The sequence below is a fragment of the Adiantum capillus-veneris genome, chromosome 30, assembly GCF_014529385.1.
Source record: "Adiantum capillus-veneris isolate H3 chromosome 30, ASM1452938v2, whole genome shotgun sequence".
Taxonomy (NCBI): Eukaryota; Viridiplantae; Streptophyta; class Polypodiopsida; order Polypodiales; family Pteridaceae; genus Adiantum; species Adiantum capillus-veneris.
The window spans coordinates 91,263,740-91,407,918 of record NC_140960.1 but is presented as its reverse complement, the minus strand read 5'-3'; the positions used below and the strand labels follow the sequence as shown (position 1 = coordinate 91,407,918).

General features: G+C 44.8%; 1 protein-coding gene across 1 annotated transcript; it reads left to right on the top strand.

Annotated features, from left to right (window-relative positions):
- Positions 1–25,982: 25,982 nt before the first annotated feature.
- LOC147418392 (protein IN CHLOROPLAST ATPASE BIOGENESIS, chloroplastic-like) lies at positions 25,983–141,769 on the top strand. The gene is made up of 11 exons (XM_086506934.1): positions 25,983–26,155; positions 62,954–63,037; positions 65,019–65,096; positions 92,941–92,983; positions 93,084–93,141; positions 113,164–113,325; positions 113,473–113,535; positions 113,664–113,758; positions 113,984–114,065; positions 114,162–114,272; positions 141,343–141,769. The coding sequence occupies exons 1-11, from the start codon at positions 26,029–26,031 to the stop codon at positions 141,481–141,483; spliced, it is 1,044 nt and encodes a 347-aa protein (XP_086363060.1). The 5' UTR covers positions 25,983–26,028; the 3' UTR covers positions 141,484–141,769.
- Positions 141,770–144,179: the final 2,410 nt, after the last annotated feature.

Here is a 144,179-nt window from a genome sequence, read left to right as displayed (position 1 = left end):
AAGGGGTTGGTGTGAAAATAGAGTGTGTAAACACACAATTGGCAAGATACGGTGACAGATTAGGGAATAATGAACACATTGCTTCATGCACACACATCCAAAATCCACAAAACCATAAACACACAAGTGAAATTAGTGAGGAAACACATTCGATTATGCCACAATTACACTAGCGTAAGCCATCGTCCCCGAAAACGGCGCCAAATGTTGGGGGGTTTTATCGTTGCATAGCTCCAACGACCAACAAAATTATCAATCCGAAGGGATGAGCTACCCGGCTAGGGCATGGAAACACTTACGATTCGTGAGTTAATCATGGCAACACGAATGGTTGACTCTACAAGGTGAGCTTCTCGACCTATGGAGGAGTTAAGCCACAATGATGGGCAATCTCCACATCCACTTCTCCTCACCTCTAACCAACCCAATCACACACACTAACAATTGCAAGACGCGCACAATACTAATCCTATCATGCAACACACTAATCGCAAGCACACACACATAGATCTATCGAGCACCACACTCCAATCAAACCTACATGCACACACAAGCAAGAGAGGGAAATCACACAAGATTAGAGAGGGATTAACCACTAATTAGTTAAGATCTAGCTAATCTAAGCATCATAAGCAATCATAAGAAGCATGAGAGAGGCATACTGAAAGAGAATTAAGCATTGAGTAGTGTTAACCAAGTCACATGAGCAAGGAGCAGCTCAAGGACTCCATAGCCACACACCTCAAGAGCTCTCACCAAAGAGTGCTCTCAACAAATGAGCTTGAGAACCCTAATTTCTTTTACACAATGCTTTATATACCTAGGGTAAAAGTATGCAATGTTCGGGCGCCCAAGGCCTTTAGGGCTTCACCACTTACTGAATCTGCAACCTAGGTACACTAACTGACCTATTCTTTACAGCTTGGAACTCCCATTGAGCCCGTAACACATTAAAATATTACAATGTCTTGAAATAAATCGGGAATTTACAATATATGCCATTTTGAAAAAATGTGAAAAATGTGTAACTCCAATCTTTACTGCTTCTTTGTATTCATCCTTGATGTGCATCCTTACGTCTTCGGTCTTTAACAGCTTCTCTTAACGGACATTGACTGAGTTAACATACACAAATTTAAGTAGTATGCATGCTTACAATCATGTTTGTGACGAAGACGTCTCTCAAACACCAAGTAGAATTTGTCACTCTACTTTGGGAGAATGTAATGGACTCAAGAGCAGACATGCTTGCGGTAGCTAAGTCTCCCAAACTCCAAATGGATTAGTCATCCATCTTGGAATGATGTCATAGGGTAAAAAGGTATCCTCTACCCGCTAAGAAACATCGACTAATGACTAAGGCTTTATCTCTTCTACCTCATAGTCGAGGACGACTATGATTTCAAGAGAGAGGTAATGTCATAAAATCCAATATCTAACTAACCCAAATGATTTTCTCATATTAAACTAATAATTTAATGTGGGAGAATAAACATGAACAACAGCTAAAATATAGACAAGTGCTTATGGAACTATCTCAACACAGGGCCAAAGTCAATGGGTCCAAATGAGGGATGGTCTGTCAAAGAGCAATGCTAACTAATGGAGCTTAAAGAACTTAAAGTTAGCTTCATTGAAGACCTCCAAAGGTTAGTGTTAAAAGTCCTTAGACCTAGGACCTTAGGCAAGCTAGGGTTGTACTTGAGGTGGGAACCTGGCCCAAGCTTGTTGTGCTTGCTGACTACGGTGCTTGTCATGCTTGTTGACTAAGGTGCTTGAGGTGCTTGTCGTGATTGCTGACTAAGGTGATTGTCATGCTTGTTGACTAAGGTGCTTGAGGTGCTTGTCGTGCTTGCTGACTAAGGTGCTTGAGGTGCTTGTCGTGCTTAATGACTAAGGTGCTTAAGGTGCTTCATGAATAAGATGCTAGAGGGGCTTAAGGTGTTCCAAAAGTCAACAAGAATCCCTACATATGAGGGGACGAGCCCTAATTGTAGGAGCATGAGAGAGAACACACACACCCTCACTCAAGGCAAGCGTAGTCTAAAGAAGCAACAAGGACACATGACAAGTTCCTCTCCATGTTGCCCTCATAAGGTGCCTAAAGACTAATGGTTGGCCTCTAAAGGGGTCCAATAAGCTTTAAGCTAATTAAATTAATTGTTTAAGCATTTATCAAGTCCTCTCTCTCAGAGGGGAAAGGAGGACACTTGTCCAAAGGCTACCTCTATTGCTAGTTGTGACCAAGGCTTGTGATTGGCTAGGCTTCAGAGAACCAATGAGCGAGAAGCATGAGCTAGAAAAGGGGGTCGACCATGCAAGTAGAGGGCTTGCTTGAGGGTTATACTCTCTCTCTCTCTCTCTCTCTCTCTCTCTCTCTCTCTCTCACACACACACACACACACACACACACACACACACACACACACATGCATGCACGCACACACACACTCACTTATTATGTGAAGTGCAAAGTGCAAGAGCTTCATCTCCTTCTCCAAACTTGTTGAGAAGTTGAGAGCCTACACCAACACTCTTGGCTATGCAATGCAAATCCAACCAAGAACCATGCTCCAATGCTAAAGCTTGCCATCGTCTCTATCTTCATTACTATGCTATTATGCTATGCTAAGCAAGAAGAGTGATGATAAGTGAGGAACTATTTCTTTCTCATAAGAATGTTTCTTCTTCCTCTTTCCTATCCCCATTCCCTGCTAGCTCTCTCCACCTTCGAAGGTGTTTGAGGTCTTGGGACTGAGGCCAGGGACAAGTTAATGCTTTCATTTAGCTAAGTTATGGGCATAATTGTGGTGCATGAAGCTCTCTATATTCATTGCACCATCAAGGTCTTGAGAAACACAAAGCTTGTATTGTATCAAGTCTCTCTTTATGGGAGAAATTATAATGCAAAAGCCTTTTGGAGGAGGGGGGGGGCGGCTCCACATAAATCCGGTCCTTAATTGTTGTCAAGTTCTCTAATTGTCTCTCTTATAAAGTATTGTTCATGCCAAGTTAATTAAGTATAATGGTTACGTTGTTATCCCTAATTAAGTTCACCCTCTATCTTCTCAATGTAGTCTCATAAAAATGCTCACTACAGTTCTCTTAATTTCGCTATTCTCATTGTTCATAGGCCATTTCCATTACATTCATTCATGGTCTTGAATGGATAGGGGACAAAGTACACAAAGGACAGAGTGAGAGAGGGGAGTGAGTATTGTGATCATACTTGTGTTGCATATTGCTTAAAGTTCTAGTGAGTTTTATTTTGTCTTATGTGTTAAGTATAATGTGTGCAAGGGAGAGAAATAACACCAAAGATTGAGGGAGTTTTACATTATTTTAGCTTTCACCTCTTAAGGTTTTGTTTAACCCACATTATTCTCATGGAGGATCTCATTGTAAGCTTTAGTCCAAGAAGATTCCTTCTTGGATGGGAGACTAAGAAAGCCCCCCAAAGAGAGTGTGTGGCCCTTTAGTTGATGTCTCAAGAGTGTTGCTTGTACTCATTGTTTTTCAATGTTTTTGATAGTATTTGTGTTGATACAATGTATATCTCAATATACTTTGTTTGAAGTGTATTGATAGAAATGTAATGTCCTTTGTAGTGTACCATTTGCAAAGTTAATTTCTCACTAAGCGCACATGCGCACACACGCACACACATATTTTTTTGTAAATCAGATTTGATTAATTTACAAGTGAGAAACCTCAAATCGAGGAAAACCCACAGAAAAGAAGAGGTACAAAAAGCGGAGCTGTATGGTGCTCCGAGGACTAGAAACATCAAAGTAAATCATGTATGCATCAAGAGTAATATCCCCAGCCTCATAAGCAAAATGCAGTGCTTGGCCAAGTGACAATTTAAAATAGGGAAACAAGATAACGTCAGTGCCTTGAAACATCAAGAAGTTCTGATGGTGCCATATGGTCCACAGAACCCAAAATCTTACCCAAGCATTAAAGGCTGTAAATTGAGACTGCGGAGACTAAAGCGTCTTCAAAAGTTAAAACCATCTGTGAAAAGTGGCGGAAGGGAAATGGAGCCAAAGAGAAACCAACCTGTTGAATGAAGGATCTGGAGCAAGACCATCCCACAGTAATTGTGGAAGTCTCCTCCATTGCATGACATCTGAAACAACAAGAAGGCCCAATATTTCGAGTATGGAATGTGTTGCCCACAGGTAAAGCTCCCACCAAACAACACCACAAGAAAATATGTTCCTTCAAAGGGAGATGACTCTACCAAATGGAAGACAACGTGTGCATCCACCATAGGAGATGACTTGGAGAGTGACGAAAACTAATTACCATGACGCACAATCCACGCATCAGATTGGAGGAGAGCGTAGACACTACTGACTGAAATGCATTCCAAGTTGGCATCAACAAGATTCCAATCCAAACAATAGGAGTCTTCATTCAAAGGAGGAAGAGGAGAGAAATCAGGAAGCATGCCGCAAATTTCTTGCCAAAGAGGAGAATAATGAGGTCCCAATCCAAAAAGAGACCTTGCAGCAGAGAACAAAAGAGCAAGACCGGTGTCATCTACCATCTGATGCACCTAGCATGTCCCTTTTTGAGAAAGCAAATATGCTTGACTAGGAGAGTGTTGGACGAAAGTAAAAGAGAAAACCTTGCTTCAATGCAAGCTCTCCAATCGGAGGGAATTGCCAAGAGAAGATTGCCGGCCATTCCATTCCAAATGCACCATCGCAGGCTTCCAATCAACAATGAGAGAAGAAGTAAAGGGACATCCAAGAATGTGCCCTTCAAGCTTGCCAAAAATGACCTCCCAATAGGTTGGCTGCCAATGACCAAAGGACAAAGTGACAATATGTGCACACAAATGTGATACCATAAGCGACCAAGGTTGTCGTTGTGCCACCAAGACCGGCAACATGGTAGCTTTTCGAGCCAAAACATGAGTACGCAAATCCAAAATATTCAGCCCGCCAAGGCGCTTGGGAGAACACAACTTGTCCATAGATAAGAGCCGAAAACCCTTTCTGCAAGCTAAGGTGCGCCAGAAATGCTCCAAAATAGTAGACATAAGGGAATGCAAGCATGACCAAGACCATGATAATAGAGGCAAGTAAAATTGCACATAAGCCATAAGAATGCACTAGACAATCATGGACCCCACATGTAAAGGAGGCAAAGAGAACAATTTCCAATGATTTAACTGGGAGTACAAATGTTGTAGCACCCAATCTGTTTTCTGTGAAGCTGACGCATTCCAAGCGAGGGGATAACCCAAATGATGAACTATGACATGTGGAGGACCAATCTCCCTTGGACACAACAACTTATGACAATCATACTCGTTCAAAGGAAGCAGGTTACATTTATGGAAATTAACTTTGAGGCCAACCTCCAAACCAAAGAAGTGAAGAGCATGCATAATTTGTTCCACATCAACATAGCGGTTACGAGGCATAAACAAAGAGTCATTTGCATAGGCCTGACCAGCAAAGTGTTGCCCAGATGGTTATACGAGGCCATGCACTCTACCGATAGACGTCAGAACATCCAAATACATAAGAAAGGGGTGAGTGGAACTTGCATAAAGCAAATCACTGAGAGGACATCCTTGCTTGACAGACTGTCCCAAAGGCCAAGATTCTGTGAGAAATCCATCCAACAAACCTGCCGTAGTACTATGTGCATATAAGAAAAAGGCGACACGAGAAAGCTTAGGCCCAAATCCCAACTGACGCATGGTGTCTAAAATGTAGTCCCAAAGAGTAGTATCAAAGGCCTTTTCAATGTCAACCTACATGACCAATACATCTTGTTGAGTGTATTTTGCATATTCCATGCCAATGATGACATTTTCTAGGTTATCAAAAATTTGATAACGAGGAATGAAGCCATACTGATGTAGGTCATCATACAGAAAGCCCTTGAGGTGATTAACAAGCATTTTAGCCATCAATTTATACACCATAGGCATGAGCGTACTTGACCTCCAATGATGAGAGAAATCTTCACACAATGCATGCTTGGGTATCAACTTGAGCAATCCTTCTTTCCAAGAGGCAGGCAATGCCTACTGTTCCCATGCTGTATTCATCATGAACAACAAGGGCATCTTTAGGTCATCCCAAAACGACAAGAAAAAAATTCCATAGTAAGACCATCCCAACCGAGAGGTTTCCAACGACCCAAGACAAGCAAGCTGGCATACAATTTCGATTCAGTGAAAATGGCTTCGAGTCTTGAGCATGCTGCAGCAAAAGAATGGGAGTCACATGCGATAGGAACAATTGACGTGTCTGGCAAGCTTCTCGTGTGAGAGGTAAGGGAGCCTCAAAAAGCTTGTCAAAATGCGAGTGCAGAGCCTTAGACAATTCTGATAAGGAAGAGGCCCACAACCGTGATGGAAGCTTAACTCTCTTGATAGCTTGCGACTGCCAAGAAAGATGCAAGTGCCGAAAGAATTGTTTTGAAGCACATCGTTTATCAGTAAAAGACTATTGGCGAGCGAGAGTCTACCACTTGGCCAATTTCCTCTCATCATTATGATGCAACATGGTATGGGCAAAAAGAAACTCGGTCAGCTGAGTCTCAGTAAGAGAGGAAGTGTTGGCCAAGTGCATCAACCTTTGATAAGTATCTTTTGCCTATTGAACTTGGTCTCACAACTGTGACAAATAAAACTTGCCATAATCTTGGACAACACATTGAACACACATAACAAAGAGAAACCAGGCTGCATCCATATCAAGATGCACCTACATGATCAAAGGCGGAATGATATCCCCAATCATAGAGTGGAAAAGATCATGCTTAAGATAAGCATTATTGACATGCAAAAGACACTTCTTGGGAAAGGGATCCGTCAGTAAAAAAAGATCCAAAGCATAATTTTAAACAAATGGGAGCATAGTCTGAGAGGCACATGGTGTAATCAATCCTCATGTCACATACAAAGTCTTCATGTTGTTGCATATTGAAAAGATACCAGAGCGATCTAGTTAAGCGCGATACATAGATTGAGCATTATGTTGAAATGTAAATCCGGGATCATCCGTATTCAGAAGAGGCCATAAATCCAAACCATGACAAGAAAACATAAAATGATCCCATGATTTGCGTTCTATATGAAGCATATCAGAGTGCCGAGTAGTATTGTCTATGATATTTAGAGCATTATTAAAATCCCCACAGAGAAAAGCATTGGAATGCCAAGAATATGAGGAGACAACACTCCATAACCATGCTTGATTAATAGACGTTGTGTATGCATATAATCCCCCGAATTCAAATATATTACCATTAACAATACATTGGACAACCATTCATCTCCTATCCGGGTCATTGAAGACCAGAGTCAAGACGAACTAGCATAAGCACTCTAGAAAAACCAGCCAATCCCGCATAAGCTATCAAATAACCCACAACATAGGAAGTTCGACTGACGAAATGGTGTTGGTTATGCTCTTGAGAAAAACTATGTCAACCTTTACGTGTATGTACATAGTGCCAGGTAAGTCGCCACTTGTCGTGGTTGCATAATCACCGCACATCATATGAAATGCAATTCAAAGAACTATGCATTCTAAACAGTATATACAGTGGGCGAGAAAACAATAAAAGAGGCTCAAGCACTGGTTCCCATTGACACATCCTCACCTGCAGTGGGCACATGAGGTGGCACAACATCACTAGGACCAGGAGTACTCAAAACAGGGGCACCATGCGATGAAGAGGCTTCCCTGTAACCACTCCTTTGTAGGAACGAACAACTTTATCCCATGCCTCAACCAAAGAAGTGTTATCATTACAAGGGAGTTTTATTTTAGGGACATTTTTCAATGGGGGCACGTAGTTACGAGAAGATGCCAAAGTGCGGGCTTTACCAGTTTCTTTCGCACCAGCCAAGCCTGAGACGCTGCAACCTATTCTTTGTTTTTAACATTAGCCTTCGGAGAAGCAGGGATCGACTGCAATTGTGCTTGCTTTGCTTTGCCTTTAGTCTTCTTAGCCATGGTGGTGGAAGTCGACGGGCCTTTGTTCAATGGCTCAACAAACGATTTCAAAGGTTGTGGAGACGAAGCGGAAGGGACAGCTGAAGGAGGTGGCTCTAGGTTTGGGTTCCGAACATTTGGACTGCATATGACCAAATTTTCCGCAACGGAAGTAGGAATTAGCAAACTTACCCCATTTGAGTTTGAACGGGTGCTTTTCAACCATTGTACCTCTGAATCAAACAAAATTCCTATTGGTGTAGGGATTTCAGTGTCCCATAGAATACAAAACCGATTTGTGTTGGCGTCCAACTTAGGTGGGTGAATGACTTTGCCCAACTGAAAAGCCAATAAGGGAAGAAAATGACACCAAGGACGAGGAAAATCTACTACCTCAACCCATACAAGACACTTATGACAAATAAGACTATGCTAATCTTTTGGTGAGAGCCTAAGGCAATACATGAGTCACCTGCGTATAGAAGAAAAGAGGAGACATTTCGAGAAAAACATCCCGAGCATCCATGTTGTCTAGCAATACTTCATAAAAGCCTCGTGCGCCAAGTAAACTCCCTAGACTGCTTGCCGTTTGAGTAGGAAGTCAACCCATTGGCCTACATCCTGAGCTGTAGGCATTTTCTCGGGGAAGAAGAGAACCAAAGCGTTAAGGGCATATTGAACCATAAGCTCCTGTACAGGAATGAACACCTCCGTGAGACAGGAGTAGGGCCTTCCCAGGCTCGTCGTGCATCTTTAAAGTACTCATGCAAACATTCCTTGATTAGGGTTAAAGCATCCATAGCTGAGCTTTCCATGGCTTTTCAGTGCTTGTATATACACTGTTCATTGGATTCCATCCAAAACGATCACCACGCTTACCACATTGTTGTACAAAAACACACAGTTGCTACAAATTCTTGTAAAAAAAACTCTATAGTACGTCTATTGAACACTTTCCCCTTTTTTTCCAAATGTAGATTTGATGTAACACCTACTAACTCTGCTATACGTCCCTTTTATTTACAAATTCAAATTTGTTGTAACACATGCAGAACAATCATTTTTGTTGTATACCTATGTACGTATGTTGGGCAGTCGCTTTTGCTGAACACCTACTCTCTCTCTCTCTCTCTCTCTCTCTCTCTCTCTCTCTCTCTCTCTCTCTCTCTCTCTCTCTCTCTCTCTCTCACTCATGCGCACACACACACACACACACAACACACACATGGCACATAACCGCTATCAACTACTGAAAAGCCAACCTACCCTCACACACACAAAACCTCAGCTAAACACGCACACACAGTGAAAAAAAAAACCAGTAGTGAAGACTGACTAAAAAGAACCCGCAACAGAAGCTGCACAGAGGAACAGCCTCGGACAGCAGGGCGCAACGCTCACAATAGACCTGCAGAAACGCGCAAGGCTGAAAGGAGCACAGCAACAGGCTCGCAACAACCACAGAGGGCTTGCGAGCGTGGAAGACCAAGGGGCTCACAGAGTGCAAAGCCCACAAGACCCATGAAAAAGAAGAGGTACAAAAAGCGGAGTTGTATGATACATCGAGGGCTAGGAACAATCAAAGTAAATCCTGTATGCATCAAGAGTAATATCCCCAGCCTCATAAGCGAAACGGAGTGCTTGGCCAAGTGACATTTTATAATAGGGAAATAGGGTAACCCCACACACACACAAACACACACAAGTATACTTATACAACAACTTGAAATATATATAAATTATTTTTTTGGTTCCTCGCAAAGGTTTCTATGTACCTTAGTCTAATTTACAAAAAAATTAATATATTTTTTTGGGGAGATATACCTCTCCCGTCTAACCTTACATGGGTACCCACCCCTAGGCCTATTATGCATAGAATGTCGCCTTCATGAATACCGTAACTTTTCACGCCCTTGCTCTATTTGTATTGCTTGACTATATTACCATACACTGTAGCCTGCTGCGTACACCTACATGCAATCTCTCTCCCTCTCAAATGCAAGCAGGACTTGACTTGTTCACACCCTTGCTCTATTTTGTTTAGCTTTAGTGTATTACCAAACACCGTAGCCTACTGCGTACACCTACATGCAATCTCTCTCCCTCTCAACCCCCATTATGAGAGCAGGACTGGCCATGAAGCCGCTTGGGAAACTGTAGCCACTAAAGAATCAGATCGTGGACCGTCTACTATTGTTGAGCAACTCAAATGGACTATAAAAAGGTGAGGGCGCTTTGAGCCCCTCACTTAGTCTGTGGGTATTCTTTCTCTGCGTGTGTTTTTCAAAGTGAGGTGTGAGAACTTTGATACTGTGCCGCAATGGAGGTTGTTGAACTACCAACACAGCTCGGTCATATTTCTTTAATAAAGTTTGGGTATTTTTTGCTATTTGTGCAGTTACGGACTGGCTTTTTACTGGTTTTTTGTTGAAATATTATGCTAGGAATACATACTGTGCATGAATCGATTCATATAGGAAAGTTTTTTTGATACTATGCCGCAACTGCATATTGTGCATAAAATAGGATGGGTTATTATGTTTTCCTAAACCGAGCAGTTACCAACTGGCTTTAAAAAAGGTTTTTTGTTGATATTGTACCGCGACTGCATACTGTACATGAACTGGGTTGTTGAATGGTTGTTAAAAAATATGGCTTGCAGTATTGGTTTTGTTCATTGAGGGGATTAATGACCTTGTAATCTATATACTGATCATGCTATGAACTTATGGATTTCTGGATTTTTTATGGTAGGATATTGGTCGCTTCATTATTGTGGGCTAGGACCAAAAAATAGTTGGTTAGCTTGTGTATTGCCTTATGGTTAAGGCTTCTAGATATCCTTGCTTAATCATAAATCTTGGGGCTAGGTAATGCCGTGGTTGAACAACAAGATAAAGAAGACCTTTGGATACTGGGTATTGCCGTGAGACTGATATATCTTGATTAACGTAGCTTATAAATTCGGTTTTTTCCTTTGACACTTATAAATGGTAAAGTTGGCCCCGAAGGACGACTATTCTAAGAGATAAGCTATGGAGAATATGGATTGATAGAAAAATTGATTATAGGTTCATATCCGGCTAATCTGGCGCTTTAAAAATGCAATTTTTTAAGTCATTTTCTAAATGTGAAAATTAGTTTAAGCTAGGAGCGATTTATTACATTTCTCGCTTTATCACAACACATACTCAAGGAGGTAAGTTGGATTGGATATGCCCATGTGGGCCTACAAGTTTTGGTTTTTACTTAAGCCAAAATTAATGCTTTGGTACTTATAAAGTAGGACACTTGGATCAAAAGGGGTAATGGTCTTTTCATCAAAACGATATATATGTTAAATATATATTTAAGGACTTGAAAAACATTGGACTATATAGAAACCATACATACAATTACTACCAATAAATGAGATAATAAACTTTTTTCAAATTAAAAACTAAGAACTAAAAGACAGAAACACTTTGGACAGTGGTTCTAAGTTAAAAAGAGTTGTAAGTTGGACATGGATAACTATTGATATAGTCCATTGACACCTATAATACACATCCAAGACTAACGAATCTGTTGTCTTGTTTGGATGAATGCAAGTGAGGACTCTATCCTTTCTTGATTTTTTTTTTGGTTAAATCTATTGTCTGTCAGATAGTACACTTGCTCCTACCACTTGGGAAGTAATTCTTTAGTGGATCAACATCATTGTATACTCGAATGTGGCTTCATTCTCCTATGCCATGTACAAAGATAATTCTAAAACTGAGTTGTTTTTGTACTAATTTTTACCTTTTCTCTAATGGCAGTTGTCTTTTGAATGTAAAAGTTCATTTATGTCTTATTATATAAGCTAAAACAGCTACACACACACATTTTTTTTGTAAATCTGATTTGATTTATTTACGAATGGGAAACCTCAGAGTGAGGAAAACCCAGCAGAAAGAAAGATACAAAAGGAAAGAACACAAAACTGTTCCGGTGGCTAGAAGAAAACATAGGATAGTTGTAGGATATCGGGAGATATATCCCCACATCAAGGGCAAAATGTAAGGATTGCCTAAGTGATATCTTGAAAAAAGGAAAGAGATCCGCCTCTTGTTGATGGAACATGCGAAGATTGCGTTGGCGTCACAAAGACCATAAGGACCAGAATCTGACCCAGGTGAAGAAGGCTGCAAATTGCTGAAGGGAAGTCAAGAGCCCAAAACTATTTGTGGAAAGTCGTCAAGGGAAATCAAAGGCGCATACATGATGATACGCGGGCAAGGAAGGCCTTGGTGACGCGACAATTCCAAAGCAGGTGCATAACAGTCTCTTCACAAGGCTAACATCTAATACAACCAAAATGTCATGCCAAGGGTAGGACCAGGCACGACCAAGGGCCAGGATGGACATGCAGTCAAGGGGGTCCCTATATTTAGCAGGCCAAGGGTCTATATAGGGCATGGCTGGGTGGTGATGAGCATGTTCAGTTCCCTTGCCCTTTCACTGGTATCAGAGCAAAGGGGAGAGCAGCCATGGAAGGGAGGGGAGGCTTTTTTCTATCTCTCTCTCTCTTTCTCTCATGCGAGAGCAAGGCCTCTCTTCTCTCATGCGATTTTTCTCTCTCTCGGGCCTAGACGGAGGAGGAGACCGTGCTTGCATGCTTTGCGTGCTCAACTGCAAAGGAGGTCGAGGTCGACATGACAGCAAAAAGCCGTGGCGTGGGCATGGCCCCTTGATTATGCAGAACGAAGGAGGCCGAGGCCGCGCGGGTAAGCACCCTTACACGCTCGGGTGCTCTGAATCGCCCTCATCAAAATTAAAGGGTCTTGGGCTCGGCATGAGCGTGAGGGCCTACTTTGCAATTCCCATCACGGGATGGAAGCGTGGGAGGACCATAGCGATGGCATGGGAGCGGCTTTCCCTACGCAACAGAGGCCGAAATCCATCGCTATGCAGTCTTTATTTTTTTTATTTTTTTTAAAAAGTGTTATTTTTTTACGTTGCAAGGGAGCATTCCCACATTCACATGCAAAGGCATGCACGGGCCCCGCATAGAGCTCTCGGGTCGGCAGTCGGGTCCAATAATGTAAAGGCACGGCCTGATCTACACCACGTTAGATGTATCTAGATTACGACCCATGGTTCCATCCCTTGAAGAGGGCATGTCAGCATTGGAATTTGTGATTGCCGACATCGGGCAAGGTTCTGAGCAAGGCTGCTTGGCAAAGATGATGTTGATGCTCGGTTCGAGGTTCATGAAAGCTCAAGCATCCCGGCCAGGTGATCAACACGACAAGTTTATACAAGTAAATTATAAGGTAATCATTCAATTTTACTTGTATTTATCAAACTATTCAAGTACCGGTTGCATAGTATAACATGCAAGGGCTATGAGTGATGCCGTGTAACAACGCATGTACTAGACGTGTATATGCATCCACAAGCAAGGCTTGTCTCAAGCCCAAGGTGCTTCTTTGATTCGCATAAGCATAACAAGCACGATTGTTCTCCATCATCAATACGATCAAGCATGCACGGCATGTCTTGAAAAATTATCGTGCTATATCTAGGCCGAAGGTTTTCAGTTAGTCCGGATTTGCAAATAGATTTTTCATGCTTCGACAACCAATTTCAGGTATGCTTTGTCGATGCATTACAATGTTCCTACTCCATGGTTATCCGCATAACTTGATCTATAATTAATTGTTGTATCTCTTCATAAAGTAATGTATGAGAATCGAACGATCATCTTTCCATGCACCAGATGTGCGTGCAATTTAGGCACTCCAAGCACAAGCACGGCTTGTGACAATCGTTTCAATCATCATACTTTTGGACTACATAGATTCTACCCAACGGGTTTGGATTACAAAGGCAACACCCAGGGTTTCCAGTGCAATGTTGCTTGTTTTTCCTTAGGTGGGCGACGTGCTACTCTGCATTTGAATACGGGTAAGTGACCATTAAGTACGCATCTATTGATTTCGTCTTACTCCATTTTTTAGTATGATTTGCTTGGTTTTTTCTCAACTCATATAAATCTGCTTGAATATTTCTGAGCCATGTTAAGGACATGTCAGAACAAATACATATACCAAGGCTCTAAGTTGTTAATGAAAAAGTTTCATTGTTTGTCCCTAGAAGTGATTAATGTTTCACCTTCCATTATGGTTCAGACGTTTCAGCAAGGCTTGCAAAAGATTGCAACTGAAAGTATTTAGTTTCTTTTCAGAACTATTTACATTCCTTTTTAATGTGTGCTAGGCGCATCACATTTGCCATAAGTATTGGCAAGGATCACCATGGATATACAGGTTCGGATCTGCTTTTTGCTAAATGCATGCACACTAGGTGCTATGGGCCCTAGTGTTTAGCAAAGGCTGATTTGGAACGGCATGCATATTCCTCGAGTTGTTGTTTATGAAGCATTTTGCACTCTATGTGCAGTATCTCTATGAGATTACTTTTGGGTCTACTAATCACCAATAGAGGTCATGGCTCGGTTTGGGTGTTGGTGAATTTTTCAAGTTAACCACGATAGTTATTCCGGACATTGTTGATTCCTCAACAATGTTACACGATATTGTGATTCCCATTTACCAGTCATCTGGGAAGACTGTCTGTAAACCGTGTGGGAAAACATACCTCAGTACTGTCAGTTATCCAAGGGGATAGGCAGATTACCAAGTGTAATCTTGTGCTAAAGGATATGCAAAGTGTGTACGTTAGCACCAAGCGATCCAATAAGTAATCATTTATTGCTCTACTTGGAGTTTGCTTACCATAATTTAAAGCATGTTTGCGACTAGGTGTAGTCTCTTTATGTATAAATCAAGTTCTCAACCTTGAACACTAGTGATGGTGGGGTTGTTTACTGCTGAAATTGGAAAACAAGTCAAGGACTTAAACTTGGCTGACGAGTTACGTTAGCACGTTACTTTCATGGAAAGTGAAAAGAGGTACTCTTTAGGGTACATCTTTGTGTGATAACTCATTTTGATATACTCATGTGTGTTCTAAATGGAGTCTACACACTATGATAGGATAGGAATCGGTAACACAAGCTGGTTGCAAATGGACAACAATGTGGAAAATCAAGATGTTACTCTTGGTTTCATTGAACCTCCTGCTGAACAGTGTTCCGGTCAACCAAACAGTTGGATCCATGAAGGATGCCACTATAGAAAACATTAGTGTATCATCACTCTTGTTTTCGAGGACGAAAACGCTTCTCCAAGGGGGGAGTAATGTCATGCCAAGGGTAGGACCAAGCACGGCCAAGGGCCAGGATGGACATGCAGTCAAGGGGGTCCCTATATTTAGCAGGCCAAGGGTCTATATAGGGCATGTCTGGGTGGTGATGACCATGTTCAGTTCCCTTGCCCTTTCACAGAAGAACTGATATGACGCACAGCAAGGAAAGTTCCAACAGAGAGAACTCCCAACAAGCAACTCCAAAGAAACAAGCGTTCTTTCAGAGGCAAAAGGCTCACAAACACATACACACACATTTCACCACCTGTTGGTAAATTTTTTAGTATCAAATTAAACTTTCCTAGCTTAGTTCACACTTGCTGGTACACACACACACATTCAATCACTTGCTAGTAGCCTTTTTAAGCATCAGATTAAGGTGTATTTTGCTTGTCGATACTCTAAGTTCTATTTAAGGGGACCTACTACTCTTGAAACATGGGATAGGACCCTTAGAAGGGTATGTGGTTACAAGGCGTGAATAAATTACTTATACAGTCATTTGCCATGCCGTAAGGTGCTTGGGTTTAACCTATTGTGCCAGGTGACATCACGGGTGACTACTCTTCCACATTTCCCTAGGGGGAGCTCAATCTACTCAGTATACGCTGCAGACAATTAGCCATGAGTGAGGGCGGCCGTGCTTCTTCTATTTAAAGAGGTGAGGGCGCATTCTGCCCCTCACTTAGCTTTGCGTGTGTTTTACTTGCGTCAAGAGTGAGGACTATGTGTTTTTTCATCTCTGTTGCACCAAGCATGGAGCTTACAACTCAACCAACTCAGGTTGGTCACTAAGCGTAGCATCGATAATCTCGTTATTGTCATTATTTTTTTTAATGGTAAAGCATTGTTTCATAAAAATGCTTGTACTTAGCGAATGGTGTGCTTAAATAGTCGGGATGACTATACTTAGCATGGCATGATATAAGTGATTGGACCTCTGTTTGGTGGGCTCTGTTCCTCGTTCTTCAGCCTGGTAAGTACCACTACAGTGGTCGGCTTTGACTGGCATTACATGGTAAATGTGGTTTCTTTTGGGAGAATTACTATGGTACTATTACTGGTTTTTTTCGAAGCTGGTCATTATTTAACTACATACACGTTTTTTTTTGTGGAAAAAAGGGGTTTTCCATACCCGATATTCACTGTTTTTTTAATGTTGATAATGGCACTTAAGTGAAAATCTGAAATTTCTTTTGGGGGGCATAATCCGCCGCACAACGTGATGAAATTAAAACCACGGTGTGGTGGGCCTTGGAAAAATATGGCACTTTTGAGGAGTAATGTTCCTTGCTGTTTAAAACAGGTATAATCCATCATATGGGTTGGCTAAGTCTATATAGTAAGGGCTGGATGACTGCTACTGCTTACTGTGGTGCAACATTGTACATGGATTGGGGGTTAGCCGATTGGCTTGTGGCATACTAACTATACCTTATTGTTCTTGGCAAAAATACCAGTTGCTCTCTTAGCGCATGAATTACTGTGAAAAAACGGGGGTGTTTCCCACTTATGTAACTGACTTTCTGATAAAAGTTCAATCAGGGGAGTGTTCTGGATTAAATCCTCACCGGATACGTACTACCGCTAGACTTGGTAGTTTTTTTGATGCTATATTGTTTCACCAGTCCTGTAAACAAAGAAATATTTTCTTTAAAAAAAGCACATAGAAAACACACACTTAATTTTTTACACTTGGTCTAGCTAGACATCGTGTTTATATCTAAAGATCTCTGCTAATTGGCTTACTCATCGGAGAATGAAGGTAACATTTGAGGAAGGAAAAGAACATAGAACCCCAATTAGGGTTAAACTTTATCTGTAAATACTAAAAAACTTGTTGATTATTCTTTTCAAAAAAATTCATTTATATTGCTTTTGCTTTATAGCAAAGTGAATATGAAGCTTCATCAATGGAGCTAGTTCTAAAGGTAGTATGACCTTCTAAAAAACCTTACACTTTGGGTGATAAAATAAATACTTTGGACTAAGGCTTGAAGGTTTTAAAGAAAACTTGTTAAAGATGGACATGGATAACAACTGGTTTAGTCCACTTAATACCTGTAAAACACATTCAAAGCTAACATATATGTTGTCTTATTTGGATGGATGCAGGTAAGGACTCTATCTTATCTTTGGAGGTTTTTTTTGGCTTTAAGCAGTTGTCCTTACATGATTACACTGACACTTCTGACAAGGGAAGTACTTCTGATATCTGTATACTGGAATGAAACTTCATTCATATAAACATTGTACAAAGATGATCCTGAGACCGAGTTATTTTTGTACTTATCATTCCTTCTCTCTCAAGCCAGCTGTCTTTTGAATGTAAAAAGTTCATTATGTCTTATTATTTATGGTAAAACAGATGGACAAACGTCCTAAACATAAGGTTTTTCCATTTTATGTGGAAATCGGGATGCTGGCTTTAGAGAATAGTTTTGAAGCATAGTTCTAAGTAGGATCCACAGTCTATAAACCCTTAACCGATTGACTGATGTTAGATGGCCCCTCCAGGACTATGTTTCTGGTCTCCTGCTCACGGCTATCATAGTCTCTGACTTTGTCAGTTCAAGGATTGCATGCCCAATCCACATGACTAATTCTATGTTTATATTTTTTCTTCCAGGATCACAAACACTTTAGAATGACAGCCTGCATGAAAGTAAAACACAACCCGGAGAATCATTCAAGGATTCTAGAGCAGATTAAGTTTTACCTAAAAACCATACTCCTAAAAAAGCCTTAGCACCTAGAACCCGACCTTTTTTACCAAGAAAGACCAAATATTGTATTACTTACTATAATAAGTAGTCATATCCTCATTAACTTTTGTGTATATTGCAGACCCTTGCTCTCTCACAAGGTTTGGAATTATCCTCTGAACCCCTCTCTGTGGCTACATCTTGTTGGAATGAGGGTTGCAGAGAAACACACACAGCTTGGAGAAGACGAAGGAAGCTCAAGGCACACAATAGAGAGTGTATAACTTAGTGTGCAATGGGAAGATAGATAGCCCTAGAGTGATGGGCGTATATCCAATGCGGTCAAAAGTCAAGCTTTGCCTTATTTGTTTTGGCTTGAGGCCATCATGTGTGCCACTTATGTATTGAGCAGGTGTCCTATGAAGAAAGGCTTCTATTGAGCACATGCATATTTTTGGTTGTTTGGCATATGCTTTGGTGCCACAAATGCAGCGCAGGAAATTGGAGAATAAGGCTGTTGAATGTTTTTTTGTTGGTTATAGTGATGAAAGCAAAGGTTATAGGTTGTATCATCCACAAAACAAAGCGTATCTTGGTCTCACTGGATGTGTCTGTGGAAGGTTCTGCTCAGCCCTTGGTGTCATGACAAAACCTCCTAAAGAGGGAAAAAATGCCCCGGCGGTCCTAGTGTGTTAGAGTTGGCACATGAGTAAAGGGAAGTGCCATGCCCTGAGGACATGATCATTCCACAAAGGGGAGTAAGCCCAAAGCTTTGCGGAAAGCTTCAAGCTTCTCACGAGACAATGCCTTTGTGAAAAGATCTGCAAGGTTGTCCTGTGTTGGCACATAAGCCAAGTTGATCTCTCCTACTGAGAGCCTCTCCCTGACATAGTGGTAATGCACCTCAATGTGCTTTGTGCGAGCATGAAAAACTGGGTTCCTCGCAACTGCCAATGCGCTCTGACTGTCAATGTAGATAGTGTTGGCAGTGTCTTGTCCAACACCTAAATCAGCCATAAGGCGTCTGAGCCATACACACTCAACCCTAGCTGTGAAGACTGCCCTGTACTCAGCCTCACAACTCGAAGTGGCCACAGTAGGTTGCTTCTTGCTCAACCATGATATACATGAACTGCCAAGCATGAAACAACCAAACCACTTGTGGACACTCGCGTGTCAAAACAACCAGCCCAATCTGAGTCTGAAAAAGCATGTAAGTCTGGCGGCAATAATCCCCCCTTGAGATAAAACAAGCCAAGATGTAAAGTGCAACTAAGGTAGTAGAAAATCCTCTTGGCAGCCTGCCAATGCTTAGACCCTGGGCTATGCATAAATCTGCTGACCTGTGAGACTGCAAACTGAATATCCGGCCTTGTGTTGCATACATAAATGAGGCAGCCAACAGCAGTTTGGTAAAGAGTGACATCAGCAGGATCACCAGCATCATGTAGACTCAACTTCAAACCTATTTCCATAGGAGTGGCAATAGGTTTGCAATCCTCAAGTCCAAATTTACATAGCAATGTCTCTATGTAACTTTTCTGACACAAGGCAATACCACCATCACACTGCTTAAATTGTATACCCAAATAATGATGCAACAGCCCCAAATCTTTCATCTTGAAAGTAGCATTCAAATCAGCCTTAAATTCAGCAATATGTCTCTCATTTGGTCCAGTGATCAGCAAATCATCCACATAAAGAACCACAATGAGAAGTACATCATCCTCACGCTTTACATACAATGTGCTTTTTGTTGGACTGTTACGAAAGCCTTGTTTAACCAAATGAGTGTCAGCTTTCTCATACCAAGCACGAGGAGATAGCTTCAACCCATACAAATCCTTCTTACATCTGCACACTTTGTCCTCTTGTCCTTTTATGACAAAAGCGCGAGGCTGTGTTTCATAAACTTCCTCAAATATGTCACCATTCAAGAAAGCAGTAACAATGTCTGATTGATGTACATCCCAACCAAAATGAGCTACCAATGCACATAGAAAACGCACAGTAGTCATACGACAAGTGGGAGCAAAGGTCTCTTCATAATCTATGCCTTTTTGCTGTGCATAACCCTTTGCAACAAGTCAAGCCTTATGGCGGTCGATCTCACCATCCGGCTTGCGTTTCAACTTGTAAACCCACTTCGTACCAATGGCCTTTTTGCCAGGAGGCAAATCACATAGAGTCCATGTGTCATTTTCTATAAGTGCATCATATTCTAATTGCATGGCAGCCATCCAATTTTCTGAATTCTGTGCTTCATCAAAAGACAGAGACTCCTCAACATCATGTAAGCTAGACACAGCCAAAGCATAACAATCTGATGCATAAGATGCATGGCGAGAGCCTGAACGAGTACGACTAGACAAAGGTGCATCCAATTTACTGTCACGCAAAGTGTGCACCAGCCATTTTGGCATACCTCTAGCCTGCTCATTTTCAACCCTTTCCTCATCAAGTACATCATGTACATCTGCATCAATAATAGGCTGATCTAGAACATTTTCAGAAACCCCCATAGGCTGTACATTTGCGTCATTGGAACTTACATTCGTATTTCCACCACTAAAAGAGGCAACAAAGTGTCATAAATGTCCTATGAGCTTACATTACTGACTCTAGTACACGACAGCAAGGGCTGAACAGAATCTTCCACAAACACGACATCCCGTGAAACCAGAATACACTTTGTTTGCGGATGATACAACCTGTAACCTTTGCTTTCAACACTATAACCAACAAAAATACATTTGATAGCCTTATCATCCAATTTTCTGCGCTGCACTTGTGGCACCAAAGCATATGCCAAACATCCAAAAACACGCATGTGCTCAATAGAAGGCTTTCTATCATGCCATGCTTCATATGGAGTAATAGACTACAAAGCTTTTGTAGGACACCTGTTAAGTACATAAGTGGTACACATGATGGCCTCAAGCCAAAAAAAAATGTGGCAAAGCTTGACTTTTGACCATACATCGTGCCATTTCCGTCAGTGACCTGTTTTTCCTCTCAGCAACACCATTTGCTGAGGTGTATAAAGCACTGTACATTGGTGTTTTATCCCACGACTAGCCAGAAATGCATTAAATTCATGAGATATATACTCCCCCCCTCGATCGGAACGGAGGGTACCCATAGTACATTTTGAGACATTTTCAGCTATAGCCAAAAATTGTTTGAAGTACATAAAAACTTCGGACTTCGCTTTAAGCGGAAATACCCATGCATGCCTAGAGTAATCATCAATGAAAGTCACGAAGTACAGGAAATTGCCCAAGGACGGAGTTTGCATGGGCCCACAAACATCACTATGCACAAGCTGCAACCTGCATGTGGCCCGGACTGAACCATCCTTTGGAAACTTAGAACGCTGCATCTTACCCAAAATACAGCCTTCACAAACATGTTTGACAGGTGCCTCAAGAGGCGGCAAAGAAGCAACCATATCAGACTTCTGAAAACGCAGCAAACTGACAAAATTCAGATGACCAAAACGTGCATGCCAAAGTTTTGCATCTGAAATAGCCCTTGAATCTGCAACATCATTTGCAAATTTTTTTCCACACTTGTCATACAAAGTGAGCTTATACATCCCACGACACAAAAGGCTAGATGCAACAATTTCATCACCAAAACTGAGGTCATGAACTGTACATCTGTCATCCACAAATTTGACTACAAGTCCAAGTCTAGCAAGTGCGGATACAGACAAGAGATTCTTCTTGATCCCAGGTACATAAAGTGCATCAACAAGTGTGAAAGAACTTCCATTAGCAGCACTAGGCACAATTTTTCCAACTCCCTGAACTGGATAAGAGGCATTGTTGGCATAAGTGACTGAATTTCCATGAGGGACATACTCGAGAGAGGTAAACAATTCACGATATGAGGTAATGTGCTTTGTAGCACCACTGTCGAAATACCACACATGTGAATCTGCAGCAACTGACAAGCATGCATCATGGACAACAGTCCATTCTGCATTAACATCAGCATTACAGTCTCCTTTCACAGAAGACTCAACAATGGCTGCATTTGTAGTGGAACCAGCATTTGTAGGAATAGTGCTACTCTGGAAGCCGTTAAAGAATTTCAGAGAAATCTCTGCTCCCTCAATGACTCTAACCTCTTAGAAATGGTACCAAAAATCTCTAAAGTCTTTCCTTTCCTACCTGTTAGGTAGATTGAAATTGAATCCTTTGGGGGAGATCATCAGCTCTTGGTCTTACCGAACAAAGCTTTTTGAGCACCTATTCTAAGTTAAACCTGGGTTTACCTTTCTAACCTCCCTGCCTCCACCATTGAAGACTGTAGAGTCAAAATTTTGAAAGGTGGATAGTTCCTTGATAAAGGGGAACTCATAAAAGCCCCCTTCAACGTCAACCTCATCGATCATTCCAAACGCCCTCTACATCTGAACAAAGGGAAACATGGATTAATTTGCCAAAAGCAACCCTGACTTCTACACATAATCCATTTGGAATGTTTTCGGCCCTATGTGCCTGCAAGTTTCTTGACCCCAAAGCTTCATGCGAATCTAGCATCATGTGGTTCGATCATGCCATATGGTTTATTCTCAACCATCTACACCTACTCTTCTCGGAAAAACCAGTGGACTTTCATGCTTTTAACATCTTTCGTGGACTAATGCTAGATATTTTGAAGGAACTAAAATCTGTCTGATCACTTATGCCAATTACAAAGGTGTAAAGATTATCACTAGCTTACTCAAACCATGTATTGATGAAGATGATTCCCCTTCTTTAAAAAGACCCAATTCTCTTGCTATCCCCAACTCTTTTACTTCTTTTCAGACACCTAGCTCGTCTTCTAATTGAGGGATATCTCGTAGCTACAATAGAGGAAGCGGCAAAAACACGCGAATCAAGAACCTTCTTGAAATGTAATTATTGATATAATTGCAGGTTGCTATGAGCCCATGCGGAAGGAAGTTTCTCAACAAAAAAGTTCCAAGCCAGGACTTTATTTACGTACACTGTCTCTTGCAGAATGAGCTTCTCGATTGCGTACATCCTAAAACACTTTTTTGTGAGTGCTTTGACCTACTTTTGGGCAATCACAAACTACTAGACAATGTACTTATCAGATGGAAATATCAAAAACCCGTCTACAGTAATGATTTTCTTTGACATAACTCAGTCCTTGAATGCATCTGCAATCAGTTTATCACATTTTGTAAAGACTTTGATACATATGGTATGCATGTTTGTACTTGTGATCTTACCATCATTGGAAATAACAAAGTCCGAAAAATCTTGGCTAAAGTGCTTAACCACATACCTAACTTTCCAAAAAAACCGTTATGTTGCTCTATCAGCTTTACTTAGCTGCTTAACTGACCTTGTCAATTCTCTCCAAGTGGAGAAAACAATCCTACTGGACTTAACCAAAGTAGTGGAAGAATGCTTTTTTCAAAAAATCTCACAAATACTCAGGAAATGGTTATCTACAAATAACTCTTGGTTAACACCACAACTCGCATATGAGTTTCAAAAAATATCAAAGATATGGTTTATTGTTGGACTAAACAAAATCTCTAATTGTCCCACTCTTATTTGTAAAAACTTAGCCTGGAATGCTACTCATTCTCAAGTATCCGGTAAGGAGTTCACAAGAATCAATACTTCTCTACAAACATTTACCAATAACATCTCAAAACACTTAGAGAATTTGCGATATTATCTTCAGGATACTAAACTGCTAGTACTTTTTTCTACCTACAAGATTCATAAACATAAATTCAGATGGATATCAGATGCTTCAAAATGGCATCTTCATGGATATCACCAAAGATATCACTCTTTGTCTTGACCTTATATTAGCAGAGTTTGAACTTATCTGTGCATCTAAACAAAAAATCTGCCATAACTTTCTACAAGTACAATACAACCCCTTTTGGATAACAAAAGACTCTACTGAGGTTTCTCTTAACCTCCCTAAACACATCTTTCAACTTTTCCCGACAGATATTTCTCAATGTTATGAGAATATTCCTTTAGAAGGAGATCTTGGGCTTAAAGATGTACTATCACAGGTTATCAACCTAGCTTTTGTTAATGTTGGTAAAAGAGGTTGTTTCTACATATCTCTTTCAAAAAAACCTAGATGGATTAAAAAGGCGAACTCTTCCCATCCCTTACACTTCAATGAAGAGAAGCTATGTCTCCATATATCTTGGTTACTTGAAAACTGTACCATTATCTCTGGAGGACTTTGTTTTAACCAAAGCCTTGGCATCCCCATGGGATTTTCTTGCTCCTTGCTTATGTGTAATATATTCCTTGCTTTCTTCGAGTACAAGTGGTTTCTCAAGACTATGGGAGATAGTAGTAATAAGCTTTTACTCTTTAGGCACACTTACCGATATATGGATAACTTACTGAGCATCAACAACAAAATCTTTTTTGAAGAAATCTGTCATATATATCCTAACTGCTTGAAAATAGAACCAACTTCTATACATGGGATCACAACACCCAATGGATTTTTTTGCACTTCGGTACAATTCCTTAACTTCTCTATTTTGCTTCATATACCCTATGTTGGAGGATATGATCGTAAATTTATATTGAAGAGAGATCTTTTGGAACTTCCTCCTTTTGAGTTCATTAAAAGGAATAGTAATAGGCCCCACAAAGCAGCTCTTAGCACTTGTATCAGCCTATTGTATCTAATTGTCTACTCCTCTTCTAACTATCTCCTTGCTTGGGAAGATATTAAGATACTTATAAAAAAGTAATTCCTGAATGGCTTCAATAGATATGACATTATTGATAAAATTCTACTATAACTTACTCGACATGACTGGCCTTAATTACATTTTAACCTTGACAATCTCATCTCTTTAATAAGGTAGTAGGCCCATTCACAATGGGCCTACTATTGACCCATTGTGTATGGTGCCTAGGACAGGGCGAGTACACACACACACACACACACACACACACACATTTCACCACCTGATGGTAAATTTTTTTAGTATCAAATTAAACTTTCCTAGCTTAGTTCACACTTGCTGGTACACACATACACACACACACACACACATTCAACCACTTGCCGGTAGCCTTCTTAAGCATCAGATTAAGGTGTATTTTTTTTGTCGATACTCTAAAGTATATATATATATATATATATATATATATAGAGAGAGAGAGAGAGAGAGAGAGAGAGAGAGAGAGAGAGAGAGAGAGAGAGAGAGAGAGAGAGAGAGAGCATCTTTTTTGAGAAGTTGCTCATCGGATTCCCAAAACTCGTCAGATTGCCAACAAGTATGAGCCATGAATGCTTGCATAAAAGAAACGTTTGACACGAGTCACTCTTCACCTGATCAAAGTACAATGTAGCTAGCTATTTGTTTTAAAGACTGCAGATAAATTTCACATTTGATGATACCAAAATATTGCCCACTCATTTACCTCCCTTAACTTTAAACTTCATATCTGGGTTCCCCTTTAAATAAGGGTATTTACATTGCCGGTTTCATTTTGAATAGATATTTCTGTCGCTCCAGTTATGCAATGGGGACACCATGCATAGAGAAGCCAATCTCTCTCTCTCTCTCTCTCTCTCTCTCTCTCCAAACAAGCACACAAGCCCCTCCCTTTTGCTAACTGCAATCAACCTAGGGTCTTCATGAGCACACGAAAAGATTAAAGATTACATACCAAAACGTGATTTGGCAACAATTGTTTTGTAAATCTACTTTTATGATTTTCTATACAAAACCTTGATAGCTATGCAAATGCCCCTTCCAAAGGTTGTTACCATTTTTTTCTTCGACACATCAGAGGGCCCAAGGGGGAGGTGCTTATCCCTTCCAAATATTAGCCATGTTACATGGTCAGGCAAGGGCCACGTACCATCGGGCAAGAGCCAGCGTAGGCATCACCATCGCCACCTAATTGATGCAACACATGTTGGGAACGACGGAGAGAACTCGTAGCAACCATCTACGAACCTCTTCCTCGGGTGACCCACCTCAGGAGGAGGATGCACTCGGTTACCATTTTATGCCGTGTTGTTGAAAAGAATTTTTGACACCAGCCAACCAACAATGATAAGTGTGAGCGCTTAAGCGGGAGCTGGACATGGCTGGCATGCTACGTTCTGTTGATCCCTGCTTTGCCCAACTTCTCTCTTCTCGAGTCGGAGCTCCGTTTTTGGCTACGAGACACAAGTCAGCTCGCGTCACCAGATGCCTGGTTGCAGCTCCTGGTATTCGTGTGTGTGTGTGTGTGTGAGAGAGAGAGAGAGAGAGAGAGAGAGAGCGAGCGAGAGCGAGAGCGAGTAATATTAACGTCCTCAGAGGCACCTATGGATCAAACATTGACATCCTTCCTTGTACATTCCACTTTGAACGTGCCAGCGACACAATATTTTATCATCAGCTGCGCTTCCCAATGGTATCATAGCTGCAGCTATTGCACTAATCATGAAAAAACCATTCTCTTATATTCGAGTGTGTGCTTTCAATGCATTCAACAATGACTCTTCTCTCGCTCAAGGAGCTGTAGGAATTTGCCAATGGGGATAGAATTGTGCACTTTGAGTGCAAGAGAAAGCAAACTCTATGTATGCAAGGTTGTAATTGTGGTACATCTACGAGAGGGTAGATAGTCTCTCATACATTCAGGCATTCCATGCATGGTTGTTACGCATAGCAGCATGGATATCTGGTTAGACCAAGAGCATGATGAAGAAGGACTAGGGTTATTCATTGCCCTCCTCTTTTGAAACCCATGGAAGTCATGATGATGACTGGGATGATGATGCGACAAGAGTCGAGATGAAAAGGAGGAGGAACAATGCTTGGCTCGACAAGAGAATATGTATTATGAGGCAAACAATTGAGGGAAACGGCCCTATCCTTGAGTGGAGGAAGGCTTTTTGTGAGAGAGTTGAACAAGAGGAAAGGCACTTGGCTTGTGAAGAAGAATGACATGGCAGCCCAGGTGGATGCTCACCTTTTGAACCACCAAGCCATTGGTGATCTCATAGTGATAATGCTATTCGAGCAAATATACCATCTCATTCTGAGCTCGACTGCAAGAAGCTTATCATTATGGTTGTAGAGGTCATTGTGAAGGCCACTTTAAGTGCATCAACATCTTTACTAGAGAAGTTTTGTTCAATGAACATGATTGTAAGGCGAACACAAGCACATTTGTTGTGTCAATTCTATACTTACTTTTTTATCACACCTAAGAGCGACCTTAAAAAGGTTCCATAAAGAGCCGAAACAGAGTCTCTCGTGATACCTCTTCTCAGCTATAAGTGTGATGTATTTTAGGAGGGTTTGAAGTTTCTTCTCTTCAGGTTAGTGGATAGTGTATGAGAGGGATTCACTCTCTCAAGCAAAAGGGTTCATTTGGTACGAATTATTCAATCGAAGTTATTCAATTATGTGTGTAGCTACTAGAGAATACGGAAGAGGAACGACGGATCATTCAATCAAGATTGATGTGCTGGCTAGTGACCCAAGAATGTTGTCTGAGGCGAGTTGATTGGCTTCTATCCAAGGTACAAAGCACAATCATCATAAGCTACTGTCATCCTTGATTGAGTCATCAAAGACTAAAGGCAATGGAAAGATTCTCATTGTCATGATGGAGAAGCACAAGGATCTAAGGACTCGAGTAAGATCAAATAGAAGAATAAGAATAAGAGCTCATCTAATTTGAATGAGCTTGGGCTCGTGTCCGTGTGGATCTTGCAAGAAGGAAGTGGAGGAAGGCTCACTAAGGCTGAAGTAGCATAGTACACAAAGGATGGTAGATGCATTCACTTTCATAATTAATGATACATGATAGATTGTCCCAAGCTTAGCTTTGTTATAACCTTGACTAGTCAGCCCAGTGCTCAAGTCAATGCCGTGCAAGAAGCTCAATAAGTGGCTACATACTCGAGGAAATGAATTACTTAAGTGTGTAGGTCATATCAATGCTATATTGTGTTGTTTGTTCTATTCGATCGCTGTAGTGAGTATGATGTCTTTCTGGAGCATGGTGTGAAGAGTGAGAAGTTTGAGGGAACTCGTATTGCGGATGTTGGAAGGTGGATTTGTAGAGGTCATATCAATACTATATTGTGTTGTTTGTTCTATTCGATCGCTGTAGTGAGTATGATGTTTTTAGGGAGCATGCTGTGAAGAGTGAGAAGTTTGAGGGAACTCATATTGCGGATGTTGAAAGGTGGATTTGTAGAGGGCATGGACTCTCCTCTTGCACGCCTCTTTTATAATGTCCGTTTGACCATTCAAGCTATTGATTTTAATCGTGACTTTGTTTCGATAATATGCAGCAATAACGATCTAATTTGGGCATCAAATGGCCTACCAAGAATAAATCCTCAACAATGTTTTTTTGTTGAAAATATTTAACTCCACCATGGTGACTCGTAAAGCTTCTATGAGATTTGTGTCGCATAATATTTGTAACCACCTGCCGATCGGCTGATTCAATCTTGCACTTAAATTTGAGCAGAACAGACGAGAACGGAACAGAGAATCAGCACTTTGTTCTTGTAGACGAGACAAAAGAGGCAAAGTTCCTTGTCAAATAGATTTGCTTTATTGGTGGGTGGTTAAAATGGTAGTAGAGGTGAGCAGTTTGCTTTCCATCAAGCAAACCGGTCCTACATCAATTTACTATTGGAAGCTATAGAGTACGGCAACAGAAAGAGGGATGAAGAAGCAGCAGCTTTATGTGCAATCGAAGAGAGGAAAGGAAAGAAATCGAGAGAGTTTTGCAAAAAGACATTTATAAGAGAGAATCTGTTTTTTCTTAAAAAGCCCAAAAAGCACGCCTTTTGACATTTTTCGGTGTTTTAGAGACTTCTAAAAATCTTTCAACTTATGAGAATTTAGAGATACTACAAAAGTCAAAGTGGATCCTCTCGATGAGCTCTATGCATTGACGTGAACGGTTTTTTTGACTACCTAAAAAATTTAGGGTTTTGGCAAAAAAATTCAGCTTGATGTTTCTCATTCTTCTTGTTGCTTGTTTACAAATAAGAGGTAGCGGGATTGTTTTGGACCAAGGCAGAAGGATTTACAAGCATTTCGAAGCATGAGAGTTGGAAGTCCACTACGAGGACAAGACTTTGTTTGCTAACTGGATTAACTACTCGTTTGATCCTGTTTGAACTTTGTCTAAGACATTGTTTGAGAACATTGGTTGTACTTCTCTGAACATATTTAATCTTGCTTAAACTTTTTTTTCTTCCTAGTGAAAAAGATCCTTCTATTATCTTTTGAAATTTACAGGGCTACTCCCCTACCAGGAGGGCACATGCTACAAGAGAAAAAGAGAGACTCTCTCATGATGGCTAAACAAGTGTACAATGGCAAAATCACGAAATTGGAGAGAAAAGTCACAGAAGTGGCCGATAGTGCCAGTGAATGCCTTGGCCCGTCGCGAGGAAAGGCCTTTGCTGCCATTGCTGCATCAAGGCCTAGCGTTAGATCACTGCTCTATTGGAGCTGCTGTAGATCAGGCTATACCAGCCTGGGAGCGTGTGTATGAGCTCCAATTGGAAAGCTCGTACAATCACTCCAGGAGGCTCAGATCTACCCTCAAGCACACTAAAGCAACGGGCTCGCCAAACAAACCATTGGCCTAGGCTATTGATCAACTCCCATTTGTGGTTCCTTTGTAATGGGCTTGATTTTTGACGGGATTCACGCCGCGATGTTTGGGGATCCGTATGGCTGTGGCTCCTCAAAACAAACAATGGACATAAAACCATGACGTTAAAATAGACACTAAGTCTATGCATACATGCATGGATGACTCAAACCATGCACTTGGCGTAAGACACAAGTCACTGAATAATCATAATTACATTCACATCACTATCCCCGTCGAGATCTTAGACATGAACCATGATCATTATGGCTTATCTAGACATCACATCTAGACCGCATTGATCTTTCGCGGATGTCTTGATGCAGTAGATCTCGTCAGAAATTTTGTTTTACACACATAGTCAGACAAAACAACAATTATAAGAATATATGAACCATTTAGTTATCTAGGAATTTCCAACCATAATCTCAAAATTTATGGTCAACTTTTATGTACGTATCATAAAGTCACTCAACAGAATATTGTCAACGTGTCAACACCCCTAAAATCTCAAAGAGAAGTTGGTTGACTCTATTCTCTCTAGGCAGTTTGTGACATAAGAATGTAGAGGCTTCCCTCTCGTGCTATATGCACCACACCGGAGTCAACGTGATTTGATGAGCACTTCATACTCATACAATCCGGAGGACGTCCTGAACACGGTCTTATATATATCTCTAGGTTCAATCCTGATTTGATTATAGCTACTTTTAAGATCGATCTTTTTGAAACAAGTAGAATCCTGTAATTTATCAAGTATATCATCGATCCTGGGTATTGGAAACTTGTTCTTGATGGTAATTTTAGTAAGAGCCGTGTAGTCAATACACATCCGTCTCTCTTTTGTACAAGTAATTTTGAAGACCAAAAAAATGACGTAGTATGTTGGATCAAACCCTTTTCCAAAAGATTCTGTACTTGGCTCAGAAATTCTTCTTGTGGGGCTTTGCTCTCTCTATAGGGTGACTGGTTCAAAGGAGTATTGCTAGTGATCAATTCTTGGGTTTGATCCTCTAGTCTTTCTGGAGGTAGCTCGCTAGGCAACCCTTTGAGAAATAGTTGGCATGTGCTTTAAGCAAACTTTCGCTCTGACTCCAACGTCAGGTGCAACGGAAGTGTCTATGGATTTAGCTCGGATCTAATACTCGGCACAAACACAAGGGACACTTTACTTCACTTGAAAGGACTGAACGAAAGAGAGAGACACAAGAGAGAGAGAAAAGAGACGATAGTGAATGTCGGGTTTCAAACCCTCAAGGCCCCCCTTGCTCTGTTGCCAGAGCAAGTACTTTCTTTATTCTTGCACAATGCTGATACAATGACTAAATGCTGAGACGCTGATGCTAATGGGTATTGATGCTACTGATGCTCGGTACTACTGAGATACTGAAGGGTACTGCGGGGTATTGAGAGGTGTTGAGGTACTGATGGGTTCTACGTCGACGACGAGGTACTGATGTGTTTGTGTCTACAACGATGACGATAATGAGGTACTGATGGGTTCTGTGTCGACAACGATGAGGCTATGGGCTGATCTGCTATCGCCGGGATAGCGATGGACTGAAAATTAAGATCGCTATGGGCTGATCTGCTATCGCCGGGACAACGATGGGTTTTGTGTCGACGACGACGACGACACGATGAGGCTATGGGCTGAAAACTAAAAACGCGGAGGTGGATGATGGCTGAATTCTGAAAACACTAGATCTGAAAACGCTACTGGTGCTGGAACTGAGAAACGCTGATGGTGCTGGAATCTGATGGCCATCATAGGGCTGAAAACGCTGACGGCTGCTGGGGAAAAATGCTGGCTTTTGCTAGGCAAAAACGCTGGTACTGCTGTTGCTTCTTGAGAGGCTCTCTACTCCTCCTCTAGCACTGCCCATAGGCTGCCCTTATAGGTGGAAACTTCTGGGTCGAGCAGTGGCTGGCTGAATCCCACGATTGGGAATGTGAAAAGTCCCTTTAATAAATTAACGACACAAGAGGCGGTTCACGTGCGGTAAATTGTTTGTATGCTGGAATGACTGTACTGTGCAAGAGAGGGTATGCAACTATGACCGGCCTGAGCATGCACGTCCTACTAGAGGCTCACAAAGGTGCCAGGCGCAGTCCTAAGCTAATGACTCATGCTAGACTGTAGCAGAAGCATGTCCACATAGCGTAGGTGAAGTACGCACGAGACATTCCCTCCTGTTACAGGTGAGGCACAACTGCCGGACTTCTATCTCTGGATTCTTCTCTAATTCTGATGCTGACTGCTTCTGATGCTTGTGGATGCATAACCAATGAAAAATCCTCCAAACTATGGATACTACGGATGTAGGTTTGGTGCAATGTAAACACCAGCCACACGAGTTACTAGGTAGCCGTATTGCTGTCGCAGAATACTAGCCTTCGTGTTGACTCTGCCTTTCGAGCAAGTACTACCACTCGAATACTCCTGTTGTGAAAACACTGTAGGTGAAGCTGAAAGGTAAGGGTGCTTGGAGGCATTACCAAGGGTTTCTTGTTGACGGAAGTGGATGCACGCTACATGCAAATATGAATGCACAAGAGGGTTAGGGATCCTGTCTCCAACTCCTTCCATATCCGCATAAGAAGCAAGTTGATCCTGGTACTCAAGATCTGGGTTTTCGTGTATCCGATGTCGATCTTCCTTCAAAGACATGGTAATGAAGATGCGAGCTAATAAGTCTATGATCGGGACTCGAAGATTCTTTCAGTTAAAAAAACCGGGAGAGGTTCTTTGGGTTCTTGGGTTCTTGAGTTCTTGATGTTCTTGGGGTTCTTGGTTCTTCTTGGGTTCTTGATGGTTCTTCCCTTGAGTTCGCAAAGCCGAAGCACACACAGAGCTCTGATACCAATGTGAGGTGCAACGGAAATGTCTCGGATCTAGTACTCCGCACAAACACAAGGGACACTTTACTTCACTTGAAAGAATTGAATGAAAGAGAGAGACACAAGAGATTGAGAAAAGAGACGACACTGAATGTCGGGTCCCAAACTCTCAAGGGGCCCCTTGCTCTGTTGCTAGAGCAAGTACTTTCTTTATTCTTGCAAATGCTTATACAATGACTAAATGTTGAGATGTTGATGCTAATGGGTATTGATGCTACTGATGCTCGGTACTACTGAGATACTAAAGGGTACTGCGGGTACTGAGGTACTACGGGGTACTGAGAGGTGCTGACTTATTGATGGGTTCTGTGTCGATGATGATGACGATGACTATGCAACTATGACCGGCTTGGGCATGCACGTTCTACTAGAGGCTCACAAAGGTGCTAGGCTCAGCCCTAAGGTAATGACTCATGCTAGACTGTAGCAGAAGCATGTCCATGTAGCGCAAGTGAAGTGCGCACGTGACACCAACTTTGAGAGACTGGAATCCTTATTATCTTCCATGTTATTAAGAAAGATCGAGTAAACAAAAATACTTGATTTCATTAATTTGGAAATGGCTTTAGCCTATAAAAGGGGGATTGACTTGCCTTTAAGCTTTACATCAATAACCACATCTTGACCCATCATTCTTCAATGGAAGCTTCCTAGCCTGACAATCCATCACGACACCATTCTTATGGTGCCAAGGCATTTCTAGAAGTACATATCACACTTCCAATGGCATAATATTGAAGTCCTCATGCCCAAGGTAACCCTCACAATGCAACCTAAGCTTGCCTATGACAAGCGTGATGGTGACATCATGCCCTGGTGCCGTGAACACTGCATCTATTTGTGGTCCCGTGTCTTCACACTTGATTCTTAAGCAAGCCGCCATTTCAAGTAAAATGAAGTTGACATTGGCTCTGTTGTCAAAGTAAGCTTAGATTCAAAATCTTCGCCTAGTTTTTGCTGATCTGTTGGCAAGTTTTGGGGTTTATTCAGCAATCAAGATAAAAAATTCCATATCAGAGATGTTGATCAATGAAGAAGAAAAGCAAAGAAGGGCTAATTGGAAAAGAGGACTCAGGCGGCTCGTGCAAACTTCAAAGACAATTCCTTCAATAGTTTGACAATGTATTGTTTCTTAGTAGCTACATTGAAGAATCGAAGATCACTAGAACCGTTGGATTTGGAAAAGACAATGTTATGCAGTGTGGAGTGCTTTATTGACCAAGCCTTATGCTCTGAAGAATCCAAGATCACTAGAGATGTTGGATTTTGAAATGGCAATGTTATGCTTGTAGTTATTTGACACTTGCTTTTGACGTTCAACCAATTGGCGATTGAGACAATTCGAAGGTGGTTTCCATCAACAGACTAGAAGACCATAACGAGAGTTTTTGGGACACCTATTTACTACTTTCTTTAAGAATGTATCTCGGGAAGATCAAAGTGAGATACACTATTGGCCTACCTTCACGGCTTCATGAATATATTTTCAAAGAGAGTTTCTACCATTCACGAGCTTATGGAACATATTGTTGTTGGTTATTTGATGATGAAAGGCAACGTTGAGCTTGGAAACCAAAAAAGCTTTCACATTAGAGCAACTAACTTAAACCAGCCTTATTCTAATAAAATAATGAAGTCAAACCCCTTTCCGAAGTCGCTCACACCTAGACAAAGGAAAATTTTACAAAGAGAAGGTGGATGTTTTGAGACGGGCGATACTCTATTGGTGTAGTGCGAAAAAGGATTATTATTATTCAACCTCATGGCAAATCGATCGTTCTCAGAGTTACATCGTTCGCTGATTTTTCAACTTGCACCTAATCTTGATATCCTTTTTGTTGTACATATTCTAATTTTTAAAATTGGATTCTCATTCAAATTTGAAAGAAAATCGATTACACTGGTTGAATCTCTTTGTATTATTGAGATCTGCTAGATTGTGGCATCCCATTTATTAACTCATCTTAAGATGGTTTTATGACTTGCAAAAGCGGTTTTTGATGAGACTTGGCTTAATGGCTAGACAGAGTTGAGAACCTGTTTTGACAATTGTTTTTAACGGTTGGATGTTGTCCAGGACTAGTTCTATGAATGAACCACGTGAGTCACAAGTGTGCTTGAGTGGTTTAGGCTTGGCGTGTCAGTTGGATAGAGTCTGGGCTTGTTTTAACAACCACTCTTATTGTTGGAGAGAGCCAAGGACCCATTATGAAGGTCACTCGCACGGTCCGACAGACTTTAGGATTGAAAGAGTCGACTACCCGTTTTTGCACATTTTATGTGACACTACATGTTGTCTTGTTCAATGATGTATAGACTGTATTGATGGATTGTATGGCATCTGTGGTAGCAAGGTGGAAAGGTACGTAGTGTACCGCAGGGGGCAGGTACGTACGGAACATACTTCTGTGCTGAACCACCTTTCAGTTATGTAATAGGTATGTACCATTTGTAAAAAAAACCATAATATATTGAAATTAAGTTCAAAATTTAGACTCATAAACAAATTAACATTACAATGCTAAAAATGAACATATTGGACATAAAACTCAAATGACTCAAGCCTCAATGATAAGTCATAAAGCCAAGTACAACTACAAGCGTAATGTCTATGGCATCAGCCACAGGCCGGCACTTTATATGCCATACAAACTGATTCAAAAAAGTGAAACACAATACAAGTCTGTTGCTCTCCAAAGCATGCACATAGGTTGTAATAGGCTTGGACACTCCAAGCGAGAAATCAATAGCAACACACGAACAAAAACTTCATAATGTGAGAGAGAGAGAGAGAGAGAGAGAGAGAGAGAGAGAGAGAGAGAGAGAGAGAGAGAGAGAGAGACATGGCCCGGCGGAGTTCCGTGCCCAAGGGTATTGGCCCCAAAGTTTGGCGCCCTTTTTGGCATTTCTTTAACATTAATCATTGCAAGGTACAACTCCCGAAGGGACCTCTACTCTCAGACTCTACGTCCAGATGCTCTGTAGTGTGAGGCCCCAGGGGCTCTTATAAAGTTTACAACGGATGCCAAGCAGAGCCCCAAAAGCTTCAAACTCAAAAGCAAATAGTCCCCAAAAGCATCTGGTCTAAAATCTGCCCCAAAAAGCAGGCAGCACAAATTACGGAAATTCGTACAGCCCTGCCACATCAGCAGCTAGCGTGAAACACGTAAATCTGTACAATCTGCCACGTGAGCTTGCCAACGCGTTTTATGGGATTTCGTACTACTGCCACGTGGCCTGTCCGTATAGCCTGTCATCGCATTTTAGGGGGGGGGGGGGGGTGCGTGTGTGTGTGTGCAATGTCATCATTTTGTGACATACCCCCCTCTTGAAAGAATTGTAATTGTCCTCGATTACACCTGCAAAATAGACAGAGGCCATAAATTTATTCAGTAGACACTGACTCTTAAGTACCGACGCACTAGACACGACACATCTAGCACTTGTACAAAGATGACAATCACATCACATCTCATGACGTCACATGATAGATCAAATCAATCACAAAAAAATTAATTCCAAATCTCAGACCATGAATGCCAACAACGTATTTAGTAATTGCATCTAGATCCATCTCGGACCTCACTAGTGTCGGATTAACTAATTCTTATTGCGATCATGTCTATAGAGATTTTCAAGACCGAAATACTGCAATCATTTCGTCTTTCAGTCCTGCACTCAAACACAGTCACATGTTAGAGTGTTCACCAATCAGAATCAGTTCCGGGAATTCCCATGTCGAAGTACTTCTTTCATTAAGTCAGCAGAATATTGTTAGCCCATCAGTATCCTTGAAATCCAAAGGAAAATTAGTGACTTTATTCTTTCTAGGTAATTTGTGACAAAGGATCGGAGTAACTCCTCTCTTGTGTAGTCCCGCCTGCACCAGATTCAACCTGTTGATCTCCGAGAACTCTTGGAATAGCCAAAGCTAGACCAAAAGCGTCAAGGTAAAGTTCCAAATCTGAGGGGGGTATCTGCTAGGTCCTCCAGGCTCCTCCTCCATCCACTTCGCATTCTGATAGTTCTTGACTAAGAACTGCCGTTCACTTTACCTCTGATTCCTTTCTTGGTGCGCTAGTATCTGTTCCAGAACGAGTATCTCCTCACTCTCTTCCCCTTCAGGTTGCTCCTCCGGCTTCCTCATGATTGTCACCTCACCCTTGAAATTTTTCGACAACAAACTCACATGAAAAGCATTGTGAATCTTCCAAGTTTTTGGCAACTTCGGTTTGAAGGATACATCATTTATCTTCTCTTGAATCTGGAAAGGGCCATTATATCTTAGTAGTTGCTCCTTTCCTTTTCGTTTCCTTAGGCGTGCCTTCTCAAAACGTAAGAGCACCCAATCATCTTCCTTCAACTGCAAGTCGCGTCGAATCTTGTCGGCTGCTCTCTTATGCCATGCTTGAAACTTCTCAAGAGCCTTGTGCACCTTGGCAAAAGCAATATCCAGATCTAGATCATACCGATCTGTTTCAAAAATCTTATCCTAGGTGTGGGGAATTCTCTGATCTACTAGCTGATTTTCTTTTTCCTTTCTTTCCTTGAGCCCTAGGACCTGTGGGTAGCGTCTTTCGCTTCCCTTGTCCATTGGCACGTGAGTCTCAATCATTGGAACCCTAAGACGCATTATCATCTGATTCCCTTTCTGTGGAATCCTTTGATGAACTTGCATCTGGTTCCCTTAGTTCGTTAGAACCCTCTGATTCTCCAGAATCCTGTGATGAGCTGTCATCCAGTTCCCTTGATTCATTCTTTTCAATCTGGCTGACTCTTGCCTTGTTGAGGTGGATACTATCTTGTCCGTAAGGTAAGTCAATGAGCCAGCATGTGTTCCAAATCGTTCCTTAGCATGTTGCAGAAGGCTTTGAATAGAGTCAGACTTCTGGTTCAAACAATAGTTGTGAATCTCTTTTGGCAAACCACAACAGGACCGCTTAATCTGGTCTTTCAAAGTAATCTTCCGAAACGAAGATACTTGCAAATAAGTATCCCAAAACCTCTGGTAGTAGTCATCCAGTGTATCGTTCTCAGTCATTCTCAAATGATGCCAAGCCGTGATGACAGCTTTGCATATTCTTTTGATATCCAAGTTGATGTGAAAATTGTCTTCAATTGTAATCACGTCGCAGGTGCTTCTCTGCGTAACAACATAGTAGACCACCATGTCTGTATAGTTCCGTTCAAGTCATATGCCGCCTTTCGCACCTTGGAATGTTCTGAGAACCGTCCTCCAGAGAAGACGTGTCACGAGGACGTGGCAACTGTTAACTATGTCACGAGGACGTGGCAACTGCTAACTTTAGTTGTTGGTTTCTTTCCAATGATTTTTGTTTTATTTTTGAGACCCTCTTTTTGAAGTTGCAAATGGTCGGACATTGTATGGCCAATGTGAATGGTAGTTTCACTTGCAGACGGGAAGTGGGTCGGCACTGGAATTCGTATAGTAAGAGGATGTCTAGACTCAGTCCAAGATCATGTAGGTCTCCTCGTCGCACTTAGCAAGTTGGTGGATACTAGGAACTGAACTCAATAAAGGCAGAAAGTCAAGGTGGGATCACCAAAGGAAAATACCCAACAATTGGGCCACATTGCATTTTTGGATGCGGTCCCAATGGGGATAGATGGTTAGAAGACCAATGGGAGCCTAACGGAAGTATCTCCTAAAAATTAGGGAATTGCTATTTTGGGCCATGAAATGTGTTCGCGCCATTAGCTTCCGAATGACAAGGGGAACATTTTAGAACTCTGCTGCGAAGTCAACTGGGCAACCAGTTGGGAGATTTTTAGGTGGTAACCCCGAAACAAGAAAATGCTTGTATTCGCGCCAAGTGGCACATTTTTGTGCACTTTCCTCTTGCAGAAAAATGGGCGCTGAATTTTGTAGCTGGGAGGGCTCATTTTTGAAACCGGTCACAGGTTAAGAGCTATGGAGTGCTTCCTTTCCACTCTATGTACTGTGTGGTGCTAGGAGTGATGACCTGCACACTACACATTGCTCTCTCTCTCCCCTACGTGCAGTTATGTGATGCCTCACAAGAGGGCTCTTCATTTGACTGATGTACAGCTGTGTGGTTTCATGCTTTTGTGCTGAGGCAAGAGCCTCCTTGAGCAGGAACAGGAGTAGCTAATTGCTACTCCAAAAGCAGGCACCGGTGAGGGTGATAGCCTCACCGTACTGGTGCAATTTCAGCGCTGGTTATGCGCTGTATTTTGACTGTTTTTCAGCCATACGGACGCCATAACAATTGGGAACAGTGCCCCACTGACAGAGGACAGTTCGGGGACTGTTTAGGGCTTGAAACAGGGCAAAAACCAGTAAATACAGCGAGCTGAATTTATTGTTTTTGGGCAGAAATCAGGGGGTTTATGCCAGTGGTAGTGAGTCCCAACAGGGGAATAGGTTTCGCGCAAGTTTTGGGGCTGTTATGTTGCCGAAATTTGGCCAAAACAGGTGGTATCTAGCTGAATACAGGTAAAGAATTCCTAGGACTCTACTTTGTATTTTACCCTCTCAAAGTAAAAAGAAATACCGAAAGGGGCGCCAATTTTGGGGCCTACAAGTTGTCGGCGTGTGCTCGGAGCATTTTAGCCTCCGAGCCGTGTGTGTGCTTAAGTGTTAATTCCCGTCGCAGGTTATCTTTCTAAAGTGCTCTCTCTGTGTGTGTTTAAAGTAAAGTAAAGAATTTCGGGTGAAAGCCAAACTCTTAACGCCCCACCAGCTGGTTTCAAGGTTCCGTTGCCGGGACATCAATCACTTTTCCCTCAAGAGGTGAGCCTCGGTTGTTTTGGGTAAAGACACAGAGTACAGGAACGCGGGATTACACTATGGCCGACAAAGAGAGGGGCATTATGGAAGAGGGTTCCTCTTCGAAGGATAGACATGAAACTCTTACGGTGTTCGAGATTGGCGAGAGCTCACGGCCACGTCAATGTGTACCTCCTGTTGATGTGAATGTCCCTCCAGTACAGGGCTTTATGACTGTGCAACTAGAGGATAATGCGGTCAGGACTCAGTTAGTTGCTGCGGTGAATGTCTTTTCGCAACTGGTGCAAAATCCAAGGTTTATGGAGTTCTTGCAAGCGCCACCAGTGCAATAGCAAAATAGGCAACCTACACCGCATACAGAGCTTGTTGAGGCTCACTCGTACTTCATGCGACTCAGCGATAGGGAACACCCGCATGTTGCAGAGTCAAGGGTTCCAAAACAGGCTCCTCCCGTCCTTGAACAGGTGGCTAGAACGCCTATTCCACAGGTTATGCCAGTTCAGCCCGCCACCTTTCAAAGCCCGCATAGTGTCCTGAATGGACAGGGAACTGGATACCAGGCAAGGTGGTACCAAACATACTGTACGAGGTGTATATGTACGTATTGTACGTTGTTCCGTACAGAAAATTTTTTTATGTACGTAAAAATACGTATTCTTGTAAAAAAACCGCAAAGTACTAGATTTTCTAGGACATTTCCAATAAAAAATAAGAGAGAAGCCAACAACTTATAGACATTCAAAGACACGTTTTACAAGACAACCACATACTGTATAACTACTGCAAGAGACTTAGATTTTTATTTTAAATCGGCACCGTACGGCCTCCAGACCCCCTCCCCCCCCCCAAAAAAAAAAAAACGGCGTACAGATCGTTCCGTACAGTATGGATTCGTACAAAAATCCGTACGGTACGGAACCGATCCGTACGTACGTGTTGATCCAACCTTGATACCAGGCTATGCACCCAGTTTTTCCACCACCCACGGTACATCCTGTGTCACCAGCGTGTGACTACTATCTATCCTTTTTGTTGATTTCTTTCTGATTATCTATTTACTTTCACTTTTTGGAAACACCCCTCGGGAAATCTAACTGCCCTGCATTGCATAGCTAGTGTGGAACTGTTCAGAGGGAGTCCAGGCCTGAGGGCAAGAGAGCACTAAGGTTGGAAAGACTATGGTTAGCCAAAGTGGGGTCATTGACTAGCCAAAGTGGAATCCTTTGCTACAGAGGCTACATTTCAATTTTGGGTGTGGCCACAGTGTACAAAGAGGGTCGGACGACCTAGAAAGATACAATGACAGTATCTCCTAAAATTTAGGGAACTGCTATTTTGGGACCTGAAAATGTGTTGACGTCATTACCTCCGGAATGACAAGGGGAACATTTTCTTACTCTGCCGTGAAGTCAACTGGGCAACCGGTTGGGATATTTTTAGACGGCAACCCCGAAACGGGAAAATGCTTATAAATGTGCCAAGTGGCACATTCTGGTGCAGTTTCTAATGCAAGAGAGAGTGGGCGCTGAATTTTAAGCTGGGAGAGGCTCATTTGCAGCTTTTGTCAAGGTTAAGAGCTATGGAGTGCTTGCTTTCCCTCTTATGCATAGTGCGGTGCCAGGAGTGATGCCCTGTACGCTACGCACTGCCCTCTCTCTCCCCTTTGGCAGTATGTTATGCCCCTCTAGTGGGCTCTTCATTTGACCAATGTACAGTTGTGTGGGTTCATGCGCGATTGCCGAGGCAAGAGCCTCTTGCACAGGTACTGGATTAGCTAGCGGCTAATCCCTCCGCAGGTACAGGTGAATTCGGAGAGGTTTCACGCCAGAAATCTCGTCCGATTCAAAGGGCAAGTAGCCCTACAGGTGCGGGAGCTCGAGGACTTGCTACGGATGCAACCGGCACGCGAAACGGAGCCCGAAACAGTGAATTACAGCCTGTTGTGTATTTTTGCAGGTGTAGGGTTTTGGCCCTAAACGGACCCTAATACCCCCAGGAGGTTCGGGGACGCAAGGGGACCGCTGTACAGGTGATCTGGCGCATTTTCAGTGTTGAAAACAGAGAATTCAGCGTGCTGCAGATTCTCGCCAGGTTTTGCAAAGTGCCCGTATGCGTCGGGAAAGTCAGTCAATGCGTGGGAATACTGACTGTGAAGTGTCCTAGTACAGTTATGTTGCCGAAATCGGGCTGGAACAGTGGAAATTCAGCCGAGTTTGTGCGGGGTAGCTTGTAGGGATTCACAACGTTTATTCCCTCTTTTGAAGAACAAAGAAATACCGAAAGGGGCGCCTAAGTTAGGGGCCAATCTGGTGTCCGTCTACTCTTACAGGTGCAATCTAGCAGCCTGTATCCCTCTCCCCTTTGTTGTGTCTTGAAAGTACATGTATAATAGACGACTAATAATGGGTGAAAGCTAAATCAAGGTTTGAAGTAAAGTCTACCGCCCTTTTTGGATTGAACAGGCCGGTTTCATCCTGGGTATTTCGGGGGTGGATCTGTGTTCTAGAGTATGGCTGGTTATGCGCCTGGAAGTCAGCCGTACATGCCAGCAACAGTGTTTGGGGGTATGCAAGGCATGATGCCAAACCCCATGTATGGTAGCATCGGCATGCAGCAAGGTTTTCAGTGCAACCAGGGCCAGTTTGGGGTGCCACTGGGTCATTTGGGCATGGCTGGTTTTTCAGGACAGCAGCCAGATATCGCACCTCTGACGCAAAATGTTAATGGCCAAGATGTGACGATGATGCCTACTACAGTGCCCATGTTGCAGACTATTCCTTGTGACAATTTGGGGGTACTGGAAAAGCCAAAAGCTTACAAAGAAGGTGCTGCAGCTGTGCAGTTCATCACTTTTAATGGCTTCAAGGATAAAGCAAAGGCTCTCACTTTCCTCCAGCAGTTTGATACAGCCTATGCGGGAGGGAATTTTATAGAGGCCTCTAAGGTCAGGAAAGCTGCCACTTTCTTAAAGAACAATGCGCTTACATGGTGGATGACATTGTTAATGCAAGGACAGGCACCCGCCACTTGGGTTTACTTCAAGCAAATGTTTGCATCTGCTTGGCTGTCAAATGAATTTGAAGCCGACGTCATGACAGATTGGCACCAACTTACTTCGGCTACATGCAAGAGCTTGCTGGAGTACAATCGGAGGGTTTGTAAAGCTGTACTCTCAGTGACATACAGATTTGTGCCATTGACAGAGCAGATAGAGAAGTATTGTTGTGGGCTGCCTAAAGGGCTTCGCGAGTACTGGACCAAGAACAGAGTGGCTATCCTCACCCAACTCATGGAAGTTGATAACACTGGTCTTGCCTTGTTGAAAGGAGAGGACAATGGGTTTCCGAGCAACGAGAAAGGAGGGTAGCAAAAGAAAAATTCAGCGAAGAAGCCCTTTGTGAAAACGGCTCCTGAAGTGTCACAAGGGTCAAAATAGGCCACCAAAGATAAGGATTCAGGCGGGACTTCTGGAGCGCAGGCAAAGAAACAGAAAAGAAAGCCTTTTGTGCTCAAGTCGCTCAATGAAAAGAAGGTCCCAATGGCTAAAAATAAATGCTTAATATGCGAGCAGCCTGTCACTTTGCTACCAATTGTCCACAAAGGAAAAGACCAGCTGGCTCAAAGGATAAAGAGGACCAGAAAGGCAAGAAGCCTAAACCCACGGCAAGTTTGGTGCCAGATATGGTGGGTGATAGGCCTAGTACAGATGCCAATGAGTTATGCAGAGCATGGGGTAAAGTTAGAGATCATATGGCACTCATCTTCTTTGATCCAGGTGCCAAAGCAAACTTTATCTCACCTGAGTTAGCTATGAAGCAGCTGAAGAGATGGGGTACACAGCACAGGCAGGGTTGGCATGTCTTGGTCACCCAGAGTGTGTTACTCCCATTATTGAAAAGCTGTGTCTACATATTCAGTCATATGTAGACACAGAAGAATTTTATATCATGCCATTGGAAGGGTGCGATGCGCTACTTGGAAATCCGTGGATGTTCAGAGTACATGGCATGCTGGATGCCTTCGGCAAGACGATCACCCTTCATCGTAGGGGCAAAACTCATGTTTTGGATGTAAAGCTCAAAGGGGAGTCTGTCCCTATTGTATCTGCTTCTGCTATCACTTCTGTAATAAAGAATCATCTTTCTGTGTACTTGATTTTTGGTCGTGATGTCTCAGATAATGGTCAGTTAAATTTATCTGTGTTAGATAAAGAAAGGTCAGCAATTTTGCAAAAGTTTAGTGACTGTTTTTCCGATTCATTACCGTCGCAATTGCCGCCAGAGAGACCTGAGGACCATCGGATAGATTTGGTGCCAGGGTGTAGCCCACCGAATAGACTTCCCTACAGGGTTAGCGCTACGCAGCAGGAAGAGATTATGGGCCAAGTTGAGGAGTTATTAGAGAAGGGGCTGATTCAGCCTAGTTCTTCACCCTTTTGCTCCCCAGTGCTCCTAGTGCAAAAAAAGGATGGCTCATGGCGCATGTGTTGATTACCGTGCGTTGAATTAGAATACCATCATAAATAGGTTTCCTATTCCTAGGATTGATGATATTCTCAATCGTTTAACAAAATGATGAACCGGATTTTCTGCTCGCATCAACAGTTTGTTGGGACGTTTTTCGATGACATGATAGTCTATCCGAAGAATGAAGAGGAGCATAGGCGTCACTTGACCATTGTGTTCGAAGAGCTGCGCAGTCTCACAGGCTACTTGTCAATCCTAAGAAAAGTGAATTCTTTCTAGAAGAGATCCATTTTCTTGGCCACATAGTGTCAAAAGATGGTGTCAGAATGGATCCCTCAAAGGTCGAAGCTATTAAGACATGGCCAGACTTGAAGACTGTGCACGATGTTTGAAGCTTCTTGGGATTGTGTTCCTACTATAGAAGGTTTATCAAGAATTTTGCAGAGATAGCATCACCTCTTCACGCTTTGCAAAAGAAAGAGGTCACTTTTAGATGGACCCAAAAAGAGATTTCAGCTTTTAGTCTCTTAAAGGAAAAGTTGACTCGAGCTTTTAGTCTCTCAAAGGAAAAGTTGACTTTAGATCCGGTAATTGTTTTTCCAGATCTCAGGAAGTCATTTGTGGTCCAATGTGACGAGTGTGGCAGTAGCATCAGAGCAGTGCTAATGCAAGATGGACGGGTAGTAGCTTACGAAAGCCGAATTTTGCAAGGGCCCGAGAGGACTATGCAAGTTGATGAGAAAGAGCTCTTTTCCGTGATTCATGCGCTTTCTAGTTGGAAGCACTACTCTTAGGTGCTGATTTTGTTGTCCAAACAGACCATTAGACCTTGCGATACTTCTTGACACAGTCAAAGTTATCCGAAAAGCATATGCGATGGGCAAATATTCTTTTTATGTTCCACTTCCAGATTATGCATGTGGAAGGCAAGAAGAATGTTGTGGCTGATGCGTTATCAAGGAAGCCACAAATTTGAGTTGTGTCAATTCCTTATCATCATGAGCTGGATGACATGAAGGAACAGTATGCTACTGATGAAGATTTTGCAAGGATCTTTGAACAGTTGCAAGAGGGGCAACATCATGAGCACTACCTCCTCAGAGATGGTTTTATGATGATGCATTTCAGACTTTGTGTCACTAGGCCATTGCGACATAAGGTCATGGAGGAGAGTCATGTCCCACTGTATGCAGGGCATTGTGGTATTGATGCGACAGTTTAAGCGGTAGAGACATTCTTCTATTGGCCTACCTTGAGGAGAGATGTGGATGCCTTTGTGCGAGCATGCCTGATTTGCCAAAAGGTCAAGTTTGACAGGCAAAAGGCAGCAGGGTTGTTGCAACCACTGCCGATTCCGGATAAGCCATGGGAAAGCACGAACGCTAACAGGGAATGATGGTATATGGACCATTATCTACAGGTTCAGCAAGCAGGCCAATTTTATCCCTGTTAGGAAGAAGATAAAGTCTGATCAGATGGCACGCTTGTTCATGTACGATGTGTTTAAGTACCATGGTATGCCACAATCGATTATCAGTGATCGTGATCCTCGATTGTTTGAGACATGGGCACTAAAGTTCTCGTCTTCGTTTCATCCACAAACTGATGGACTGTCAGAAGAGGCTAATTCTACTGTCTTAGATCTGCTGAAATGCTATGTGTCAGATAATAAGGGCAAGTGGGAACAGTATTTGCCTATGCTTGAGTATGTGTACAATAATACGGTGCATTCGTCGACTAGCAAAGCACCTTTTGAGATTGTTGAAGGTGGCAAAAAGGTTCCTCCCATTTTGCATACAAAGGACAAGATATTTGAGGCAGATCGATATGTTGAAAACATGGATGAAATGTATAAGAAAATTAAAGTTGCCTTGGAGAAGACTCAGGCAAAGCAGAAAAAGGCGGTTGATCGTCACCATCGTGAATTGCTGTTATCACCTGGTGATTGGGTTCTGTTAAGGTTCGAAAAGGCAAGGTTAACGAAGATGAAGGGCAAGGAACGGCTGTTTCCTAATGTTAGGTGCTGTGGAAGTGAATGTTGAACTTTGCTCAAGATGAGTGCTTCGAACTGTGCTCAAGGGTTCTTTTTACTTACGGAAGGGAGAGCCTTCCGTTCCTTTAGTGAGAGAGTGCAATGGGGACAAACAAAGTGGATGGACATTGTGAATGAATGTACATGAGACTGAGAGATAGAGTGAGAAGAATACGACACCAGAATGTTGTCAAATCCTCCTCCAAAGGCCCCACTCTCTATGGCGATAGCGGTCTACTTATGATTGCACAAATCTCTACAATGCTTGGACTTGCCGACGATGTCGACGACGACGAGATGGGCTGAAATCTGAAAATGCTAATGGCTGAAATCTGCAAATCTTTATCAGCTGAATTCTGACTCTATGTCGATGACGACGATGCGCTGAAAACGCAGATGCTGGAAACTGTGTTTTTCGGGCTTAATCTGTAAACTTCGTGGGATCTGACCGTGCGGCGAGGATCTGCTGCGGGAAGGTGAGATCTGCGAGGTTCGGGACTTCTTCTGTGATGTTTGACTGCTGAAAACTGAAAACGTTGGTCCTCTTGTTGATCTTGTCGCGATGGAACTGCAAAACGCTAAGGCTGAATTGTCTTCCTGCTGTGGAATCTGCTAACACTAGGGGATCTGTTGTCTATTGTGGTCGCTGGGGCTGATCTGCTGTGCAAAACGCCAGGGCTGGTCTTCAATCCAAAAACGCTAGGTTCTGCTGTCTCTTGCAAAAACGCTAGGCCTCTGTGGGGGTCTTGCTGAGAAGTTTCCTGTTGAGCAAATTGCTCCTGCTGCCTCTTTTGCCAGAAAGTGCTAGCGCTAGGTTTCTATATATACAAGCTTATGAAATTTGCCCTACCTTGTTCCCAACAAAAGTCACTTAAAAATAAGAAGTGAAAAATGTCAAAAATAGGAAAAATAGGTTCTGTGCACTGGAAAATGCTCTTGATGGATTCTGATGATAATGCTGATGATCATGCTGTGTGCAACCAGAGGTTATGCATCTAATCTAAGTGTCTGGACATGCAAGGTCTGCGAACAGACTCACAAAAGCGCCAAATCACTTCCTATTCTAGATTGACTTGACTGAATTGAACCATGGTCATGTTGTAGCTTGTCCACAGACACATTGGGTTGGATGTGCATTGTGTCACCGTTCACGTGACACCTAAGCTCAGCATGCGTTACTATGGGCCTTTTCAAGTACTTGACAAGATCAGCGATGTGGCTTACATGCTGAAATTGCCCGATGCGTGGAAGATTCATAATGCGTTTCACGTGAGTCTTCTAAGACCCTTCATGGGTGATGTGCCAGAAGATATGCCAGATGCGGATCAGCTAGAAGTTGAGGAACTTGATGAGATCCTGGTACCTGAGCAAGTTTTGGCACATAAGGATAGAAAAGTTAAAGGACAGGTTGCAAGACGCTACTTGGTGAAGTTCAAGAACTATCCGCCTATGGATGCAAAGTGGATGGAAGAGCATGAACTGTCAGAGTCACCAAATGTATTGCAGCTTTACCTTGAAGCCTTTGGGCTACAACCTACTTATGCCCCAACCCAACGTGTGCAAAGGAAGGGTAATGATAGAGTTAGCACATCAAATGTACATATGAATTCAGTGCAATAGATGGAAATGACAAAAGTATGAAGGTCTCATTAAGTCATTTGTATCTATGTGTTACGACCTTTCTTACGGATACATGTGATGATAAAAGAGTGCTAACAACACAAGATTATCAATGGCATGTATTTATGGTATGCAATCGAGGACGTTTGTGATTTCAAGAGGGGGGTATGTCACGAGGACGTGGCAACTGTTAACTATGTCACGAGGACGTGGCAAGTGCTAACTTTAGTTGTTGGTTTCTTTTCAATGATTTTTCGGGAAGTGGGTCGGCACTGGAATTCGTATAGTAAGAGGATATCTAGGCTCAACCCAAGATCATGTAGGTCTCCTCGTCGCACTTAGCAAGTTGGTGGATACTAGGAAGTGAACTCAATAAAGGCACAAAGTCAAGGTGGGATCACCAAAGGAAAATACCCGACAGTTGGGCCACATTGCATTTTTGGATGCGGTCCCAATGGGGATAGATGGTCAGAAGACCAGTGGAAGCCCAACGGAAGCATTTCCTAAAAATTAGGAAATTGCTATTTTGGGCCATGAAATGTTCACGTCATTACCTTCGGAATGACAAGGGGAACATTTTAGAACTCTGCCGCGAAGTCATGTGGGCAACCAGTCGGGAGATTTTTAGGCGGCAACCTGGAAACGAGAAAATGCTTGTAAACCCGCCAAATGTGCACTTTCCTCTTGTAGAAAAATGGGCGCTGAATTTTGCAGCTGGGAGGGCTCATTTGTGAAACCGGTCACATGTGAAGAGCTATGGAGTGCTTCCTTTCCACTCTATGTACAGCGTCGTGCTAGGAGTGATGACTTGCACACTACACACTGCTCTTTCTCTCCCCTACGTGCAGTTATGTGATGCCCCACAAGAGGGCTCTTCATTTGACTGATGTATAGCTGTGTGGTTTCATGCTTTTGTGCTGAGGCAAGAGCCTCCTTGAGCAGGAACAGGAGTAGTTAATTGCTACTCCAAAAGCAGGCACCGGTGAGGGTGATAACCTCACCGTACAGGTGCAATTTCAGTGCTGGTTATGCGCTGTATTTTGACTGTTTTTGAGCCATACGGACGCTAGAACAATTGGGAACAGTGCCCCACTAAAAACCAGTAAATACAGCGAGCTGAATTTATTGTTTTTGGGCAGAAATCAGGGGGTTTATGCCAGTGGTAGTGAGTCCCAACAGGGGAATAGGTTTCGCGTAAGTTTTGGGGTTGTGTTGTTGCCGAAATTTGGCCAAAACAGGTGGTATCTAGCTGAATACAAGTAAAGAATTCTTAGGACTCTACTTTGTAATTTACCCTCTCAAAGTAAAAAGAAATACCGAAAGGGGCGCCAATTTTGGGGCCTACAGGTTGTCGGCGTGTGCTCGGACCATTTTAGCCTCCGAGCCGTGTGTGTGCTTAAGTGTTAATTCCCGTCGCAGGTTACCTTTCTAAAGTGCTCTGTGTGTGTGTGTTTAAAGTAAAGTAAAGAATTTCGGGTTAAAGCCAAAGCCTACCCCCCCACGGGCTGGTTTCAAGACGACGTCAAACTGTCATACAAACTCAAGGGCTCGATGGGTGTCCTGGTAGTCTAAAAACGTCTCAAATCTGACGGCTTGACGCCCTTCCTTGAATTCCTTGGTTTTCTTGATGATTTGGTCACTGACAAAAGAGGACGAACTCTGCTCCTCTAAACGGCTAGATGGCCTTCCATGCCTTCTAGACTCTCTTTTTTTTAATAAAAAAATTACTTTGCACTTTCTAGACCTTGCAGTTTCCTTTATGGGTGAATCTGGGCTTATCCTGGATTCATCTAGGTATATTTTTTAGTCGTATAGTGGACATGCAGACTTCACATTGTGAAGTTTTCGTCCGAGTTACGACCGGTTGATATTGTGCTAATTCTTTCTATCTTTTGTGGTGCGTATGCCCTATCAACTGCCTCATTTTTGTGCTAATTTTTCCGATTTAATGCTTCTTTTAGTGCTAGGCTTCATTATGGCTGAGTCTGCCCTTGATCTCCGGAGTCATGACAGAAACTCAGTACGTTGAACTTTGTGTTGATGTATGCTCGTGTGTGTGTGTGTGTGGGGTGTTGTGTTTGAAAGCATATGTTAGGTACCTAGTTCTACACCCACTATTGGGCATTGATGACGTTAGTCGGGATGTTGTGGTATTTAGTCAATACTATACATGATGACTCTGATGGTTATATTGTCTTGTGGGTGACTACCATGGGTCTATACCTTGCACTTTCCTTTATGGGTGAATCAGGGCTTATCCTGGATTCATCTAGGTATATATAATCTTGTCTTTGGTGCTTAGAAATTGAGGAACCTTCTTAGCACCCTTGAATACTTCAAATGGCGCCTTCCCCGTGTGTTGTTGTAGGCAAACTCCACCAAGGGCAAATACTTTTCCCATTAAGTCTTGTGATTCAAAATATAAGACTTCAACAAATCCAATTCCATTGAATTGGCTATCTCAAATTGCCCATCTGTCTGAGGGTGGAATGAGGACAAGAACTGCAACTGCGTGCCATTGTTCTCCCAGATTGCCCTCCAAAACAACCTAGTAAACCGGGGATCGCTGTCCAAAGCAATGGACTCAGGCATGCCATATATTTTGAAAATCTGTGAGAAAAACAGTTTCGCCAAATGATCGGGCTTAACTGTCTTCTTTACCGGAATGAAGTGGGTCTGTTTACTGAATCTGTAGATGACTGTCCAAATGCCATCATGCCCACTTTGAGTCTTGGGGAGATAAAACATGAAATCCATAGCAATGATTTCCCAGGGGCGGGTGGGAATGGGTAAAGGCTGTAAGAGTCCGTGTGCCTTATGCCTGTCAAAATTTGACCTTTTAGCATACGAACAATGCCATCCACATAATTTTTAAGCCTCGGCCAATAGAAGTAACGGTCTACACCCTTCAAGGTGATATCTATGCCGCGGTGGCTTGTAAAAGGTGAACAATGACACTCTGTCAAGACCTTTTCCCTCAACGGCTGGGTAACAGACAACATCGTTTTCTTCATCAAGTAGCCATCGCGTATGGAATACCTTGGAACTGTCTTCCCATTTTGTATCTGAGTAAACATGTCCGCAAAGTCAGGATCTGTGGCGCATTGGTCAACCATATCCTTGAAGCTTCTGTGATGAATCGTGGAAGTAGCTAAGACTAGGGGCGTCCGAGATAATGCATTTGCCACTAAATTTTCCTGTCCTTGAACATGGACAATCTAGAAGTGAAATTGTGACAAGATGTTAGACCATTGTATCTGCTTTTCCGATAGCTGCTTCTGTGACAAGAAGTAGCGTAAACTCTGATGATCCGTAAAGACTGTATAGTCAGCTTCGAGTAAATAGTGTCGCCACTGTGTAAGAGCATGGATCACTGCCAATAGCTCTTTCTCATAGATCTGTGCTACTAATTGTGGCCTTGAAAACATTCTTCTTTCATAAGCAATCACATGGCCTTCTTGCATTAAGACCGCTCCTAGACTATGACCACAAGCATCACAATAAACTTCGAATGGCTTTTGCAGATTTGGCAAAGTGTCTGAAAAGCAGTCACCTCTTCCGGTCCTTACGAGAAAGGGACTCCTTTTTGAGTCAATAAGTGCAAAGGAGAAACTATCTCTGCAAATTTCTAAATGAACCACCGATAGTATGAGCACAAGCCCAGATAAGCTTCGAACCTCATGTACATTCTTCAAATCAGGCCAATAACGAATAGTCTCAATTTTGGCCGGGTCCATCTTTACTCCTACTGCTTGGACGATATGTCCCAGGAAGTGCATCTTAGGGAGGAAGAATTCGCTCTTTTTCACATTTATAACCAATTTATGCTTCCGCAGTGCCTGTAAAACTCTCTGAAACTCCCAAAAGTCGTCCTGAAAGCTGTCTTGTGACGTCTCGAGGAGCAATTCAGATCTGATGATAACTACTCTTAATATCATTTGGCAAGTAGAACCCTGAAGTCTGTCGAGTGTATCATCAATCTTCGTAATGTGGAAATCTATTCTGGTTCATTGTTTCTTTATTTTGGCCTCGGCTAATGTGGTGTACTACCTGGAATCAATCATGTGTTCTTCAAGACGTGAAGGAGGCAACTCGCCTGGTACACCCTCATAGAAAAAGTCAGCCTCAGTTTGAGAAAATCTTGTCGTTCCTTTTCGAGGTCAAACATATTTGACCTTTAAGGTTTTTTTTTCCCCATCAAGTACAATCTCTTTGCCCTACTCATTCGTCAAAGTCACTTTCTTAGCCTGATAGTCAACCACGGGATTGTTCTTGTGGTACCAAGGGATTCCTAGGAGGACATCACACCCTTCCTAAGGCATGATATAAAAGTCCCTGACAATGCAAACGAAGTTTGCCAATGACAGGTATAATGGCAACATCCCGTCCGGGTGCCGCTAGGACTACCTTCGCCTGTGGCCTTAGCCTATCGAGCGTAATTCCAAGTCGAGCCGCCAATGAAGTTGGCCTTGGCTCCTCCATCAAAGAAGGTGAGGGCTTCTTGGTCTCGCACTATGCTCCATGGTGTGCAAAGCTCGGTATTTTCGTTCATTTGATTCGGGTCGATCCCCTCGCAATGTGGTACCAGTCCCGCTTTCCTCTCTTTCCTTTTCTACGCTCGACTGTTGCTCTGTAACTTTCTGGCTTATCTTCTGGTGGTCCTTTGGTTCGTCTTCTATTCAAGAGTTTTGTTCTGTTCTTCCTGCGAGCACATGTTCCGCTTTTCTGCACTTGTCTGTCCTTTTAACTTCCCTCCCAACTTGAGAAACGAAGCAACGGCCTCACGACATCTCGACTAAATCTCATCAATCGGGTAATTCTTCAAGTGTTTCGCAAGTCTCGGGTCTCTAGAGTACTTGATCAATCTTTTCACACAAGTGTCAACCTGCAATTGATGTTTGTACTCTGCTCTGACAAAATTTTCCACCAAGAATCTTTCCAAATCTTCATTCTTTTCTTCAGTTCCCGCACGGGATTTCAACTTTTCTTTTGCCTACCCACCTAAAGTGTTATCTCTGTCCGATTCTCCGAGAGAACCCATGAGTAATCTGGAATTCTTTATGGCTTATGCTCTGTAAGACAGAGCGAGGAAGACGGGAGCGCGCCCGATGCGCGATGTACGAAGGGTGGGAGTGACAAAAACCTGCAGTTGCTGCAAAAAGGATCGGATCCTCCGTAGAAGAACAATCTTTCTGTGCTCTGATAACACTATAACAGGCTTGGACACTCCAAGCGAGAAATCAATAGCAACACACGAACAAAAACCTTATAATCACTGAGAGAGAGAGAGAGAGAGAGAGAGAGAGAGAGAGAGAGAGAGAGAGAGAGAGCCCGACGGAGTTCCGTGCTCAATGGTATTGGCCCCAAAGTCTGGCGCCCCTTTCGACAAAATTGACATGTAACCCATTGACCTAGTGCCCATAGTTGTCCTAGTCACACTAGTGAAGTTTGGTCAAATTTGGAATTGTTTTGATCAAGTTATGCTCGTTTTGCATTAAAATTTGGCCAATTTTGATATGAAAACTGAGACCAACTATGCACACCATCCAAATAGACCAAGAATTTGAGAAAATTGCTTGAAATTGGATCCAAGTTGCACACAAAGAGTACCATTGAACTCATAATCAAGTGGAAAACACATTTAATCAAGGGACAAAATTCTAGTATTGTGATACTTGACTTGAGTATAGCCCAAGGTAAACTCAAAACAAAATTTAGATATCTTGATCACCGATAGAGACTAGATCCTAAAGTCACTAGTCTGCCAGATTGAAAATTAGGCTTTTGATCAACCTAAATAGAAGAACTTGAAAATTTTGGCACTAAGTTGAATTTTTCATCGGCTTTTCATCCACAATCAGATGGTCAAACATAAATTTACAATCAATTGGCTTTTGATGTTTTAAAATCTTATATGCATGATCAGCAGTCTCAATGGGAGCTCTATCTCCCATTGGTGCAGGCTATTCTAAATGACTCCTTTTCTTCTGCTATTGGTCGAACTCCGTATGAGGCAGCTTTTGGCCGCCCGTTCCAGTCACTTTTGACTCGCTCGGTCAGTCAAATGCTTGATGCCAATGCTGAAAGTCAGTCATTGGATGAGATTTCTGAGAGTGTGAAGCTTCGGCTAAGCAAGGCTCAGGAATCTTATTCACGGCAGGCTAATAAGCATCGTCAGGATGTTTCGATCAAGGAAGGAGATTGGGTGTATTTAAGAATCATGAAGCAACGTCTTAAGCAAGTTGGAAAGAAGTGTCCAAAGTTGTCTTTTCGTATGTATGGTCCATTTCCAGTCATTAAAAAGATAAATGAGGTTTCAATGAAATTGCAGTTGCCTAACTCATGGTCAATGCTCAACGTTTTCCATGTTTCTTGGTTGAAAGTGTTTTAGGGAACACCTCCAAAGGACATTTTGGAAGAAGAAGAACCGGAGATCATCGATGAAGCTGAAGTCATGGAACCGGAGCAAGTGTTGTTGCATCGGTTTCGCCATGGTTCGAAGAAGCAAGTGCGACAGTATTTTTTGAAGTTCAAGGATCGAGGAACCCATGAAGCGGTGTGGGTAGACGAAGAGTTCTTCAAGGATTATCCAGAGTTGTTGGCAGACTACAAGGAAGCCATGCAGCTCGGTACCAGTACCTCACTTTAAAAAGGAGGGGATGTCACGTGACACATCCAACCCTTTGCGTCCGTGGACAAGCTACACCATAACAGGGTTTTCGTCAAGTCCAGTCAGTCGAGATTAGAAGTGATCTGGCACTTTTGTGAGTCTATTCGTAGACCGTGCATGCCCAGTCACTTGGTATAGATGCATATCCTTTGGTTGCACACAGCATGATCATCAGTATTCCCATCAGAATCCATTAGAATCAGTTAGGGGATTTTTCCAGTGCATTTAGCCTATTTTCCTATTTTTGACATTTTTCACTTATTAATTTAAGTGACTTTCCAACAAAAGTAGGTAGGGCAATTTGGGTAAGGAAATATATAAGCAAACCAAAGCTAGCAGTCTTTGGCAGATGAGCAAGGAGCACAACAGGCCTTTGGCAGTAGGTACTCCCCTCTCTCAGCAAGAACCCCTCAAGCACCCATCGCCTAGTGTTTCCCATCTTCAGCAGCCTGGCGTTTTTGATCCCAGCCTCATCGCCAACACTTCAGCCCCTAGCGTTTGTAGCATCGCCAGCCATCTCTTGCCTGGCGTTTTCAGCCCGATCTGGTCCGCAGTGTTCCCTTGCAACTAGCGACTTCATCACCATCAGAAGGCAACAGTTTTGATAGCGTTTTCAGCCCTAGGGACAGCAACGTTTGTTAGGTCATTTCAGCCTCCAGAAAAACGCAGCCAAAACCTGCATTTTCAGCCGCCCAAAACAGCCCCTAGTTCAGAAGATTTTCAGCAGATAGTGTCTTTGGACAGCAGTTCGATCCACCCCCAATTCAGCCCCCACTGTCGCCATCGCCATCCGGTCGTCGTCGTCGACATAGCCTAGATCTGCATCAGCTCTTATGCATCATCATTGTACCCATTTGTGCAATCAATAGTAGACCACTCTCGTCGACGAGAGTGGGGCCTTCGGAGGAGGGTTTTACAACGTCTCTGGTGTCGTATCTCTCTTCTCTCTATCTCTCATTCTCATACACTTGCACGCACAATACCCACTCACTTTGTTCGTGATCACAGCACTCTCCATAAAGAACGGAAGGCTCTCCCTTCCATAAGAACTAAAAGGAACCTTGAGCAAATATGGATCACTCATCTTGAGAAAGAACATCATTCATTCTGCTGCACCTTACATTTTCCTTACTGTGCCTCATGTGGGTGTGTGAGTGTATTGTCAATGGTGCAGTGGAAAAGGGTGAATTGGGTGATAAACTTGTCTGCAACCGCGAGAAAACCTCCTCTCTGAGCGGGCAGCCAATAGATCTTGGACCTATCGTGACGGATCTCCTCGTCGTCAAGCCCTTAGCGCGTACCGCCCACCGAACGGGCATGGGAACTCACCGCAAGGGAGAGAGAGATCGCTAGAGGAAACGGTGGAGAGAGAGAGATGAGGGTGGTCTGAAAGCTCTAGAGTCTAGAGAGAGTATGGCACCGCACACACAAAACGCTAGCAAGGAGAAAAAATGCTAGAGAGACTAAAATGCTGAAGCTTTGCAATGATCAACATATGAGACAAAGTACAAGGGGGTGGGTTGCATATATAGACAATCACCAGAATTTCCCTACCTCCTGCAAAACCCCACGATCCTGATAAATGGCTAAAATGCTAATAAATATGTAAACTCACTGAAAGTGACCTGACACACATATTTAGTAGAAAAACTACAAAGCACTCGAGACTCTGACCCTAGGAAACCCTAGGAACGGCTCGTCGCGAGAACAGGTATGTCTACATCAGACACGGCCGGACACAACCACAAAACGGTCCTCACTCGCTAATCTGCCCCTCGGAGATACTGGGGCTACCACCGAACAGGAATCTGAACTCTTAACACCCCCTCTTAGTTCCATGACGGGAAACAAGTCCAAGGGAGCTGGCATGAGAGGATAATGTCGCTTGTGGAAGAGGTTCGGTGAAGATGTCAGCAGGGTTAGGATGTACTCTAGTCGGATAGAGCCATCCTTGGTCTTCTCACGAACGAAATGGTATTGTTCCTCTATATGCTTGGTCCGGGCATGGAACACTGGGTTCCTCGCAATGGCTATACAACTCTAGTTGTTAAAGTACGTAATGCTCGTCTGCTGAGGAAATCCCATTTCCGAAAGTAGCGTTTGAATCCACACTGACTCACATGTAGCACTGCAAACAGCTCGGTATTCTACCTCTATGGTAGATAAGGCAACTGTAGGTTATTTCTTGCTGCTCCATAAAACTGCTCCTAACCCAAAAGAAAAGGTTTAACTTGTGGCCGACCGTCGTCCATTTGGATCTATACCCCAATCTGTATCACTCCGTCCTCGTAGAATGGTGTGGGAGTATGTACCTCCAACCGCATAGTGAATGCCTAGTGATTTGGTCGCCTTTAAATGCCGCAAAATCTAGAGAGCCTTCTCCAAATGTGACTTGGTGGGTCTCTGCATGAAAGAACTGAGAAGTTCCACCAGGAAACTGACATCAAACCGGGTGTTGAGTACCCAAATGAGAGAACCAACCAGTTTCCGTTACTTTGTAGCATCTGCTATATCTGGGAGATCACACTGTGACAACTTTTGATTGGGATCCATAGGGGTTGAGATAGGTCTTCACTCAGTCATACCAAATGGTTTAAAAATTCTTGGATATAGCGCTCCTGGGAGAGAAAGATGCCTCCCTCTGTCTGCCATATCTCCAATCCAAGAAAGTAGTGAAGCAAGCCAAGATTTGTCATCTCAAACTCCTTCGTCAAGGTCTGCATAGTACTGCGGATGTGCTCAACATGGCTAACGTGTAATCACAAGATCGTCCACAAGAGGATAACAAGTGTCGACAATCCTCCCTCACGGTAAATGTATAAATCTTGGTCTGCACAAGATCGTCGAAAGGAGTGTCATAGGAAGAAAGAGTCTATCTTTTGGTACCATGCTTAAGGGGATTGCTTTAGGCCATAGAGAGCCTTTAGCAACCTACAAACTATGTCTTCGAAGTCTAGATCCTCGACCTCTGGAGGTTGCTCCACATATACCTCCTCTTCTAGATCACGATTGAGAAATGCCGAAACAACATCCATCTAAAAACCCGGCCACCCGAAAAAGCCATTAAGGGAAAAAAATACCCGAATGGTCTCCATCCTTGCAGTCGGTGCAAAGGTCTCGTCATAGTCTACACCAGGTGTCTGAGAGAAGCCCTTGGCAACTAGTCTTGCCTTGTGCTTGTCCAAAGAACCATTAGATTTGTACTTGGTCTTGTAGACCCATTTGACACCAATGATTTTCTGCTTGGCAGGCTGTGGAACCAACTCCCAAGTGTTGTTCTTCTTGATGGGATCAAGTTCTTTTTACACGGCCAACTTCCACTTTGGTTGTGAAAGTGCTTCCTCAACTGTTAGAGAATCTTTGTCCGTGATCACTGTAGACATCAAAGCATAGTTCACCTGTAATAAAGTCCCATCTACCTTAGCAAATCGAAGTCGCTGAGATCGTCGTGTAGTACCGACTTCATGCCAATCGGGTGGAAAATTTGAAGTTGCGGAATCTCTCAAAATCTCCAATAGCCACTTCGGAAACTTGTCTGTCTTGCTCCCCAAGGGAGGAGCTATTGATATATCTGGCTCTAACTCTGCACTATGATGAGAACCATTATCATGCATCATCTGGAATGGGTGCATTCTCCTCCAAAGCCTGTGGGACAGGAGTAGGAGAAGAGGGTTCATCAAGAGGCAAAACAAAATTTGGGTCTCCAAGTATCGGCAAATGAGGGGTTGTCGTGGAATACTTGGGAGTAGAAGCCCCTCTGAAGGTCAAAACTCGTCGAAGACAACATTACAGCTGAGTACAACATCTTTCTTCTCTGGATCACAGAGTCAATATTCCTCGGAAAGAGAGTTGTAGCCGACAAAAATCATTCTTCTGGACTTGGGGTCAAACTTCCCCCTCTTCTCCTTCGGTACATGGACACATTCAAAAGTGGGAGACGTCGGGCTTCTTACCAAGATAGGCTTTGAATTGGGTTTTCCCACGAAATGAAGAGGTTGGAGATCGGTTTATGGTATGAACTGCCGTCGCAATTTCCTTTGCCCATAAAGATTTTGGCAAGTTTCGATGCTCAAGCATGGTTCGTGCCATTTCTACCACTGTCCTATTCTGCCGCTCCACAACTCCATTCGCTGAAGGTGATCCGGTACTTGCAAGCTCTCGCTTGATGCCATTGTTCGCACGAAACTGAATGAATGCATTAGAGGCGAACTCCCTACCTTTGTCAGATCGAATAGTCTTCAACGCTTGATTGTTTTTCTTTCACTAGAGAACGCCAATTCTTGAAGAGGTTGAATGCCTCGTACCTGTGCTGTAGAAAGTATACCCAAGTAAAGCGGCTGAAATCATCCACCAGCAACATGAAACAGAGAGCCTTGCAAGGGAAGAGGTCTACATAGGTCCACAAAGGTTGGTGTGAACCAACTCCAAAACGGCAATGGCTCAGCGTGTAGCAAGCTTGTGAATAGATTCGAGATTTTGCTTCCCACGAATGCAAGTAATGCATTTCCCATGCTTACTCCCAACATCTGGTAAGTCTGTAAGCATCGGCTCATGAAAAGCAAGCCGAAGAGAATCATTGTTCAAATGAGCAAATGTGTAATGCTAGAGATTACCTGTAGGTATCCTTGTCGCTGAAGAAAGAGCATGGAGCCTATAGAGTCTGTTCTCCACTGAGCCCCCTCTGACCTCCTTGATTGATTCACGATCCCCAATAGATACTGCATCCTCTGTGAAGATCACCTCCATGCCAAGCTTGTACACCTCGTGCACAGACATAAGATGAAATCCGAGCTTTGGAGCATAAAGTACCTTGGAGGTATTCATACCCCCTCTGCCGTCGGGAATTAATTCCATATTCCCTCGCTATGAATAGGAATTTCAGATTTGTCACCAAGAAAAATGGTACCACAGTGTTTTCGCATGTTGGACAAAAGATCCTTCGAAGGTATCATGTGGCGTGAAGCACCACTATCTAGAATCCAATCATGATCATCTCGACCCGCAAGAGTCGATGCAACCTTCGATGTCCCTGGAGAGTCCTGTGAGGGGAGAATCTCCAAATGAACAAAGGCCGGTGACTGCACCACTGTCGCCAAAGAAGGCGAAGCATCTCCAACTCGCTTTGGACACTTTCTCTAATAATGTCCCTTCTCACGTAACTATTGCAATGCCGTTCTGTCTTCAAGGCTTCCCGTTCGGTATCTCTTCTTGTCTTTGGTGTTGTTGCTTTTCTTCTTACCCTTTTGCTGCTTGTTGTTGTTGGAAGAACCGGTCAAGGATTCGGAGCTTGATTTCTTCCACGTATTGAACCACTCCTCTTGGTCCAATACCATTGGAACAATCTCGTCCCAAGAGAGAGTGTTTAGCTGGCCACTTGTAATCAAGGAAGAGTAGAAGTTGGTGTACGGAGGAGGCAATTGGGCCAAAAGCTGAATAGCCATATCCTGTGAACTGATAAGTCGGTGTATGGAGGAGGCAATTGGGCCAAAAGCTGAATAGCCATATCCTGTGAACTGATAAGCTTTCCGATACGAAGTATCTCTTGTATCTTGTTTATGTGATCCTGCATGGAAGAGTGCTTTGCATGGAGGGTTCTCAACAACACCTCGAGGGCCATCCGCTTCATTGGAGAAACTCGATCATAAAGTGAAGAAAGCCGATCCCAAATCAACTTCGCGTCTTTCATCAATCGTATGTGGCTAATAACTGATGGTGTACTGTTGAGGATAATGAAAGATCGGATTCGAGCATTGACACGCTCCCATAACTTCGCTCCCACAGGGTCCTTTGGGTTTTGAAAGTTGCTCTAGACAAAACTTCCAAGCTCGTAAGAGTCAAAGACCGCCATCGTATATGGCTAATAACCGATGGTGTAGTGTTGAGGATAATGAAAGATCGGATTCGAGCATTGACACGCTCCCATAACTTCGCTCCCACAGGGTCCTTTGGGTTTTGAAAGTTGCCCTAGACAAAACTTCCAAGCTCGTAAGAGTCAAAGACCGCTATCATGGTTTCTTTTCAAGTGGCATAGTTGTCTTCATTCAATTGCCGATTCGAGGGAAAAGTAGGAAGGGTAGATATCTTGATTGGTTGATCACCTATGCCAGAGTAGAATTGGGATCAATCTCCCCACTCCTCGGGTGGTTCACCACCACTGCCGGTTGTACCCTCACTATGTACTTCGTCATCACAGGCTGAATTATTATCAGAATCATCACTCCTCTCCATGGTGTTGGAGAACTTGAGTATGTGACGAGGTCGAGGTAGAAGTGAGGAAATCTGCAAATCTGCTCACTACAGTCGAAATCAGTCCCAAATGAGTGAAAAACACAAAAAAAACAGCAAACCGTCTCTTTTTGTCGCGGAAATTCAGCACCAAAAACTCACACAAATCACCGTTCCGATTCAAGAGCACACCGTGGCTCTAATACCATGTCAAAGGTGCAACAGAAAAGGGTGAATCGGGTGGTGATGAACTTGTCTGCAACTCCTCTTCTTACGGGGCAGCCAATAGATCTCGGATCTATTGCGATGGATCTCCTCGTCATCAAGCTCCTAGCACGTACCGCCCATTGATTGGGCACGGGAACTCACCGCGGGCAATGCCACACCAAGAGGGTGTGCCCACGACAAGGGAGAGGGAGCGTGAGCAAGGGAGAGAGAGATCGCTGGAGAAAACGTTGGAGAGAGAGAGAGATCGAAGGTGGTTAGAAAATGCTAGAGAGAGGATGACATCCCGCACACAAAATGCTAGCAAGGAGAAAAAACGCTAGAGAGAGAGAGTGTGCCCAAATGCTAAAGCTCTACAATGATCAACACATGTGCCAAAAGTACAAGGGGGTGGGTTGCATATATAGGCGATTTTTAGAATTGCCTTACCTACTGCAAAATCCCACGATCGTGATAAATGGCTAAAATGCTAATAAATATGTAAACTCACTGAAAGTGACCTGACACACACAAATATAGTAGCAGAACTGCAGAACACTTCAGACTCGGACCTTGGGAAACCCTAGGAACTGGGGTTCCGCCTCATGCCAGTCTACTGGGTGAGCAACACCGTGGAGTGCATCCTTGAGAACAGGTACGTCTACCTCAGATACGATCGGGCACAGCCACAAAACAGCCCTCACTCCCTAATCTGCTCCTGGGAGATATTGGAGCTACCACCGGACAAGAAACTGAATGATAACATGTACGTGTGTGTAGAGTTTGGTTTCTGCAAGCTTTGTTTTCCTTGTGCTTCTAACTAACTTTTGGGTGTGAGTGTGTGTGCTGGGCGGTTGTGTGGATGTAAGTGAAGTTTGTTTTGACAGTATGTTTTTTGTTTGATTTCATTGCCTTTTTTATTTGTTGGTTTCTTTCCTTGTGCTCCATGTTCCTGGCTTTCTTGTGTCCTCTGCATTGGATTGTTTGGGTTTGCTGTTGTTGGCTTGTTGCTTTGCTCTTTGCATGCTCTACCATGTTTCTACGTTAGGTTTTCAAAGGTTGTTGTCATCAGAGCCTCCTTCACAGTCTTCTTTGAGTTCCCTCCCCAGCTTTGGTCCCTAGGAGCCACCTCCAGCTCTGGTCCCTAGGAGCCAGCTGCAGCAGGTGCATTGGTTTCTATCCTGGGGGATAGCTCCTTGTCAACTCGATTGCATGGCTTTGTTGCTTACCTTTTGGCACCCTCCTACAGCTTCTTGGTTATGTCAGTTTGCCTCTGCTCTCTCATCTTTGCCATCAACTGCTCTCTGCCTTTTGTTGATCGATTGCCTCTTGCTGTTAGATTATACCAGTTGGCGGGCAATGCTTCGACGTTCGAGCTCTTGCCATTGCAAATGTTCCTTGTCCTTTACACTGTTGGTGGTGTTCGGTGGTTCAGGTTTTTGATATGCAGTTACTGAGTATGCTTTTGGTGGAAGTGCCTATTTTTCAGAGGCTGCTGCCATCTTCTCTCCACTTAGCTTGCCGAGGCATTTTTTACTCTCTTTAGGAGAGGTTTTTTACCCTGGCTTACAATTTTCTACAGTTTTCCATGTGGCTAGTTGTATCCAGATTTTACAGTTTGCAGATTGTTTCCTTCGGGCCTGCTATGTAATCTGTTACGTACTTGCCCTTCAGAATCGGCACCATTTGGGCGTTATGAGGAATTTCTCAAGTAATAGAAATCAGCCTCTTTCTTTGCGCGCACATGCACTCACACATGCATGGCTTCCACATTGTCTTATTTACATAACGTCTCTGATTTCGTGAGCGAGCTTCCTCATTGCAAGTTATGAGATCGTGCACAAGGATAAAGACTATTTATTATGATCCATTTTGCATGTGGCTATGTACCCCTGTGAGGATGTCACTATTTTTGTGCTGCAATGCCCCGTTATTTGACAGTCAAGACTGCTCCTTATCCGTAGCCAATGACATCACTGTCTCATAAATTTGTGGCAGTTTTGGTGTCTCTTTTGTCTTGTATAATGTCCTTCCTTTCTGGGACTTCAATTGAAGTCTTTATACAATATGAAGACTCTCTGAATAAATTGTTCTGAAAAGCTTCTACACGTGTTTTAAGTACTGAATTGCAGCTTGTGCTAGCTTTCATGAAATAAGCTTACTGCAGCATGCAGAATTACTAGATGCATCGCTGTTGACTGCACCACTCTTTCATCTTTGCTTGAGCTACTAGGCACTGTTAGGAAATGGACTAATGGGTTCTTTGCGTTTGCATTTATTACGTAACTTTCTCGAACTACTGCTTTGAGTTCTTAATGTTTGCCAGGTTGCAACATATTTTTTTTAAATCATGGTGCTTTTAGGGAACTTGTTGGTCTCAATGCATAAGAACTTATAGGGATTTATGTTTCAAGAAGTAAAACATTATCTGATGTATGTTCTTTCAAGCCTATTTGTCTAAGATCTTGCTTGTTCTGTTTACCACTTCGTTTATGCAGACCACATTGCTTATGTGAAAGAAGTTGCTTCATTGGACCCTCCTACTAATCTCAATCTGATGCTTGATTTACTACAAGATAGAGGTACATTTTTCTCTCATTTAAGTCACCCCTCAAGCTTATTTGCAATTATTTGGTCCCATTAACCACCGGCATTGATCACATCAGCCAATTTGTGATATTATGCCACCACACACCATTTGAATTAGTCACTTGCCCCATGTCAAGTAGGTTCACATCCTTGGGTTTTGATTTTCCTTTTACTTGAGTATTGTTCATGATGTTATTGACAAGCGTGATAAGCACATCTGCATACAGTAGCCTCTGTCTCTATATCCTGTTTGCACAGTGCATATTTCCTACCCTCACACGGGATATACTTGACCTGCCTAGATCATTTAAAGGTGTGAGGAGACTTTGAGCTGTTCCAATCTAGGCTCAAGCTTGATTGAGGTGTGGAAGATCAAAACGTTCACCAAGAGAGATATTTATTAACGTCTTCTGAGGCTGAAATTGGTCTATGAGACATTTTAAATGAGTGTATCCTCTTGCTATCTAAGAAAATGAACTGTAAGATTACATGTACAAAATAAAAGTGCAACAAAAATAGGCGAGGTGATGATGGTGCATAGATGTGTGGGCCGTGGGGGAAGGATGGAGCTCTAGGCCTAGGGGTATGAATCTGTATGCTCAGGAAAGGCAATCATGGCATGCATGTATCGAGCTAGCTCCATCCTGTGGCAAACTGGGGGTGTAGAGTAGCATACATGGGTGGGCATGGGGGAAAGAGCCTCAAAAGATGCCGGAGGATCTGAGAAGGCCCACTTCACCTGCTCCTGTCTGGCTTGCTAATTTTGGATTCGAATCTCTTGGATCTCCAGTTAATGAGCTCCGAATGATGAGCTCTTGGAGCTCAGTACCCCTATACAGTGGGCCTGCTGTGAGACCGAACAGTCTCTGCCTTCTGCAATGTGACACCCCTCTGCGTAGAAGGGGTGCAGGGTTTGTGCTTTGGGAGTGTCATCCTCTACTAGAGGTAGTGGGTGACTAGAGGAGTGATTCTGTCTTTATGCCTCTGGATCTCACTTAGAGAGCGGCCCAACTGTCTTTGGTCTCACGACTTCATCAACTCTGTGAGTGTAAGCTATTCTGTGAATAGGGTAGTGTATCAGAATCATATGCTCTCATAAGTTGTGCATTCACATACATATTACTCCTCATCCACATACATATTGCTATATTGCTCCTCACTCTCCGCCTCAACTGCACATACTTTGTATGTCCACTCGGCTGTGGGAATGCGCCACTCAGGCATTGTATGGCATGTATGTGTCCTTGTACCAAGGTCTCTGGATGAAGCAGTCATCAAGATGGCCAGGAACTGATCTCTAGTACATCGTCTTTGATAGAAGGGGCTTATTAAGGGAGATTGAGGTCTCTCTAATGTAGAGCTGCCAAAGATCGTGTCTAAGAGTCCAATTTCTCTCACTATGGGAGAGGCAAATAAATGGCGACTTGGTTTCATACTGGAAGGGCAATAGCTGCCCTATATGAAGGCCGTGTGCACTAAACCCTTGTGTCACTGCTCTCTCCTGCCTCAGCTAACTGTCTAGATGCCTTGAAAGCTCTGTATGAGATTCTATCCTCAATCCTGTTGTAACTCTCTCAGCCGTTGAATAAAGCATACTGTTCGGAAAGCGCCACTTGCAATCTGGTTCACTCTTTAGCAAAACAAAATATTTGCTGATAAAAAGTTAACTTGTGGTAGTGGATTCCAGATACCTGTTTGAATGCGGTTGTTTCTGTTCTTCATGTCGTTGACATAAGAAACATGTTAATATGCAAGAGGGGTTGAGATTCAAAGACCTGGTTGCTCTAGCGCCTAGTAGAGCTTTATTGCCTAGAAAGAGAGTTCTTTTGTAGGATAATGTGCACTATATGTGATGTGATATATGCGTTTGCAATTGCGTTCCAAAAAACAAACACTCTTTATCTTCTTTTATGTATAATTGTGCAATTGCATGTGTTGATACACCTTGATTATTTTCTGTTGCTGCATAAGCAGGGTTGAAACTTGTTTCTCCATCGAGTAAAAGTGGCATTCTACCTTTAGCAATTCCTCTTGCCAAAGATACTTCAACAGGTAAGCATTTGAGGTTTGCCAATTGATTTTTGAGGCTTTAAATTGGTTTGAGTTTGCAACCCTGAAGTGGCACCTTCCAAGAGGAAAAAGCATTAAAAGAGGAAAAACTGCAAGTTTTGTTTTCTTACTTGGTTTCTCATGAGCGACAGTCTCCATTGATAGCAAGGTCAAAAGTCAAAATGGCCTGCATAAGAGGACGAGAAAGAGTGTGTGACCCACTACCCAATGCCCTCTTTATAGAAATAGGAAAACAATTGTCAAAGTATCTCTCACACTTGCCTACATAAAGGCCGGCTTGGAGTGCCTCCGACCTTGCAGCTTCCCATCGCTCTCTCCCCCTCCCCAAAAGGAAAAAAAAAGAAAAAAGGCGAAGTGGGACAAACTGTCCGGTACTTAGAATATGGTCATTTGGTATCCACTTCGTACAAGGTCATCCACCATTGAGCTATGGGTTTAGAAGCTCTAAATCCAAATATCAGCATTAATATTTGCATTTGAGGAAAATTTATATTATAATATAAATGAAGTGACATGAATGAACATGAATTATGTGACATACATTTTTAATGAGCAATGACAGATCCAAGCCTTACACAAGTTTTTAGAAGAAAGTTTTTTCTCACGCTTTGTAAATACCATGTGTGTCATGGTAAGAGCGAGCGAGACCCGCCGAAGGCGGGTTACGTGAGCTAGTGCTTAGTAATGTCCCTCTTTGTAAGAAATAGGAAGAAACCAAGTGTCCCATCATGTAGTTGCTATGTGGCACTAAATGACAAGCTTCATTCAATAGTCCACAATTTCTCCCAAGAGTTCCTTGGTTTACTGAGGCCTTATGTAGGTTGAAGGGTACTCCAACTGTCTCATGTTGTAAGAAAGTCTGTTTTAACTAGTGTGAGAAATTGTTGAGGAAGGAGCATGTTGCATGTGTGTTTGGTATTGTTGGTGTGTGCTCCTAGTTGCCGGTCTCTGGTGTAATTGTATAGCGGGTATGTGTCCTCTCTCCTGACACCTGAGCTATACAGTACTGAAAGGAGACTGAAAGTGTCAAGAGAGCATGATCCACTACTACACCCACTGGTCTGGGTCCTACTGTGAAATCCTGAATGAAGGGGATGAAGCTCGGTTGTGCCATGACATAGTCCATTGTGCAGGCCCCATGCCTATGTGGGAAACAAGTAAACCCAGTTGCAGTTGGAAATTGTTGTAGGCCATTAAGTATGGCCAAACCATGTGAGACCCCATTTCCATCAGATATCTCCCGTACTCGGTGTGCTCCTCATGTGGTGAGCGTCTGTCAAGCCCCATATCGCTGTGTATCTAGCTCTCTCAGTATCTCATCTGCGCTATTATAAAAAGTTGTATGATGATTTCTTGTGCGAGCATTAAAGTCCCCTAAGAGAATGATGTCACCATCTCTGGAGAACTCCCATATATCCTCGTCTAATATAGAAGAAGAAGAAGAAGAAGATTGTTTTAACGTCGTAGGAAACTATCCCAAGAGACCTTAAAGATCTATTCGACGAGGAGAGTTGAACTCAAGACCTGTTATTCAAGAGAAAGGGGACTATCCTCTAGGTACGGCATACACTGATATGTGTGTGTGTGTGTGTGTGTGTGAGAGAGAGAGAGAGAGAGAGAGAGAGAGAGAGAGAGAGAGAGAGAGAGAGCGCTTTATTAATGTCTGCTAGAGGCCGAACTCGGCCTATGAGACAAATCAATGTACAACTGTCAGTGTCCTCTGAATATCAAAAGAGGACAGAATGATAATAACAACATGAAAAGAGGTAGACTAAGTATCGAGCTCTTGGTGTGATGTAGTGGATGGTAGATGGAGCCCAACTGCTAAGGCTCAATATGCACCCTATATGCGTAGGGTATACAAGAATGTAATGCATATCTATCTAGCTCCATCCAGTACCATAGTAGGGGTGTAATATCTGATACATAGGTGATGGCGAGATAAAAATCCCTTGGAGCATAATCTCTGGGTGTGTGTGGAGGTAGGCTATCCGCTCCTAGATATGATGATGATGCCTGGCTCGAATCACTATAATCTTCCCCTGATGTGATCTAGGGGTCTTGTAACCTGGTGCTCGCAGTCTCCGTCTGTGGCTCGGAGCTCCTCAGCCCGTTGAAGTGTAAACCCCCCCCTTGTGTCGGAGACGGCACTGGTATAAATCTCTGGAAAAAGTCGGTGAGCTGTGACTGTCGCCGGCCACTCGTAGTGGTAGAAGGAGAGAGGGAGAGAGAGAAGAAGAAGAAGAAGAAGATTATTTTACCGTCGTAGGAAACTATCTCAAGAGACCGTAAGGCTTAAAGATCTATCCGACGAGGGGAGTTGAACTCAAGACCTGTTATTCAAGAGGGAAATGGCATAACCAATCTACCACACTTGGGTGATAGAAAGGTTTTACCATTTTCCTCTTTTTATTAGCACACACGCACACCCCCCCCCCCCCCCCCCCCCCGAGAATAGTATTTTAACGTTGTAGAAAACTATCCGAAGAGACCTTAAAGATCTATCCGACGAGGAGAGTTGGAACTCAAAACCTGTTATTCAAGAGGGAGATGGCATAACCAATCTACCACACTTGGGTGATAGGAAGGTTATACCATTTTCCTCTTTTTATTAACACACATACACACCCACACACACACACTTGAGAAGAAGAGTATTTTAATGTCGTAGGAAACTATCCCAAGAGACCTTAAAGATCTATCCGACGAGAGAGAGAGAGAGAGAGAGAGAGAGAGAGAGAGAGAGAGAGAGAGAGAGAGAGAGAGAGAGAGAGAGAGAGAAATGCAATATTAACGTCTTCAAAAGGCCAAAATGACCTACCAAAAGGTTACATGTGGTGAATCTAATACGAGGTCTGGGTACAAAAAGTATAAATAACTGAAAAGAAAATAGTGGGTAGGGGTGGGGTGAAAGCTGATACAAAGGGAATACAAAAAGGAGGGGGGGGGGGGGGGGGAAGTGAGCTGATACAATGGAGCTCTCTGATAGTTGAGGCATCATATACATATACATCAGTATCCAAAAGGCTATAGAGATTCAATGTCCTCCAAGGTAGGCACTCAGTCATGACGGCTCCTATGTCGCGCCAGTATGGTATAGACCCTCTGTCGCAATCTGCGTCGATGTCGAGAGGGCCCCCTCATCCGTGGGCGGCGTGACGGCCCCAACTCTATCTCCCGATCAAGCAGTATGCCTCTGGTGTTGTTATGCTGCTAGGGCTGCTCGGACTCCTCTATCTGTGATTGAGAGAAATCTGTAATCTTCCGCTGTTGCTGGATCTCTCTCATTGTGCCCCTCTTCAAGAGGTCCTCTCTGTGTTTGCGAATCCCCAATAAGTATAATCTGAGGCATCTCTGATCGTGGTATCTCATGACTCTAGAAAGTGGCCCAAAACCCTCTCTGAATAGACAGTGAAAGTGGCCTCGTATCTCATAGTATACTGGGCAGTGACATATGTAATGTAGCTCTGTCTTTGGCTCTATCTGGCACACAAAACAGAGCCTGGACTCAGCGGGTACTCCTCTAAAGCGGGTACTCCTCTAAATCTGCCTGTCTCGATCTCTAGCTGATGTGAGGATGTGCGTATCTGACCAATAGCACATCGTATCCCGTGGGATAGATGAGTGTCCATGTATCTTGGTCTAATCACAAAACCATCCTCCGTGAGTTGGAGAAGATGCTCTCTATAGAAAGTCATCTTCGTACCTAGCTCATGCGTAGGTTGTATCCATGTCCTCTTCGTATCCAACTGAATCAAGTCTTGTCTGATGAGCCTGGTAATCTCTGCCCTAGTGAGGGAGATGGAGGGTGCATCCAGAGAGTACTGAAATGGGGGTAGCCGATCCATACTAAAGCCATTTAATTGAAACCAAGATGCCATCTCTGCATACCAACATGATCTATCTCCCTACAATGCCAATGGTCGCAAAGACTCTAGTGCTAATCGAGCATATCTATCTCTACGGAGAGCCCAAGTGCTATGCATAAATGAAACTGATCGAGTGAGTGCCTCCACTACCAATGGAGGAGCAGCGAGCTCCACCCTAATAGTGTCATGTGGTACTGAGGCCTTGGCCCTAATCATCCGAGAAATCATAGACACCTCCATCCATCAGTACTGCCAGCTCTGCTATGATGATCAACTGAGGGGCCCCATATCTCCACTCCGTACAGCATGGCCGAAGTCACCAAAGTGTCAAAGAGCCAAAGCTTTGTCCGAGGTTCTTGGAACTGAACCTGCGAACATATCCTCTCAAGTCTCCCCAATGCTGCATAGGCTCTGGTCAATCGCGTATCTACTGCACGCCTTAGGGAAAATACTGGACCACTGAAAACCGCCCCAAGATAAGTGTATGTATGTGCATACTCCACAGTCTCTCGACCATATGTAAAAGTGGGGGCGGACCTCCTTATCCACTGCGCCGTGGTGTTAAACACCATTACCTTGGTCTTACCAAGGTTCACAGACAATCCACTGTCCCGTGCAAATACATGCAATGCATCCAAATGACGTTGCATCCCCTCTGGAGAATCTGAGATCAGCACAATATCATCAGCATATAATAGCAACGGAATCGTGTCCCTGCAAGCTGAGCACCTCTATCACCCTCTGCTTGTACATAATCTGAAAACTCATCTATATATATCCCAAAGAGAGTCGGAGATAGGGGGCAACCCTGCTTCATGTATAAAGCTAAGATTCCCAGATCAGCTCTGTGGGCACCCCCATGTCTTGCAATCTGCCTATGAGTCTCGCTCATGGCACTGTATCAAAGTCTTTGCGGTAATCCACAAAGCTACAATATATCCTCCTGCCATGGTGTCTACCCTCCTCAATAATGGCTCTGAGTGTCAAAATCTGGTCAAGAGTGGAGAAACCTCTACTGAACCTTGCCTGTCCTGTTGCTCGGTATGCCCTCTCTCTCTGCCCATCCACTCAACTCATGCTCAAGAATTGATGCGTATAGCCTAGCCAGAGTGTGACCAACCATGATGGTTCGGTAATTCCTGGGAAACATAGGATCTCCCGACTTGAAGATAGGCACAATAGTGGACATACTCCAAGTCTCAGGGAAACCCTCGTACATGGCTCTATTAAACATCATAGCAAGAGGCTCTGCAAGCATATCTCGGGCATGGATAAAGTGCTCTGTTACCAGACCATCATGATCCTGTGCTCTTCCTGTCTTCATCTTGTCAATGGCTTTCCTTACCCTCTCAGCAGTAAAGAAAGTACATGTTTTTGGGCATGCCTCTGGAGGATCAGGCAAAGGGGGCTGCCCCGATGCTGTATAGAGAGATGTAGCATATTCCCCCCATGTCTCTATGGAAGTGATGGCTGGTGGTGGAGAGTGCTCATTGAAAAGCCTCCATGCCTCCATGCCTCACTAGAGTCCTGACTCATAAACAACTGATACAGATCACGCTCTAATTGAGATAGGTAAGCCCTCTTCTTTCGTCGCACTAGGCGGTGGAAGATAATTCGTGACTGTCTATGTGTAGTAGTACCCATGAGCACCTCTCTTTGTAATCTGATCCTCGTCTCTCTACACTCCTCATCATACCAACTGTTTAGAGGCATGCTCCCAGATCGTCTGCGTGTAGGCTGGTTGTGGTGATATGCCTTTGATGTTGCATCATGGAGCGTCTCTGTCAGAATCTGGGTGAGCTCATCTAGTGGTCGTCTTGGCTCCTGATTGCATAGCCGCCTGTATATCTCATCAGTGTACACGTGATCCGTCTCCCTCGTGAAAGTATACCGAGTATGTGTGGAGGCCTCTCCTAATGGAGCTGTGTTGAACTGGAACGATAGAGTGAAAGACAAGATAGCATGATCGACTGCTACCCCAACTGGCCTAGTTTCCACCATGCAATCCTCAAAGGAAGGAACGAGTCCTGGCGGAGCCATAAAATAATCCATTGTACTAGCGCCATGACGATGTGGAAAGCATGTAAAACCACCTGCTGCGGGGAATCTCTATAGGCCATTCAAAATGGCCAATCCATGTGCAGTCCCCATATCGATCAAGTATCTGCCATACTCAGTGTGTTCCTCATCCTGTGATAATCTAGATAGACCCATTTCTGTAATATCAAGCTCCCGCATCAACTCCTCTAAGGTATCATAGAGTACTGTCTGGTGATGGGTAGTCCTAGCATTGAAATCCCCCAAGATAATAATGTCGCCATCTCTAGAAAACTCCCATATATCATCTTCCAAAAGAGAGAAGGGGGACTGTCCTCTAGATGATGCATATACTAATGTACTAGGAGGGAAATAGCAAATAGCGATGTAGAGATATCTGCCTGTCTCTGCCTTCAGTCTCACCCACATGTACCTAGCATGCTCATCCCTCCGAGCTATATGTATCAGAGACTATAGCTCCTCCTTGAATAAGACTACCACTCCTCCTAAACCTTGCTTTGATCTAGTCTCGTGTCTACAAGTTGTCTCCGATCTGTATCCGCTCACATGGGAGAGAGAGAGAAAGAGGCATTGAGATGAAATGTTATATTGATGTCTTCAAAAGGCCAAAATGACCTATGAGACCAAAAGTTTACATCCATGTGTGAATCTAGTGCAATGTTTGGGGAACATAAAAATAAAAATAAATGAGGGTACCTAGAGTGGGTAGTTATGTAAGCATACCCTACATCCTCATCGTCATCATCGACATCATCAACATCACATAATACATCATCTCAAAACATATGGGGAGGGGTCCAATCATATGAGGGCTAATGAGGTGTACAATAGAGAAAGTATACAATGATGACATCCCGTGAACTCTCATGGGCCTTTGTAGTATAGCCTCAATGTCCTCCATAGTCAACTCTCTGGGGGGCGGGCGTGTTGGATGTCGCTCAATGATGCTTTGTAGCCTCCGATGTAGACCTCATCTATGATGTGAAGATCCTCGCATCCTCGAGCATGATGAGCGGCCAAGAATGATGGCTTGATTAAGAAGGATGCCCCATAGAGGGTGTGACTGCGTAACTTGTGGTGGGCCATCCCGACTAGGCCCTCTATAAGAAATATGCTCTATGTGTAGGTCCTTTGCTTGCGAGGGTAGTCTCTTTGAGTCTACGAATCTCCAGCAAGAAGAGACCTAGGTAGTGGGCACCTGATCATAGTAATCCATGATGAGGGATAAGGAGCCAAAGCCCTCTCTGAATAAGCAACGTAAAAGCTTTGCGGATCCCATAGTATGTTGTGCACGGTAGATATAATGTTTCTTCGACTCCAGCTCTCTTTGGCAAACCTTGCATAATGTCTCCTCTAGGGTAACACCTCTATATCGTCAAGTCTCTATCTCCAAGTGGTGAGATGAAGTGCATAGCTGACCAATAACACATCTAATGCCATGAGATAGGTGTGTCTCCATATACCTAGGATGTGAGAGAAACTCATCATTTGCCATGCGGAGAAGATGGTCTCAATAAAAGGCCATCTTTGTGCCAACTCATGTGACGGAGACAACCAAGTCCTCCTAGTATCCAGCTAAATGAGATCATGTCTGATAATCCTGCTAATCTTTGAATGTGTGAGGGTGAGGGATGGTGTATCCAGGGAATACTGAGCGCTAGTCGTGCATATTTGTTGCGTGGGAGCTTCCATGTGCTATAAATGAAAGACATTAATCTAGCAAGAGCTTCCACTACAATCGGTGGTGCACTCATTTCAGCTCTGATAATCTCATGTGGTGTGGAGGCTTTCAAGCGGATTAGCCTAGAGATTATGGATACAAGTGGTCTCTCCATGGATCTCCATCCATCATATGTGCACCCTGGTCTACCATGATGATCTAGGGCCACCATATCTGCACTCCATGAAGCATGATAGAAGTGACCAAAGCGTCAAATAACCACAACTTAGTGTGTGGCTCTTGTGAACATATCCTCTTTAGTCCTAATGCTGCATATCCCTTTATCAATCTCGCCTCTGTAGCACCTCTCGTAGAGAAAGTAGGTCCACTGAATACAACACCAAGATATGTATAGGAGTCTACATACTCCACTATCTCCAGTCCATATATAAAAATAGGTGCTGATCTCCTGACCCCTTGTGCGGTAATATTGAATACCATCACGTTGCTTTTACCAAGGTTGATGGAGAGCCCACTATCATGTGCATAAGCATTTAACGCATCTAGATGTCTTTGCATACCCTTTGGAGAGAGAGAGAGAGAGAGAGAGAGAGAGAGAGAGAGAGAGAGAGAGAGAGAGAGAGAGAGAGAGAGAGCCCTAGCGATGGCCTTCTCCACGCTGCCTTGGTGCGTGCGGGGATCCTCTGCCTGGTGCTGCCGCGATCATAGCCCCTCCAGCCTCTGCCTCGCCTCAGACCCTTCCCACAGTCGTGCCCCATCTGCCCTACGCGCTGGCCCGAGCAGAATTCATCTCATAATGATTCAAGTAGATCATTGTTGAATCAAGTAAAACTCGATTCATTTATAATAGGCATCTTGCTAAGGGAATCTGCTACCACATTATATAATATCTCGGGACTTACTGAAAGGGAGGGATTGCTAGATATACATTTATGCGCCACACATCTGTAGCGTTGTTTTCAAGTGAATAGTGGCTAGGGCAAGAACAGGAGAGCAAGAAAACTCTTGTTTGTGGAAAACATTGTTGCTTTGCCTCAATTTGTAAGCCCATTATAAACCTTGTGTTCTTGGAAGTGCAACATGGTGATCATTTTGCATGAATTAATGTGATGTATATGCTCCATGGTCCACAACAATTTGTTGATGGTCTGAAAAATGTAGGCTTTGAAAAGAGGGAGCCGAGTGTGTCTCAAAAACATTGGGCACTAACTGAGAAGCTTTTCTGGCGGTTGATTGATTTGGCCCCCGTTCCAGCACTCGAAGATTATCGTAGGTCTTGCTAGTTTCCGCACAAGCCTAAGAGGAGCAATGATTGGTCTGTGTCGAAAAGAGGTGATGGTGGCTTCCTGTACTGCCAAGATATCAACTGGCAAGCCTCCTTCCACCCGCCTTATACATTTTCCGGCCTAAATTTCTTCAAAAAGTGAAACATCTTTTATGGTGACTTTGCTAACTGGAACCAGTAGCACCTTTCCCAGGCAAGGTGCTTGTAGGATCTCTATGGTTGTTGGCTGTAGAGAGAAAGGACATCATCACTGCAAGAGAGGCTAATGGCTCTTTGTCTTGTTGGGAACTCTTGCAAGTGGGTCATTCTACCTTTGTTTTGCCGTTCAAAGAAGGATGCGGATCATGAACTAATGCATCTTCATCTCAAAGCTGGGGAAAAGCCGATAGTGGTGAACCATTGAATTTGTTCTCACATTAATATGGTCAAAAAGTCGGCACTTTCCTTGTTTATCTTTTTATTTGCGAGCAAGCTCAAGAGGAAGGTAAAGGAAAATTTGGGTTGGAGTTTGGCGAAAGTACACTACACCAATGCTCGGATGAGATTGTCAAAAGTATTTAAAACATCTCTATAGCAAATGCGATGCGCAAATTTTGCTTTGCCAACTCGTACGAGTAACATGAAATTGTATTGTTCATATACATTCTTTGCTTTGATGATCTTTGTCACCAGAGGCGGTGCCATGGTCATGACCCTGGAAACCCATGTGGAATTGTCAATGAAATGAAATTGTGTATCAACCCAACAAAGCGTATGTACATAAACACAATCACCAACCTACAACTTGCAAGCACTTGTTTCATAAGAAAACTCCATTTCTCAAAGCAGAATAATTTTCAAGTGCATGACGACAATGCCAAAGACATGATGCATACTATGGCGATGCTATGTACACGGTAATGAAATGACATGCAATTGAATATTTGACAAAGTTCATATCACAAGACCAGAAATCATTAAAAAAATAAGTAATTGTAGTATAGAACATTATCGAGTGCGCGTACAGACCTCTAACTTACACAAGAATATTCTACAACACCTAACAAACCAGCTTGCACAAAGATAATGTTAGCTGTTGTTGGTCGAGCTAAGTAATTGGTGGAGTGTGAATAGCTAGCCTCTAAGACATGACAAGGATACTCTATGAAGACAATTTATATGTGGAGCACGAACATGACATAAGCTCACACATTAGTAGTGCTAGTAGGTGATCAAACATGTTTTAAGTGACCTAGAGTAGGGAAATAAGAGTGAAATACACACAAAGACGATACGATAAATTTAAATTAAAAAAATAAATTAATAATGTGTTTGGGAGCGAGATGTCATCTCAAACTTTCCCAAATACAACTTGTGAATGAATCTGTGTATTGTGAGTATCATCCTCAACGTATGCAGGAATACTCTACAAAACCTGACGATAAAGTTCCCTGTGCAGTAAGAGAGTATCTCAAACTCCCACAAAACCAATCTTGACATTATCCTAATCACTGATGTAGTGTGAAAGCGTGCTTCCAACAAAACATGATCAATCCTATCATCAATGATGCCAAAGTCTGGAGATGTTGCCTTTAACATATCCAATTCATTAATAGAAAACACTGAATATCCCAATTTTACTTTGAAGTGTAAGTACATAATCAAAATAGGGACTACACTCCATACCTCCAGACTCCACTCCCATAGTGTGAGTACAAGCCTGTCACGCACGTAGGAACAGGTTCTACACTTTCCTAAACTGCTCAAAGTTCAAACAGGCGTCTAGCACATTGAAGAATAGTTTTACACTCCCTAAGGTTGCTTTTGGATGTGTGAGGCAAACCTAACACAGAAAAAGCAACAATCTAAACATACTTATTAACTTTTTTCCCCCCCAAGAAAAAGATCCTTCCGTTAGTTAAGAATATTGCCCAAAGGGCTAGGCCTCTGTTATAGAGGACTACATCAAAACATGGGCAGACTCTCCCAATGAAAAGACAAGATATGTACAAAGAAGGCTTAATCACCAGAGGGGAGGAGCGAAAAGCTACACTGGTGGCAAGTAATGCCATCTCGGCATGCCATGGACCATGGTGAAGAAGGGTCCAAGGCGCCAAAGTCGTAGGAAGGCCACGTAGTGCTGCCACATGCGGTCGGAGCCGCCCTAAAGTCTCTCAAACTGACCTCTGAGTGTATGGATCAGCTCGAGCCAGATATCACGAACAGTCTCTGCCAGTGGGACAGGTTGAGCCTCGAAGATGCGAAAGCAACTTGCCCGCTAGATGAACCAGATTGTCAATCCGCAGATGAGCTCCCAACACCACTCTCTATCACTGCACCACTCCTGGGGGGATGAGCTCTGTGGCAGGCTTGAGTGTAGGCCGGCCCTCCTGAATCACTATCATCCTGCTGATGGAAACCATCTCAAAACGAAGCACTGGGCTCGTGAGTGTGGACCAAGCTGCAGCACCCCAAGTGTACTGGCTGGCTGTGGAAAGTGTTGGCATCAGCCGAAGAATCCGAAGCCAAACCTGGTGTGCGATGGGGCAGTCCCATAGATTGTGACGCTGAGTCTCCAATGGGTGGCCACAAGCTGCACATGCTGCCAAGAAACCACTATGTACAAACCTACTCCCAATTGCAGTAGCTCTATGTGCAACTAGCCAATGAAACATGGTGACTCTCCTCTGCTGTTTGCTGTCGGCTGTCCCACAAGCGCTCCCAGAACCGTGACAAGAACTCTGCTTTCAGACCCTCCTCTTGCCAGTGAAGTGCTGCAGAAGGGCGAGCCTCTCTTTGTGCTGTTAGTACGTGTGGCGCCCCAAACGAGCTGTGTACTGGAAGAAAGGGGTCCCTTGGTAATTGGTTGAAGAGAAAGGATTTCGCTAAAAACCACTCTTCTGGTTCCCACTGCACTCCTACCAAAGGACAGCACTCCCAAGCCCAAAGCTAGTGTCCTGACTCAATATCTTCCGGGTCGGGATCTATGACACAAGTCCTTCCACAGATGGCGACAACTCGGATCCTCTGTAAACAACACTTAGCAACCTGTGGTGCCTCTACCGAGACTTTGTGAAGACGACCCTCTCCCTAAACCTCAGAAAACATGCAGGATCCTGACTCTGAGCAAGCTGTAGTTGTGATGAGGACCTCCAATCGCGTGAAATCCCCCATCCATTTGGGAGCTGCTGTCTCAAGAGGGATATGCCACTCAATAGGTATAGCCTCCGTAATATCCTGACACATGCTCTGCACCCCCCTCATGCCACATAGCTGGATGCTCTGAATCTCCTCAGAAAGACCTAAAAATTGCAGCCAGTCCCCAAAAGTAGGGGCCCGACCCTCTGCCATGGGAGCCCAAAAAAAGTTGGGCCTGCTACCAACCAAGTGGCCTCACTGTGTGCTGACCCTGGGGTTCCAAACAACAGGCTGCCTCAAGAGCTCTTCAATGCATGTGGCTTGTGTTGCTCAAGGCCCCTCTGCAGCTGCTCCTAGGACCTAAGCAAGCTCGCAGCAAAGAGGTCCTCCGAACTCCTGCTCAAGTCAACTCTGTGCATCTCTGTGAAGATCCACGTGATGGAAGGGCTCCATGGGCCGCCCGTATGTGGGACTTCGGTACGAATTCGGTGTAGCAATAACTCCTTCTAGGGCTCCTCCCGTGGAAGAAGTCCTCTGACCATAAGCTTCCCAAGGAGGGCTCTACTCTGTCGCCTTTGGTCGATAATCCCCAACCTTCCCTAAGAACAAGGTAAAGTGATGACTTGCCATGATACTTTGGCCCGAGTCGACTGGGTGTCGTGCCCTGATCACAAAAAGTTCCTGATCTCTGGCTGGCTAATGCAGGAGCTCAAGAAGATCCAGCAAGACGTGATGTACCACAAAGTAGCCAAAAGCACCTTGTTGGCCACTACAATCATGCTAGCCAAAGAGAGCCGTGCCAAGCTCCAATGTAGGAGTTTCCTCCAATGGAGAGGAGGGGAGCAGTATGCTGCTCTGGAGACAGAATTAAACCAACCTGACAGCCCAAGTAGCGTACGGGTGTCCTTGGAAGTATCCACTTGAAGCCATCTTTAGGCGACCAATCGGGCGTCGGAACACTGCCCATCAAGAAAGCCACTGTCTTTGTCCAGTTGCTCCCGATGCACAACAATAAACCTCAAGAGCTTGCTCACACCTGTGCAAATTGGCCTCCTGGCCCTCCAAGTACATGCCTGAATCAACAGCAAGCTCAGCATCCAATAGCTCGTCTTCCCTAATAGGTAGCTCTAATCCACGCAAACCAACCTCCTGTGGAGTCCAAAATCTGCTCATCGCCTCAGCATAGAAGAGAAAAAGGAAGGGGGCAAGAGGGCATCCCTGTCTAATCGAATGTGTGAGCATGAAGTGTTCCCCTCTTCCCCGTGCCAAATACACGTGACTGTGCGCACATCTGTAGATTGATGAGCATGTTGATGGGCCGCCTCTGCCGAATCTCATCCAAGGATCCTCCCTCTTTGGGGATAAGGTATATCAAGCCCTCACTCATGCTCTGAGGCATCTCTCCTGTGTACAAAATGTGCCGGTAAGCGCTACAAAGATCACGACCGAGAAACTCCCAATACTCCAAGAAGGCATCTCTAGTCTCTTACACATCTCCTCAGTAACTAGCCAAGACATCTGTGCTTAAACCTACTCTCTACATGCATCTTGGCGCTTTGACTGTGGCTCAGCTGAAAGCAACTCACGGTGAAAGTCAGTAGCAACTGCACTCATATCCTCCGGCTCTGTAGCAACTGACCCATCAAGCCTCCTCAACTGACAATGTAACAGATTTGGACACTCCAAGTCAAGATTCTACTGCGACACAGCAGAGATTCACTTCAAAACAGTTCACAGTTCACAATTGATTCGACACGACCCGGCGGAGTTCTGTGCCTAGAGATATTGGCCCCTAGGACTGGCGCCCCTTTCGGTATTTCTTTTTGTATTAATCTGCAACTCAAAGTACAAGGAGTTGGAGCGGTCTCAGTCTCAGACTATGCGTCTAGATGCTTTGAGAAGTGGGAGCCCAACCATCTATTTATTGGTTTACAAGGGATGCCAAAAGCAGAGCCCCAAAAGCTTCAAAATGAAAATCTTCTTCAAAAAAAATAAAGCATGGCTTCAAGAGCTTCTCCCAAAAGAAACTTGCATAGTTTTTTCTCTTGCGCAAAAAGCTGCCTTCCATACAGCTGCCGTGCGGACTGATACGTCAACTTGCTTTCCGGAAATCTTGTCGCAAATCTCGCCGCATTTTCCGGGGGTCCGTACTTGCCACATCAGCCCTACAGCGTAATTTCCGGGACTGCTGCTTTGGGAGTGTGTTGCTACGTCACTGGTTTGTGACATACCCCCCTCTTGAAAGCATTGTAATCACCCTCGATTACGCCTGCAAAACAGACAAAGGCCATAAACTGTTTTAGTAGACACTGACTGTTAGTACTGACGCACTAGGAACAACACATCTAGCACATGTACCAATCAACAATCATATCAGAGGACATCACAAGAAATCACATGACAAATCACATTCAAAATGCATTCGTATCTCAAACCATGATTAATCGGCAACGTATTTAGTAATCGCATCTAGATCCACTCTCGACCTCATATATGTCCAATTAACTAATCCTTATTGCAATCATGTCTATCGAGATCTTTCAGACTAAAATGTTGCACTCATTTCGTCTATCAGTTCCTGCACTTAGACAAGTCAAGAACAAATCATTATCATATTATCGGGAATTCCAGTTCATAAAGTCATACAACAGAATATTGTCAGCCCACAGTATCCCTGAAACTCAAAAGAGACATCAGTGACTTTAGTATAAAAAATCGGGGCAATTTATTGACAAGGGAGTGGAGCGACTCCCCTCTTGTGCATACCCACTGCACCAAATTCCGCCCAGCTGAGTTCGGGGTTGTAGCGAGGAAAAGGTGTCGTGCTCTCTAGATTGGGTGCTCCTCAGTGCAGTATGCATGAAACCTCACTCCAACAGAAGAAACATCACACAGGAATATGACGCAAACACAGAAACGAAATATGACTCAAAACGCAATACGACTCAAAACAAAACACAACTGTAGACTCAACTCTATGGAACTCGACAAGCTCAAAGAACCATACAACTCTGGCTGACAGCACACACAACTCCAAGCTCAGGATTCAAGCTACAATGGGGGTGTCGAGGCTCCAATGTGTAGGGAGAGTGATAGTGGCGTCCAGAACTCTAGACTCAAAACTCAAGACTGGATCTAAAACCATATCAAATCTAAATAAAAAGCGCAAACAGCTGCGGATATATACAACCATAAAGAGCCACCAACGGCTCACCAATATCTAGTCCAACTAAGCCTATCTTTGAACTGTGGTGGTGGTGCGCTTGCCACGGTGTCGAGTGGACCACCGCCCGTATCCTTGCCACGTGTCACTGACCCGACAAGAGAGTCCGTCCAGTGTGAAACCTGACCAATTGTGACTGACTGTCTGTCCGTGCCAGTGACACTATAGCCCTGCTACAGGTTGCCCACCACAAAACCACTCACCGTCTCGGTGAGAGAAACACGAAACTGCTAAAAGATTGTAAGATTGCAAAATAAACCACTACTGCACTGTTTTGCCATGGTGAAAAGACCGTCATGCAGTCACCCAAGAAAAAGATTAGTCGTCACACCACCCAAAGCATCAGTCTCTGGAGGTGGAGCCATCAAATCAATGGTAGAACCCTGCTGTGGGTGGGCTCTGCTGGCCATAACTGGGCCGCCTGGCAAGGGAGTAGGGCCACCTCTGAAGGGAGCAGCCACCTGTTGCAGGGCAGAGGGTAGCACCTGTCCTATAGTGTACTGAGGATGTCGAGTAACACAACCATGGTGTTGTGCACCAGCAACACCGTTGCAGCAAGGAACGGTCCGCGTCTGAGACAATGGCGCCAACTGAAACCCCTAAGGATACTGGTGATTGTAGAACTGAACTGGAGGCTGTGTGTAGAGTCCCATAAATTGTTGAGAAGGACGTGTAGTATGCATTGGTGGCCTCTGGATCCAGTCCATCCAAACCCCACTCCAACCTGAGCCTGAGCCTGAGCCTGAGCCTGAGCCTAAGCCTGAGCCTGAGCCTGAGCCTGAGCCTGACGTGTTGCTGTAGTCTACATTGTTGGCCCTGATCGAGTCCATCCAAACCCCACGTAGATCGGAGCCCTGAGCCTGGGTAGACCTATCTCCATGTAGAAGCACATCTTGAAATCCTTGTACCTGTGCTTTAAGGTCTTTAATGATGTCTGACTTTATTTTCAAAGCTTGTTGCAGTGCAAAAATCGTAGCATCCCGATCTGAGATGGCACTCTCGGCGACCTTTAGAGATCCCTCCATAGTTGCGTATATGGTAGAGTGGCGCTGGTGCGTGACAGCTAACTGTTCCGCTCCAAGCTCTATGGTGGCGATAGCATTCCTGAAGTCTTGTAATACTTTCCCCGAAAGGTGTAGCAGAGAAGTAGAGTCGGCTACCCCTGAAGATGATACTGGAGGACTCTCAGGTGGCACAGCTGGCTCGCTAGGAGTAGGTACTATTGGTGGAGTGGGAGCTGAGATGGTTGTTGCAGGTGGAGTAAGTGATATGTTGGCATCAGTATGGGTGAATATTGGGGAAGAAGGTAGAGGAATCTCCGAGGGAGAAGTCGTCGACTTGTCATGAAGTTTTGGAAAAGACACTGGCCCAGTAGAGACTCGTCACTCTGGATGTAGCAGGGCATGTATTGTACAATTTCATGGATGGGTTCAGTGGATACAATCAGTTGGGCATCCTTCCAGGTGATCAGATTAAAACGGCTTTCGTGACTCCTTGGGTATTTTTATCTACAGTAGGTATGCCCAAAGGTTGCCGTGGATAGCTTGAGCCCAAGATGCCGGATGGAGATGACATGCTTTCCGCAGAAGGGCTATCAGAACCTTGTTGGTGCTATCGGCCTACCCATTTGCTCTAGGGTAATAAGAGCAAGACTTACGATGAAAAATCTTATAGTTGGCAAGCAAGGTTGAAATCATTTCGTCAACAAAGTGACTGCCCCTATCACTGGTGATCTCTAGGGGACATCCAAACTTGCACATAATATTTTCATACAAGAACTTGGCTACAATATTGCTAGTGCAATTTGTTGTCGCCAGTACCTCAACCCACTTGGTTGCATAATCTGTAGCCACCAGCAGATATTTCCGGTTACTTGGCTGGGCCGGAGGAGCAATTGGACCCAAAAAATCTATGCCCCATCGCTCAAAGGGCAGCCATGCCATAGAGACCTGCAGAGGACGGTTGGATTGCTTGCTTGGTTTATGTTTACAGCGCTGACACACATCACATACTTTCACATAGGCAATTGCATCTCGAAAAACATAGGGCCACCATAGACCACTCTGTAGAATCTTCTGGGCGGTGATGTGACTATGGTCCCATTGGTGGCCATCTTCGAGAATATTCTCAGCCTCATGAGGAGAGACACACCGTCTCAAAACACCATCTGGTCCTGACTTGTAGAGCTGGCCTCCAATCAAAGTGAATGACCTAGACTTTAAAAGAAATCTTCTCTTGTGTAGTGGAGACACATTCTCAAGGTATAGACCAGTAGATAGCAAATGCAAGACATCGCCGTACCATTCGGGAGTGGTATCCGCCTTATAGAGACTGCTATGTGGAAAGTCATCTGCAACCCATGTTGCTTCTTCACCTGTGCGAATGCGAGAGAGGTGGTCAGCAAGAACATGATGTTTGTCGGATCTGAGTACCACTTCGAAATCAAACTCTTGAAGTAAGAGTAACCATCGCCATACTCGACCTGCAACTTGCGGCTTACTAAGCAGATAGCGCAGGGCATGGTGATCAGTAATAATCGTGAAGTGGACCCCTAATAAATAATGGCGAAATTTTTGTAAGGCATACACAATAGCCAAACCTTCCCTTTCTGTGGTGCTATAGTTGCGCTCTGCTTTGGTTAGCAGGCGACTTGCATAGTGAACTGGGCGATCCAAGTTGTACTCCTTACTAGGCTGAGTTAGCACAACACCCACAGCACAACACCCACAGCCAGTTGACTGGCATCAGTATGCACATGAAAAGGAAGAGACCAATCGAGAGCCAGTAGAATAGGTGCTTTAGTGAGGCGGTTTTTGAGATATGCAAATGCTTCAGCTATAGGTTTGGACCATTGGAAGGGTACAATAGCACTGGTGAGTCGGGTCAGTGGTTGAGCCACCTGTGCATACATGCGTATAAACCTGCGATGATAGCTTGTATGGCCTACAAAGCTCTGAACACCTTTAGGGTTGATTGGAGGCGGTAACTTCAAGATATCTACTATCTTCTCTGGGTTGGACGCTAAACCTTTAGCAGACACTACATGGCCTAGAAGTGTACCTTCAGTGACCAAAAAATGACATTCGTTTGGATTGAGCTTCAGGCGTGCCTCTGTGCACCTGATAAAGACAGTAGAGAGTTGAGCGAGGTGCTCCTCTAGATTCCCACTGGGGTTGAGCAGTGAGCACCTGAGAAAGTTGAAAAATCATGCATGAAGATGCGAAGATAATTCGTTAGCAAGGGATAGAATATGAGATATAATGTGCGATTGAAGGAAGGTGGAGCACTTTTCAACCCAAACGACATTTTAGTGTAAATAAAAATACCCCAGGGAGTCACGAAAGCTGTTTTAATCTGATCACCTGGATGGATGCCCTACTGATTGTATCCACTGAACCCATCCATGAAACTGCACAATACATGCCCTGCTACATCTGCTAGCACTCGCTCAATGAAAGGTGTGGGAAAACCATCTGGGATAGTTACATTGTTCAGAGCGCGGTAATCTACGCACACACGGATTTATTGGACTGCTTCTTAGGCGCTATCACCCTGGGTGATAACCACTCAGAGTGCTCCACAGGTACAATGATCCCTGCCTCTTGCATTTTTTCTAGCTCTGACTTGACAGCTTCTGCATACTTTGGGTTGAGCTTGTAAGCTCGATCTCTGACAGGCTTAGCCCCTTCAACCAGAGGGATAGTATGGACACCCAATTCTGGTGGGATCGCTTCCAAATCCTTGAAGGACCAAGCAAAAACATCTTTAAAAGAGTTCATGAAAGAGACTACTTGATCGAGTAGCGCAGGATGCTCCCATAACCAAGTTGCTAAGAGGATGTGCCGAGGGTTGTCAGGGTCACCCTGGTTGACTTCTTTGACCGGGTCAGGAGGTGTAGCTGGAGAGTCGCCTCAGAAGATGAAGAGTGAGCTGCCTCTTGGAGCTTCGAGACATCATGGGCTGGTGTTTGATCGATTTGGAAACTACGCATACTCCTCTTGTAACCATCCTGGTGGAAGCTCCTGGAAGGGTAAGTCTTCAGACACAACAGAATGCTTTTGAGTGGACGGGGCGTCAGACCCGAGAGATGTTAAAGGAAGAGGTGGAACGTTGGCACTCATGCAAAGGAGATTTCTTTCCCCTTCGGTGATGTGTTATAGGTTCACCAAGGCCGACGACTTCCATCATAGGAACACTTGAATCATGGTCATCAAGGACTAACACACTTGCTTCCGGGACAGACACACTTTTTGTTGTACGACTTGGGTCACTGGTGTCAATCTGAGGATCCGGGAGAGAGATAGTGTATCCACAGGTGAGGCTTGAATAGAGACCACATAGCACGACATCGATGTGGTATCTTCCAACCACTGCAACAAGTCTTCGTCAGACCCGTCAAGTGGGGTAGGCTGCTTGAGGTCGGGGTTGGACTGTACTGACAACGAGCTGTGATGAACTACTTGCTCCATACCTCCTTCGAGTCGAATTGGTTGCATGGGGGAGCCAGGAGTATGTATCCACATGGCGTTGTTTCCCCAATCATGAAGTGCCTTAGTATGCCGCAACCATGGTCTACCAATAAGCAAAGGAAATCCCCCCTCCACCTGGGGAAGACTGACCACCACGAAATCCAAGCTAAAGGTGAAGTCTTGTACCTTCAGAGGCACCTTGTCTACTATGCCCACTGGATAGATTGTCCTCCGGTCGGCCAATGTAACAGTAGATGGAGCAGGGTGGGTAGGCTACAAACCTAAAGCCAACATAGTGAACTCTGGCATCAGATTCATCCCAGAACCACCATCGACTATGACGCCGGAGAATTGATGCCCAAGAATAGATATAGTGAGACGAGGACTTTTGTAATTGGTGAGAGGTGCTGCTGGATAGGAAATCATGTAAGACTCTGAGGGCTGTACGGGGAGGTGCCCACCACACCGGGTATAGAGACTGAATGAATGAGAGGGCGGCACTTCTGAGGGTTGCATCGAGCCGAAGCATATCGTAAAGGGATACTTTCTGAAAGGTGTTCTTCAAGATTGCTTCCACTGTGGGCTTAGCTTCTGCGATCTGGGCTTCCTCTGGAACTTTGACCTGTTGCAAGTTAGCCACTGCTTCCAAGAAGACTCCATCAATGTCCGATAGCATAGAGACTAGCCTGCTCTGAGCACCAATGAAGGGTTCGTCAGTTGGGTCAGGTTGTGGAAGTGGAGATGAACGAGATGGACCTGTTGGCAAGCTGAGACCAAGAGCTGCTCTTTGTGCTCGAGTGAGGACGCGAACGGGCTCCCCCACTTGTTGTGGCCTAATCGTATGAGTAGCAGGTGATGGCTGAGGGATGGTTCTTACTGCGATCAGATTGATCTTCGAAAATGTGAATTCTTGTTGGTTTTGAGTTGGGACTGAAGATGAGGATGCCGTTTGCTTGGAACAATCCTTACTGTAGTGGTTCTTAGACTCCGGACAATGACGGCAAGGAGAAGACCCTTCAGGTAAAGGACACTTGCTTTCGTAATGTCCATATTCTCCACATCTGTAGCATAAGATGGGCCGATTTGATGGACGAAACGGGGGACGAGGTGGCCTCTGCTCTTGTTGCATGAAGTTGGAGGCTGATGTGTAGAACCTTTGAGGGGCTGAGGCAGCATGGATATAAAAATTTTGAGACGGAAAAGTACTTGAATACCTTGGACAGTAGGGGTATTGAGCAAAGGTGGCATGTAATTTGGATGGCCATAGGGAGAAACCATATTAGATGTTGATGCTAGCCCTTGTTGGAGAGAAGGACCGAGACTTTGTTGAATTTGCCGCAATCCCTTGATATAGTAGCAATCCTTGTCTGCATGTCCAGACTTTTCGTAGAAGTTGCAATAAGCACGAAGGGGACAATCCTGTGGAGGGTGTCCTCGAGAGCGGCAGGAGCTGCACCATACCATAGCCTTAGTCTCCTACTGAGACCTAAGCTCTTCTAGCTCTCTCTTGATTTGATCCAAAGCCTCGTGATGTGGGGGCTTCTCTTGTCTAAGAGAGATTGATTTCTCCTTTTGAAGAGCGCGTTGTAGTTTCAGGGCTTCAAGTTCCCTACGTAGAGAACTCAAAGCGTCAGATGAACTCTCCAAGAGTACAGAGGCAGTCTCTACCTGAGAAGACTCGGTAAACAGCTTCCTTGCCCCCTCTATCCTAGTAGCAACCGCAACAAACTCCTCCAAGGTGGCATCAGGTCGGAGATTCTCTCTCAGTTTTTGTTGAGAAGTATTTGGAAGAGCCTTCTCTACCCATTTCTGGACCATGAACTCACCTGGTGGCTGAGGAAGCTTGGCGACCAGAGACTTTGTTTGGGTCATGAGTTGTGCAAAAGTCTCTTTGGGCTGAAGCAGCAGGTTGGCCAACTCATCCAGAACCTTTTCTTGGAAATCGCCTGGTCTGAAAGCTTCACAAAATTGTTGTCTTAATGTAGCCCAAGTAGTAAAGTGGTTCTCTGCAAACTGATTGTACCACTTGTCTGCTAATCCATCCAAGGTAGATGGGAAGAGTACTAAGTAGGCATCTTCTCGGTTGAGGCCATGACCTCTGCAGAGAGAAACAAACCTTTGGGCATGGTCATCAGCATCCTCTGTGGAGAGACCTTTGAAAGTCGGAAACTTAATATTCACCTCAGATAGGACCCTTGTAAGCTCTTCCATGGTTGTCTGTGCAGGAGCTTGTTGCACCGAAGCTTGTTGTAACACAATGGGTGATAAGTTTATTGATGGGGTTGACTGGGGAGGTGTAGAACTGGTTGAGGGAGAAGGTAGGGGTAATGGGGCTGGTGGACTTCTGCTTGGCACGAAGGGTTGACGCTTCGTGTGGTAGTACTTCAAGGGACTTAGTACTGGGTTTTGTTGCTCTTTTGACTGCCTTGTATGTGTCATGTAGTAACCACAAGCCCACCCAAACCTTGAGCACGAAACCTTCACTTACTGCACCAGACTCCACTAGACCAGGGCGAGTGACTAGACCTCCTGGTTAGACGTGGACGAGAGAGGACTAGACCCAGCCTACTCTGGCTAGACCTTGGCGAGAGAGGACTAGACCTAGCCTACTCTGGCTAGACCTGGACGAGAGAGGACTAGACACAGCCTAATCTGGCTAGACCAGACCTGGACTAGAGGGACTAGACTAGCTGGTCTAGTATTGAGCTAGACAGGCCAAGCTGGACTAAGCTAGTCCAGACCAACAGAGGCGAGAGCTTAAACGAGGTAGCTCCTCGACCTGTAGGCACAGTGGAGTGAAACTTCAGTTGAGGTCCCACCAGGCGTGCCAAAAATGAGAGCACATGTAGCGAGGAAAAGGTGTCATGCTCTCTAGAGTGGGTGCTCCTCAGTGCAGTATGCATGAAACCTCACTCCAAGAGAAGAAACATCACACAGGAATATGACGCAAACACAGAAGCGAAATATGACTCAAAACGCGATACGACTCAAAACAAAACACAACTGCAGACTCAACTCTATGGAACTCGACAAGCTCAAAGAACCATACAACTCTGGATGGCAGCACACAACTCCAAGCTCAGAACTCAAGGTACAATGGGGGTGTCGAGGCTCCAATGTGCAGGGAGAGTGACAGTGGCGTGCAAACTCTAGACTCAAAACTCAAGACTGAACCTAAAACCATACCAAAGGTAAATAAAGACCCCAATCAGCTACGGATATATACAACCATAAAGAGCCACCAACGGCTCACCAATATCTAATCTAGCTAAGCCTATCTCTGAACTGTGGTGGTGGTGCGCTGGCCACGGTGTCGACTGGACCACCGCTTGTATCCCTGCCACGTGTCACGGATCCGACAAGAGAGTCCGTCCAGTGTGAAACCTGACCAACTGTGACTAACTGTCTGTCCGTGCCAGTGACAGTGTAGGCTGTAGCCCTGCTATAGGGGTTCAATTTGGAATAGACTATGCTAAACCAAATGCTTCAAGGTAAAGGTTCACAATTTGAGGAGTATCTGCCAAGTCCTCTTGCTCCATCCACTTCGCATCCAATGCGGGATAGTTCTTGAATTTAACCAAGAACCGCCTTATCATTTTACCTTTTACCTTTCTTTCTTTATGTGCCAAAACCTATTCTGTTACGAGCATCTCCTCGTTTTCCTCCACTTCGGGTTGCTCATCAGGCTCCCCATCATCGGGCATATCGCCTTTAAAAGGTTTCAAGAGACTCACATGAAAAGCATTGTGAATCCTCCAAGTATCGGGCAGCTTCAGTCGAAAGGAGACATTATTTATCTTTTCGGAAATCTGTAAAGGTCCAAAGTATCTCATGCTAAGCTTTGGAAAAAGCCGCTCCTTTCCCTTTTTCTTTCTCAGGCGTGCCTTCTCAAAGCGTAAGAGCACCCAATCGTTCTCCTTTAATTTCAAATCGCGACGATGTTGATCTGTTGCCTTTTTGTGTCTTTCTTGAGATTTCTGCAAAGCCTCCCGGACCTTGGCAAAAGCCGTGTCCAAGTCCCGTGTGTACTCGTCGGCTCCAAAAATCGTATCTTTCGTGCTTAGGAAGGGTGGAACCTTCGTAGCACCTTCAATAATCTCAAATGGCGCGTTCCCCGTCAAAGAGTGTATCATGTTATTGCAGGCAAATTCCACCAAAGGCAAATATTTTTCCCATTGAGTCTTCTCATCCGAGATGTAAGACTTCAATAAATCCAGTATGATTGAATTTGCAATTTCCTATTGCCCATATGTCTGCGGGTGGAAAGATGACGAGAACTGCAACCGCGTGCCAATGTTCTCCCAAATAGCCTTCCAAAACAAACTATTGAATCTGGGGTCTCTGCCGGAGACAATTGTCTCAAGCATGCCATGTAATCTGAAGATCTGGGCCACAAACAGTCTCGCTAAGTGATCCGGTTTGACTGTTTTCTTCACTGGAATGAAATGAGCTTGCTTGCTAAATCTGTCAATAACAGTCCAGATACCATCGTGCCCACTCTGTGTTCTCGGGAGATCAAAAATGAAATCCAATACTTTCCGGGCCTGCTGCTCTGGGTGTGTTGCCACGTCACTGGTTTGTGATAGACAAACACTGGAGCGTGCATGGTGAGGACCCACAGTCTCAAAGAACTCACCAGTAACTCTGTCGCCCACTTGGGTCATTGAGATGCTTGACGATGAAAGGAAAACTCATGGTGCTGCTCCTCAATGGTGATCAGCTCCTCCCAAGCCTGCTGCATCTGTTCTTCCATCTAGGGACTATCAGGGTGGCGCTCCTGCATCCGTTGTAGGGAAGCAATGCCCCATCGAAGCCACTCCCCCTCCTCCTTGGTCGTAGCCAAGCGAGCTGCATAGTGCAAACTCCCAAAGGAAGAAGTGACTAAGCTCCGCAAGATCAGTGGCCACTCTACTAGCAGGGGTGCCTTGCGTGCCCAAACCCTGTGTCCAAAGCGCCACCACCCGCTTCTTTAGCTCTGTATCCAGTAGAATCCTCTCCCTGGGATGCGCAGCATGGCACTCCCCCTCTTCTGTCTATCTGCCATACTAAGAATCACTGGTGCATGATTGGAAAAGGTAGTCCCTGCCCAAATGCATACAAATCCTCCCATGTCACAGATGTGGCCATTGGCGTAGAAGCGATCTATCTGGGATAGATTTAGCCGCCTACTGTGTGGTTAGATCGGGAGAAAGAGAGGCTATTTGAGGGCTGTACAAAGCCTGCATGCTGCCAAACATCTGAAATCCTCAAGGTCATACATAAATGCTCCTAAGCTGCCAACTCAGCCCCGTGCACGGTAGCGTGGCTGAATCCAATCCTATCCGAGGGGTCCTCCAACATGTTGAAGTCCTCCCAACACACCACTGCGCTGCATGAGGCAAGGACTCCACAATGTGTGACCAAAACTCAGCCCATGCACTCGTTTGGTTGGGCGCATAGATGTTCAAGAAGCCCATGAGGCTACCGTGAACCTGCATAGTAACCCATTGGGCCCTACCTGGCGCAATGATATCTCTTGCCCACAATGGCCTGTTGCCATGAGTCCGCAATTGTCATACATACACCTCCCTGGATGCCTCCAGGCCCAAAAGCTGTTGACCAAAAGGTCTCATAGCGGCCACGCAGAATCTGACCACAACGCCGAATACGACTCTCACAAAGATGATGCTCCTGAAGAATAAGTATATCTATCATACAACCCACAAGGCATCTCTGAAGCTCCTGACACAAGCGACCCCTCTGGCGGTGAAAGTGGGATCCACCTAAACCGTGCACATTCCATGAGACAATCCTAATGGGATCAATGAGAAAAGACCGATGCTGCTACAACAGCCAACCTCGCAATCTTTGAGGCCGGCTTTGACAGGGAGTAATCTGCATCCGAGCGACCCCGAGACAGGCGTCTGAAGTACCTGTCCAACCGAGGCCCAAGAAGAGCGTGCAGTCTGTAGGGCTACATCCTCTATCCAATAATCCTCATGTACAAATATACATAGCAAGGAGCACTCTGAGTGTGTGCAAAGAAGTGCACCACAATGTGTCTGCATCTAGCTGAATCGGGTGGTGTCACACTGAACTTGGCCAGTGGCCAAAGTGTCTGAATCAAGTCTGTCACTCCGAGGTCCCTGTGTGGTGCGAAAACTCTAGAGTCTACACCTGGGGCCAATCTGGGACTGTATGCAGAGTGCACTCCATGTGATCTCTGCCACACAGCGGGAAGGAGAAGCCAACTGCTATGTCTAGAGCCTTGGTGCCTCTGGCGTCCAGAAAGAGAAAGTGTACTTTAAACCGGGTTGCCTCAAGATGGGTTGCCAAGGAATTGGGTAAAGCCGTAGTTGAAGAAGTCCCACCATCGTCGAATGTCAGAACTCGTCAGCCTGCGAGGGACCAACGCAAAAGGAGAGGTCTGCACCAGTGGTGGTGTCCTCAGGTAGGGCTATCCCTCCAAAGCCAAGCGAATTATCAGTTGTTTGGTCACCAGGCTTTGAAGAGGTACGAGCCTGTGTGCGGACAGGCCTTCGCCAAGAACATCTGAAGCTGGGTCAAACCCGTGGCGCCACTGTCGAAAGTGAGCCCTGACCGCTCGAATGGCCAACGGGCTCATCGGGATGACCTTGGCAGCCATCTTGGGAGTTTCAAACTCTAGTATCCCTGCCCGAGAAGCTGTATGTTGATGTTCTTTCTCACCTCTACAAGGAGATGTGCTTGAAGGAGGTCGTGCACCTCGCCTCTGCTGGGATGGCTGCCAATAATCTTGCAGATAACAGAGGTGGCCTGAAGGTGCTCCACCTTTGCTACAAGGCTCGCTTGCTCTGATGGCGACAAAGCAAGTCGGATGGTGGGCTTGGCGGGGTTGGGCGAGGGGAGTTCATCTGAGTCCCTCTGTGGTGAAGCACAAGCCTCCATCTGTGTCTGCTACTACTGGGGAAGGCGAAAGGGGGCGAACTCCTACTGAAACGTTGGGCGAGAAACAAGCCTGAGACGGGCCCATCAAGAGAGGAGAAGCTAAGACAAAAGAGGGATGGGAGAAAAAGGGGGGGGGGGGGGGGGGGGGGGGGGGGAGTGGAAATGCGCTGGGGGCGGGTAAGGGCAGCGTAGGGGACAAGGCGGCAGGCAGGGGGGGAGGGAGCGAGCAGGGCAGGATGCAGGGGGGTAGGGGGCGGCTGCGCAGGGGCAGGAGGTGGGCTGAAGGCAAGGGCGCGGGGGGGTGGGCAGCACGTTGGCAAGAGGGGGGAAGCTAAGCGAGGAGGGGATGGAGGTCAGCGATGGCGAGGGAAGGTTGCAGCAGCAGCGAGCGATCAAAGACCCGTCATTATACTCATTAACTTTTGAATATCTACATATATCTAAATCTGCTGCTGCTCGGTTTGCAGCTCTGCTCTCTACTTTTGAAAGCTCAAAGTTCTAGAATGATGGCAATGCTGACTACTTGCAGGACCAATTGAAAAGGATTTGGATGAGAGACCTTTGATCAAGCTATATACAAAGGTTTTTGATTGGAAGGTCTTCGATCAAAACATACAAACTTAAGCATTTTTCATATAATTTATTTATACGCAAAAGTTATTCGTCCAAAAATGGTTATTTGGCATGTAGGATGAAATGGAAATTTTGAAGTGCATGGCTGTATGTTTTTTCATTGTGAAGCCAAATAGTATATTTGGACCTATTTATTTGATCTATCAATGCATTCCAACATCATACTACACAGCAGTGCAGGAAATTACTTGGTTTACGTATGCTTGAAAATGTAGTACACTATTTGGTGGTTTACAACACATAATCAAGGGGAACTGAAGGATTGAGATATGTGTGCAGTGGTTTGTAACTTTTCCAATAGTTTAATGTGCTGACAATGATCAGTTGAATTGTTAACCACATTCATTGTCTGATGAAGCTGTGTGGAATAACACAAACTGTGGTTTTGCGCTCAAATTTAAAATGGGCCTTTTGAGAAGAAATAATCAACAAAATTCTGTGGTGAACTCAATGGTATGGATATGTCCAAGGACAAAAGTGTATCACAACGTACGAAAAAGAAAAGGAATTGCTTTCTTTATTTTGAGATGCAGAAAATAATATTTGAAGGAGAACATTTAAAAAAATCTCTTTGTCTCAAACCAGGTGCCTTAACAGCTCTGTTGCGATGGCCAACTCCTCCAGAAGGGTAAGATGGCTTGACCATTCAAACTGGCTTCATGATCTACATGCTATTGAGAATTACTTTATGACTTTTATATATGCTCTGATATTTCTTTATTTGGCAGAATGGAAATGCCTGTGATTGAAGTTCAAAAGTATGGAGTTCTGCTGCTGGCAAAAACTGTATGGTAACCACGTTACTCTCACTCTTAAAGACTAGCGTTGTTACTTGAACAAAACTAAGTGTTTTGCTAGAGAGACTACTTTTTTGTTTTCATAGAATGTTGATATGATTAACTTTCTTTCCTTACTTTGTAGTGTTGTGAGCAATCCTCTTAATCATCACAGCTGAGCCCAAAAAATTTATGTTCTAGTTATGCTCCCTACCATAATTCTGTTCAGTTATCTGGGCCATTGAATAATATCCTCAACAAGCTGATGATTAAAATTTCAGAAGAAAGAAATCTACAAGTTTGATGTTGGCCAAAGTTGAGCAACATTCTCAACCATCACAACAGAGCCCAAAATATTTTCTGCCCTCTAATCATCAATCTTGGGGCCTTTGGGAAAAATAAATATGTTCTATAAAAAGCTCCCTTACTGGCAGAGACCTCGGTCCTCAATATAAAACACAAAGTAAGGAGATCCTTTTGGAGATTTAAATAACCAAATGAAACAAAATGAGTGCTTGTAGCTCTGACATGTCTATTAAGGTTCAAAAGATATTTCTGAAGCTCCCAAGGGGCCTTTCTTAAAGCTATTAGTCAGAAGAAGATTCGCAGATTACCTCCCTTATGACCAATGCCAGCAGTCAAAAGATTATCGTGTAAACTTTCTGACGAGGGGGTATAGCTGAAGTGGAAGGAACATCTCAGGAATAATTTATAGTTCCTCCTGTAAGAGACAAAGCACCTAAATCCCATTCTACCCAAGGGCCACTCCCACAGTCAGTGGTGCTATCCCTTTCATAAGGGTGCAATCCCTCTGAGGATACAGTGCCATTCCGAGTCCAGAGGCTGATCACACAAGCAGAGACTGCTGTACCCTTCATAAGGGGCTTATCCCACAACAAGAAAGGGCTCCTGTCCAAGAGAAAGTTTCCACCAAAAACTTTCCGAGTCAAGAGGCTGATCACACAAGCAGAGGCTGCTTTACCCTTCATAAGGGGCTTATCCCACAGCAAGAAAGGGCTCCCGTCCAAGAGAGAGTTTCCACCAAAAACGAAAAGCTTCATTGGGCCAACAAATCTCTCTTTCTCTTTCTCTCAAACCTTTTAATCCTACCCAATTTTACAATGGATTTGCATGTCATTATCATTTATGGAGATGATGTTTTAATTGTGCAAGTGTTAAGATAATTCCATAAGCACAATGGGGTAGAAAGACATAGAGAAATATAATGGCCAAGGCTTCCACACTTGGCATACAAACATGAGGGGCTATGTGATGAAAAGGGACCTATGGTCTCTCATAAAAACCTCTCTAGACAAGCAACCCAAGCTAGATTTCACTCAAACTAGAGCAAGCAAGTGCTATGCATACTCATCACAACACTTAATAGCAACTATTTGCACTTTATAGATGAATGCACAAGTGCTTATGAGGCCTAGAAAGTCCTTGCAGAACTTTGGAGCTAGGGCAAAGAAGGGTAAATTAAGCTTGCGGAAACAATTGTACAATGGAGGAAGGAAAAGACATTGCAAGTTTTGTCAATAGGCTTAAAAGCATTGCACTACTTGCATGCATCAAATGGGAAGTACCAGAAGATAAAGTTGGAATACCCTTAAAGAGAGCTTCTTTGTACTCTCTCATGAATAATGCAAGTTTATTTTCTTTGGATTATCTTCTATGTGTACTTGTATACTCCTAATCATGAATTCTTCTTTGCACTATCCTCTCTAATCCATCATGTCCTGCATCAACCCCGCTCCCAAACTGCTACCACAAGAAACACATTCCACCTCAAAGGACTTCTACAAGTCTGGAAAAATTAAAGCAGTTCCACTAGTCAACTTTTGCTTGAGTCTCTTAAATGCTGCAACTGAAGTAGGTCCCCAAGTGAAAGATACGCATTTTGAGTACGGGCATACAAAGACGAAAAATCTCCGCAAACTCTCCGATACTCATAGTAAGAACACAAGCCCAAGAAACATTCCGCGAAGGTGGGCAATTGTGAATAGCCTCAACCTTGGCCAGATCCATGCTAACAGCCTCGTATGTCGCGCATAAAGAACTCACTCTTCCTCCCATTGATCACCATTGTGTCCCTTGAAAACTCATGCTAGATGCTCTCCATGCTTTGCTTTGAACTTGGAGAAAACAATGACATCATCAAAAAATGTGCTCACATACTGCATATGCTGTTGAAAAATCTGGTCCATCATCCTGTTGAACATTGCAGGAGATTTAGTGAGCCCAAACAGTACAATTGGAAGGACTGTTAGGTGTAGCGGAAGTGTTGATGGTGAGAGCCCAGGATGAGTGCTTCACAGGTCCACAAGGATTCCTTTTAACTTAAAAGGAGACGTGCAATGGATAGAGAGAAGAGAAAATAGAATTGTGAGTGTTCCGTGAGTGCGAGAAAGAGAAAGAAAACTAACACCAGATGGAGTCCCAAAACCCCCCTCTAAGGGTCCCCCCACTCTATTGCTAGAGTGGTATTAGCTTTAGATTGCACAAATGCAGGTATAACGATGCTGATGTTGATGGAATCATGCACTAGGATGCTGGGTAATGATGGTATTGAGGAGTTGAAGGGCTCAAAACTGAAAACTCAAAAGGAACTGGCTGAGATTTGCAAAACGCTGAGGTCTGGGCTGATCTACTAATGGAAACGCCAAGCGAGGAGGGTGCTGGTATCGATGATGATGCGAAACGCTAGGAGATGAAAACACCAGAGGGTGGAAATGCTGGATGCTAAAGTGGTACCTGAGCAAGTTTTGGCACATAAAGGATAGAAAAGTTAAAGGACAGGTTGCAAGGCACTACTTGGTGAAGTTCAAGAACTATCCACCCATGGATGCAAAGTGGATGAAAGAGTACGAACTGTCAGAGTCACCAAATGTATTACAGCTTTACCTTGAAGCCTTTGGGTTACAACCTACCTATGCCCCAACCCAGCATGTGCAAAGGAGGGGTAATGATAGAGCTAGCACATCAAATGTACATATGAATTCAGTGTAATAGATGGAATGACACGTATGAAAGTCTCATTAAGTCACTTGTATCTATGTGCTACGACCTTTCTTGCTGATACATGCGACGATAAAAGAGTGCTAACAACACAAGATCATTAGTAGCGTGTATTTTGGAAACGCTGGCTGCTGGCTGAACTCTGCAAAAATGCTGGATGTTCCTGTTGAGAAAACGCTGGCTGTCCTTTTCTAAAACGCTGGCTGAATTGGGCGCTTCTTCCTTCTTGCTCCAAGTGCTGGCAGATGGTTCCCTTTATAGGTGGGGATTGGGCCTTAAGTAATTATTAAGGCCTAGGTAGGGCAACTGTCCACCAGGATTTCTAACAAATAAATCATAAAAATGATTTATTAAAAAATAAGTCGAGGGGGTCCAAAACTCGGTGAAATTGTCGCACATCTGCCCATCTGCCCATCTGGAAATTGTCGCACATCTGCCCATCTGGAAATCCGATCGACGTGCGGTCTGGCACGTCGGATTCCTCTAACCTAGAACTACATGCTCGTCATGCCAGATGCCCACCGTAGTGTAATAACATCTATCAAAACGTGTATACAAACCATTTATGCAAGAGGGTTCCAAACTGGAAAACCTAATCTAAGGGATTTGTCCGGACATGCAGGTCCTGCGAACAGGCTCACAAAATTTCCTGTATTAATCCTCCTAGGATTCTAGAGATCCCTATCTAGGAAGAAGGGGAAAATTGGCTCTGGAAGTCGATGAAGTATGTCCACGTGGCGCACAGAGCCATGTGCACGTGACATCCCCTCTTGCTTAAGGTGAGGTACCGGTACCGATCTGCATGGCCTCCTTGTATGAGGGTAATCGATGAAGAATTGCTCGTCCACCCATGCCGCTTCATGTGTCCCTCGATCCTTGAATTTTAGGAAAAATTGTCGTGCTTGCTTCTTCGTGCCATGCTTGAATCGATGCAAAAGGATCTGTTCGGACTCCATCACCTCGGCTTCATCAACAATCTCCGGTTGGTCCTCGTCAGGAACGCTCCTCGGAGGATCACCTTGAAACAATTTAAGCCAAGAAACATGGAAAACATTATGCATTGTCCAAGAAGATGGCAAACGTGATTGCATGGAAACATCATTTACCTTTTTGACGATTGGAAATGGACCATACATACGAAAAGAGAGTGTAGGACACCTCTTACCAACTTGCTTGAGCCGTTGCTTCATGATTCTTAAATACACCCAGTCACCTTCCTTAAATGAGACATCCTGTCGATGCTTATTAGCATGCCTAGAATAGGACTCTTGAGCCTTGCTAAGCCGAAGCTTAACACTCTCGAGTATCACCGCATAGGTTTGACTAACACAATTAGCATCATTAACCTTGGAAATGACCTAGTCAACAATGATTGAAAAGGTCGGCCAAATGCAGCCTCATATGGAGTGCGATCAATAGCACTAGAAAAAGAATCATTGAGGACAGCTTGAACTCATGGCAAATATTGCTCCCACTTAGATTGCTTATCTTGCACTTATGATTTGAGAACATCAAATGCCAATTGATTGTAAATTTTAGTTTGTCCATCAGACCGTGGATGAAATGCAGACGAAAAATTCAACTCAGTGCCAAAATTTTCAAACAAAGCACGCCAAAAACGGGATGTGAACTTAGTATCACTATCCGACACAATAGACTTGGGTAGACCACACAATGGATACCAATGCTTGATGAACAATCGTGCAACATCTTGTGTAGTAACATTAGCCTTCCAAGGGATTAACATGCAAAATTTGCTAAACAGATCAACAATGGTTAGACATTGCGTGTTTCGTGCAGACGTGGAAGGAGGTAAATTAGTTACAAAGTCCATGCTAATGTCCTCAAATGGTCCGTCAGGGATAGGCAACGGCATGAGTAGCCCTTGTTGCTTACCATGAGGGACTTTAACCTTTTGACACACAACACACTTAGTAACATAAGCATACACATCCTTACACATCTTTGGCCAATAGAAAAAACGTTCAACCTTTTCTAATGTAGCATTAATACCCCTATGCCCACCTGTCAACGCATCATGTGCGTCATGCAAAATGGGTGCTCGGTGAGAAGACAACACACACAAACGGTTCTTGAAGAAAAGCCACCCATCACGAATGAGATAATTGCACGGACCTTGTGCATTCAATGCTTGTAACCAATGCATTTCAAACTCAGAACCCATGTAATTGTCTTTAAGATCATCAAAACTAACACCTTGAATAGAAAGAAAAGAATGAGACGAGAGAGAGAGAACTTGTCCTTTCGTACTAAGTGCATCTGCAACAGGGTTAGCTTTTCCAGGGACATACTAATCATACCACCAAACTGCTCAAGACCATCATGCTTGCCTATCACTCCAATGTGCACCAGGCATAGATTGAAGCCATTTAAGTGCTTGGTGATCTGTGCGAACAACAAACTCATACCCATAAATGAAATGCTTCCAATGCTTTAATGCATGAATGACTGCGACACATTGTGATTGATGAGAAGCGTGTACTTTTCCCAATCACCAATGGGCTTAAACATGGGAAACCACTTAATGCCCAAAATGATCACATCCTGCAAGTTTAGAGACTACAAAACGACGAGTAAATTGAGTTTGTTGAACAATTAAATTGACATCATTAACTTCGTGAGAGAGAGAAGCGTCCATGCCTTCAGAAAATCCTTGCACCGGGATGGTGGGGATTGAATTTGTCTGAAGACGTGCACGTTTCACAAGAGATTCACTTATGACATCTTGAGAACTTCCAGAATCAAACAACACAATGACCCTTTGACCATTAACATGTCCATAACATTTTATGAGTTCATCCTCTTCGAAAGTCCTCTCCTGCTTAGCTTCTTTATCTACCACACTCATGGCATTCACCTGAGGGGTAGCGTCAGAAGTGGACGCAGTAGAGATTTCCTTTTTAGATTCTTTCTTAGGACACTCTTGTTTCATGTGACCTACGATTGAACAATGGGAACACCTACGTTCTTTTGCATACAATGCTTGTTCTTCTGTACTTAATGAACCACCTAAAACCCCTTGGGCAATCTTTTCCTTAGGTGTTAGTTGAGGCTTATCAGATTTTCCTTTATCCTTATCCTTAGATTTATCGCCCTTAGATTGAGATTGAGTGGTAGAAGTAGATTGAGAAGAATTTGGAGAGTTCTTTTTATTGTTGCCATTTCCATTAGAATTCTTGTCCTTTTCCTTAGACGAGTCAGGAGAGGAAGGAGTACCATTACCTGAGGCCATCTTAAGCTTACCCTTGTTGTGCTTCATCTCTTGGCGTTGAGCCAAGCGGATTGCTTCTTTCAATGTCTTTGGATCACCCGCCTCCACGTCAAACTTGATCGAGTGGTCCAATCCAAAGAGAAAAGCCTCTAACCTCTCCTCATCCGATTTTCGCAATTGTCCACCTGGCTGTGACACACAGTTAGCATACGACATCACCGGTTTACCTTGTTGAGACAAAGCCAGAAAATCCTCCTTTAAACGCTTCAAGTACTGTGGAGGGAGGAAGCAAGTCTTAAGATCCTCCGCGAACTCCTCCCAACTAAGCTCTAGAGGGGGAACGAGGTAGGACTCGGCATAGGCAGCCGTATGGGCCACCTCTTGCTTCTCCATCCATTCATCCTTCCGAATGATGGCATCATCCGTGAGATGCATGGAAGCCAAGAGAACCTTGTTATTTTCAGACTTTCTAAAAACCGCAAAATAGGATGTAAATTGATGCAACCACAAGGAAATGACAATAGCATCCATCTTACCGTCATACTTACTGAATGTGATCTTCTCGGGAATTGGATCACTGGTCGTCCGTTTAGCAATGATTGCCTCCGCGATGGTCTTGGCAAGCTTTCCATAATCGGGCTCCGAAGATGGGGGATCGGGTCGCACCGCCAAGGTGGTGATGAGATCACGCATGGAATCCCTTGCCAGCCGACGAGCCTCGGCTTCGGCCGCCAATCGACGCTCCTCACACTCCGCCGCTTCCACATGCTCTTGTCGCTGAGCTTTGTCTTGCCGCATCATCATCTCCATCATCATGCGCATCATAGCATCCATGGGATTTGATGGTGAAGGTGGAGGAGTTGAGGGAGGGCTTGGAGGATCCATAGGTGGCACTTGCTCGCCTTCTTGATTTGTGGAGGTATTCATACCGCTACGAGTCTTGACCATGCAAGGATTTCTCCTCTTGTTTCAAGGAGGGTCGCAGACTAATCCTCGGGAGACTATCTACCCCCTCGTCGGCGCACCCCGCATGCAACACCCGGTATACAATTGGTTGCTATTTTCCGACGCTCAAGGTGCACGGCTCTACGCGCAATGGTAGGCCTGCTACCACGGGTTGATTTGCACTTCCGATGTGAGAAGGATGATGGGCTGAAAACGCAGATCTCGACGAGGCCGATGATGGACAGCAATGGAGCACTCGATTTCGGCGAGGGAATTTTCCGAGAGGAGGGATCAATGGCTGCCGAAGTACTGGACCGCATCCGTCAATGGGAACCGGTACGGATCTCTTGCACACCCGGCGAGGGATGGGCTGAAAACTGAAAAACGTAGGGCTGATCTGCTGCTGCTGCAGCGCTTGGGCTGGAAACCAAAAACGCTGGCTAGTATGGCTGAGAATTGCCGGCGATGGGGCTGAATTCTGGAAACGCTGGCTGCTGGCCGAACTCTACAAAAATGCTGGATGTTCTTGCTGAGAAAACGTTCGCTGTCCTTTGTTAAAACGCTGGCTGAACTGGGCGCTTCTTCCTTTTTGCTCCAAGTGCTGGTAGATGGTTCTCTTTATAGGTGGGGAATGGGCCTTAAGTAATTATTAAGGCCTAGGTAGGGCAACTGTCCACTAGGATTTCCAACAAATAAATCATAAAAATGATTTATTAAAAATAAGTCCAGGGGTCCAAAACTGGGTGAAACTGTCGCACATCTGCCCATCTGGAGATCCGATCGACGTGCGGTTTGGCACGTCGGATTCCTCTAACCTAGAACTACATGCTTGTCATGCCAAATGCCCACCGTAGTGTAATAACATCTGTCAAAACATGTATAGAAACCATATATGCAAGAGGGTTTCCAAACTGGAAAACCTAATCTAATGGATTTGTCCGGACATGCAAGTCCTGCGAACAGGCTCACAAAATTGCTGGTACTAATCCTACTAGGATTCTAGACATCCCTATCTAGGAAGAAGGAGAAAACTGGCTCAAGAAGTCGATTAAGTATGTCCACGTGGCACACAGAGCCATGTGCACGTGACACTGCCACGTTCAACAGAATGATGGACCGGATTTTCCGCTCGCATCAACAGTTTGTTGGGATGTTCTTCGATGACATGATAGTCTATTTGAAGAATGAAGAGGAGCATAGGCGTCACTTGATCATTGTGTTCGAAGAGCTGCGCTGTCACAGGTTACTTGTCAATCCTAAGAAAAGTGAATTCTTTTTGGAAGAGATCCACTTTCTTGGCCACATAGTCTCAAAGGATGGTGTCATAATGGATCCCGCAAAGGTTGAAGCTATTAAGACATGGCCAGACTTGAAGACTATGCACAATGTCAGAAGCTTCTTGGGATATGTTCCTACTAAAGAAGGTTTATCAGGAATTTTGCAGAGATAGCATCACCTCTTCACGCTTTGCAAAAGAAAGAAGTCACTTTTAGATGGACCCAAAAAGAGATTTCAGCTTTTAGTCTCTTAAAGGAAAAGTCGACTTTAGATCCAGTAATTGTTTTGCCAGATCTCAGGAAGTCATTTGTGGTGCAGTGTGACGCGTGTGGCAGTAGCGTCGGAGCAATGCTAATGCAAGATGGACGGGGAGTAGCTTATGAAAGCCAAATTTTGCAAGGGCCAAAGAAGACTATGTAAGTCTATGAGAACGAGCTCTTGGCCGTGATTCATGCGCTTTCTAGTTGGAAGCACTACCTCATAGGTGAAGTCCAAACAGGCCATCAGACCTTGCGATACTTCTTGACACAGTCAAAGCTATTCGAAAAGCATATGTGATGGGCAAACATTCTTTCTATGTTCCACTTCCAGATTATGCATGTGGAAGGCAAGAAGAATGTTGTGGCTGATGCGTTATCAAGGAAGCCACAAATTTTAGCTGTGTCAATTCCTTATCATCATGAGCTGGATGACATGAAGGAACAATATGCTACAGATGAAGACTTTGCAAGAATTTTTGAGCAGTTGCAAGAGGGGCAACATCATGAGCACTACCTCCTCAGAGATGATTTTATGATGATGCATGGCAAACTTTGTGTCACTAGGCCATTGCGACGTAAGGTCATGGAAGAGAGTCATGTCCCACCGTATGCAAGCCATCGTGGTATTGATTCGACAGTTAAAGCGTTAGAGTCATTCTTCTATTGGCCTACCTTGAGGAGAGATGTGGATGCCTTTGTGCGAGCATGCATGATTTGCCAAAAGGTCAAGTTTGACAGGCAAAAGGCACCGGGGCCATGGGACTTCATCTTTGAGCTTGCAAAAACGCCAAAAGGTAATGATGGTATATACACCATTATTTGCAGGTTCGGCAAGCGGGCCCATTTCATTCCTGTTAGAAAGAAGATAAAATCTGATGAGATGGCACGTTTATTCATGTACAATGTGTTCAAGTATCATGGGATGCCACAATCGATTGTAAGTGATTGTGTTCCTCGCATGACAAGTTTGTTTTGGAGAGGATTATTTGAGAACATGGGCACTACGCTCAAGTTCTCGTCTTTGTTTCATCCACAAACTGATGGGCAGTCAGAAGAGGCTAATTCTACTGTCTTGGATCTGCTGAAATGCTATGTGTCAGATAATAAGGGCAAGTGGGAATAATATTTGCCTATGCTTGAGTATGCGTGCAACAATATGGTGCAGTTGTCGACTGGCAAGGCACCTTTGAAGATTGTTGAAGGCGGCAAAAAAGTTCCTCCCATTTTGCATACAAAGGATAAGATCTTTGAGGCAGATCGATATGTTGAGAACATGGATGAAATGTACAAAAAAATTAAAGTTGCCTTGGAGAAGACTCAGGCAAAGCAGAAAAAGGCTATTGATCGTCACCGTCGTGAATTGCTGCTATCACCTAGTGATTGGGTTTTGTTAAGGTTTGAGAAGGCAAGGTTAAAGAAAATGAAGGGCAAGGAACGGCTGTTTGCTAAGCTCAGCATGTGTTACTATGGGCCTTTTCAAGTTCTTGATAAGATCAACGATGTGGCTTATAGGTTGAAATTGCCTGACGCGTGGAAGATTCATAATGCGTTTCACGTGAGTCTTCTAAGACCCTTCGTGGGTGATGTGCTAGAAGATATGCCAGATGAGGATCAGCCAGAAGTTGAGGAACTTGATGAGATCCTGGTACCTGAGCAAGTTTTGGCACATAAGGATAGAAAAGTTAAAGGACAGGTTGCAAGGCACTACTTGGTGAAGTTCAAGAACTATCCACCTATGGATGCAAAGTGGATGGAAGAGTATGAACTGTCAGAGTCACCAAATGTATTAAAGCTTTACCTTGAAGCCTTTGGGTTACAACCTACCTCTTCCCAACCCAACATGTGCAAAGGAGGGGTAATGATAGAGCTAGCACATCAAATGTACATATGTATTTAGTGTAATAGATGGAATGACAAAAGTATGAAAGTCTCATTAAGTCATTTGTATCTATGTGTTACGACCTTTCTTGCGGATACATGCGATGATAAAAGAGTGCTAGCAACACAAGATCATCAGTGGCGTGTATTTATGGTATGCAATCGAGGATGTTTGCGATTTCAAGAGGGGGGTATATCACGAGGATGTGGCAAGTTATGTCACGAGGACGTGGCAACTGCTAACTTTAGGTGTTGGTTTCTTTCCAATGATTTTTGTTTTAGTTTTGAGACCCTCTTTTTGAAGTTGCAAATGGTCGGACATTGTATGGCCAATGTGAACGGTAGTTTTACCCGCAGACGGGAAGTTGGTCGGCACTGGAACTCGTAGAGTAAAAGGATATCTAGGCTCAGTTCAAGATCATGTAGGGCCCCCCGTCGCACTTAGCAAGTTGGTGGATACTAGGAAATGAACTCAATAAAGGCATAATGCCAAGGTGGGGTCACCAAAGGAAAGTACCGGACAGCTGGGCCACATTGCATTTTTGGATGCGGTCCCAGTGGAAATAGATGGTCAGATGACCAATGGAAGTCCAACGGAAGCATCCCCTAAAGTTTAGGGAACTGCTGTTTTGGACCATGAAATCTGTTCACGTCATTACCTTCGAAATGACAAGGGGAACATTTTAGAACTCTATTGCAAAGTCAACTGGGCAACCAGTTGGGTGATTTTTAAGTGGGAAGCCCAAAACGGGAAATTGCTTGTAAATGTGCCAAGTGGCACCTTTTCGTGCACTTTCCTCATGCAGAAGAAGGTAGCGCTGAATTTCTAGATTGGAGAGCTCTTTTGCAAGTTTTTGTCACAGGTTAAGAGCTATTGACTGGAAGCTTTCCCTCTCATGTACAGTGTGGTGCAAGAAGTCATGTCCTCCATACCTCACACTGCTCTCTTTCTCTCCCCTACGTTTAGCAATGTGATGCCCCACAAGAGGACTCTTCATTTGACTCATGTACAGCTGGGAGGTCTTATGCGTTTTTGCTGAGGCAAGAGCCTCTCTAAGCAGGAACAGGACTAGCTGACTGTTGCTCCAAAAGCAGGCACCGGTGAGGGTGATAACCTCACCGTACAGGTTCGTTTTCAGCGTTGGTTATGCGCTGAACTTGGACTGTTTTTCAGCCATACGGATGCCAGATCCATTGGGAAGAGTGCCCCACTTATAGAGGACAATTCAGGGACTGTTTAGGGCTGAAAACAAGGCAAAAACCAGTAAATACAGTGTGCTGAATTTACTGTTTTTGGGCAGAAATGAGAGGGTTTATGTCAGTGGAAGTGAGTGCCTGCAGGGGAATTAGTTTCGGGCAAGTTTTATGGCTGTTATGTTGCCAAAATTTTGCTAGAACATGTGGTATCTAGCTGGATACAAGTAAAGAATTCCCAGGACTCTTCTTTGTAATTTACTCTCTTAAAGAATAAAGAAATACCGAAAGGGGTGTCAATTTTGGGGCCTACAGGTTGGCGGCGTCTGCTCGGAGCATTCTACTTTTGCGCCTGTGTGTGCTTTTAAGTATTAATTCCATCGCAGGTTACCTTTGCAAAGTTCTCTCTGTGTGTGTCTAAAGTAAAGAATTTCAGGTGAAAGCCAAAGTCTACCGCCCTACTGGCCGGTTTCAACAACTCTCTTATGACCTATAGCCAGAGGTTTTGAGACAAGTTTTCACTAGTGATGCTACGTCCCCAGACATTAGGGTGGGTGCTTGAGCTATGTTCAGTCAAATGTGAACATGGCCCTATGGTTAGGCGGTTAAGGAATCATATAAATAGGACCCTAATCTCATTTGTGAGCTATCTTGTGTTATCAGAAAACTTGGACTCTAGGCCTTTGGAAGTTGGTAGCTCTACCCACACACCCGTATTGGTGTGGGCTTGGTGGTATGGGACACCAGCCCATGTGGTGGAGGCTAGCCTGTTGGCTGCAGGCTCCCAGGCTCGGGGGGTGGGGGGCGCGTATTGGCTCTATGGTTGGGAGGTGAGCTTGATCATTGATGTCCGCTCTCTACGCTTGTCATTGCGTGAGTATGGCTTGTGTCATGTCATGTGTGCAGGATTGATCCTACGAAGGACTACTAGGGCATGTTTCCACCAATGTCTAGGGATCTTTACCTCCTCATATGCCTATCTACTTATTCCTGGATGTGAGATTTTTTGCTCCAATTTTTACGCCTTTTGCTACTTCTCCTTGGTCTTCTTTGATGAAAGGTGTTTTCCATACCAGGGCTAATGAGAATCCTATTTTTCCTAATCCTCCTATCTATATTGTTCCTTCTACTTTACCACCCCCACCCCCACCACAACCTGGACCCTTTTATCCTCCTATGCCAGGACCTTATCCAATGTATTTGAGTTATTTTCCCTATTATCCTCCACCCATGCTGCTTGGCCCCAAATTATTCAAAGATGATGGTTCTACGTAGTTGTCTACTTTCTGTGGTGTTTAGGATCGACCAAAACCATTATAGTTTTTCAACCAATTTGATAACAAGCTTCATTACATAGAAGACTACAAGCTTTCTCAAGTTGATGGATTTCTAAAAGAAAATGCTTTCCAATGGTGGAGTGCCCTTATAGCCAAACCTTATGCTCTCAATACTTAGTCACAATTCAAGTGTGCTTTTGCCAAAACTACCTCACTCTTGCTTTCGAGTTAAGAATTCTCTCTGCCTGGAAGGAGTTGATGATGTACCCTATAAAAACCCTTGACAAAAACAATCAAAACTTTTGGGATGCTTTCCTTTTGGCTTCTATCTTTAAGGATTGCAGTTTTGCGGATCAGTGCGAGAAGAATTGTCATGGCCTTCCTTCTCTATTACGGGGATATTGTCTTAACAATCAAAGTTTCTACCATGCAAGAGCTTATGGATCATGCGACAATTGGCTACGAGATGATGATTAGCAAACTTACTTTCACAAATGATAAACCTGGTTCTAATAATGCTCCCCTACTTCTTACTCGTGCATCTTTTGATACTAACCGTCAAACTGACAAGCTTTTCAAACTCTGAACTTGAATGCTATGCAAAGGGAAGCTTTGAGGAAGAATAATCAGTGCCATCAATTTTTCCAAACAAGACATACTGTTTGTACTTGCCCTTCTTTATACCAACCTAACTTGTCTTCTAACCCTCAACCTAGCAAACGTCCTAAACCCTTTTTTGGCTCAATTTTTGACATGATTGTTACTTTGTACCATAGTGAGTCCCAAGAACTTTGCACAGCTTGGGGACTTGTGGAAGGTGGAAAAACTTTTATATTCTTTGATCATGGAGATTCCGAGAGTTTCCTCTCCATACGGTGTACATTTGGCAGAAACTATTGGCATTGACTTTGCCCAACTTGGTGATTTTCTTCAAAGTGAACTGGCTACAAGTGAGATGACACTAGTTTCTCGCTTCATGTTGAATTACAAGACAACTGTGGCACAGTGGACTTCCACATCATGAAGCTACCTCTCTCTGATGTTGTTTTGGGCATGGGTGGAGAGTATGGAGAGGCCCTTGGTATCTAGGATCTCTCGGCTGATCAGAGTCGAGGCCTCCTTGCCACATAAGATTGTTGGGTTCAAGCCCTGTGGTCTAATCCCGTGGGAACATGCCCTTATGGCATGCAGGAAAGCTTCAGTTATTTGCATGGCTAATCTCTTTTATATGTAAGGTTTCACACAAACAATCAATAACATATAGCGTGCTTTTTACTTGCTATGTCGAGTTCATCTCCCTTCCTCACCTCGCCATGGCTTCTCCTTGTCGGCTTCATCCGCCATAGCCACACTAGCCTAACACTGGTATCAGAGCCCAGACGGGCCAAAGCAAGGTGCTCTTAGCGCTGGCAAGCAATCCTGGGAAAGCACAGCTTAACTGCATCTCAACACGCTGTTGAAAATCTGGAGGTGACAAGTGCTCTAGGTAGGCAACAATTCTATGTGCATCTCAAGAGGCTGTGTGAATCCTAGGCGGGCAGGAGTACCGTCAACATCTCAAGACGCAGGCGCAGACTATCGCTAAGTGAAGGCAACAAGGGCGTTTCAAAACGCTTGGTGCAGAAAGCTAAGCCCGCAAGGTGTTCTTTGTGCATAGCTTCTCAAAACGCTACAAGGCAAAGCATCTCGAAATGTTGTTCGCAAAAAAAAAGGCACTGCTTTTCAAAATGCAATGTAAGGCGGTTTTGCTGAGCTTGGCAATTTCACAGCTTTCTAAAACGGTGTCTTGTATAAGTCAAAGCATCGATGGTACTAGGCAAGTAATGACATCTCAAAACACAGTCAAAGCACTTGGTATAGGGCAGCATCTTGAGACGCTCAAAATTCTGGTCTGTGACTTGCAACATCATGTCAAAATGCATGCAAGAACAAAAGGAAATCGATTGGCTACATCAAGTACTTGAAATGCAATTGGCGGTGCAAGCGACCTAACAAAGGGCTTCTCAAACCACTATCCGGCATGGAAAAGATTCAAGTATCTGCAAAGCAGGCTCTAGCAATAAGGCAACTACTACAGAACATGAAGATTTGCTTCGAGAATATGGTACAAGGCTTTGCAAACTATTTTTCCAGTTCAATGTCATAGTTATTGTTCAAGGATTTGTCTCTCGTTAATACAATTACATATATATTTCCTGTCAAAAAGCCTTATTGTAGCCTATAAATTGTCAACTATTGCTATGATAAAAATTTGTACAGTCTATAGACACTGCCACACATGAGTGGTAAGACCTCCCAAAATATCAGTTTTTTGTTCAAGTCCGATTTTGTTCTGCTTCTCATGAGGTTATTGGGTACACCTTAAACCCAAGGTTTGGCAGTGAACCAAAAACTCCATTTGTTGGTAGCTAATTTTTCAACCTACACCCTCTCTATTCAAGGGGGGGTTCACTATCATAGCACCAGGTTATGGATACACCAAAATCCTTGGTTGTGAGAGAACCTAAAGGCTAAAACTCACGGTTGACGAGTTCACCAAAAACTCGAGGTATCATGAGAGTGGTCTGTCTAGTTCGGGCTTGAGGGGGGGGATTATTGGGTTCAAGCCCCGTGGTCTAATCCCGTGGGAACATGCCCTTATGGCATGCAGGAAAGCTTCAGTTATTTGCATGGCTAATCTCTTTTATATGTAAGGTTTCACACAAACAATCAATAACATATAGCGTGCTTTTTACTTGCTCTGTCGAGTTCATCCCTCTCTCTCTCTGCTCTCGTTCATATGCCATGGCTTCTCCTTGTCAGCTTCATCCGCCATAGCCACACTAGCCTAATAAAGATCATTAGAGCGGAGTTAGTAGTCCCCCCTATGGAGATAGAGGCGCTGGTACACCTGAAGATGGTCGACCTATGGAAGTGCAAGAAGCCCAGGCATGGCAGTTTGTAGGCAAATGACGGGGGCATTGAACAGGTATTTGATGCAGTCAGGAGACAAGTATACCGAGATGGAGCACTTGCTAGTGGAAACTGTCAGTGTTTCTTCCTATCACAGGTGGCAGGAGCAAGTGTTTATATCACAAGGGTATGTATGTCAAACATGGATTTTAACAGACCAAAGAAGGTTTTCAAGCTCAATTGATCGAGATACCTAGAACTCTCAAAGATGCTTCGGCTCACTGGTGGATAACAATTGCAACTTCAAGTTAGCAAAGATTGTGAGGCCATCGTCTCGGAAAATGGTGGAGTTTTATGGCATATTGAGCTCAAAGCAAGTGGTCGACCATAGGTATGATCATCAACTTGACTTGAAAGGGCGATGGTTCTTTCATGGCAGCGAGACGGGAAGTTAAGCATGACTCCTTTAAAGTGGTGGAGCTCGGGGATCAAGGCCGTGCTATGGGTGTACAGGCAGTGAGGTCAAAGGGGAAAAATAATGTTTTTTCTGACCTTCGACAGTTTCATAGACGTGGGAAAGGTAGCCAAGCAATTTTTTTTTGAATTTTTTAAAGTATTGTTTTTAAAAAAAATGATACCAATATTGCGTGCATGACAGCGGTTTCTAAAAGTCTGCTGTAGCGGAAAAGGTGGTGGAGCTCCATCTGCTCGAGAGATCGTAAGTTGCATGGGGAGAAGGGGCCGTAACCAAGGAAAGGAGGGCCACGGGTGCGTTTACAGCGGAAGGAGCACTGCATGAAGGGGAGGGTAGTGTGCACGAGATGGGAACCAGGTCGAGGGTTGCATGGCCGCCAAGACTTGAAGAGCATAGCATGGCATGAGGGCCAGCGAGGGCCTGTGTATGAGCAGTGAGTTGCATAGGAAGGGGTGTTGAAGGTCTGCAGGGGCCAAGAGGCGGGCCGAGTACAGGAGGAGAGCAAAGTTGAGTCGAAGGGCATGCGCCACTGGGTAGCACTGTGGCGTTGTAGATTCTGAGGGGAGCGTAGAGGGCTGGAGTGGAGGGATTTTGTTCCAGAAGCTGCAGGGGTGGCTACCGAAGCCAGGGAGAGAAGGATGCTATTGGATGCATAGCATATGAGGAGAATAGGAGGACGCATGCAGGCGAGGGAAGACATGTTTAACTGAGCATTTGTTTTAAGATAGAAAGACGGGGAGAGTTGCACGTTGTGGGTGGCCATGAGCAAGCAATGGGAGGCATTACTGTAGAGGGCTGAGGTGTTGTCGGATGGAGGTTGCCAGAGAAAAGGATTGCGGCCAATTGTAAAATTGACTTATTCCATGGGATCGAGAGCTACAGAGAGCAGATGATGTCGAGGGCCACCTAGCCCTGCAGTAAAAGGGGGCTGCAAATGGAGAAGGATAGAGCCGCCAAGTGGACAGAGGTTTTGCCAAGCAAGAGAAGCCGTCGAGGACCAAGTGCAAGGAGGATCAAGCAGCACGAAGCATCACGCTATGAAGTCGGCGACTATCGAATTCGCCATCATTGTATTTGATTGGGTTTATGTGATACATAGTTGGTTGTGGTTTTTTGTCGAGTTTGCCGCCAATATTATCTGCCTCGTGTCTTTTGCCGTATGCCCGTGGTAGCGGTGGCTCCGGGATTGTGTGTATGTGAGCAGAGAGGGAGGTAGAGAGATTGGGCGGGCTTAGTGTGTATGGTTGTAGATTTGGTGAGGGTACTATGCATTAGAAGGTATGGATGTGTGTTGTTGAGACAATTATGCTTGGAATTTATAAGTGATTGTGTGTAGTCGGTGATGCTCCAAGGCGAGTCTGGTAGTAGAGCTTTACAGAAAAGTGTGCGTGTGTGTGAGTTTCTGTGTGGTTAGGGGTGCAAAATCCATCCTCGGCTATAGAGAGGCAGTGTAGAGTGTGTTGGGTTTGTTCCTACTTCCCCCTTTCCATCGCTTACCATATCAGTTTCCTTTATGCATAGCTTATGGGATACTACCAGAGACAGATATGCCAGGTTGGCACTTGAGTCCTCCAGAAAATTAGCTTTACAGGGGGACACATCATGCTGGTATCCAGAGATGTCATCATGGTTCCAGATACATGGCTTCAGCATGGGCAGCTTGCCTCACTTCTAGCTCTTGATGCACCATCGTTGTCTCTTACACGGATGGAGATTACTAGACTCGTTCGCTAGGACGACCTGACCCAGTTGGACACCAGGAGGACATGGATAGAGCCGACACAGGAGTTGGGCACGAAGATAGATTCTATAGAGAGCATCTTCTCCAACTCACAAGGGATGGGTTTGTGATTCGACCCAGCTATATGGATACACATCTATCTCATGGGTTACGGTGTGCCATTGATCAGATACGGACATCTTCACATTAGCTTGAGATTGAGACTGGTAGATCCAGAGGGATACCAACAGCTAGCTGGATATGCCACCTATGCCATACAGAGCCAGAGACCGAGACACATTATGTATGTCAGTGCACAGTGTATTACGAGATACGGGGTCTCTTCCATTGTCTATTCAGAGAAGGCTTCGGACCCTTCTCAAGAGTCATGAGCTATCAAGACCAGAGATGTGTTGGCCTGTATCTACTTGAGTTACACAGACATAGAGATAGTTTACTAAGGAGATTTCGAGAGAGATAGAGAAGCAGCCACCACTGCAAAGCTCAGCTCATACTCACACCCGCGGTACTCTCATTGACCGAGCATTGGAGCTAGGGAGATCGAGACGCCCACGACTAAGGAGAGGAGCTTCACAACATCGGCGGAGACTACAACAAAGGATTCGAGCCATACTATCTCGACATCTAGAGTACACATGAGGATGGATTCATCACCCATTGTATCTTTCTCTTGTATTGGGCACCCATTGTATCAATGATGATCACACATACCCTACACAGTTCCAGCTAGTAGCACTTATAGATTCATTTTAGCATCTCCTTTCTTTGTACTCAGACATGGTACCAGATTCACAAGTTTGTGAAACGGATTGGTCTCATAGGTCATTTTGGCCTTTTGAAGATGTTAGTATATCATTTCATTTCATCTCTCTCTCTCTCTCTCTCTCTCTCTCTCTCTCTCTCTCTCTCTCTCTCGCTCAGCCTCTTACAGCGTAAATCTGGACGCAAAACACGAAGATTCTGTACCGATTAGAGATGACGTGATAGCTTATCTACAGATCAAAGGTAGCATGGGTGATTGTTTACACTGGGAGTTTTTACAAGGTTGACTATTTACACTGGGAGCTTTTAACACTTATGCTTAGATTTTTGAGTTATTGAAGCAGTTAGACTTACAGCCTATGTTTTGAAAGTTCCTTTTATAAGGCCAAAGTGCCTTCAAATACGAGGACAGAACCCCATTTAAGGCGGATCATCAGTGCGTGGTCAGCAACAATCTCTGGAGCGGAACTACGCCTCTGTCGTCTACAAGTGCAAGTGTGAAAGAATGAAAGCACATATCCCCCACATTGACATTTCATATGCCCACACAGTGACATACATGTCATGGATTTTGCATAGAATGTGCACAGTTTTCTAATGACATGGTGTTTGTAAAGGGAATTACATGTTTAGAAGCTTACTTTGGATTGAGATCTAACAGGTTGGGATAGTGGTGCACATTTTATACAGTCCTTTGAGTTTTAAATCCTTATCATAAAAAAGTCTTGTCAATCTTTACGTACATTTTCTTACAGAGCATACCATACTGCATACCGTGCTGCCCAGTATTGTTCGTAGCGGACACATGGACCTACCTTGCCTAGTTCTATCACTAGGCCCACTAATGGTGGACATTCATGGGATGTAATATCTAGTCAGTAGTATGCATGATGAAGTTGATGTTTATATTTTCTTGTGAATGACTACCATGAGTCTATACCTTGCACATGGGTGAATTTGCGCTTTTTTCTAAATTCATCTAGGTAGAAAGTAATGTGCACTTTTCGTTCATGTTGGTTTATTCCAGTCTGCAGCCAATCAACCTTTAAAGTTTTCTTAACATCATAGTTTTTTTGGCAGATAGATCAGTATATCCATAGACTCTTGGTCGAGGAGGACGCAAGCAAAGATGAAACTAGAAACACTCTAAACAGATGCGAAGCTGCTGGGGTATCTTTGTACAAACAAGGGGATTTCTCCAATTCAAAGTTGCCAAATGTTCAATCATACCTGATAAAAAAGGTTGTCAATGTTGCTGACGTTTGATTACTGCCAGTGACCTTGAGCTATCCAACTTTTTGGTCAAAATCTCTAGTCAGTTTCTAGAAGTCCTTGTTATTTTCAATTGTTTCTACAGACATTATACATTGAACTTTGATACACTTTTAGGTTGGCTTGTTTCCAGACGTGTTTGAGCATTTGGCAAATATGCATTTGGAACGAGGAGATGAGGTAGCCAGAACTGCCTTTATAGCTTCCGTTTTAACATTTATGGCTGTGAAGGTGTTTAATTTGAGTAATTACAGTCAACTTGTTTAATCTGTTTGGTCTGCTGACTTGAGGGGGTTTTTATGGCGAAGGTGTCAGCCTTGATCACTGCGGAGTTCTATGCCAATAAAAAGCATTTTCCAGGTTTTGCCCGACCTTTTGTATTCAATGCAAAACTTATGCTAAAGTGAGTGCCTTCTTTTAAGTAAACGAGTTGAATTTCTAGAGAACTCAGCTTAAGACTCTATCATGATTATGCATTTATAACTACAATCAATACCCTTCGTACCCCTTATTGACCTGGTATGGAAAAATTTGATTAGTCAGTTGCCATCATCGTTGACAGCATGGTACATCCAGTCATGGTTTTATCATAGAAACGATAATATTTCCTTGAACACAAAACATGTAGAGTGGGTCGTGATTTGGAAGCAAAGGATGCTGCAAAAGTAGCTTTGAAGTCTCCTTGGTGGACTCTGGGATGTCAATACGAGGTTTTACTTTGTCCATGGAAAAAACTGTCTTTATGATTTATTTTGTGCTCAAACTGACAGGTGGGGTTTGAATAATTGATCATGTGCTGTATATAGGAGATAGCCAAGCTAGCTGGATGGGGAGATGAACAAATTGAGTATATGAAAGAGAAGGTTACAGAAGAAGGGAAAAAGGAAGAACTGCACAAAGGGAAACCTCTTGCCCAGGTTTGCACTTCAATCATGTTTGTTTTGGTGAAGGTGAGAATAATATGAATTCTAGTCTACTAAAGTGGTTTGGGCCACGATAGTGGCTTTATGCCTCATTCCACTACATTTGCTCTAAGATCCAGTATCTTCAACAAACAAAGAACATAATATATCGTGAAGGTCATAGACATATGGGAACATTTTGGTATATCGTTTGCCTCCAAAAATTGCAAATTAGAAAAGTCATGCTCATCTAAAAATAGTAAAAAGCCACTAGATGTTTTGTTCCCGAGAACAAGATCCTTCCATTAGTTAATAAAACTGCCCATAGGGCTACAATCACCTCTACTAGAGAGGGTTACATCAAAACCAAGGGGAGACTCTCCCAATGAGAAAACAAAATATGTACAATGGGGGTTTAATCACAAAATGAGAGGAGGAAAGAGCCACATAGGTGGACGGTAGTGCCATTTGGGTACACCCTAGACCATGGTGAAGAAAGGCCCTAGGCGCCAGAGTCGCAGGAAAGCCTCTCTGTGCCCCCGCATGCGATCGGAGCTGCCCTGGAGTCTCTCCAACTGATCCCTGAGAGTGTGAATCAAGCTCCCAACACACCTCTATCTCACTGCACCACTCTTGGGGGGTAAGCTTTGTGGCAAGCTGGAGTGTAGCTCGACCCCCTTGGATCACTATCATCCTTTTGGTGGAAGCCAACTCAAAATGGAGCGCAGGGCCCATGATAGTGGACCAGGCTGCAACACCCCAAGTGTACTATCAAGCTATGGAAAGAACCGGCATCAGCCAAAGAACTCGAAGCCAAACCTGCTGTGCCATGGGGCAGTCCCACAGACAATGCCGCTGACTCTCCAAAGGATGGCCACAAGCTGCACAAGCTACCAAAAAGCCACTGTGTACTAGCCAGCTCCCAACTGCTGTAGCTCTTTGTGCAACTAGCCACTGGAACAAAGTTACTCTCCTCGGCTGTTTGGAGTCCTAGAAACCTGACAAGAACTCAGTTGCGAGACCCTCCTCGTGCCAATGAAGTACTGCAGCACGACGAGCCTCTCTCCGTGTAGCCAGCACGTGGCACCCCAGTTGAACTGTGTACTGAAAGAAGGGATTCCCAGGGTAAGCGGCTGAGGAGAAGGGGTCCCTCAAGAACCACTCTCCAGGGTCCCACTGCACTCGTGCGAGAGGGCAGCTCTCCCAAGCCCAAAGCGGCCAGTGGCTTGTCTCAAGGTCTGCTCGGTAAGGATCTATGACACAGGTCCTCCCATAGATGCCCAAAACTCATATCCTCTTAAAGCAACACTCTGCAACCAGTGGAGACTCTACTGAGACTCTGTGAAGGTGACCCTCTGCATGAACCTCAAAGAACATGTGGGGTACGGACTCCGAGCAAGCTCGAACTGCGATGAGGACCTCCAGTCGCGTGAAGGCCCCCATCCATCTAGGAGCTGTTGTCTCTAGAGGAGTGAACCAATCAGCCGGTAAAGCCTCTGTAATATCTTGGCACATGCTTTGCACCCCCCTCATGCCTCGTAGCTGGATGCTCTGAGCCTCCTCAGACAAACCTGAAAACTGGAGCCAGTCACTGAGAGTGCGGGTTGGACCCTCTACCATGGGACCCCAAGAAACATGAGGCCTACTACCAAGTAGGTGGTCTCTCTGAGTGCTAACCATGGGGTTGCAAATAGGGGGCTGTCTCAAGCACTCCTCTGTGCAAGTGGGCTGATACTACTCTAGGCTACTCCTCAACTGCTCCGCTCCCAAGACCTAAGCAGGCTCGCAGCAAAATCATCCTACTCATACCTACTCTGCGCATCTCTTTGAAAATCCACCTGATTAAAGGGCTCTAAGGGCCTCCTACATGAGGCACTCAAGCTCGAAGCGGGTGAAGCAACAACTCCTTCCAGGGCTCCTCCCCTGGAAGCAGTCCTTTGACCACAAACTTCCCAAGAATGGCTCTGCTCTACTGTGCTGGGTCGATGATCCCCAGCCCCCCCTGAGAACATGGTAAGGTGATGACCTGCCAAGGTACTTTGGCCCGGGCTAGCTGGGTGTCGCACCCTGACCAAAGAAAATTCTTGATCAGCCGATCCAGCTGGTTGATACAGGAGCTCGTGAAGATCCAGCAAGACATGATGTACCACATAGTAGTCAACAACACGTGGTTGACCACTACAACTTTGCCTGCTAAAGAGAGCCGTGCCGAACTCCAATGGAGCAACTTCCTCCTAATGGACAAGAAGAGGGGAGCAGTCTGCTGCTCAGGGGAAAATTCCAGGCCAACCTGACAACCCAAATAGTGAAGTGGAGTCCCTGGGGGAATCCACTTGAAACCCTCACTTGGCGATCAATCAGGTGTAGGAGCGCTGTCAACCCAGAAAGCTATTTTCTTCCTCTTGTTGATTAGTGCGCCTAATGCACAACAAAATGCCTCAAGAGCCTGCTCACACCTGTGCAGATTGGCCTCCTGGTCCTCCAAGTACAAGGTTGAGTCATTGGCAAACTCAACGTTCAGTAGCACGTCTCCCCTAATATGGAGCTCTAAACCATGCAAGCCAACCTGCTGTGAAGTCAAAAATCTGCTCATCGCCTCAGCATAGAACAGAAATAGGTGCTAGAGGGCAACCTTGTCTGACGGAACGTGTGAGCATGAAGCGTTCCCCTCTCCCCCTGCCAATAGCATCTGATTGTGCGCACGCCTGTAAAGAGCTAACACACCTTTAATCCAAGCGTCTGATAAACCCATCCTGTGTAGAGTGCCGTCCAAGAAGTCCCAGTCAACTCTGTCGTAAGCCTTCTCAAAATTGAGGAGTATCACGGATCCTCTCCTCGGAGATGCGTGAGGGTAGATGCCTCCTCAAAAAGTGAAGATGTTGCCAAGGATACTAAGCTCCTTGACAAAACCTGTCTGGGTCCCATGTATAATGCTCTCTACTAGTGGCTGAATCCTCAAGCTCAGAGCCTTTGCTAGAATTTTGTAGGTTGAGTTGAGGATGGTGATGGGTCGCCACTATCAAATCTCATCCAAGGAGCCTTCCTCCTTGGGAATAAGGTAAATTAAGCCCTCACTTGTGCTGTCAGGCATCTCTCCAATGTGCAGGATGTACTGAAATGCGTTGCAAAGATTTGAACCAAGCAAAGTCCTAGCACAAAAAGAAGCCGCGAGTCAAACCATCCTTTCCTCGACAACTACCTCTGGGGGAGTTCTCTAAGGGCCTCATGGAGCTCCTCTAGCTGGAGGGGAAGCTCTAGTCTCTAACACATCTTCTTGATAACAAGGCAAGGAATATGTGCTCAAACCTTCTCTCTACATGCATCCCGACGCAATGACTAAGGATCAACTGACAGCAGATCACGATAAAAGTCGGTAGCAACTGCATGCATATCCTCACGCTCTGAAGCAATTGACCCATCAGGTCTCCTCAACTGGCTAACACTGGTACGCGCATGGCGAGGCCCCACAGTCTCGATGAACTTTCCAATAACTCTGTCGCCAATCTGGGTCTATTGAGATGCCTATCGATGAAAGGCAATCTCATGGCGCCGCTCCTCAATGGTGGTTAGCTCCTGTCGAGCCTGTTGCATCTGCTCCTCTAACCAAGGACTACCAGGGTGGCGCTCTTGCATCCGCTATAGGGAAGCAATGCCTCATCTGAGCCGCCATTCTCCTCCTTGGCCGCAGCCTCCTGACGGAAGAAGCGGCTAAGCTCAACAAGTCGAGTGGCCACTCTACTGGTAGGGGAGCCTTGCGTGCCCAAGCTCTCTGTCCACCAAAGTGCTTCCACCTGCTCTCTCAGCTCTGTATCTAGCAAGATTCTCTCAGGAATGCGCATCATCACACTCCCACTCCTCTGTCTGTCTGTCACAGTAAGAATCACTGTCGCATGATCCGAGAAAGAAGTCCCCGCGAAAATGCAAACAGATACTCCCATGTCACGGAGACGGTCGCTCGCGTAGAAGCAATCTATCCGAGATAGATTCACTCCTCCGTCTTTGCAGTGAGAGCAAGAAAAGGACAAAATGTCTGGAGGTCACACAAAACCTGCATGCTGCCACACATCTGAAATCCTCAAGGTCACATATAACCATTCCCAAGCTGCTAACTCAGCCCCGTGCACAATAGAATGACTCCCTCCAATCCCGTCTGAGGGGTCCTCCAACATGTTAAAATCTCCCCCAACACACCACTGCTCTGCATGCGGCAAAGACTACAATATGTGACAAAAACTAGCTCGTGCACTTGCCACCTTGGGCGCATAGATGTTGAGAAAGCCCATGAGGCAACCATGAACGTGCATAGTAAACCACTGGGCCCTACCTAGCACAATAATACCTTTGTCCACAATGGCCTGCTGCCATGAGTCTGCAATAGTCATACATACTCCTCCCTGAATGCCTCTAGGCCCAAAAGGAGCTGACCAAAAAGTCTCACAGCAGCCATGCAGAATCTGACCACATCGCCGAATACGGCTCTCACAAAGATGATGCTTCTAGAGCATAAGAATATCAATCATACCACCCACAAGGCATCCTTGAAGCTCATGGCGCAAGCGGCCCCTTTGGTGTTAAAACTAAGGCCCACCTAAACCCTGTACATTGTATGAGACAATTCTCATGGGATCAATGAGAAAAGACGGATGCTGCTACATCAGCCAATCTTGCTATCTTCGAGGCTGGTTTGGATGGGGAATAATCCACATCCAAGCGACCTCTAGACAAACGCATTTGAAGTGACTGTCTCACCCAGGCCGAAGCAAAGCGTGCAGTCGGTAGGGCTACATCCTCTGTCCAAGAATCCTCATGTACAAATACATAGCAAGGGGGGCTCTCAGTGTTAGCAAACAAGTGAACCACAAGGTGTCTACATCCTGTTGCATTCGGTGGCGTCACACTGAACTTGGCTAGAGGCCAAAGTGTCTGTACCAAATCTATTACCCCCAGGTCCCCTATGTGGTGTGAGAACTCAACAACCTTGACCTGGAGCCAACCAAGAACTGTGTGCAAGTTCCACTCTATGTGATCCCTGCTGCACAACAAAAAGGAGAAACCTACTGCTGTATTCAAATCCTCGGTGCCCCTGGCTGCTAGAAAGAGGATGTGCACTCGAAAGCAAGCTGTCTCAAGGTTGGAAGAAGGTTCACCAAGGAAACGGGTGAAAAATCCCAACGTCTGCCAAAATCAATCTTGGTCAGCCCACGGGGACTGCTTCAAAAGGAGAGGCTTGAACCAAAAGTGGTGTCCTCAAGTAGGGCTGTCCCTCTCGAGCCATTCGGCTCGAAGCGAAAGCACTACCAAGAGAGTGTCTAGCTGCAGATGAGTGTCCAGTCCCCTGTGTCGGAGGAGGGGTGTGGGATGTGTCGGGTGATGAGGCTGAGGGCCCAGCAGGGGGAAGAGGGGGAGCGGGAGGTGAGGGTGGAGGAGGAAGGTGGGGGGAGAGGTGGTGGCGGAACAGAGGAGGTTGAGGGTGTGGGGGGGGGGGGGGGGGGGGGGGGGGGCGGGGGTGGTGAGACTGAGGTGGAGGGGGGCTTCTCAGAGGACTCCTACTGCAGGAGGTCAAAACGGTTCCCATTCGGAACCCAAATGCTACTGAATTGGAGGAGGTTGGCCAACAGGGGGACAGTTTGACGAGCCCATCTTTGTCGACGTGGGTCGCGCACCTGTTGCCAACCGTTAGCTGGTTGATCGTTGGCCTCTGTCGAAGTATCAGCCTATGTCCTGGGTACCTGTCTGCTGGGCATGCTCAGCACTGGGGGGCTGAATGAGCATGCGTTGCGGGCCAAGATCTCCTACGAGGACAGGCCTTCGCTAAGTGGCCATATACTTGCAAATGAAGCACTGGTTTGGGAGTCCCAAATACTCCACCCTTTGGCGTAACCACCCCCCACTCACCCTAGGTAAGAGAACCACCTTTGGGAGGGTATGAGTGTCACGCGTACTGAAGGCACACCCGTAGCCTTGCAACTAAAACTGACGTGCGCGGGGTCTCCAAGACTCTCCCAATCTCGGAATCAATCCTGAAAAGAAGCGGTAAGTACTCCATCCCAAGGCCGGGGAACCAGATCGAAATGGGCACATGTGTCTCCTCGACAAGAACATCCGAAGCTGGATCAAAACCATGGCAACACTCTCTGAAATGAGCTCTAACTGCTTGGATGGCAAACGGGCTCATCAAAATGACCTTGGCGGCCATTTCGGGAGTCTCAAACTCAATCTGGTAGTATCCTCGTTCGAGAAGCTGGATGTCAATAATCTTTTCCACCTCTGCTAGAAGGCGGGTCTAGAGGATGTCGCCTACCTCATCTCTAATAGGACGATTGCCAATGATCTTGCAGATGACAGAGGTTGCCTGAAGGCGCTCCACCTCTGCTGCAAGGCTCGCTTGCTCTGCTGGCGACAGAGCAAGTCAGATGGTGGGCTTGGCAGGCTTGGCAGGGTCGGGCAAGGGGGCTTCATCTAAGTCCCTCTGTGGTGGAGCACGAGCCTCCATCTATGTCTGCTAGTGCGAGGAGGTCGAGGTTTAGGGTTTCGCACCTAAATTGCAGGGAATCGCCAGGGGAGCCTCGAAAAGGCCTTGGGATGCGTGTACAGGGTAGTAGGCACCTAGCAATGGCAAAACAAAAAAATTACTGCAAGCTGCAATTGACCTGCAGCTCACTAGAAAGCTTCCATACCGCAAGGGAAAGTGTCCTTGACGTGTACTTTTGATCTACAAGGATATTTGCGTCGTTATGTTGGCGAAATTGGGTCAAAACCTTGCAATTACAGCCATGGACAGGTTTGGACAGCTTGGTGAGGGTTAGGTGCAAGCGTTGGGATCGTTTATTTGCCATGGGAGCCTCGAAAAAGCATTGGGTGCTTGTACAGGACAAATTAGAGAGATTTCCCGCGAGGAATCTCGTCTAATTCAAGGGGCAAGTGACCCTACAGGTGCGAGAGCTCGAGGGCAATCCACAGAAGTGATCGATACGCGAATCGGAGCGCAAAACAGAGAATGCAGCGAGCTGCAATGTTAGGTGCAACGGAATGAATGTTTGCGCTTTGCTCAAGATGAGTGCTCCGAACTGTGCTCAAGGTTCCTTTTGTTCTTATGGAAGGTAGAGCCTTCCGTTCTTAATGAGAGAGTGCTATGATCACAAACAAGTGAATGGACACTGTGCGTGCAAGTGTATGAGACTGAGAGGTAGAGAGAGAAGAGAGAGAAGAGAGATATGACACCAAAGACGTTGTAAAACCCTCCTCCGAAGGCCCCACTCTCGTCGGCGAGAGTGGTCTACTATTGATTGCACAAACTGATACAAACTGAATGCATGTGACTGATGCAAGTCTAGGCTATGTCGGCGATGACGACGGGGATGACGACACCGGTCTAAAGGCTGAAATTTGCAAGTGAGTATCTGCTGTCCAAAAACGCTATGGGCTGAAATCTGCGACTAGTCCAAAAACGCTGATTCTGGGACTGTTTCTGTAGGTCTTTGACGCTGAAAATCTGCAGGTTTAGGGCTGAAAACTGAGGTTCTTAAAGGCTGAAACTGATGGTCTTTCCGGGCTGAATCTACTACTTTCTTAGGGCTGAATCTGCTACTCTTTAGGGGCTGAACTTGATGGTCTTTCTATTGCTGAAAACGCCTTGTTGAATCTGCCAAAAACTCTAGGTGATGAAGCTTCTCAAAAGCGCTAGCTGATCTTCTGTTGTCAATGGATGCTGATGCAAAAGGCTAGACAAGGGAAGGTATTGTGGCGATGATATCTTGATGCAAAAACGACAGGCTGATGCAAAACGCTAGGTTGACGCAGACCTATGGCGATGGTTCTTGATGGAGAAAACGCTAGTGATGGGTCTTGCTTGGAGGGAAGTCCACCAAGGTCTTGTTAGAGAAGTTGCTTGCTAAGCTTGGCTCCTGTTGACTCTTCTGCCAAATAGTGATAGTTTAGGTTTGCATATATACAAACTTACTCAATTTGCCCTACCTACTTTCCAACAAAAGTCACTTAAAAATAATAAGTGAAAAATGTCAAAAATAGGTAAAATAGGCTAAATGCACTAGAAAATTCCCCTGAAGGATTCTGATGGGAATACTGATGATCATGCTGTGTGCAACCAGAGGATATGCATTTACACTAAGTGACTGGGTATCCACGGTCTACAAATAGACTCACAAAAGTGCCAGGTCACTTCTAATCTAGACTGACTGGACTGACTGAACCCTTGTCGTGCTGTAGCTTGTCCACGGACACATAGAGTTGGATGTGTCACGTGACATCCACTCCTTTTCAAAGTGAGGTACTGGTACCGAATTATATGCCGTCGAGGGAGATCGCCAATAGCATCCGGAATCCTGGAAGGGACTCTTCGCCGGCCCACTTTGATGTGTGGGTCGTGCGGTACTTGAACTTCATAAAGGTCTGCAACGCTTGCTTCTTTGGGCCGCGCTGAAAGCGACACAAAGTCTTCTGAGTCTCCTTCAATGTTTCCACTTCTTCTATGGACGTAGGCCCACCTTCAAGAGTCTCCGAGGCTGTAAATTCCTGAAACCACTTCCAACACAAAAACATGAACATACCTATTCCATGTAAGGTGACTGAAAAAAATCTTGTCTTCCTAAAAGACTGTGTATGCAATGTAAATGAACAAATAGACGGAGTGCCAAACCGTTCACCACGCACACGCAAACAATGAGATCGAATCTTTTTCTTTTGATCTAAAGCAATCAACTATGGAAATTCACAATGGAAATGCCCATGCTTGGTGCTCATACTTTTATGTACTCTTTCTACAAATGTGTCATGCCAAATGAGAAACATGGAATAAGACTTCCTTGAGTGCATACTTTTCTGCTTTTCATGAAAAATCCGCATACATTCGTGCTCATTCATGAGTGAAACGTGCTCAACGTACAATATGTCATGTCTAGGAAAAGGGATCACATAAAGACGCTGACTAAAATACAGGAAATGATCGCGAATGAAACACTCATACAATGCATGCGTATCAATTACGCGAACACATACTACTTCTTGTGAGGGTTCTTTGGACCTAGGCTCGAGAGCCAAGATCGATCCTTCGTGATTGATCGAATCTGCAACGAGGTTAGCTTCGCTAGAAAAAGCATCAACTAACACATCATCCTTCTTGTGAACAATCACATCCTTTTCATGCAACTCATCATGCTTGTGAGAAATCACAGCTTGATGATGCAAATCATCATGCTTGTCATTGGCATCCAAATCATCATGCTTCTCATTATCATTCAAATCATCATGCAAATCATGTGTGTCATGCTTTGGAGAAGAAGAGACCGAGAGAGTCTCCTTCTCCTGAATCCTTTCAATTTTGTCCTCCATATTAGCAATGAGAGAGGGAGAATGAACAATGTTCTCTCCACGAATGACAATGGGAGAATCACTTTTGGCATAGAGAGTGAAAGTGTTAGCCGCCCGATCAATGAGAGGGTTAAGATCACGAAATCATCTAATGCCCAAAATCATATCACATCCTGAGAGAGGAGAGACAAAAAATCTTCTAGTGAAGGCAGCTTGTTGAATTGTAAACAACACACCAAGACACTCCTGCGTAATGAGAGAGTCCATACCGGGAACAAAGCCAGAGACCTTGAGAGGAGATTTCTGACTAACTTCTAGGCGGGCTCTCTCAACGAGAGGGACTGATCACATCATACATACTACATGGGTCAAACAATCTGACAAAACGCTGCCCTGACACCTGACCATAACATTTAATGAGAGAATCGTCAATGGGAGGGTCAAGAGAAACTTGGGGGACAGTCGTGTTATCATTAATTGCATTGACAGAGAAAGTGTGTTCCGTGGATTCTTTAGATTCATTCATTTCAAGCTTAGGACATGTTGTTTTTATGTGACCCTTAATGTGACAATGAAAACAACGACCTTCCTTAGAATAAGTGCTTTGCTCTTCCGACGTGATGTATCCTCCTACGATTCCTTGTGCTACCTTTTCATCTGGAGTAAGCTTAGGTTTAGCAATTGTGTTAGCCTTACCCTTAGATTCATTGGAAGAATTCTTTTTTGAGAGACTGTTGGAAGATTGGTTAGAAGAGTTACCGTTCTTACCATTCTTACCGTTCTTACCCTTTTGAGGGTTCTGAGAAGTCTGCGAGGTACTTGTAGAAGTCTTGTTCTCCTTAGGCTTTCCCTTGTTGTGCTTTATCTCCTGTGCGAGAGCAATCGCTACTGCCTTGTTGAGATCGATTGGGTCGAAGACTTCTACATCAAACTTGATATAGTCGTCTAACCCAAAAAGAAATGCCTCTTTGTGTTCATCATCCGACTTGCGCAATTGGGTACCTAGCTGCAAAACATGATTAGAAAAAGACATAACCGGCATACCATTTTGCTTGAGAGCGTGCCAATCGTCCTTCAATCGTGCGAGGTACTGAGGTGGCATAAACCGTGCCTTGAGCTTGTCTTGGAAATCAACCCAATTGAAGGAAAGGGGCGTGAATTCGTCGGCTTCCTCTAGGTGCGCGGCTAACTGTGCCTCTTGCCATGCGTGGTACCAGTTGATGGCATCACCGGCAAGGTACATGGCTTCCGTCAAAACTTTGTTGTTTCCTGTCTTCTTAGTTATCGCAAAATAAGCATTAAATTGATGCAACCAAGAATGAATAACGGTAGTATCCATCTTACCATCATACTTACTTAAAGTCAACTTCTCTGTGACTGGATGGTTGGAATCCGCATCGTGGCTTGCGCCACTTGAGGAACTCCCACGATCTTTGGTTGGTTAGGACTTCGCGGCAAGTACTTGTCGAACCAATTTTTGAGTGCGTAGTTCTCTTTGAGCCTCACGCTCGACCTCCAAGGCCACTCTTTGAGCTTCACGCTCGGCCTCCAAGGCTGCTTTTTGAGCTTCTCGTTACTCCTTTCTTTGTGCTTTTCTTTCTTTTCGTTAATCGCGCTCGCGTTCTAAAGCAATGTAATTTGCTTCTTGTTGTACCAACGCAATTCGATTCGCTTCTTGTTGTGCCATCGCAAGGCGAGTCGCTTCACGATTGGCTTCTTGTTTTTGGGTCATCATGTCCAAAATTGACTTGACCATCATCTCCATGGAAGTTGGTACAACCTGTGGCATAGATGGCAAAGGGGGAGGGTCGGAAAAAGCTCTTGGTGGGGAGAACTCTTCGTCGCCTCTCTCATGCTCACCACCTGTATGTGAAGTATGCATTCCGCTTCGGGTGATGACCATGCACTATGATCTTTGGTTCTTAAGTTCACGAGGAACTTGGTTTCTTGAGGGTCTTGGGTTCTTGGGTTCTTGAGGGTCTTGAGGTTCTTGAGGTTCTTGAAGGTCTTGAGGGTTTTCTTTCGCTTGCAAATCGTGTTTGAGAAGGATCTTCTCTTCACCCGAGTTCTACTCCTTTCCGCGGGCGCAATTCTAATGGATTCTGATGGGAATACTGATGATCATGCTGTGTGCAACCAGAGGATATGGATCTACTCTAAGTGACTGGGCATGCATGGTCTACGAATAGACTTACAAAAGTGCCAAATCACCTCTAATCTAGACTGACTGGACTGACTGAACCCTTGTCGTGTTGTAGCTTGTCCACGGACGCATAGGGTTGGATGTGTCACGCGACATGCAATTTCTCGCTAGGTTTTGCAAAGTGCTCTAAAGTGCGTGGAAAGTCAATGCTTACTTGGGATTTTGTCCGTCTCTGTTGTGGTTATGTTGCCGAAATTGGGTTAGAGTAGAGGAATTTCAGCCCGATAAAAGTGGGACAGCTTGTAGAAGTTTATAGGTTTTTGTGAAGTGTGGCCGTCTAGATCTTCGTAGCTCCAGTGCTCGGTCGACGAGAGTGCCGGTAGTGGTCGAATGAGTGTGGGCTGAGCTCTGCAATAATGACTGCTCCTCTGGTTGTCCCATATCTAGTGAAAAGAAATCTGTAATCTGTCGTTGGGACTCTCTCTCTATCTCAGAAAATGAAATGAAATGAAATGTTATATTAACGTCTTCAAAAGGCGAGAATGACCTATGAGACCAAAAAGTTACAATTGGTGAATTTGATACCATGTCTGAGTACGGAAATTACAAAGTTACAAAGAACTAACACTAAAACACTAAGGAGAAAAGAAAATGGGGGGGGGGGGGGGGGGGGTGGTTCAGAATGAAATCTCTCATCGGTCGCTGTCGGATCTCATCGACCTCCTCCATGGTCAGTACTCTAGTTGGGCGTCTTGCATGTCGAGGTATAGTGATCTATATCTTCTGTTGCAGCCTTTGTCAGTAGTGGGAGACCCTCCGAGGTCGTGGGCGTCTGGATCTACTAAGCTCAGTGGCTCGGTCAAGCAGCATACAGCATACCTCTAGTATGAGTAGGCTCTGAGATCTGATGTAAGGACTGCTCCGTTGGCCTCCTTTGGCTGGTGTAAAGAAATCTGTGATTCGTCTCTGAGACTGTCTTTCCCTTGATGTCCTCAACAAGCTCTCCCTATGTGTGCGCAGCTCTAGTAGGAACAATCCGAGACACCTCTGATCCTTGTAGCATGACTCTAGAAAAAGGTCTGAAACCTTCTCTAAACAGGCAGTCGAAGCGGTCGCGTATCTCATAGTAATGACATGTGTAGTGCAGCTCTGTCTCTGGCTCTAATTTACATAGGTGACATATCCATGCCCCTGCCGGCACCCCTCGAAATCGGCCTTGCTCGATCCGGAGCTGATGTGAGGATGTGCGTATCTGTCCAGTAGCGCATCTTATCCCATGAGATAAGTGTGTATCCATGTATGCAGGCCTAGTCACAAAGCCGTCCTCCATGAGTTGGAGAAGATGCTCTCTGTAGAAGGCCATCTTCGTGCCCAACTCCTGTGTCGGCTGTATCCATGTGCTCTTGGTATCTAGCTGAATCAGATCCTGATGTATGAGTCTGGTGATCTCTGTCCGTGTAAGAGACAGGGAGGGTGCATCCAGAGAGTATTGAAGCAGAGGTAATCTATCCATGTTGAGACTATGCGACTGAAACAATGTTGTCATCTGTCCATACCAACATGGTCATCTGTCCATACCAACATGCTGTATCGCCTTGTAGAGCTAGTTGTCGAGATGACTCCAGGGCAAGCCGAGCGTAAAGGATACTGATCTAGTCAATGCCTCCACCAAGGGGGGGGGGGCGGCTGGCTCGGCTCGGGTAATCTCATGTGATACTGAGGCCTTAGCCCGAATCATCCGAGCGATCATAGAGACCAGCCTCTCCATACATCTCCATCCATCTGTGTTGCCAGATCTCCCATGGCGGTCTACTGAGGGTCCCCACACCTGAACTCCATAGAGCATAGCTGGAGTCACTAGAGTGTCAAAAAGCCAAAGCTTTGTTTGCGGTTCCTGAAATTGAACCTGTGAACACATCCTCTCGAGTCCTCCCAAAGCTGCATATGCTCTCGTCGGTCTAGTCTTTGATGCTCTCCTTAGTGAAAACGCCAGTCCACCGAAGACTACCCCAAGATAAGTATATACATTTGTCTACTCCACAGTCTCCTGGCCATACGTAAATGTGGGTGCCGACCTCCTGACCCACTGTGGTGTGGTGTTGAACACCATAACCTTGGTTTTCCCAAGATTGACAGACAATCCACTGTCACGAGCAAATGTATGCAAAGCATCCAAATGACGTTGCAACCCCTCTGGAGAGTCAAAAATCAGCAAGAAAACATCAACATACAGTAACAGCGGAATCCATGTCCCTGCTAGCTGAGCCCCCCTGTCCCCCTAACGCTCTACATAGTCCGAAAACTCATCCACATACATCCCAAAAAGAGTCGGGGATAGGGGGCATCCCTGCTTTACTCTAATAGTGGAGTGGACCATGTTAGACATTCCCTTAGTGGTGCGTACCCGCCCCATCACTGTCCTGTATAGAGCCAGAATACCCCATATCAGCTCTGTAGGCACACCCATGTCCTGTAGTTTGCGTATAAGTCTGGCTCTCGGCACTGTGTCAAAAGCTTTGCGGAAATCCACAAAGCTACAATAGATCCTCTTGCCATGGTGTCTACCCTCCTCAATAATAGCTGTGAGTGTCAGAATCTGGTCAAGAGTAGAGAAACCTCTCTTGAAACCTGCTTGCCCTGGTGCTCTTATGCCCTCTCGCTCTGCCCATCTACTCAGCTCCTGCTCAAGAACAGATGCATATAACCTGGCTAATGTGTGACCAACCATGATGGTGCGATAATTCGCGGGAATCGTGGGATCTCCTGACTTGAAAATACATGGCTCGATTAAACATCATAGCCAGGAGCTCTACAAGCATATCTCTGGCATGGATGAACTGCTCTGCTACCAGCCATCATGATCATGTGCTCTCCTTGTCTTCATCCTGTCAATGACTTTCCTTACCCTCTCGGCAGTAAAGAAAGAACATCTCTTCGGGCATGTCTATAGTGGGTCTGCCAGAGGTGGTTGCCCTGATGCTGTGTAGAGAGATGTGGCATATTCCCCCCATGTCTCAGTGGAGGTGACCGTTGGTGGTGGTGAATGCTCGTGGAATAACCTCCATGCTTCGCCTGAGTCTTGACTTATAAATAACTGATACAAATCCCGCTCTAGTTGAGATAGATAAGCCCTTTTCTTTCGTCGCACTAGGCGGTGAAAGATAATCCGTGACTATCTATGTGTGGTAATATCCATGAGCACTTCCCTCTGTAATTTGATCCTCGTCTCTCTACACTCCTCATCATACCAACTGTTCTAGGGCATGCTCCTAGATTGTCTCTGTGTGGGCTGGCTATGGGGATATGCCTCTGTTGCTGCATCATGGAGCGTCTCTGTCAGTATCTGAGTGAGTTCATCTAGTGGCCGTCCCGGCTCCTGGGTGCATAGCTGCCTGTATATCTCATCCATATACACAGAATCCGTCTCCCTCATGAAGGTATACCGAGTGTGTGTGAGAACCTCTCCTAATGGAGCTGTGCTGAACTGAAAGGTTAGGGTGAAAGACAAGATAGCATGATCAACTGCTACTCCAACTGGCCTAGTACCCACCATGAAATCCTGAAAGAATGGAACCAGACCTGGCTGGGCCATAACATAATCCATTGTGCTGGCACCATGTCGGTGTGGAAAGCAAGTAAAACCTCCAGCTGTCGAAAATCTTTGTAGGCCTTTCACAATGGCCAATCTATGTGCGGTTCCCATATCTATCAAGTATCTACCATATTCAGTGTATTCCTCATCTTGTGATAGTCTGGATAGACCCATCTCAATGACGTCTAGCTCCTTAAGCATCTCCTCGGAAGTATCATAAAATATTGTCTGGTGGTGGGCAGTCCTAGCATTGAAATCCCCTAGTATGATAATGTCACCATCCTTGGAAAACTCCCATATGTCATTATCCAAAATAGAAAAGGGGGATTGTCCTCTAGGTGATGCATATACTGACGTACTAGGAGGAAAGTAACAAATAGCAATGTAGAGGTATGTGTCCATCTCTGCCTTGAGCCTCACCCACATGTACCTAGCCTTTTCATCCTTGCATGGTATATATATCAGTGGCTACAACTCCTCCCTGAATAGAACTGCTACTCCACCTGAGCCCCGTCCTCGATGCTCCGATCTGGTCTCCTGTCTGCAGGCTATCTCCCATTTATATCCGCTTAGCTGTGGCATGGATTGCCCAGGTGCTTGATGCGTCTCAGAGTAGAAAATGATGTCTCTCCCTGTGAAACTATCCTCAAAGGGCCCTACATCAAGACGGAGTGACCCATTACAGTTCCAGGTTGCCATCTTCAGTGTGGTCCCATAGGTCTCGCACCGTCATGCGGGGCGTCGCTCCAGTACCACCACCTTTCCATCCCAGTAAAAAGCAATCTTCCCCTTTTCCCTTGCTGCTCTAATTTCCGGCGTTACTTCTTGCATATGAGCAATCTGTGGGAGGGTGAGGTCATCTCCAAGAAAGATGCCAGTCTTCTTTAGGGTCGGTCTCTTCTACAAGAAATCCTTCTTCGCTTCCATGGAGGGGAAGCGGAGAATGAGTGCCCTTTCCTTCGAGGTTTCTCCGTTGCTCCCACTTTTTTTAGTGCCCACTCTCCAAGCCCTCGTATGCGTTTGCTCGTTGACTCCCACTAGAGTCATGAGTTCTTTCACCTCTTTATCCACATTATCTTGGTCTCTGAGACCACATATTCTTACGTGTAAGACCCGCACACGTCTCCTTTGCTTCTCTTCTAGTGTCAAGTTGATGATGGTTGGTGTGGGGGTGGGGGCTATTTCCTTGCCTTTTCCTTTCTTGACAATCTCGATCCATTTTTAGGCCTTTTCTGCTTTTTGTTGGGTCTTTGTGATGACATCCACCCACGAGGTCGTCATTTCTTTTTGTTGCTCCCCACCTTCTTTGATGGCTCGCACTTGTTCCTTAATCGTGTTAAGCTCTTCAATGACAGAGGGTTGAAGCTCTCCTTCTTCGAGGACATTCAGCGATCGCACCTCTGCAAGCTCTTTCTTGAGTAGTTCGATCACTGAGGGCTAAGTTTCTCCTTTTTCAAGTTCCCCTCTTGTCTTAACTTCAGCCAGCTCTTTTTTAAGGGCCGATACCTCCCCTTTGAGCACGTCGATTTCAGCCCGCATGTCCTCTTTCTCTGCTTTCCATTGTTCCTCTTTGCTAGCTTGCTTTTGGAGGAAGAGCAGGCTTGGATGTAAAGATATGTATATTGTGGAACATGAATAGGTCCATCCCCAAATATTTGGACCTAAATATAAGAAGATTTGGTGCCTTTCGGCAAGGGGTGGTGTTTGCCTTGTTTTCCCAACTCCTAATACAAATGTTGTCGAATAGTTCACTATGCTAGGAACTGCCCTAAGGTAGAAACTGCTCGCATTTCGGTGGTTCAGTCAACTTGGAGATGTGTCACTAGGGATGTAAGAGGTATTCATAGCATAGGCTAACTCTAACAAAATCATCAATCCGGAGAGAGCATCACCCGGCTAGGGTATGTAAACATCACACAATGAAGTGTGAGTGATCCGTTTGTGTGTGAGCATGAAAGTCGCCTTCAACGTCCTGGAGGGTGTTTTGTTGTGTGAAGAAGCCATCATCTGACAGCGATGACGATCGCCCACTGGCAGAAGCACGGTTGGCGGAGGCGAGCTTCCAAGACACAACTCCACTATTGTGCCTTTTGGGCAGATGCGGATGATGGAGTGGGGCTTAGAAAGGGTGTTTGTGTCTGTGTGTGAGAGAGAGAGAGAGAGAGAGAGAGAGAGAGAGAGAGAGAGAGAGAGAGAGAGAGAAGGGGGGGTGTGTGTGTGTGTGTGTGTGTGTGTGTGTGTGTGTGTGTGTGTGTGTGTGTGTGTGTGTGTGTGTGGGTGGGTGTGTCTGTGTGTGCGCGCAGCAGGTCTTGTAATAAAAAAATTGTGCAGTAGGTCAAGAAAAGTGTGTGTGCAGCAGGGATTAACACCATAGGGCTACAACCACCTCTACTAGAGAGGGCTACATCAACAACAAGGGGAGACTCTCCCAATGAAAAAACAGAATATGTACAATGGGGGCTAAATCACAGGATGAGAGGAGGAAAGAGCCACCCATGTGGATGGTAGTGCCATCTGGGTGCACCCTGGACCATTGTGAAGAAAGGCCCTGGGTGCCAGAGTCGCAAGAAAACCTCTCTACGCTCCCACGTGCAGTCGGAACTGCCCTGGAGTCTCTCAAACCAGCCCCTGAGAGTGTGAATCAGCTCCAACCAAAAATCACGAACTGTCTCTGTCGGTGGGACAGGGCGAGCCTCGTAGGTGCGGAAGCAGCGGGCCTGCCAAATGAACCATAGTGTCAGGACACATATGAGCTCCCAACACACCTCTCTCTCACTGCACCACTCTTGGGGGGTAAGCTCTGTGGCAAGTTGAAGTGTAGGTCGAACCCCCTGGATCACTGTCATCCTGCTGATGGAAACCAACTCAAATTGGAGGGCGGGCCCGTAAGAGTGGACCAGGCTATAGCACCCCAAGTGGGCTGTCGAGCTGTGGGAAGAGCAGCATCAGCCGAAGAACCTGAAGCCAAACCTGTTGTGCCATGGGGCAGTCCCACAGGCAGTGTCTTTGACTCTCCAAAGGCTGGCCACAAGCTGCACAGGTTGGCAAAAAACCATTGTGCACTAGTCAGCTCCCAACTGCTGTAGCTCTGTGTGCAACAAGCCACTGGAACACAGTGACTCTCCTTGGCTGTCTAGAGTCCTACAACCTCTCCTAGAAACCTGACAAGAATTGAGGTGTGAGACCCTCCTCCTGCCAATGAAATGTTGCAGCAGGGCGAGCCTCCCTCGGTGCTGCCAGTATGTGACGCCCTAGTTGAACTGTGTACTGAAAGAATGGGATCCCATGGTGATCGGTTGCAGAGAAGGGGTCTCTCCAGAACCACTCTCCAGGGTCCCACTGCACTCGAGGTAGAGGGCAGCTGTTCCAAGCCCAAAGTCGCTAGTATCCTGTCTCAAGATCTGCAAGGTAAGGATCTATGACATAGGTCCTCCCACAGATGCCTAAAACTCGCATCCTCTGAAAGGAACACTCTACAACCTGTGGAGCCTCGCCTGAGACTCTGTGAAGGCGACCCTCTCCCTGGATCTCAAAAAACATTCGAAGTATGGACTCCAAGCAAGCCCGAACTGCGATGAGGACCTCCAGTCGCATGAAGGCCCCCATCCATCTAGGAGCCTGTCTAGAGGGGTGAGCCACTCAGCTGGTAAAGCCTCTGTAATGTCTTGGCACATGCTCTGCACACCTCTCATGCCTCGTAGTTGGATGCTCTGAGCCTCCTTGGACAAACCTGAAAATTGAAGCCAGTCACCAAGAGTGCGGGCTGGACTCTCTGCCATGGGACCCCAAGAAACATGAGGCCTACTACCAACCAGGTGGCCCCTCTAAGTGCTGACCAAGGGGTTCCAAACAAGGGGCTGTCTCAATTGCTCCTCTGTGCAGGTGGGTTGATGCTACTCTAGGCCACTCCTCAACCGCTCCTAGGATCTAAGCAAGCTTGCAGTAAAACGGTCCTCCATCCTCCTGCTCAAACCAACTCTACGCATCTCTTTAAAAATCCACCCGATGGAAGGGCTCCAAGGGGCAACCTGCCTAGGGCATACGAGCTCGAAGCCGGTGAAGCAACAAATCCTTCTAGGGCTCCTCCCCTAGAAGCAGTCCTTTCACCACAAACTTCCCAAGAAGGGCTCTACTCTTCTGTGCTGGATCGATGATCCCCAGCCCCCCCTAAGAACTTGGTAAGGTGATGACCTGCCAAGCTACTTTCGCCCGGGCAAGGTGTCGCGCCCTGACCATAAAAGTTCCTGATCAGCCTCTCCAACTGGCTGATATAGGAGCTCGAGAAGATCCAGCATGACGTGATATACCACATAATAGCCAACAACATCTGGTTGACCGCTACAACTATGCCTGCCATAGAGAGCCGTGCATAACTCCAATGCAGCAACTTCCTCCTAATGGACAGGAGGAGGGGAGAAATTTGCTACTTAGGAGACAAGTCTAAGCCAACCTGACAACCCAAATATCGTATTGGAGTCCTTGGGGGGATCCACCTGAAGCCCTCTCGTGGGGAACAATCAAGCGTAGAAGCACCGCCAACCGAGAAAGCCACTGTCTTCCTCCAATTGATCAGTGCGCCCGATGGACAACAAAACACCTCTCTAGAGCTTGCTCACACCTGTGCAGATTGGCCAACTCAACGTCCAGTAGCTCGTCTCCCCTAATCGGAAGCTCTAAACCTCGCAAGCCATCCTGCTGTGAAGCCAAAAATCTGCTCATCGCCTCAGCATAGAACATAAAGAGGAAGGGGGCTAGAGGGCAACCCTGTCTAACCAATTGTGGGAGCATGAAGCGCTCCCCTCGTCCTCCTGCCAAGAGCACTTGACTGTGTGTACGCCTGTAGAGAGCTGACACACCTCTATCGAAGCATCTGAGAAACCCATCCTGCATAGAGTGCCCTCCAAGAAGTCCCAATCAACTCTGTCGTAAGCCTTCTCAAAATCGAGGAGTATCACCAGATCCTCACCTCGGATACACGCGAGGGCAGATGCCTACCAAAAAGTGAAGATGTTGTCAAGGATACAACGCTTCTTGACAAAACTTGTATGGGTCCCATGTATAATGCTCTTTGGTAGTGGCTGAATCCTCAAACTCAAAGCCTTTGCTAGAATTTTGTAGGCTGAGTTAAGAATGGTGATCGGTTGCCACTGTCGAATCTCATCCAAGGAGCTACCTTCCTTGGGAATAAGGTAAATCTTTAATCAAGCCCTCACTCATGCTGCTAGGCATCTCTCCAGTGTGCAAGATGTACTGAAAAGAGGTGCAAAGATCTGAACCAAGCAAGTCCCAGTACTCCAAAAAGAAATTGGGAGTCAAACCATCCACCCCTGGACAGCTACCACGGGGGAGTGCTGTAAGGGCCTCATGGATCTCCTCTAGCTGGAGGGGAATAGTCTCTGATGCATCTCCTCAGTAACAAGGCAGGGCATCTGTGCCCAAACCTGCTCTCTGCATGCATCTTGACGCTCTGACTGAGGCTCAGCTACTGACCGCAAATCTCGGTAAAAGTCAATAGCATTTGCACGCATGTCCTCAGGCTCTGAAGCAACTGACCCGTCCGGTCCCCTCAATTGGCTGACAGTGGAGTGCGATGGTTGGGAGCCACCGTCTCAAAGAACCCCCCAGTAACTCTGTCACCCACGTAGGTCCACTGAGATGCCTGCCAATGGAAGGCAAACTCATGATGCCTCTCCTCAATGCTATCAAGCTCCTGTCGAGCGTGCTGCAATTGCTCCTCCACCCAAGGATTGTCTGGGTGATGCTCCTACATCCTCTATAAGGAAGAAATGCCCCGTCGGAGGCGCTTCTCTTCCTCCCTGGCTGTAGCCAAGCGAGCTGCATACTCGAAGAAGAAACGACTAAGCTCAGCAAGTCCAAAGGCCAGTCTACCAGCAGGTGTGTCCTGTGTGTCCAAGCCCTCTGTCCAAAGTGCCTCCACTCGCTCTCTAAGCTCTGAGTCCAACAAGATCCTCTCAAGGATGCGCAACATCGTGCTCTCCCTTTTTTGTCTCTCAGTCACAGTGATCCTCACTGGGGCATGGTCGGAAAAAGAAGTCCCTGCCAGAATGTGGACAGATCCACCCATGTCACACATGTAGTCACTGGCACAGAAGGGATCTATCCGAGATAGATCCACTCCTCCTACTTTGCGGTCAGAGCGAGAGAAAGACAAGCTGTCTGGGGGCCTCACAAAGCCTGAATGCTACCAAACATCAAAGATCCTCAAAGTCATACATAGATGCTCCCAAGCTGCCAACTCAGCCCCATGTACAGTAGCATGGCTACCTCCAATCCTATTGAAGTCTCCCCCAACACACCACCGCTCTGCATGTGGCAAAGACTCTACAATATGAGACCAAAACTCTGCTTGTGCACTTGCCACATTGGGCGCATAAATGTTCAGGAAGCCCATGAGGCAACCCTGAACTTGCATAGTAATCCACTGAGCCTTGCCTTTGCCCACAATGGCCTGCTGCTATGAATCCGCAATAGTCATACATACCCCTCCCTGAATACCACCAGGTCGAAATGCAGCTCACTAAAATATCTCATAGCGGCTACGCAAGATCTGACCACATCGTCTGATGCGGCTCTCACAAAGATGATGCTCCTGAAGCATAAGCATATTATCCTCACCATGCACAAGGCATCCGTAAACGACCCCGTTGATGCTGAAACTGGGGTTCTCCTAACCCCTACACATTCCATTGAGACAATCCTCATGGAGTCAATGAGAGAAAACCGATGTTGCAACAACAGCCAATCTCGCTATCTTCGAGGCCGGCTTGGATGGGGAGTAATCCATGGGGCGTGACTGTAAAGACTGTCCCACCCAGGCCAAAGAAGAGCGGGCCCCTTATCGGGCTACCTCCTCTGTCTAGGAGTCCTCATGTGTATATACATAGCATGGTGGGCTGTGCATGTCAGCAAAGAAGCCTACTACAATGTGTCTACATCCTACAGTGTCCGCAAGTGTCACCGATAACTTGGCCAAGGGCCACAAGGTCTGTACCAAATCTTTAATCCCCAAGTCTCCCATGTGGTGAGAGAACTCAAGAGCCTGGGTTTGTAGCGAGTCCAATACGGAGTCCAGAGTCCACTCAGACTAGTCCTTGCCACACAGAGGAAAAGAGAAGCCAATCGTTGTGTCCAGGGCCTCTATTCCTCTAACTGCAAGAAACAGAACATGGACTCTGAAGCAAGCCACCTCAAAGTCTGGTGAAGAGTCGCCGAGGAAGCGTGTGAAGTCGTAGGCGAAGAAGCGCCATCGGCAGCGAATGTCGAAACTCGTCAATCCTCGAGGTATAGTCACAGGGGATGCCCATTTTCGGGCTTCACGTCCCCACTTGTCGTCCCGCCCTCTGTTTTACACTAAAAATCCATTTTAGCCCCGTCCCTCGTCCCCACTTCTCGGGATGTGTTCCTTGTGACTATGCCTCGAGGGACGGTGGCAAAGGGAGACGTCTGCACCAGAAGGGGGTCCACAAGAAAGTCTGATCCTCTCTCACTAGACGGCTCGTGGTAAAGGCACTGCCAAGAGACCTCCTAGCAGCCAATGAGGGTCCTTCCCCCTGAGCCAGCTGTGGGGCAAGAGAAGGAGAGGATGAGGAAGCAAGGGGGCTAGTGGGTGGAATGGGAGGGGAGGGGGCGGGATTGGGGAGAGGCAAGGGGGGCAAGGCAGTGGGTGGCTCGGGGGGGAGGAGGGGCTGTTGGTGGTGAAGCTGAGGTGGAGGGTGGAATTGTGGCCTTATCTTGCTGTAAGGGGTCAAAGCGGTTCCCATTGCTGTTGGCCTCGACCACCAGGGGGCCGAACTGCCGTGGTGGTCCGTGACGGCGACGGCCACAAACCTGTTGTCGTCCCTCCTCTGCCTGGGCACCAGGCGCGGAGGAGGGGTCTGCTTGAGCTTCCTGTGTCTCTTCCTGCTGTGTCTGGCCAGCCCCAGGAGGCTGGGTCTGGGTCTGTGCCGAAGGTCTAGGCCTTCTCCGAGGACAAGCCTTTGCTAGGTGGCCCATCTGTCGACAAACAAAGCACTGGTTCGGGAGGCCCGAATACTCCACGTTCTGGCGGAGCCAACCACCACTCATCCGAGGGAGAAGGACCACCTTCGGGAGGGTGTGGGTGTCCTTAACCTGAACCCATACTGAAGGTATGCCAGCTGCCTTGGCAGCTACAAAAGTTGTGCAAGGTGTCTCCAAGACAGTCCCAATCTCTGAACGAATCCTGGACAGGAGCGGGAGGTACTCTCTCCTCAAACCTGGGAAGCAGACTGAGATAGGGAGGTCTGCCTCCTCAACAAGAATATCGGTAGCCGGATCGAATCCATGGCGCCACTGTCGAAAGTGAGCTCTAGCTACTCGGATGGCCAGGGGGCTCATCACAATGACCTTGGATGCCATCTCGGAAGACTCAAACTCTATTTGATCTTAGCCACTCCCGAGAAGCTAAACGTCCATGATCTTGCCCACCTCTACTAAAATGCGGGCCTGGAGGAAATCTCGCACCTCCCCTCTGCTAGGTCTGGTGCCGATAATCTTGCAAATAACAGAGGTGGCCTGAAGGCGTGCCACCTCTGCCTCTAAGCTCGCTCGCTCTGTCGGCGAGAGAGCAAGTCAGATGGTGGGTTCCGCTGGATCGGGCGAGGGGGCTTCTGTCAAGTCCCTCTGTGGCAGAGTAGAGCCCTCCATCAGTGTCTGTTGCTAAAATGACGAAGACAAAAGGAGCGAGGCAAGGCGAAGATGATGAAGACGAAGTGGGCGCCGAAGCCGATAACTGCCTACAGCGGGGGGGCGGGATTGTGGGAACGACGGGGCTGAGGGGACAAGAGAGGAAGCAAGCAGAGGAAAGGGAAGAGGGGAGGGGGATGAACAGGCAGCGTGGGCGGGCGGGCAGGCGGGCAGGGGTAGCGAGGGCTGGGAATGGGCAGCGGGCGCAGGGAGTGAGCCGTGGGGGCGAAGGTGCAGGAGGCAGCCCGGGGGGGGGGCCGAGCTGACGGGCAAGGGGAAGGAGCAGCGATGGCGAGGTTAGCAGCAGCGAGCGCAACCGGGTTCTTCTTAAACACGTCTTTTAATCCCTCACCAGATATTGTATCTCATCGGAGAAGAGTCTTTCTTTCTACAAGCATTAGCTTTGGCTATCGAAGGAAAGTATGTATTCTCTCTATGATTGGTATATGTCATGTTCATTATGTGGCTCTTTCTTTCTTGTGGTTAGTTGAAAATGGCATGTGGAACCAATATGGAGAGCTATTAGTTAGCTTCTTACATCTTTTTAACCAATTCCTTAGATTTTGGAGAGTTTGCAGGATTGATGTTTTGATCGTGAGTGTATTCCTCCCTTTGGTCTTCATGCCCTTACTACTTCCAATGCATATCAGCTGCTCATTCGTCCCACTCAGATTTTAGAGCATGGTAATCGGTGATAAAATTTGCACAAACCTCTTTGTTGGTGGAAAAGTTTTCTTACAAAAGACTTGGAGGTGCAAATTGCCTCTCAAAAAATGGGGTTTTCCCTTGGCGCTATCTCAGAGGTATGCTTTCTGGTCGGATCTTTCTAGCACATTGGTGTATGCATAGTTTTTTCATACCCGTGTGGTTGCCCAGCCGTACTTCCGTACTCGTCCAAGTACGGAAACGTACGGAAAGTAATTCCGTACCCGACAAAAAATTTGGGGCAAAATATTTTCGCATGCAGTTTTTTGGCCGCGCGAGTTAGAGTGCTGACTCTGTTATGAAGGCATTGCAGCACATCAGTGAGCTGCGAGCTATGAATCAAGGTCCAGCCCATCCTCTCGCCCTCAATTGCTCACCTTCGTGCCCACAAGCTAGTCTCTAAATTCTAATTTCTGAACTTTCTATGGTTTTGTGTTTGTGTATAAAGTTTTAAACATGCTGGTGTAGTATGTAGGTTTTTAAGCGTCCTATGTAGTAGGCTATCGGACGTGTGGAATTTTTGGGTAGTCTGATCCGTACTTATTCCGTACTTCCATACCCGTGTGCGTCCAACGTATGGTTGACGTATTGAAAAACTATGGGTGTATGGCTTCCTCTTTATGTGGCTATTGCCAACAAAGACAGTACCTCATATGTTATGGTGTTGTTTTCATGCTCAAGAGTTTTTTCATGAGGTTACACTAAGGTTGCAATATCATTTCCCTCGCTATCGTTCTGAAAGACTCTTCTGGATTTGGCCAATTGAATCCACCGTTATCAAAGTATGAGTATACTTTCTTGCCCGAGTGCAATTCTGGGTCCTTAGGGCTATTTATCGCACACGTAATCTCCTTCAGCAGGCTTTCCATCATGGCAGCAATTATTCAGCTTTACTCTACCCATACTTTCTTACTCAACTCCTTTAGTCTCTTTGTGATTGTTTCCATTTGGGAGACATCTCAATTCATTGGAGGTTGTTGATGACTGTATCAGCCTTTTCGTGTGGCTTTATCCATTTTGCATTGCTATGTCTTGTACATTCTTCTACTTGATGGAAATTCACTTTTACAAAAAAACAAGTGTTTATGTGTGTGTATGTGTGAGTTGGGCAACACTTTGCTGGTCAGGCTTATGCGGATGACTCTTTGTTTATGCCTCATAACCGCTATGATGATGCTCCACAAATTATGCATGCTCTTCACTTGTTTGGATTGGCGGGAGGCCTCAAAGTTAATTTCCGTAAATCTAAGCTGCTTCCTTTGAATGAGTATGATTGGCATAAGCTGTTGTGGTCAGGGGAGATTGTTCCTCCACAAGTCATAGTTCGTCATTTGGGTTATCCCCTCGCTTGGAATGAGTCAGCTTCACAAAAAAACGGATTGGGTGCTCCAACGTTTGTACTCCAAGTTAAACTATTGGAAATTGTCCACTTGGCCTCTGCATGTCCGACTCAGGATTGTCCAGTGCATCCTTATGGCTTATGTGCAGTTTTACTTACCTCTATTATCATGGTCTCGGTCATACTTGCATTCCCTTATGTCTACTATTTTGAAGCATTTCTGGCACACCTCAGCTCGTAGAAAGGGTCTCCAGCTCTTATCTATTGACAAGTTGTGTTCTCCCAAGCGCCTTGGCGGGCTGAATATTTTGGATTTGCGTAGTCATGTTCTGGCTCGGAAAGCTACCCTGTTGCCGGTCTTGGTGGCACAACGACAACCTTGGTCACCTATGGTATCACATTTGTGTGCGCATATTGTCACTCCGTCCTTTGGTCATTGGCAGCCAACCTATTGGGAGGTCATTTTGGCAAGCTTGAAGGGCACATTTCTAGTTGTCCCTTTACTCATTCTCTTGTTATTGATTGGAAGGCTGTCACATTGCATTTGGAATGGAATGGCCGGCAATCCTCTCTTGGCAATTCCCTCTGATTTGAGAGCCTGCATTGGAGCAAGGCTTTCTCTTTTACTTTGGTCCAGTGCTCTCCTCATCAAGCATATTTTCTTTCTCAAAAAAGGGATAGGCCAAGTGCATCAAGTGGTAGATGACACCGGTCATGCTCTTTCATTCTCTGCTGCGAAGTCTCTTTTTGGATTGGGACCTCATTATTCTCCTCCTTGGCAAGCAATTCGTGGCATGCTTGCCGATCTCTCACCTATTCCTCCTTTGAATGAAGACTCCCGTTGTTTGGATTGGAATATTGCCAATGTCAGCTTGGAATACATTCAGCCAGTAGTGTCTACGCTCTCCTGCAATCTGATGCGTGGATTGTGCGTCATGATAATTAGTTGTGGTAAGATAAGAAAGTTGTTTTAATCAGATAAGAAAGTTGGATTAATCAGGCATAACCAAGGTGTCTTTACAGATATGGAGGTCCTCTAGCATTTGGGTGACTATTATGAAAATGTATGAAGTTTTATGTGTGAAGAAGAGGCACCAGATAGTTGATAAGACCATTTTCAACAGTACTTCCAACTGCGAGAAGAAACATAACTAGAGCCTGTGGAGTGTCAAGATTTGGGCAACTTTTCAAGAGAAGGCCACAGCTGCATTGCGTTCAGGCAGCAATTTCAGTGACTGGTTTGTGTGGCATGCAGGTGGCACTCGATCAAGCTGCATTTCTCTTGGATCTTGCATCGGTAGATGGAAGCTGGGATAGTATTCGAGAACGATTGGCAGACTGTTACAAGGAAGCTGGGCTTGTAGAGTTTTCAAATTTCATATTGCTTGCAGACTAAAACTAACATCTGCAATTTTCTCAGACAGCTCTTTGAACTATTCTTGGAGGGCCAGCCTGTCTATCACCTTAAGGTGTTGTTTTACCCTGAGAAATCTCCAGATTGTCAGGCAGGGCTGTCAGTGGCGAAATTCTTTGCGGCGGTGCTACTAGGCCCCTCTTCCGTGCTTTACAAGTCTTGATCCTTCCTTGTATTGTGGATATTATCGAAGATTTATGTACATGTACTCTATTATCATAAAGTCCCAAAACCAAAGAAAAAACAGAAAAAAAAAACTCCTTGTACATTTCGAGATTCAGTCATTTGATTTTCTCAGAAGGGGCCATAGAATTAAGTACAAAAAAGTTTATTTTTTGCATTTTGTTGACCTATCATCGATGTTTCTATGCGTACACCTATCATTACCTTTATAAATGCTCCACTTTACAAACTTCAGTTCTTTAGTTTGTGTTTAAGCACAGAAAGGGTCAAAAGCATCAAGCATGTCTCTCAAGAACTAATCTTAAGTAAGCCACGCTTGCGTGCTTACCAATGGCAATAAATTTTACTGCATGATTAACTAGTCACCTTGCACTATCGTTCCACTCGAGAAAGCATGGCAATTGTGTACCTTGCTATGGAATGTGCAATGTACTCCAATTATGATCTCTTGTTTGCAAGTAGAACACCTTTGATATTGTAAGATAGTTGTATACTATTTGTATTACAGTTACATTGTGCTTTCATCCAAAAATGAAAATTAAGATCTCTTATTTGTAAGTAGAAGTCACCAACACCTTTGATATTGTAAGATAATGTATATTAGTGTTATGGTTAAATTGTGCTTTCATTAAAAAAATGAAAATTTCATCAATCTACTTCAGCAAAATTTCAAATGCATGGTTTCAAGAGGAAACTGTACAAAAGAAGAATAAAACTTGATTGGGCTCATGTATGAAGTAAAAACTTTATCAACGGGAAACTTCTTGGCAAATGTCTTCTAGTTTGCAGCCTTGTTGAATTTGGATCTCGAATATCTTGGAGAGTAGTTTCCTCATCATGATTAGTTTCGATAATGACGTAGCTAATGCTTGGGCATGTGTTGACTACCCCTCAAGCTTACCACAAAATTGAATTGAGACTCTGCCATTGCAAAGCATTTGGGGTTTTCTAGACAGCTATTATTGACATGTGAAAGATTTGATTTTGATTTTGGCAACTCATAGGACATCAACACCCACCACACATCCATGGTCTCACAATGCATGCAACAACTAAATGTTTGTTAAGAGAACCAAACATCTGCATGTTTACTCACGATTATGCAGAGATAAGCCTCTGATTCAATGGAGGAAATGCCTTTACATCAAAATAGTATATGCCCTTGAGTCAGAATGGCCAATTACAAGTGGAAAATATTCTAGTATGTAATAAATTGTCATTGCGCATAGCTCTTTTTGTATTCATGTTTGCTTTCCATGGTTTTCAGGAGGTCAAAATTTAGGTATAGTTGATTTTGAGACATTTACCCTTTAGACTATTTTGAGGGTGACAAACAACTATATGTTTTTCAATTATATCTATAACTCCTTTTACTTCTTTACATTCTTCTCTTCATTGGGCGTGATGTGCTTATTGGAGAATTGTAAAGCTTGGTGATTGTTAGTCGCAAGATTTTCTTCTTTTAGTCTTATGGCATGGATTTCTTCACAATTAAATCCATCCATCTTACCTATCAATTCTGTTGACCATAAAAACATGGCTATTTAAATGAATGTCTTCACAATTGAATCCTTCCAACTAACCTATCAATTCTATTGATAATCGAAACATGTTATCTAATTGAAATTGTGTTTTCTTTCCATCTTTGTGTGTAAAGATTTTTGGGGCTATGCTAATATGTAGTCATATTTTTTCATCTATTTAAGGTTGGGGTGTATAAGGGCCATTCTATATGGTCCCAAGTGTTATAAAAATAAAGCCAAAAGAGGAGGGTTTTGCATTTGAAGTGTTGAAAGGTTGAATTTCACGTTTGAAATTCAAGAGATTAAAGATTTTTCTTTGCAGTTTTTTTGTATACTCTCAAATTTTCAAGTCCTTCACATTTTTTTACGTTGTAGCATTTTCTCCTCCACGTCCTCTAAAGATGAAATGCCAAAGAGTTGATTGTGTTCTCCCTCTTCTATCACATCTCTCTTCCTCCATGTACCCTCCACAATCTTATTTGTGTCCTAGGGCTCCCTCCAAAACTTCAAGTATTGTTTTCCCTCTCTTCAATCTACCTGTGGAGCCTCTCTCCTCTTTTTCTCACCTTCCATTGCCTTTTTTACCTTAGAGGTTTGTGTCCATATCACCTTTTCAATCCATCTTGGTTGACATTATTTTTGTTTACTTCCATATTTTCCATCTTCATTTTTGTGCAAATCAACTTCACTCCACCAATAACTAGATATTGCTAAGCTAACCTACCCTACTGATTCCAACTTTGTGCACAGTGTCTTGAACTTCATCCTTGTCCAAAGTTTTGACAAACAAGGGTTGAGCTACAAGTGCCATCTAACCTATAGGTGTATCCGGTCTACTGTGTATTTTGGGTTCTTCAAACAAGGGGTGGCTTAGAAGTGCCATTTACTCAGTTTCTATATCGTGTTGATTGTAGACTCATCTTGCGCTCTTGCATTTGAACAATAAGAATACTGTAGGTTAGGAGATACACA

Bases quoted from the DNA above. Each gene is read 5' to 3' on its own strand.
- LOC147418392 (XM_086506934.1), top strand. From the start codon at position 26,029: ATGGCTGGCATGCTACGTTCTGTTGATCCCTGCTTTGCCCAACTTCTC. The intron at 113,536-113,663 runs GTAGCCAGAACT...TTTATGGCGAAG, and splicing joins ATTTGGAACGAGGAGATGAG to GTGTCAGCCTTGATCACTGC. The intron at 114,066-114,161 runs GTTTTACTTTGT...TGCTGTATATAG, and splicing joins CTCTGGGATGTCAATACGAG to GAGATAGCCAAGCTAGCTGG.